This window comes from Phaenicophaeus curvirostris, chromosome 1 (assembly GCF_032191515.1).
Source record: "Phaenicophaeus curvirostris isolate KB17595 chromosome 1, BPBGC_Pcur_1.0, whole genome shotgun sequence".
Classification (NCBI taxonomy): Eukaryota; Metazoa; Chordata; class Aves; order Cuculiformes; family Cuculidae; genus Phaenicophaeus; species Phaenicophaeus curvirostris.
Window position 1 is genome coordinate 55,141,027 of NC_091392.1, and position 144,179 is coordinate 55,285,205.

At 37.5% G+C, this 144,179-nt stretch overlaps 3 protein-coding genes and 1 long non-coding RNA gene across 5 annotated transcripts; 3 read left to right on the top strand and 1 right to left on the bottom strand.

Annotated features, from left to right (window-relative positions):
• Positions 1-16,652: 16,652 nt before the first annotated feature.
• RLIG1 (RNA 5'-phosphate and 3'-OH ligase 1) lies at positions 16,653-25,319 on the top strand. Its single transcript, XM_069858428.1, has 7 exons — positions 16,653-16,779; positions 20,431-20,548; positions 21,171-21,266; positions 22,268-22,384; positions 22,763-22,957; positions 24,046-24,215; positions 24,797-25,319. The coding sequence occupies exons 1-7, from the start codon at positions 16,690-16,692 to the stop codon at positions 24,983-24,985; spliced, it is 975 nt and encodes a 324-aa protein (XP_069714529.1). The 5' UTR covers positions 16,653-16,689; the 3' UTR covers positions 24,986-25,319.
• Positions 25,320-25,734: 415 nt separating this feature from the next.
• CEP290 (centrosomal protein 290) lies at positions 25,735-78,235 on the bottom strand. The gene is made up of 53 exons (XM_069858440.1): positions 78,196-78,235; positions 77,451-77,568; positions 77,239-77,316; positions 76,378-76,447; positions 76,112-76,158; positions 75,585-75,728; positions 75,321-75,374; positions 74,186-74,338; positions 72,924-73,106; positions 72,459-72,548; positions 72,262-72,384; positions 71,237-71,360; positions 70,542-70,714; positions 69,874-70,036; positions 69,146-69,246; positions 68,968-69,055; positions 68,381-68,493; positions 65,954-66,038; positions 64,687-64,829; positions 63,942-64,106; positions 61,446-61,595; positions 60,716-60,831; positions 59,155-59,257; positions 56,171-56,401; positions 55,431-55,604; positions 53,847-53,958; positions 52,810-53,015; positions 50,227-50,378; positions 49,261-49,372; positions 48,601-49,056; positions 47,369-47,533; positions 47,020-47,127; positions 46,798-46,932; positions 45,887-46,153; positions 44,694-44,801; positions 43,917-44,113; positions 43,068-43,281; positions 42,731-42,868; positions 42,407-42,628; positions 41,756-41,872; positions 39,733-39,878; positions 38,682-38,837; positions 37,954-38,077; positions 35,599-35,733; positions 35,217-35,303; positions 33,264-33,428; positions 32,802-32,924; positions 32,312-32,475; positions 29,660-29,801; positions 28,005-28,078; positions 27,744-27,847; positions 26,787-26,893; positions 25,735-26,499 (listed from the first exon to the last, which is right to left on the bottom strand). The coding sequence occupies exons 2-53, from the start codon at positions 77,550-77,552 to the stop codon at positions 26,311-26,313; spliced, it is 7,398 nt and encodes a 2,465-aa protein (XP_069714541.1). The 5' UTR covers positions 77,553-77,568; positions 78,196-78,235; the 3' UTR covers positions 25,735-26,310.
• A 1,986-nt stretch (positions 78,236-80,221) lies between these two features.
• On the top strand, positions 80,222-118,526 carry TMTC3 (transmembrane O-mannosyltransferase targeting cadherins 3). Of its 2 annotated transcripts, XM_069858452.1 has the most exons (15): positions 80,222-80,239; positions 86,679-86,792; positions 87,353-87,569; positions 89,152-89,370; positions 94,353-94,452; positions 95,136-95,251; positions 96,901-97,073; positions 97,940-98,192; positions 103,381-103,529; positions 105,803-105,923; positions 106,531-106,642; positions 108,951-109,054; positions 110,203-110,372; positions 111,171-111,397; positions 116,358-118,526. In XM_069858452.1, the coding sequence occupies exons 3-15, from the start codon at positions 87,381-87,383 to the stop codon at positions 117,176-117,178; spliced, it is 2,754 nt and encodes a 917-aa protein (XP_069714553.1). In that variant the 5' UTR covers positions 80,222-80,239; positions 86,679-86,792; positions 87,353-87,380; the 3' UTR covers positions 117,179-118,526. The 2 variants fall into 2 exon arrangements, with proteins under 2 accessions (XP_069714553.1, XP_069714563.1); XM_069858462.1 differs by lacking the exon at positions 80,222-80,239 and having other exon boundaries at positions 86,664-86,792.
• Positions 98,200-102,569, top strand: LOC138721433 (uncharacterized). Its single transcript, XR_011337548.1, has 2 exons — positions 98,200-100,454; positions 101,378-102,569. It is a non-coding gene; the product is annotated as an uncharacterized lncRNA (long non-coding RNA).
• Positions 118,527-144,179: the final 25,653 nt, after the last annotated feature.

Genomic DNA, 144,179 nt, shown 5'->3' on the forward strand with positions numbered 1-144,179 from the left:
AAGATTTTCCATTTCTTTGTGTTGACTTGTTTTTTTTAACTAGATCACTAGTTTATATTTAATGGATGTTAATAGTTACATAATCCCGGTGTCTTTATGCCTATAGATTGTACTTGAACATACATTCGTGTATTTCTATCATTTTAAGCTGATGTATCTGAAATTTCCTCCATTTTCCATTTTGTACTCCGTCAGTGTTTGATAGCAACATTCAAACTCTTAGTTCATTCCAACTCTTGGAACCCAAGTACAAATACAGAGGTTCAGAATGCCAGCCAGGCTAAAACAGAGCTGAACTGAAAAAGCACTTGATGCTATTTATTTGGTTATCAATTAAAGACCTTTTAAAACAGGTATTTCCAATGGTAACAGGAACGAACAGACTCCACTAAAATACTTGCAGTGTTTCATGGGTAACGGATGTTGATAACAACTCAAATGGTTAATATTGTTAAATCTAACATTTTAAAAATAGAGCGTAAGGCTGGCAGGTTAGGACTGTTTAAAAGGCGAAGAGAGAAGAGGGAGTTCAGAAGAACATATAGAGGAGAAACAAATCGGTTGTGTGTTTGCCTTCCTAAATAAATACCTTATCCACTTCACCATATCCATGCTATCTAACATCATAAAACCTGCATCATTCTCAGCAGCCTTATAATCATGTAAGGAAGGATCTATTCAGCTCATCTCCAGCAGATGCTAATCCCCCAGAAACTAATAGTTTATTCTCTAATGAAGCCACCCTCGCTGGCAATACTATACTCAGTATTCACCTTCACCCGTCATTAAACTCTGTTTAGTTATATGCTTGTATCTTTTCATATCCAGACTAATTATACAAAGTATTTTTTTCTTTTTTAAAAACTATACTTATGGTTGAGGGGGAAAAGAATCTATTTTTTTAATTCAAATTTTGTGTGTTTGTTGATATAACTGGTAAATAGCCATATACCATTAACTACAACTTGTGCACATCACACATTCTGCTTACAAGTCTTATGATGCAAATAAATGATACGAGTGAGAGAATCTCTTTCTAAAAAGTAGAAGGTACCCAAAACCCGGATGTTTTTGCAAGCCTTACAACAGAGTGTTCTGCAGGACCAGGTTGTCAGAACCTAGAATGTATTACAAACAACTCACGTTATTTCCTCTCCTAAATTTATGCAGTATATTCCTTCTAAAATTGATATGAAGAATTTCACAGAATCCTCTTTTCTACCATTCACGCTCACTCAAGCATTGGCACGTTTACATTGTAATCATGCCTTTCACTGGCCTTGGGACAAGTTACACAGATTTTTGTCTAATCTTTGTAAATAACAGCCTAATTGCCACTGAAACAGCACACATTCCTGCCAAAGGAATTTGCCAGGGAGGGCTGATTGCAGGTAAAAGAGAGTTTTCAGAAGGATTTCTCTAAGGTCAGCAGCTCCCCAAACAAAGATCTTTAAAAACAGCTATTGAGATAAAGATTACGCTACAATAACCTTAATTTGAAAGCTGTATTTGTCACTCTCTCCTACCATTCTTCTTTCAGTTCAGGAAACAAAACCTCATTTCCATGATAACGTGTTTGGAAAGTCCTCTCTCTCTCTGGTTTTGCTCTTGCTCCTCTCTTTCTCAAAGACCATCAGTCAAAGGCATTATTATCAACTATCCCACAGAAGACATCAAAATCCTTCATTCCATCTCAAATAAAACAAAACACAGGGATAAAACTTTCTTTGTGTTTTCATTATACTTCATTTCTTTCACATATTCAACAGCATAAACTATTAGACTTCTGAAAAGCCAGGCATTCCTCAGATAAATCATACATGGTAGTAAGTTCAGTGTTAAGTTCACCTTTGATCTGTGTATACTGACACATCAGATACTCAGCATGCAAAAAAGAATCTCTTAGAAAGTGAGTAGTATAACTATCCCAGCCCATGAACACATCCAGTCAGTTACTGAAACGTTTAAAATAGCTGGTGAAACAGAAAGGGGCTCCTAACAAGTGCATGATCCTGCAGCGAAGAACAGATATACAGAAGTCTAGGCATTTATTCTAACCTGAAGAGCTGAGCCTATTCACTACATTTTTCTGTTGCCAAAATTTTTTTTGTTGTCACAACATATCTTGTGACAAAGGTATGCAACTATATGTTACTTCTTTGCTTCCAAGAGGAGAAAAAAAAAAAGCATTTCTCTCTCCTACATTCCATTACACTTCAGTAGTTTGAATTTCTACTTAATCTACCTACATTCTTTCATGCAAAACTTGCAAGGCGCTAATAATTAGAGATGTATAATTTAGATCTGCTGCCATAGTCCACCCTGCTTAGTTAAGAAATGAATGCAAGTATCTGTAGTATCTGGCATAGAATACTTCTGGATATATATTAGGAAGACGAACGGAAAAAGAGAACCAGACAAAAGCAGCTGGGTAGAAAAAATCAATCCCAGACATAATTGCAGGAGTACTACAGGATGTCTCTAACTTTGATTACTTAGGAAAGCCAATCTGTGACCCACCTTAGAACATCACAGACATCCACAAAGGAGAAAAGAGCAAATTGAGACGTCCACTGCATCAATGCTTTTAAGAGGCAGTATTTGCTAGTGGAGTTCCTGATGGATCCTCACAACAGCTACTATTTCTTGGTGAAAAAAGCTCTTCCTTGTTTACAGGAATATGTGGCTTGTACCTACCTGGTATAATGTGAATTAAGTCCTATACTACATCTGTCAGTATTTCAGCAGAGAAGTTGTATTGTGTTGATTACCTGCCCTTTTAATAGTTTTTTCTTCACTCTGATAGATTTACACTTCTGCTTTCTCTCAACCTCTATTTTAGAAAGGCTCAGATACAAGCATTCTACTTTTTACTTTCCCCATAATTCACTAATGCTGGCAATTCCATTCCCAGCACATCCTTTTGCCCACCGTGGATATCATGCAATGAAAATTAAAGTCTTAATCTTCTTAAACTCTGAAGTTGAGATTACATAACAAGATTCAATTTATGAGCAAAGGTTGGACATAAAGTAATATAATTATGATTGCCTGTGGGATTTCAAGAGGCAGAACCTTGCAAGGCCTGAGAGTTTAAGCTCATAAAGATACAGCAGTCTCACAGAAGATTAGGCAAGGACAGAGAAGCCTGGCCACAAAAGAAATGTCTTGATTTTCTTAGAATTGTTTTCTTCTGGCAAAGAGAAAATTATGTTTTACATTTTAAGTACTGACACAATGGTGACAGCAGACATTTCTGAAAAGCTGGGTAAAGAGTGCTTTTTTGTCTGTTTCAGTACAGAGTATCAAGGGCAAAGGGTGGTGAAAAAGAACAGGACTGATCATTACTTAGCAGCTCAAACGAAGTGATTATGACAGCAGGATTTATTTTAATTCAAACACCCAGAAGTATAAATAAGCAGTTACCTTCTGTTTATAGCTAAACTCGATGATTTTTTTCTAGTTTTTAATCTTCTTTCAGAATGAAACAAGCTCCCAAAAGAAATGGCCACATAAGCTTCATAGTTTTGTATTTTTGTTTCTGTGTTGTGTAAAATAATGTTTTTGATTGCCAAGAAACTTATAGAACAAAAGAACAAGATTATAACAAAAATATCAAATTTGCCAAAAGTCCTAGGAAAAAGTACAGCTACAAGAGGAAAGCAACACAAAAAACAAACTTCCTTTGCGTAATTCTGCCCCTTCTTCCCAAGTTACGTAAGTACTTGGTTATTATTAGGTGTCAAAGAATCTAGAGAAGTGTTCAATCTCAGGATGCATTTCCAGAAAAAGCTCTTTCAAATCCTCAAGTTGTTCTTCCTGATCTTTTGCTAACTTTCAATTTCCTAATATACAAAAGCCACTTCTAAGCTAGAAGCTGTAGTTGTAAGCATCTAGTCCGAACTCAATGGCCATAACATAACATAACACCTATTTTCATCAAATTCACAACACTGTTTTATCTCCTCCCTTTTATTTGTTCTCCTAAAACTCCTTCATCTGTTACTTCTTGTCCTGTACATCTCAGCCATGAACACATTTTCATTTATATGTTTCTTGATCTTATTTTAGACTTTTCCTTCCTCCTGTTTTCAATTCTGTTTAACCAATCACTTATAGTTTCATTAACTCTTACTGTCAGATCAGCAAGTTTAAAATATTCTTCTAACAAGAGTAATAGGAACATAATCTAAACGAGTTAATAAACCCCTGGCCACAAACAGGTAACACACATCAGGTATACAGGAGTGGATTTGGGTAGATAATCACAGAAGTCACCATTAAAATGATAACCTGCAGCGCAATAAGGATGCAGAGGGAATGATGCCCCTATTCTTTACAGACAGAAAGCTAAATATCAAAGGCAATTCACAGTTCACTACTACGGAAGAGGAGGTACCTCCAACTTCTGTAACAGGCACAGAAGTTCTTCTGTTTTTCCTGTATTTCATGTGTGACCACCTTCCCATTCAGCTGCAACATAGGACTTCTCCCTGGTGCATGGTCGCTCCATCTACCAGGCAACTCAAGTGCCTATTCATGCTTGGAGACTGTATAAAGCAGATGCTGCTGAGGGTTCAGGTGGCACATCTTTTGTGTTATTCAGTGGAGGTTTTTTTACCCCAAGATGAGTTTTCCTCAGCTATTTTGTCTCCAACATCTTCAAAATAGCTTTTGTGGTTCATGCTTTGTCTCTACCTGGCCTACATATAGCGCTTTGGTAATCTTGGTTACACCTCATGGCTACTCTGGTGTTTTATTGCAGTAACAAGGCCAAACATTCAGCACTTCTCATTCCTCTGTTTGTGGGAGGCCACACTGAGACCTCAGCTCTTTCCCATAAGCCTAAACAATATTGCAGGATACCTCCACACCCTAGTCTCCACATCATGCCCTGGAGGGTGACTGTAAACTTCTGCAGCCTTTTACACTACCTAGAGTTTTCTCCTTGTCTAATTTACAGCTCATATTGAAAACCCCTCATCTTAAGATGTGGAGCAAAACAACTGTCCCCCCGGATGCCACCAGGAATGGTGTAGTCATTCTACATTTCTAAATGAAAATCCTGGGGGCAGGTGAGAGGGCACAAACCAGAGTGGAAAAGCGGTGTCTCATCTAAGGACAACAGAAAGGTGACCTTACGAGGAAGGTGCCATTTACACAACCTCTCTCACACTTCCGCAGTTACATTCAATTCAGCTACAAAAACACCTATGCAAAATGAGCAATGCTTATGCACTCCCCCCAACACAGCAGAGGTGCTTAGCAGCATGCTGCCACTTCTCATGTTTCATTAACAAGCTTATCTGCTAAACTGTCCTCAGCTACACCTCAGCAATCCTAATGGCAAGCCCTGCATTTTCCAAGGCGTCATAGAGAAGTTAATTTGATTCCTCCTCATTTTCAATATTGATGATTCCTTGGGAAAGAAAAATGAAATGAAAATTTGATATTTCTGGAGGTGTGGTTGAGTTTTTAGAGCGAGAAGCTAATAAAATTTCAGGTTTGAGTTGGTATTTTCAGTGGGTTGACTATTAGTATTAGGAGATTATTCAAGGGTAACACCTGCTTGTACCATATTTACATCCCTTTATGAGAGCACTGTTCAGTAGGATGTGTAATGCCCCTTCTTTAGGAGGAAGAGGAACTTCTGACATTTGCTTTTAATCATACTTCCAGGAAATGACTGAGCCAGCTATGATCAGCAGGCTCCCTCCTGGACGCTACTCCTCTAGGAAGTAATTAAAAGGTAAACTGGAAATATAACTTATGTTGCTATTGAGCTACAGATGTATGCAAGAATCAGTCTTACTTCAATGCTTTAATAGCTGACAAATTTCTTTTATGAGCAAGCACTGGCACAAAGGATTGAGCAGGGAACCTGACAGAAGACAGCTGCTTAATCTGCCAGAAAAATGAATCTAGTTTAATCCATGGTATTTGTTTTACAAGCAGCAAACTGCTACACTGCAAAAGCCCAGGAGACTAAACTGATCTCTCAGTAGTTGCCTACTAGATGCAGAAATCTTCATCCATGACATCTAGATCATTTATCCATTTAAATGTCTTTCTGCCCTGACACCTCTTTTATATAATTATTTTTTTTAGCTTTTTCATGTTACAGTATATTTTGCAGTTTTTTTCCTCTGTGTTATTTGCTCTTTGAATTTGCCTGTAGGAGACAGTCTGTGTGGCTTGGCTGGTGTACTCCACTCACAGCATAATTTGCAGACAGGTGGTAGGAAGGCCAGTTAAAAGCACATAATAAGAAATAATAAAAGCCCCAAACATTTAGCATTTCCATTGCAGGTGAGAGGTTAGTTTTTTCCGGAATCCTTTAGGACCCTTAAAGAGGCCTTAAGCAAAGGCCACAGACAGTTTTATAGGACTAGAATTAGCAATTTAAATGAAGAAGCTATCTTGCCATGACTCATCCTAAGCCATAGTGCTGAGCAGTTAAGTATCAGATGACTTTTAGGGTAATATGAGGAAATAATTTCTTCATACATAGAATCATAGAATAGTTTGGGTTGGGAGAGACCACACAGACCATTCAGTCCCAACTCTCTACCATGGGCAGGGCCACCTCCCACTAGATCAGGCTGCTCACAGCCCCATCTAATCTGGGCTTGAACACTTCTGGAGATGGGGCACCCACAAATTCTCAGGGCAACCTGTTCCAGTTCCTTGCCACTCTCACAGTAAAGCATTTTTACATTATAACTAACTAAAGTCTATCTTTTTCCAGTTTAAAGCCATTATCCCTTGTCCTACCACCTCATGCCTTTGTCACAAGTCCCTCTCTAGATTTCCTGTACGCCCACTTTAGGTATAAGGCTGCTAAAAGTTCTTCATGGAGCCTTCCCTTCTCCAGGCTGAACAACCCCAACTCTCTGTTTTCAAAAGTGAGGAGTTCCAGCCTACTGATCATCTTTGTAGTCCTCCTACGAACCAGCTCCAATACATCTGTGTCTTTCTTGTGCTAAGAACTCTGGAGCTGGATACAGTACTCCAGATAGGGTCTGACAGGAGTGGAGCAGAGGGGGAGAATCACTTTTCTTGACATGCTGATCACACTTCTTTTGATGCAGCTCATGATACAGTGGGATTTCTGGGCTGTGAGCTCACAGTATCTGCTCATGCCCAGCTTTACATCCACCAGTACCCCCAAGTCCTTCTCAGCACCGCTGCTCTCAATTCCTTCATCCCCCAATCTGTATTGACACCAGGGATTACCCCTATCCATGCATCATAGAATACCCTACATCATACAATCCACAGTAAATCCACAGCTAGGCTTCTGAAGCATAATTCTTTGAAAAAACTATGGACGTATCACCTTCTCCTTAGTATTAGCTCCTCTGGCAGGTTGCAGCTAGACTGAGTAATTTTGAGAACAAAGGGAGATCACACTGATGACAAAGGAGACAGGTCTCTGTGGGGAAGACAGTACTTCCCACCTCTCCTGGAAGGCTGCTGATGCAGTGTGCTCGCAGAGTCCCAGACCAAATTTCAAGCTGTGCTCCTTCAAGGAAACCCTGATTGCAGCACTACTGCTTGTCTGCCTCACAGAGCTCAGAAAGAAAAGATAATGATAGACATTGGGAATAACAATCTGACCTACTAATGTACTTTACAGGGTGCTAAATTACCTGTAACCAGAGGAGAAAAAAGGACTCATATACTTCTCTGAACAACTCAATAGCAGTCTCTGTTCAATGCATGGCATTGATCAAAAGAGCAAACAGAATGTTAGGATGCAAAAGGAGTGATGTTGAAAATGATTTTGAAAGTGAACACCATCATAGAAATCAATGAGAGCACTTCCTCCGAACTGTTGTTCTGCACTGATCACTTCATCAAAAAGGGATGTGGCAGAAGGTTTACAGACAGACAACAAAAACGGAGAGGCGTAAAAAAGCATTGACTATGTGGAGAATGAAATGACTGGGGCAGTTCAGCTTTGAGAGGTACTGTTTAGGGTGCCATGAATAATACATTCACTAAATTGAACTTATGGAGAGCTGGGAATTTTCTAACAGTCTAGTTCCTGTAGAAAATGTGACTTTGTCAAAACAGAAGTATTTTGTGGGAATATATAATTCAGAAACATAATTTCAAAGAAATCACACCCAACATTTCTGTCTGTCAAGGACTTTTACCCCATCAGAAAAATGTCTCATCTGCTCCAAATAAGCTATCTGGGACCCTAGCTTTCTGTGGTAGGTCTGTGCCATGGACCTTCTCAGACAAGGGACAAGCAATTATTTAATAGAAACTCCAGGGCAAAGCCACTCTAGGGACAACTAAGAATTTGAAACTCAAAATTTCCACTGTTCTGGTAGCTTTGAATCTGACAGCACTGTGCTTATATAAAGACAGGAACTCTTAAATATCCTCAAGGCAAATCTCTCAGGATATAACAAGCATGGCTTGAGCATATACCACCTTTCGCTGTTCATTCAGCATACCCCTTTTCACAAAAGATAGAGTAGGCATACACAGACCGGAACCCAAGTTTAGCCAAAGGGCGTAGGCATTCTGAGACAACAGCGAATCTGCATCAATAGTCCTTTAAAGACCAAAGACCAGCTTAGTGGTAGATCTCACATTTAAGGTCTGCTCCTGTGGCTTAGGTGCTGGATTCGAAGTGCATGACATCTGCAGAATCCAAATAGCTCAAGCATTCTCAGTGAGAAAAGGCTTGAATGATCTCATTTTTGTTTTTCAGTAAACTATCTGTAAGACTAGGGCAGGAGAATGGCCACCTCAATGACAGCTTTTGTTGTCAGTTGTATTTATCTGCCTTTTTCTGAGTAGCCTGGTTGGGTATAATAAGGCTATGCCTTGGTGATAGCCATCATCTTGTGAACTGTCACTCCTGAAATGCTGTTGAGCAATGACAAAGTCATTGTGCTAGTTCTTGACAAAATGTCTCAGCTGTGCCTCTCCACATCCAGAAGTCTTCCTACATCTTTTGCTGGTCATCCCCCATCCTGAGGACAATGCTGCCCCACAAGCTGGATGTTGCCTCATCCTCTAGACACAACCTCTGATCAACAAGGGGCAGAGAAACTGCAGAGATTCTGAAAAATGTTATTAACTCATATTCCTGCTCTGTGAGGGTTGAGTGCAAGCCATCAAGTTATCATTTCAAACATATGCTGTAGTTGTGTGAGTAAGCCTGTCATCCCCTCACCATTCACTGGACCTTTGCAGTGTTCTGCAGCAATTCAAGCAACAGGCACGGCAATGTCATCTATAAGAAAGCTGAAAACGGATAAGCAGGAACAGAATTCATACTCCTTGAGAGTGATAGCAATAGGGACAGTGATGTGCAATAATTATCTATGTGGGGCAGGTGAAAGGACAAAGAAGCATATCCTCATGAAGCCCATTGTCTTCCTGATGGCAAACGTTTTTAGGAAAAAAAAATCCTGAATATTGAGTGTGCTTGGGAATGCATCTTTTCTCCAAGGCACTATAATATACACAATTATGACTTTCCACTCCCAATCCGGCAACTCCCTACTTTACTCTTAAATCCAAGAAACTTCTACAATTTCACAGCTCTCTAAAAGTAGCCTGTGGAAAGTTGCCCTTTCAGGAGTGAGGAAAACATATCACAGAATCACAGAATCACTAGGTTGGAAAAGACCCACTGGATCATCAAGTCCAACCATTCCTATCAATCACTAAATTATGCCCCTCAGCACCTCATCCACCCATCTCTTAAATACCTCCAGGGATGGTGATTCAACCATCTGCCTGGGCAGCCTGTTCCAATGTCAAATGAACCTTCCAGGGAAATTTTTTTTATATATGCATAGTGGCATCATAAAATTCCTGAGAGCTGAGAGAACAAACTGCTCTAACTTCACCAAAATGACAAGGGGGGAAACTACTTGTACAAAATGAAGTACTGAATTACAAATTTTTGAAAGGTCAGAAATTTTAACAGAATAAAAATACTAATAGTCTGTCTTCAGTTACTTGTTTATAGTTACTTGTTTATAGGAAAAGGGCACATCATTTAATGGAAAGTCAAAAAGTTGAAACTCAGTTTTAAAAAAGAATATATTTAGCATATCACAAAAAAAAAAACCAGTGGAACTCACCATTCTAATTTTATTAGGCAAGAGTAAAATTGATTTGGAAAGAAAATAAAAATCACTCATTTCAAGCTATAAGAACACTATTAAACAAAGAAACATTCCAATGTATGTCCTGCTCCTTTGGAAATGCCTGCAGTTTCCCTGAAACACCATCTTTTGGTCACTCTTGGAAATGGTTTGTTGGGGTATCTGGATTGGTACCCTGCCTGGAGAAATCACAGTTTATTATCCTGTAGAGTTTCAATCAGCACAGATATCCTATTCATGCAGGGACTACAAATGAAGGCATTGAAACTTGTAGATTCTAAGAAAAAGGAGGAAGGGGCTATGAATTTACAGCACAAGGATGTCACTGAAACAAGCCATGTAATGTGGAAAATAGTACTTTTAGCAACAGTGAAATAGTGTGTGTTATATAAACATAAAAATCAGGAAAATGTTTTTTCAGGACATTAGCTCTTTGCTACTGTTTGCCCGGTGTTTACATAGGAATTAAGAGATCAGTTTTCTCTAGACTAGCTCTGATGAGAGTCATATATCAAATTTTTGAGTGATGAATGATATGATCTGGTAAGCTAGAACCTATGCTATTATGTACCCTAATAAAAAGCAATTGTTTATCTATTAGAATAGTTCTTACGCACTGATGTACCTTGAATTTTAAATAATGTTAGTTTGTACCATTGTAGAGATTTTACACTAATGGGTTTTAAAGAGCTTTTTCCAGCAGACCAGATATTGGATCAGTCATGCTGGAATAAGGGAAGGAGAGTCTGTGGTGAACCTCTGAGGTGTGTCACTTTAAAATAGTGCAGTGCACTCTAGGGCAAATAAAACAATAGGAAATCAGGAGAGTTCAACTGCTGTGGCTATTTATTCTACAGCAACTTCAGTTCAAGTCATGCTGATAGTTTTTCTAATGCCTTAAATCAAACAGCAGGTATCTGTTGCCTCAAGGTAAGAAATGCTAAACATCTGCTGCTTTCCAGACTTGAAACATTGCAGCTGCTCTACCTGAAGAAAATTTTACTGTTAGTGTACCAGGGATCTCAGTGCTACTGTCATGCAGCATTTTCACTAGTAAATTGTCACTTCACAAAACACTGAACTCCCTCTCCCAAAGATCCAATTCTAACTAATCTGCAAAATATTTTGGCTACTGTATTTTGAAATAACTTATTCTGGCTATAAAAATACATGCACAAACTAATCGGTCTGAGTTCTTTAACAGCCTCAAGACATCTCTTGATAGCTGGCAGTCACGTGAGAAGTCACATCATTATCTCTTTCAGCAGTCCATCCATCCAAGACATACTGGCACTATTCCTGCTGACATGTGCCTTGGCCTATGAAAAGACCTACAGATGTAAACAAAATGGAATAAAGTAAATAATACCCCCAACAAATATTTCATTTCTGAATGTTAGTGGTTTGGTAATTATGAGCACAAGCTATTCAAGATTTTTCTCTTTCCTTCACCATCAGGCACTTCCTATGCCAACAGAAAAAAAAGTTTTGATTTGCACTAGTCAACTGAAAGACCTGGTATGAGGTATGTTTTATCTAACTTGCAAGTGATTATCACGTTTCCAAAATCCATTATTCCTCGTACAATTCTATACTATATTTGCCCAGATTGCAAATTTTACTTCAAAAGTTAGTCTTCCTGGATTTTACATCCTTATTCATCTCCAAGAGCAATATCAGTTTGGCAGGCTGCAATGAAAACCTTGGATTTAAAAATATGAGTAACTGTGTTGAAGTCAATAGAATTACCATGGGTCCTGTCAGAGTACTTTGAGCTTGGTGCATACCCCTAAAAGGCAGTTTAATCATCGCAATCTGCTCTGCAGATTCTCCTGGGGAGCAAAAGGAGTTTTGAAGGAGTTCTGCCTTTACAGTAGAAATTGATTAATAAGCTTTCACCATGCATGAACTGCCAACAAGGATATCAACCTTTGAAGACATTGCTTTAGTGCAGGAGAAGCAAAATTTGTCATAAAAAACGTCAAAACTGTCTTTTGTATATGTGTTCTTAAACACAGTATAGAGTCTTGCCTGTTTGCCTTACCTTCTCATAAGGTCCTATAAATTTTAAGCCTTAGTTCTGCCTGACTGCCTTTTTCTTAGGAAATAAAAAGAGGAAAGAAGCAGAACTTCCCTTGTATTTTATTTACTCCCTTGTATAATGGTTGGACTCTCAGATGCCTTGACTATTACACACCACAGTAGCATTCTATCATTATTTTCACCTATAAAAGAAACCAAAAAAAACCAAAACAAAAAAACCCCACAGAATGTGAAAAGCAAAGGCATTTAAAAATATCTAAAGGGTTTCCAGACTGGAAAGGTTAAAGGAGACTTTGATTCTGGGAATGCCTCTCTTCAGAGACTGTTTCCCTGATAAGCAGCTGTGACGAGGGGTGTCCCGTTTAGAAGGTGGCAGAAATGCCTTTTGGAAAGCGTGTGAGATGAGGGAAAAGTAGGATTGCCTCATCACTGTGTTTTAAGAGATGAAAAATAGCTATTTACAGATTTTGAATATAGGTTGTTGTACCTCTTCCATGAATTGGTCCTTAAGAAGCATAACAAGCCGATTTGCCCCTTTTCTCTTAATTTAAAGGTGTTGCAGAACACTGCAGAGAGGCTTTAGCTCTGGCGAGCTGGAATCAAGAACACTCCAGTAAAGATTTACTTCTGGGCGTTGTTCGATCCTATTCCTATGACTGCACTGACCCCTAGTGACTGCAGAGCCAGTTAAAAAAATTACCGACTCAATTTTTAAAAATATATATATATATTTACTTACCTAAAGTATTGCTATACAAAGGACCTTTTATCAGCAAATGTCTTCATTAGGAGGAAACTGTCAAGGTCCTTTTTAAGCAATCAACAATTCCCAGGGAAGTTTCACTCAAGTTTTTCCTTTCACAACAACCAATTTTTTCTCATTTGGGTGTTGACTTGAGAAGGACTTTACTAGTTTAATTAATAAACAGCTTATTTAAAATATCAGCGCTGATAAGATGCTAGGAGTTAGTGGTTTTAATGTAATCACATAAATTTGTTCAGGAATATAGGATCTCAGGCTGGAAGCTTTGCGAACTTTTAATAAAATACAGGTGATACCACTGTTAATCTGTTTACTGTCTACTATGACTGACCTACACTAGATGTCTGATGTGCTTTTGTAAGTACCATCTGGAAAAACATTAGCATATTTTAACATGTAGAAGGTGAAAGCAACAAACAATTTCTTTCCCCTGGGCCTTTCAACTCAGCAGCAGATTTTGGATATGCATATATAATGCAAGGGTAAATTCAACCCTCCTTCAGTAGCCCTCTGCCTCTGCTCTTTAGCTCTTTATCTCACAACTTATTTTCTCACAACCAGTGTGGGGAATTTGTCATGCAGTGAGTATGAGAAAACACAGAAACGCAACCTTTAGGGCCTCACTGCACGACATGTTGAAAATCTTCAATATTCTTTGACTCCTCTTTGGGGACCTAATGACAGAGAGAACCAGGCAGAACAGGATTAAGTAATATAATATAGGATGCATCTGTGATCTAGAAAACACACATGTATATTTATTATATTAGTGGATCTTAGTGCCTTTGAAGCTGTGAAAGGGAAATCTTAATGATTTGATCACACAAAGCACTTATCCCTTTCTGTTCCTCTGATTGCCGTCAAAAGTAGTTAAAACCTCACAGGAACAGTTAATATCCCATGGAGTCCTTATTTATTGTACAATCATTAGATGTTTGTTAGTATCTGTGACTTGATGGTTGAACAAGTGATGACTAAAAGAACAGTATTTGTTATTTCTTTACAGGAAGCTCCAGTGAAAAGGAAAGAGATAACATACTGAGGCTGTGGCTCCACAAAAATCCAGGAACAGCCAAGCATTGCCCTAATGGCCACATCTTTCTTCTCTTGCATTTCTTTGTTCTTCACCTGAGCTGTGCCTGACACCTAACCCAATCCTCTGTTGGAAATATTGGCATGTTAAAATGCTAGAAAATTATTTTCTTTTGGCTCTGGATTGTTGGGTTGGCTTTTCAGGTTGAAGATGTGGCTTAAATTGCACCAGGATGTGCTAGTTCATTACAATTCCAATCAGAAAGGTGCTCTGATTCTACAAAGCATCTTTTAAGATGCTTGGGTTTTGAGATCACATTAAAAAGAAAAGGTGGTTAGCACAGATAATCATACTGGCCTTCAGATGGTGAAGTCCCAAGTTATGAAGCATTAAATGGGCCTCTGACCACAGCCCAGGACACCCTGCATATCCCATCCATGAAAAGTTACCTCATCTTGGTCATTCTCTTACAGCATTTTCCCAAAGAAGACAACTCCTTCACTCATTTCTACTGTCAAACAAAGAGGATGTTCCCATGAGAACTTCTTCTCACTGCATTGTTAGATAAAGGCGAGGCTAGGCAGGAGGCCTTATATAACTAGATACAATATCCCTCTGAATAAAGATTTTAAATTGTCTCAGGCAGAAAACATAAAATCTTGCCACAAGGCATCATGCACTACAACATGAAATTCCATTCCCTAATTAAAGGGGGGATGGGAGGAGGAACATTTTCAGTACACCCAGTCCTTGCTTTTAAAAAGATGTTTCTTGTCTGTTTTGTGCATTTTGTAAATCTCAGCTAAGCCAGATAATCTAGATTTTTCTGTTCTTCTCTCAGTTAAGGAAAGCAATGTCCAGCTGCATACACATTTATAAGCACTACAACTCTTTTTAAACTTAAATTATTACAAATTAGATTTCTAAACAGTATAAAAATTACACCATTACCACCAAAAGCTAATGCAAGATGGTCTCAATAAAGTAGGATACAGAAATATGAGACTATATTTCCCATAGAACGATAGTGTGATTTCACCTACAAGGTACCCTGGAAGCTACCTGATCCATCCTTGTGTTCTAAACAGTGACAGTGAAGAAAAGGCTCCTAGGAAGCAAAAGGCTTTTATATTCAGTTATGCGTGCCACTAAGATAATTACTGGACCCCAGTGTTAGAGAGAGAAGTTTGAAAGGCTCTTCTCCAAAACTGATTATGTTCTAAGAATGACCTAAGGCCAGGTAAAACCAAAAATGGAAAAAACATCTGAGACAATGACATAAAGCCACATATACGTAACAACTTAGTATGAGGTTTATTTCTTCCGAAAGCAATACTAAAGTACCCTTCTTATGAGTCCTCCTCTCAGTCTTTATCCAGTCTTTTATACTTCAGTTTAAAATGTGTGTAAAATCATATTTTAGTTAATTCTGAAAGTTTTGTTGCGAAGTTCATTTAGTTCACAACACAGTTCTGCTGCCCTGCTATAATGGCAAAAACTCAAGATCAAACTCAGGCTGTGCCCCCCAAAATCTAGTGAACAGGTAAACCATCTAAGAATCTGGTTCTCACACAGAAACAGCTACTTTCTTTAATGCATTTCTATTGTTTTTTACATTAAAAGCACTCTGAAACTGCTAAGTAAAACTAATAGTATGTATTAATGTTTAGAAATTATGCATTAAAACATCTGACAAATAATATAGGGGAAGACTCTGCTTAGGGATTTTTTCCCCTCTATGAACATCTTCTTTGCTATCAGTGCATAGCCACAGTCTGTAAAAATCATTGCAACTGCTAGATTTTCATGATACATTAAACTTACTCAATATTGAAGACCTTTATGTGTGACAAAGGAGGTTGTAGAGAGGAGGGTGCTGGCCTTTTCTCCGAAATGACGGGGGACAGGACAAGAGGGAATGGCCTCAAGCTCTGCCAGGGGAGATTTAGGCTGGACATTAGGAAAAAATTTTTCACGGAAAGGGTCATTGGGCACTGGAACAGGCTGCCCAGGGAGGTGGTTGAGTCCCCTTCCCTGGAGGTGTTTAAGGCACGGGTGGACGAGGTGCTAAGGGACATGGTTTAGTGTTTGATGGGAATGGTTGGACTCGATGATCCGGTGGGTCTCTTCCAACCTGGTTATTCTATGATTCTGTGATTCTATGACCATACAGAGCTATTCTGGCTTGAGCAGAACTCATTTTCTATCCTTCATAGAATCATAGACCTCCCTGGGCGGTGAGGTCTCTTCTGAGTAACTTCATTTTCTGAAAGTTAACAATGTGTTTTTCAGACAGCGCCTGTCTCTAGAAGTGATAACGCTTGACAGTTATAGTTATCACCAAAGTAAGGGGCACCAGTATGCAGAAAGAACTACATCCACGGCCTTTCCCTCACTCAGTAAGCGGGTCACCTTCTCATAGAAGGCGATAAAGTATGAAAACACCTCTGCGTATATGAAGTTCCCCGAAATCACTGTTGGGTAGAAGCACTCTGAGGACAAACCCCGTGTCTTCTCTAGCGCTGTACAAAGCTCACCTCCCTTCATGGTTAAATTAAACTACTAAGAGCCAGTTTTTCCCCTTCAGACAGAAGAGCCGCTCAGGGCTGCGATCCCTCCCCCTACTGGGCGGGCGGCGCCGGGCGCCATTTTGCGGCGCGCGCTCCGCGGGTCTCGGGGCGGGGTGGGCGGAGCGGGAGCCCGGCGCCATGAGGCGCCTCGGCGCGGTGCAGCGCAAGGTGCCGTGTCTGTTCGTGACCGAGGTGAAGGAGGAGCCGTCGGCCAAGAGGGAGCACCAGGTGGCCGGGGCGGCGCGGGGCCGGGGGAGGGACACACCCGTGTGGCGAGGGGTTCCCCTGGGAAGATGGAGCCGAGCGCGCCGCGGAGGCTTGTAGGGATCCCCCCCCCCCGTGAGGATTAATCGATAATTAATTGATAATTTTTTCTGCAGTTGGTTTGTATGTTTGATTATCTTGTAATTTAAATCTGTCTTGTATCAAGAGTAAGTACTTGATGGCCGACTGAACATGAGCCCAGGTGGCCAAGAAGGCCTATGGCATCTTGGCTTGTGTCAGAAATGGCATGACCAGCAGGTCCAGGGAGGTTATTCTCCCTCTGTACTCGGCACTGGCGAGACCGCTCCTTGAATACTGTGTTCAGTTCTGGGCCCCTCACCACAAGAAGGATGTTGAGGCTCTGGAGCGAGTCCAGAGAAGAGCAACGAAGCTGGTGAGGGGGCTAGAGAACAAGTCTTATGAGGAGCAGCTGAGAGAGCTGGGGATCATAGAATCATAGAATAACCAGGTTGGAAGAGACCCACCGGATCATCAAGTGCAACCATTCCTATCAAACACTAAACCATGCCCCTTAGCACCTCGTCCACCCGTGCCTTAAACACCTCCAGGGAAGGTGACTCAACCACCTCCCTGGGCAGCCTGTTCCAGTGCCCAATGACCCTTTCTGTGAAAAATTTTTTCCTGCCGTCCAGCCTAAATCTCCCCTGGCGGAGCTTGAGGCCATTCCCTCTTGTCCTGTCCTGGAGGAGGCTGAGGGGAGACCTTATTGCTCTCTACAACTTTCTGAAAGAAGGTTGCAGAGAGGAGGGTGCTGGCCTCTTCTCCCAAGTGACAAGAGGGAATGGCCTTAAGCTGTACCAGGGGAGGTTCAGACTGGCTATCAGGAAAAAAAATTCACAGAAAGGGTCATTGTGCACTGGCAGAGGCTGCCCAGGGAGGTGGTTGTGTCACCATCCTTGAAGTTATTTAAAAGATGAGTAGATGAGGTGCTAAGGGACATGGTTTAGTGGCAGATAGGAATGGTTGGACTTGATGATCTGAGAGGTCTTTTCCAACCTGTTCATTCTTTGATCCTAAGAGATAATATGGAGACAGTTTCCAGTCATGGATAAATAACTTGAAAGAATAAACACTTTCCTAGAGCTGCAAGAATTTATTGATATGCTTAATTCCCTTGTAAGATGTAGCTGCTGTAGGTCAAGAGGTGACTTGTTTTAAGGCCGTGAGAATTTATTGATGTGCTTAATTGACTTGTAAGATGTAGTTGCCTTATGTCAGGAGATAACCCGAAGGGAGTCTGCAGACATGGTTGAATAACCTATAAAAATAAACATTCTTTGGGGACTTAAATGGTTCTTTGTCTAAAACTGGTCTATATATCTATTGCTTTTGTAAGATGGGATACCTTTTTTAGAAGGGCATCCAATTCAATGTGGAATTGTAAAATAAAAATATTATTGCCTTTGTTTCGAAGACTCTGTCCTTTTCAATATTTTACCAGTGAATAAGTGTTTCTCACACCCCCTTCAGAGCAGGAAAGGTCGTTTGGGAGCTGTTTCTACCCCATCCCTCTCTTTGCCTGCCAGGTGCAGCCAGGTGTTCCCCTTGATGTTGTGTTTGCTTTTTCTGAGTGTAGGAGGGAGTGGCAGAATGTGTAGGGAAGTGGCACAGAGAGGCCAAAAGTGGGCACAGAGATCCAAAAAATGGGAACAAAGAATGAGGCCAATTCAGCATGACCGCACTGGGAGCTTGTGTAAAGCCATCCTTCCATCCCCACCTGGGAACCCCATGGGGAAAAAATAAGCTTATGTTTCTCTTTTTTTTTTTTTTGTGATCACAGGACTATAGATATGAAATAGAATCACATAGTCATAGAATGGTTTTGGTTGGAAGGGACCTGAAAGGTCATCCAGATTCTGCATTAAAAGGGTCATCTCGTTCCAACCCTCTGCCACACACAGGAACACCTTCCTGCAGATCGGGCTGCTCAAGGCTGCATCCAGCCTGGCCTTGTGCACTTCCAGAGATGGGGCATCCACAGCTTCCCTGGGCAGCCCGTGCCAGTGCCTCACCACCCTCATTGTGAAGAATTTCTTCCTAATGTCTAGTCTAAATCTTCCTCTCTCCAGTTTATACACATTGCCCCTCATGCTATCACTACAAGCCTTTGTAAAAAGTCTCATTTCAGCTTTTTTGTAGGTCCCCTTTAGGTACTGGAAGGTTACAATAAGGGTCTCCCCAGAGCCTTCTCTTCTCGAGGCTGAGCAACCCCAACTCTCTCAGCCTGTCCTCATAGCAGAGGTGCTCCAGCCCTCTGATCATCTTTGTAGGAATTCACCAAGGTGAAAATGATGGAGCACAGTCGAAGTTATTTCTTCCAGAGATGTGGAAGGCTGTTTTCAGACAGGCTGAGGTGGCATTTATCTGTGTAGCTATAGACCTCCAACTTGTGTTTCCCAATTTTAGTAGCAGCACCTACTGCTGTCTGCTGGCTGTACAGTGAACTTGAATCCATCTGGGTGACTTTCTCCTGTTGGTGTTTGGCTTATGGATGGAAGAGCTGAAATGATTGCCAAACCATCAGTAACTTAATTGTTCAACTCTTGAGTATCAACACCGTCTTGATAATGGTCATGTAAGGGTACCTCCCTATATTCTTGTTCCTTTGTATAGAAAAAGCTGTCAGGGGATTAAATCTGGAAGTGGACTATGCTTTTTGTTTTTCAGAGTACAGGCAAGGATAATACAGGGGATTGTGAATGCTAGGGATGAAGAGTGGTGGTGCTGGAAAATACTTGAATCCAAACAGAACATGTTTGCAATGAAGCTGTTACAAAAGTTGTGTAGAAGTCATCCTGGAAGTCTGGACTAGCTGTGGCTGGATGTTTGTTTTGGACTCCCGACCACTTTTTTCTTCACTCTTTTTAAGCAGAGAAGTGTTTAATTAGCAGCACTGATACTAATGGCCTCAAGCTCTGCCCGGGGAGGTTCAGGCTTGACATCAGGAAAAGATTTTTCACAGAAAGGGTCATTGGGCACTGGAACAGGCTGCCCAGGGAGGTGATTGAGTCACCTGCCCTGGAAGTGTTTAAAAGATGGGTGGATGAGGTGCTGAGGGGTATGGTTTAGTGATTGATAGGAATGATTGGACTTGATGATCTAGTGGGTCCTTTCTAACCTAGTGGTTCTATGATTCTATGATGTTTTTGCCACCTTGCATTTCACTGGTCTGTATTTTGCACTAACGTGGTGCTATCAGTGTTCAGCTCCGAACTGCAAGCTTGGAGCAGCTAGTCATGATGAATTGATATTGCCATAGTAGTACATCTCAAAATTCTGTAGGGTTGGACTGAAACCCTTTTGGTTTGTAAACATTATGTAAAGCGGAAGGCAAAGTCATCTCTAAATATTAATCAAGAATGAAAAAAAGGAAGAGAGTTTGCAAATAGATTTCCCATGTTGTTTTGTTGTAGAGCATTTTCCAAACTCTCATGTCTTGAAGAAACAATAGTACATTTATGTAAGATTAGAAATCAGCAATATAGTGTATAGTGCTGGACTTACAGAGGCCATTTGTAAGAAGCAAAAATCCATATGAGAACAGGGCAGTAAAATAGCCATGATGAGGGTTTAAAATACCTGTCTTCTTTTCAGCCATTTAAAGTTTTGGCAACTGAAACTATAACTGGAAAGGCGTTAGAGGCAGATATATACAATGCAATTCCTACTGAAAAGGTGGACGGAACCTGCTGTTATATAACTACCTATAAAGGTAATAAGGAAGATCCATATGCAGATTTCATGTGCTGACTAGAAGCCTTGTTTTATTTAGTTTTCACTTTTATCATATGATTTATTGGATTTCAGCTGTTGTGAACTCAACTCTCGTTAAACATCTGAGCCACAAAGTAATAAAATGTAGGAAGTGTTTATAAAAATCTGTAACAACTTTATAGAGTTTGTTATAGATCTTTAAAATACATGAAGTATGGTTTGGTGAACATGCCAGTCATGGAAAAATAGAACATCCAGTAAATCTACCGTGCACACTAGAATTTATATAAAATAAGGTGTATAATTTCCTTGGGGAGGATTAAAAGAAGTATGGAGGTTGGGAGGAAATGTGAAGACTGTGCTTCACTGCATCACTGGGGTTCACAGGTTTACCTGAAATTGTAAGGAAACTATTAGTAGAATCTTGCCTAATTTAATACAAAAAAATTTAGATTCATATAAAGTAATTAATTTATGAATTTAAATAGTGTCTTTGGATATAATATTTCTCTAGTACCAAGTGAGAATTCATATCTTGCCTTCTCTGTAGTTGATTTCAGTGCTCTGCAGGGGGTGGTTACCTGAGTAATCTGCTGGTTTTATCCCTCTGGAAACTCTAGGGCAACCGTATCTGTGGGCCAGGCTGGATCGAAAACCCAACAAACAAGCTGAAAAAAGGTTTAAACGATTTTTGCATTCATTGGAAGCCTGCAAAGGTTAGTGAAGATTTCTTTCCTGCTTTTTTCCAGTGTTAATTATGCTATTGGAAAAACATCTCTAAGTGTGGCACAGGAAGTGTTAGTTACCGTGTTCTGATTTTTGTTACGGCACACGTAACTTTACTTCAAGAGAGCTTTGAACTAGAATCAGTTGGGGAACAGGATACCTACAGGATTGCAGTACACAAGTCAAGGGTTTGCATGGCATTACCAGAGGATGGCAAAGTTATTTGGAACATTTACACTGCTCCTGGGAGCATGGAGGGCTCAGGACCATACCTGAAATGCTTGTACACCAATGCATGCAGTATGAGAAAAAAACGGGATGAGCTGGGAACGCTGATCAGCTCCCAGAGCAACAAGTATCATTGGTGTTAGTGAGGCTTGGTAGAATAAGTCCTACAATTGGAGTGCTAGGATGGAGAGCTACAGGCTGTTCAGGACATATAGGCAGGGCCCGCGAGGTAGGTGATGTATTATACATAAGGGAGAGGTTTGATTGCACAGCCCTTACTGTTAGTGTTGATGTGGCTGAGAGCCTCTGGATAAGGATTAGGGTGACGGAGAACAAAGGAGATGTTGTAGTGTGTGTCTGTTACTGATTACCCAGATACGATGTAAGCACTGATGAGTTATTCTATGGGCAATTAGGAGAAATTTCTGGACTGGTAGCCCTTGTCCTTATGGGAGATTTCAACTTCTCAAACATCAGCTGGGAATAGTCTCTTGCTCTAATTTAAATATGATGTTGGCTATTGAGGTAGCTATTTTTTCATCTTGGTTAGTTTTGAACTTTTAAACTATTTAGAGTGCTTGTTTAAACCCTCTTAATTGTAGACTGCTTGAGTGTGCTAGATGTTGGTGCTTATACAAAGTACCTGGGACTGCTGTTTGTTGGACAGGGTTTAGATCAATGGTATTGTAATGCTTGCACTGAAAGATGATGAAAACATAAAATTGACTAACAATTTGTCAAACTATCACATTTCTATGTGTAGAATTTGTTTGGAATGTTGAAGAGGATTTCAAGCCTGTTCCAGATACCTGGATTCCAGCAAAGGACATAGAGTTTTCCAATGGCAATCCTTTGCCTGATGAAAACGGTCATATGCCAGGTACCTATGATGCAGCACAAGTAAAAAATGGGGGTGAGGGGAATCCATTTTTGAAGTGAATTAGTTCCAGAGTTAAAAGTGGCAGTTAGCATATTCAGAAAACAGTTGGGATGTCATCCATTCATTATCCAGAAAGGCTTTGTTCTTCTGACACATGGAAAATAATTGCAGTTTGCTGTACAGTTTCACAGGGCTTCAGCTGAAGGCATGGTTGTCACATTTGCATTCTTCTGATGTTTCTCTGAGATAAAAACCAGTTTTTCTTGTTATTCCTTCTGTTTGTAGTTAACTGTGGGGATTTTTTAAGGCCTGTACAGTCTTAGGACCCATTTGATAACTTCAGCTGTTTACTTTGGTGAATGCAGTGTTTTCTTGTAGGTTGGGTGCCTGTGGAGAAGAATAGTAAGCAGTATTGTTGGCATTCATCTGTTGTAAATTATGAGGCTGAAGTAGCACTGGTGCTGAAACACCATGCTGAACCAGGGCTTCTGGAAATCAGTCCGGTGCCATTATCAGAAATTTTAGAACAAACCTTGGAGCTTGTTGGGACTAATATTAATGCAAATCCATATGGTAAGTTTGCATGGTCTGTTCTTAAATAAAAAAAGTATTTAGGGATATTTTTGAGTAAAAACTACGTCTTTTCTTTGTATAAGTTTTAAAAAAGTTGTAAGGTAGCAATATGATGTTTTTAGAGGGAAAGGGCTTGCTCAAACAACACAACCAAAGTGCCTCAGAAAGCTGAGTTGCCATGAGACTATTTATGCCTACTAAACATCTTTCCACCTGCACATTCTTTAGGAGTTACTACAAAAATGCTTTCCTTTGATCTTTCAAAAATATTCTGACTGGAAAAGTTGTTTAAAATATTAGTATTAAAATATTTTTTAAGATTATTTGTTGGTGCTTTTTCTTGCTCTTCTAATGTTGCTAAGTCCATTAAAGTAGAAAATTTTATTTAGCCAGTTTTTTTTCAGTCCCTAGAGTTTGTTATAAATTGCAATTTTAAAATTATGAAATAAAATGAATATTTTTTTTTCAAAGAAGTGTAATTTTAAGCTAAATTTTGGTTGTAGTTTCTCCCTTTAATAGCCTTACAACAGAAGAACAATTGAGCGCGAGCACAAGGAAGTTCTAAGTTCTGAGCTTTGCTGTTAAGGTAACTTGCAAGGATGGACAGGAAAAATAGTAGTACTTGGTCTAAGTGTTTTCTCAATATAAGTGAACTACAATAAAAAATTACTAATAGCTGTATTCTTAGATGAAGATTTATGTTGAACAGTCAGCAAAGAGGCAATGCATTTGTTAACAGCATGGTTTAAGTATTAATCCATGTTCGTAAGGAAATATACCAGGTATTCAGCAACTAAGATGTTTGTGCTGTTGATCATGGTCTGAAGTATTTGGCTCATAGAGTTACGGTTACTGAGGATGTGACCACAAGGAAAAAGCAGACAACCATATAAATCTGTCATGTTTTTTTCATATAAATAAAAAGTTACATGAAGAGGAGAGGGCTACAGTTGATCTTTCAAAGGCAGGACAATGCTGTATCTAATAGAAGTCTACCTTTGTAGAGTGTTTTTATGTTAGGGGTAGTAAAGAAGTGAGGAGAATCTTCAGTTATCACCCGTAACTAGGTTTTTATTCCTTTAACATAGGATTAGGAAGCAAGAAGCAGCCTATACATCTTCTTGTACCACATGGAGCATTTGAAATAAAGAATCCACCTACTTTGAAACAAAATGACATAGTGTCTTGGTTTGAAGGCTGCATTGAGGGTAAAGTTGAAGGAATCGTGTGGCACTGCCATGATGGATGCTTAATCAAGGTAAATATGTAGACGGACATGTGGAAAGCACTATAATAATTCATAATATGTGAAGTATTGTGAGGTATTCACTTTTTGTCTGGTTTTCCAAATTCTTCAGTAGTAAATATTGCAAATTGGGTGACAGTAGAATTAGTCAAGCCAGTGAGTCACTATAATGACAAAATATTAAACTTTTTAGTAATCTGCATTATGCTAATAATTTAAAGTGATGTAGAACATGTAGAGGCAAGAAAATATTATTTATGAATAACTGAAAATTTTAAAGCTTTATTCTTCTATTTTAAAAATTAATTTCTTGTAACGTTGACTTACAGAACAACTGTTGTTAATAAGCAAGTGATTTTTTTATTAGTTAGCAAGTTTATATTCTTTCTGAAGCTGCAGAGGGCATCTTGGTTCTGGTTTGCCTTTTGTGCTTCATTGTAACTCATGGGATGCTGGTGTGTTACTGACCGATAGTTAGAAGTGCCCTAATGCAGAGGATTAACGTGCCCTCCCCCCCAGCCATCACTGAAACTGGGAACTGTTGGGCCACTATATCAAAATCCCTAAACTGATCTTATTTCTTTTTATTATAGCTCCATCGTCATCATCTTGGTTTACGCTGGCCACTTGCAGAGACATACCTGAATTCTCAGCCTGTTGTAATTTCTTTTGATAGAACTAAATACGACTGTGACTTTGAACCGAAGAGTTTGTTTCACCATTTTTCAAACTTGGACGGTCAAAGATTTGACAGACTCAAAGATATCAAGTTTGATGCTTGAAATTATTTTTTATCATTTAATTGTCATGTGTTGCATTCCTCTTACTTGTGTCTACCAGAGAACTTTACAAATACTCTTCTGGCTTAGGCAGCAGCCTAGATAATGTACGATTTTAAGTTTTTCCTAAGACCATAATTTTATCTAATGAGAGATCATGACAGAGATCTAACTTTCAGAATGTTTATTTTCAAAACTGGAAAAAAAACCATTTCTAGAAACTTATAAATGCAAGAAGTATGTTGTCTATCACTGGCTGGTCCTAATAGCTTAGCTAATAAATGCAGTCAACTATAAAAAGTTCCGTAGGTTGCACTTCTATAAATAATAAAATTATTATAGCACTGTTTTATGTAGGATTCAGATTTAGGATCTAATTGTTTTTTAACAATTAAGGACATAGTTCAGGTGGGACCAGAATTAGTCCTGAAATTTGATAATTTTTTTCTCAAGTTTTAACTGTTCCTTTTGGAGGAAAGCTTTTCACTGTATTATTTAACTGGTAAGAAGCAGCGTTATGCTGTTACTTGAAAACCTAATTTTGCTCTATCCTACACATACTTCCACTGGTTTGGGACAAAAAGGGTAAATGAGAGAAAGTATACTAGTTCTATTTTGGAGATCCTTAGTAAGTTATAAGAGAGGTGATTTGGCTTAGTAATACCTATTTTCAGACTGTATCTCAACTAGGAAACTTCATCAAGGGCATATTAAATAAGATGTTATATAAATAATAAAGATAAGACTGCATGATTGTTTGCGCTTGCTTTATTTTATCTGTGCTGTAAAAGTATACATTCAGCTATATACAACATAAAAAATCATTTTGCTACAAAAATACCTTGAGCTTGTCAGAAATGCTATAACTTTTATTTTCAATTCTTGGATTTTCTAAAAGTGAGGTAAAAGTAACCAGGGATGTAAGAACAGACATCCACCACATTTACCCTGAATCCACAGTTCAAAAATACAAAAGCACTAGCCATAAAGAACTAATTACACATTCTTAAAGCTGGAACTTAAGATAGTTAGCACATATTCTTCTATGATAAGTCCAAGATTTCAGCTTTACTTGACCCCTGTGTATTACTCAAGTTACCGTTCTGAATTATATTATTTTAAAGGGGTTGGGAGAGGTAAAACTTTTAATTTGACTGGTGTATATAAATACTGACCATAATCTGCTCTGCAATCTTAGGTATGTGCCAAACTCTTGTAACTTCATACACTTGTATCATTCCTAGATAATACCAGACAAATAAATCAGTATTATGCAGCTGCTCCAGAATTTATTTTCTGTGTCAATACTAAAGATGCTAAACACTGCCCTAATCAACAGAAACATTGACTGAGCTATCCAATTGAATGCCAAACTCTTCAGAAAGCTGCTGTAATCTCTCTTCTAAGATAATATTTTTTTTAAGTTCTTTGTTGTAGTTATATTTCAGATCCTCAATTTCTTCAAAGAAGGAAGGACCAAAGTTTTCTAATTCTCTTCTCAGCTTTTTTGTTTCTTCCTATTGAAAAGAATGAAGGAGTACCACCTTTATCCGCAACTTAGGAATCGGATGTCAACAAGAGGGGGTTTTGCCTTTATCTTAAAAGGTTACACGATGGGAGCATAAATGTGTTCTCTAGAGACAAAAAATCCACCTCTGAACAGCATTTTCACTAGTAAGAGGCTTCGTAAACATAATGTTTAGAAATGGACTTGTCATTAAATATTAGTTTGGATATTAAACAGTTCTTTGTAGCTAACGTAGTTTTGCTCATTATCTCCTCTGAGATGATCCTTGCAACCCACCTGTAATTGCTGTTTTTCCAACTCTGAGGCTTTCAGCAATGTCTGGAGGTCAGCTATTTCTATCATTAACTTGTCATTTTTATCCTTCTCTACAATTTCATTATGTCCTGCAAAAATAAACATAATTTGTTTTTAAATTTACAGTAATGAAAATCGATTAAGTGAGTAATCATGTTACAGTAATTCTGCATCTCCTGAAAGATGAAACAGTTAAAGTGTGTTCCCCCAACTGGGATCAATAACCACCAAAAATTCAAGTCATCCGTGCTTTCCTTTATTTCTTGTAGAACTTAGGTTGGTGGTGTCTAGTTCCTGTGACTGAATGCAGTACTCCAGTGGCCAGTCTCTTAGCATACCTTTGAGAACCAAGGCACGTACAGTTTCTCTGAAATAAATGCAGGAAACTTGGAAATAATGTAGTATAAGGTTCTTGTTGATTATATTCATAATTTCAAGAGGGTTTGGTTTTTTTCTCCCATTGTCATATGGCAAGGTGCTGCTCTCTAGTGCTTTTCCTGTGGGACTGATGCTGGCCAAGTACGAAATCATTCACAGAGATGGTATCTGGAAGTAGACACTCATTCTCTGGCAGCTTGGAACCCAAGGCAAAAGGAGGAGGCAAGAAGGTTTCAGTGAATGACTGACCTCTTATGAGCAGTCTTATGAGATCTATAAAGTGGGTGGCATGAACTGCCCATCTTGTTGGAAATCTTACAAAGATTACAGCCTCTTGTTCGAGATAATTATGGAGATTTTTGCTAGCACTTCTCTATAAATAACTTGTACAAGTACTCAAAAATCCAAGACCTCACTATGCTGCAGTTTACACTCCACTGCGTTAATATAATTCAAATAATTATGTAGATTACTTATCACTTTACATACACGTTGTAAGTGAAACTAGTGCTAGGCCCAAATTACAGGAAAATCTTTATTTTATGTATTGAAAATGATTACCAGCTGCAGGACCTTCACTTGTATACATGTGTCTGTGGTGCTTATAATTTTCCACCTGGTGAGCTAGTTCTGTTTTTTCTTTCTCTAATTGATTATTAGTTGATCTGGAACAGAAAACAATCGTAGAATGATTTTATAAAAGTATTAAAATATTTTCAAATATAGAAGTTGTAATTAAAAATTACAAAATCTATTTCCTGATCATTTTTACTGGATGTGTATTGGCTGAGGTATTTATTTAATTATTTTAAAGTACATTACCTTAAAAGCTGGAGCTCCCTGATGAAGCTTTCCTCTGTCCTTGCACCTTCAGGAAAGCGTTTGAGAAGCTCAATCTTAAAAGAAAAATTAAAGTTTTACTCTTGAAAACAGTATCCATGGATAATGCAGTTCAGATATATTTATCTTTGATACAAGATTAAAAAATGAATGAAAATAATACTAAGGATGTAACTAAGTACTGGGTTACACAGAGGAAAATACCCAAATGTTCATCTAGTGACATTTTCTACAGAGCTAATTACAGCTTTTTTAAAGTTAGTATAGATCATTCCTACATATTTAATGAAAGATGAAGAAAAAAGTATTCAAAAGTCAAATTTACAAAGAGGGTTAGACACATAGCTACATTAGCATAGTATGCTTAAGGAAGTGATATGTCTAAAATAATTTAAATGCTTTAAAAATAATATTGGCATGCTTATTTGCATACCTAGGTGTCCAAGGTCTTTTGAAAACATGATAGGAAAAGCCTGTTATTTTGCAATGAAAACCCAGATAAGCGTATGTTGAGTAGAAATGATCTGCAGTTATAAGAGTAGGTCCCTAACCAGTTAAGCCTGTAGAAGTGCCTTTCAGTAGAAGATGCAGAAGCAAAAAATTACTGCTTTAAATATGAGACTATATCCAATTTTTTAATGCAGTGGTAATTTATAAACTCTCATAAGGATACTGTTAGTGATAGGCTTTTGTTCTTCTATTACTACCTAAAATAGAAAGGATTTGTTTCATTGAAATGTAGTTAATCTTGACCACATCCTTTCTTCAGTATCTGAGGCATAAAAGAAACTGGAAAGTCCGCTGCTCCAGAGTAATAGCACATAATGAAAGAATTTTACATCTATGTCAGTTCTGCTGCTGGTATACACTTCATGTTAGTAATGCTGACTTTAGAAAAAGGAAAAAAAAGCAAAAATTTACAGGACTCAATTCCCAGTTCTAGTTAATCAACGCATTTACTCACATAATAGATACGACTTCCTATATTGAAAGTTGTGTATTTAATACCTTACTCTGAAAATCGCCAGTATGCCTGGGGAAGAAAACTATGCACATATTTATAAAAGAGAAGACTGAAGGAAGCTAATGAAGGTTGATAGTCATAGCGCTGCATCTCAGTGGTACTTAAAGGCTAAAATTTGATATGTATTTTCAAAGGTACACGAGTATAAAATTCATCAACTCTTCCATGTATGAAATAATATTTGTAGGTAGAATATAAGAGGGACTTCATATAAGAGGCCATGTTGGAAATCGGCATGAAGATTCCCATTACGATGGCAAAGTCAAGTTCCTGCAGCAAACACACTCTGCGTAACAAGCTAGGAAGATTTTAAGACCATTTGATACATCTTTACCTACAGACTTTCATATTTTCAATGAAACTATAATAAAAAAAAACCTACAGAAAAATACAGTAGAAAAGAATTAATTTTCCCCTAAGACTGCAAGTAAAAAATATATGTTGATAATATGTAGTAAAATTCATTAATTGGCTAAAATATATAAAAGTGCAATTAACTGAAAAAATGTATAAAAGTATGGGTTAGAGGAAAAAAATGTACTCTGCTGATGTATTAGAATTAGTTAATATTAAGCAATCTATTCTCAGAGTCATCTGGCTAAATTTTACTCACTTGTTCTTTTAGGTCTTGTAAGTTTTTATCAGCATTGTGTTCACGTTCTGTTGCTTCCTGAAGCAGCTGTTTAAGTTCAGTAATCGTTTGGGTTTTTCTAGCAATATCCATTTCCATTTCCTTCATCTTAGTTTCGTGCATCCTGGTAATTTTATTTAGAAAAAGATAAGAGCAAAAGCTAATACTTTTGCAGAAACAGGGATTAAAATATCTTTAGGAGATTAAATGCCATAAAATACAGCCTAAAATATATTTGGGGTATTGGCCTTGAAATAATCACTGGTCTTACAAATAAGTGAGCTGAAGGAAGCATAATGAAAAATACATTTTTAGTTGTAGAATAAAGACTTTTCCAAATGTTGCACCTTTACGGACTTTACTTTGTGTCTACCCTTTGTTAAAGGTGGCCTGGAAGCTTTTTATAGTATTGCACATAAACCCCAAACTACCTCCTGCTGAAAACATGCATGTTTCCTATAGATGTGGTGTGCCCATCAGGTCTTACTTCAGTGTCAAACCTTTGACAGTATTTTACTTACCACTTAATAATTTATGGAAAATAAATTTATGTACTGAGAAAAAAGTTAATACAGATGCAGAAGATGAAGACTCCAAGGGCAAAAAATGTTCTGCAAGAAATTCTGTTTACCCTGGAGGAAGAGCAGTCTGAGGAAGGACCCATTTTGCTTTGAGCCATACAAGGCTACAAAAACGTTTTTGTAAGATCATTGTGATGCTGGTTGGAAGGTACCTCTGGAGATCGTGTAGTCAAATCTCCTACCTGAATTGGGTTTTCCGATAGCAGTACAATCTCTATCATCCTACAGTCTGCCAGAAAGCCTTCCCAAGGATGACACCTTTGTCTGCCCTGTCAAATACTTTCTATTACCACATACATGCTTTAGGAGATGGATAGTGAGATGGATTGCCTGTTAAAGTGCCCCAATGAGCTCCTCTAGGTTAGTCACGTCTTAATGTTATTCACTTCCTTTAAAATCGTCTTAAAGTTTTTATTCATACTAATTGAAATAGGCAAGTACAATTAACACCATCATGTATTTTATATCTAATATACACAACTACTTACTTATATATACACTAAAGAGAACCAAGTAGAAATGTTTTTGAAAGAGCTGAAGAACTAAAAGAAAAACTACTGAGCTGATATGTTAGCTGTTAAGGGCCTGCCATGTTTCCTGGATGTTTCTGTCCTCCTCCTGTGGCAGGCAGCAAGTTTTGCCCTCTTTCCTTACGCTAAATACCGCTGTCATCTGACCTTGCATAAAGACGTCTTACCTCACTACAGAGTTAGGAGGAAGCTTAAAGAAAAGGAACAGCTTTCTGAAGTCTCGGTGAAGTGAAATGGCTCAGCAATACGTCAGAGAAGCACTGCAACTCCCCTAGGCACCCTGTGGGTGTGCAACACTGGGAGCAGGTAAAAACTTGGACATAAGCAAAGGGACTTCTAAACAGTGATCTGACCTAGGATGAAATCAGACAAGTCCTTCTCCCGTCCAACTGGTTTTCTGCCCTAATAAGGTTGCTGACACAGGTTCTGTTGTGGGAGACAACTTCCACATCTGTTTAAAACTATTGAAGAGTACTTTTGAAACATGTTATCTTATTTCATCCTTGGGTCATCCAGGAGTCCAGTACTAACTATTTCTTCTAATAAATTTGCTCTCTTCCATCCCTATGCAGGACACAGGCTGCTTGTTTCTCTTAACAGCATAAGCATTATTTCATTTTCTTGTCCATTTCTGAGATATGTCAGTTCGACAGATGATATCCAATTAAAAACTCTTGCCTCAAGAGGGATAAAATTCTCCTTCCTCTTACACTTCCATCAATCACAGGCATGCTTCATGGAATGTATCTTACATCAAACTTCATATTATATAGCTATCTATTTATTATTAAGCACGCTAGCAACTTGGTGTAGCTCATCATTGAAACCAGGTGTAATAGTGCTTTTTGGACTGGCAATGGCTTTGGGGTGACTTTGCCAAAACGTAAGCAAACCACAAAACCAAAACTAAATAGCTTACTTCTAGCAAAGAAAGGAATGCAATTCAAGTTGTTCAGGCTGCAGAGTTAAGCTCTCCAGCCTGTATAAGCAGGTTGTAATAAAAAAACCTATCTGAACTATTTGCAGAAATACGGATAAATAAAAAATGTATGTCTCTTGCAGGGAAGAAACTGATGTCATAAAACTGTTTTCTTTAGTTTATTACACAGTGAGCGATGCAAGTGATACATGAATTTTAAAAGAACTAATTGGTAACTTCCGGATACCTGTTGGTGAAGAGCTGTAGACATTTACTCCTATTATCAAACCAAAAATGATTTTTGATGCTGATATGAAAGTCTGAGTTTTATCTAAAAATCTAGGAACTAGTGATACCCACACTTCATTTTGTATATGGGAAAAGATAATCCAGTGGTAGGCTCTGAGTTTTAATCCCTTCTTCTACAGATAGCAGAACCCACTGGGTGACTACAATTAGCTTTCAGGGCCTTCACAACACAGATGAAGGATCTGTAGCTATGCCTACATGTTCAAAGGAGTATAGAAAGACTTAGTTGTTTGCTAACATTTAAAGAGAAATCAACACTTGTGTTTATCTTCCTTACCTTATTCTTAAATCCTACCTTGTTACAGCAATAGACTTCCAGTTTTTGCTGTCAGCTTTGTTAAACTGGCTCTCAGCTGCATTTAGCCTCTTAATGGTTTCAGCCAGTTGTACAGTTAACTTCTCATTTAATATCTCCAAGTTATTCTTTGCTATTCGTAGCTTCTCTCCACTGTCAGCTTCCTATCATTCAATAAAAACAGAGGTTTATGGAATACTTAACCTCACATGCAGCACAGGACTATCTAAAATGATGATGAGATAGGGTCAGTGCTGTTTAGAGGAAAACAGTGCATCCAATATCACCAGCACTATAACTTCCAGATTCTGTCCTGGGCTGCTCCTTGAATGTCTCCTCAGCACATATAACTAAAAATTCTGTCACAGCAATATCAGTACTTAGAAAAATGTCCATTCTGTATCAACCATTAAAAAAAAAACCAAAAAAAAACCCACGTACCACAAGCAGCATCTAATGGACGTAAAGGAATGCATTACAGTGATCATACCTTTTTCAGTTCTTTACGCAGCCTCTCGTTTTCAGCAATGACTTTTTCCATTCCTTTGGTTTTAGATTCATAATGCAAACTCAGCTGGCCCTCCAGATGAAGTTTCATTTTTTCCATTTCAGACTAAATATTGAACAGGTTGTTAAAACACATACATATTGCGTAGAATAAAATTTCATATTTCCATTTTTAAAACACAGTTCAGTTACAAGCTAGTTAGCACAGTGAACATAACATTTCATGACATATTTAAATACATCCTTCAGATACAGAGTACCTTTACATAAATTATGCAGTATGTTATGCTAAAGTGAAGTTTTGCTTTTGTGTTCTACACATTTCATGTTTGCTATTTTTAAAACAATTCTGTGCCAATCAGTGTCAGCAACAGGTTTGCTGCTCCATTTTCCTACTAACTTGCATACAAACTGCTATCTCAAGTTCTTGGAGAAGAATTAGTACCTTTAGCCTCTCGTTTTCCCGTTCAAGACTAAGTAACTTCTCGTTAGAAACCACAGCTGGAGCTTTTTTCAGATCTTCATTTTCTCTTTGGACTCTCTCTACAACCTTTTTCATCAAACCAATTGTTTTTTCCAATTCTGGCACTGTCTTTCCACTTCTGCCAGCCTATAGAGAGGAAGTAAACAATTCATCTTAGCATTCTGAGATATACCAAATGTTACTTTATCAGTTATTCCCCCACTGCAACTTACATTTATAAAAAAATATTTTATATTCTGGTGTCACTTGAACCCTAAAGTTTCTTGCATAATAAACTCTCCAAAATGTCCAGTGATATATTCACCCCTAGAGTCAACATACCACTTCCTTCATTTTCTGTGTTGCCCAAGAAAGCTGCAGTTAGCCTCAAACTCTGTTGTACTTTATGAAATAAAATAAAACATTAGGAAAAGAAATTGAAGTACTACTTTTTTTCTACTTCTCTTGTAGAGCAATTCCCTAATCCAACAGACCATGCAATTGCTTAAATACTAATACTATCGGGGGAGGGGGGTGACGGGGGTGGGGGGGAGGAAAGAATGCCTGGGTGGTGAAGGAGGAAAAAAGGGCCTTTTTTTTATCAACCACACTACCATTGAATTAAAGTGACAGAAGTAGTACATCTTAAAGCATGAACAAATCTCCATTTCCCAAGGCATACTCTCCAGGCAGAGTGGTAAATAAGTAAGTAAATAAATAAATAAACATGGGGGGCAGAGCTTGTAATTTCTCCATTTATCTTCTTTCACCATGTTCATTTATGAGGTAGAAAAGCTGCTAGAGGGTATTCAAATGAATTTATTTTTTCATCATCTTTGTAGTGACTTTTCTTTCTTAGCAATAATAATTTAAAGATGCTGCTGTTTTTAGTTCTGGGCACATGAACTTTCTACAGAAGTAAGGACCAGAGCACAGGGGAAAAATGGGGGAGATTTTACTCCCTGGAGCCCTGCCAAAACCTGTATGGTGACCGAGTTTTGGAAGTAAAAATTACTTTTTCTTTCTCCTCTAAAATAACTGGAAGGATTAGGAGGTCTGTGTTGGTACACAGCAGAGTTAAAGAAAAAACACTGTCCGATACTGGTGTCTGAAAAGGGAGGATGATTTCAAATCTGCTGGCTCAACAGAATTTTTGCATGGAACAGTTTTATAAATTGAATTTACTTATCCAAAAAATACCACTGCATAAAAGACAGGCAGATACACAAGCAAGGTAGAAGTAAAAGAATGGGAAACATGAAGTCATCTCCAGGTGCCCAGAAGTAGAACTCATTGTTGTATACTGAAAGATCTCCGAAGGCATTTAAGAGCTTTTATTAAGTCTGCTTCCATTAAAAGGTGACACAAATAGCCTGACAACTTAGTGGCCAGAGTACTAGGCACTGTTGAAGACTTTTTTCTCTGTAACTTCTGCACTATACTCTACTAAAGTAGCTGACAGTAGCTAGAGTAAAATTTAATTGCCATCTTATATAGTACAACAAAGAAAAAACTTTACTAACAGTAACTTACACCTTCTAACAACTGCATCAAATCAAAATCCTATATTTTAAATCATACTGTTGTACTGTATTATGCATTTACATAAATACATGAATATAATTTTCATTATTAGGGCTGTAATTAGTTTTTTTTTCTTTTGAACAAATACATGTTTCTGAAGATAACTAATCCAAATGACAAAATAAGGCCACAATGGTGCACATATTTAATAGTGTAGCTCTAGTCCACCTCATGGTCTTATTAACTGAATTTCATATACTTATTATAGCACTTTAGCAATAAAATAAACAAGTAAGAACAATTTCTGTTTGCTTTTGTTTGATTCCAAATAATTTAGCTTTAATAAAATATTGTGGGTTTAATAGTTTGGTTTAATTTATTTATGATGAAAAATGCTGTTGCAATACTCACCCCTCTAATGCTGCCCAACTTTTGCTCAATATCTGCTTTCTCTTTCTTGAGAAGCTCACACATTTCTTTTAAGTCACCTACTTGGTCCTAAAAAAACAGAGTAACAAGCAACTTATTTGGATTTCAAACTGAGGTGAAGAGTAGCAAAATTAAAATTGGTTTACTTTGAAAAATGTAAGAAATCGATTTCCCATCACCAAGACATTTTAAGAAAGCAATTTCTGATCACAATGACATGTTGCATCATTTCTACCAATAATTCAATCTTCTCATCCTCTGTAAAAATATGAAAAACTTATGATATATACAGAAAAGGTATCCATCTCTTTCTAAGCAATCCCACAACCTGTGTCAGCTTAAAGTAAAGGTGAAAAGATGTTACCTTTAGTCTTGGCAAATCTTTATTGGCCTGTTCTAGCTGGAATCTTAGCTCAACATTTTCAGATGACAATCTTAAATTTTCCTTTAAAACCTCTTGCTCTCTTTGATACTGGTCATCTGATCCAATTCCTGATGTCTTGAGAAAATAGAGGGAAAAATTATTATTAATTGGTAATGCACTATTCTTTTCATCAGTTATAACTGACAAAAAGCAACAGAAGATTAGCATTTTTCACAGAAATAAAATGGATGACAGTTGTATCACCAGTTTTGATCTAATCTGCTCCAATTTTAACTCCTTCTTTTACATTTTATAAACTTGCTTAATCTTTAAGGGAAGTTTACAAGTTAGTATAGGCCAGTAAAAATTTTATCAAACCAAAATTAAAACTATTGGCTCAATGTCTAAAGACAAAAAAAGCTACTGTGACACTGTACCTGGGAACAGCATTTAAGTTTAAGGGCATATTCTGATACACTTACTAAATAGTATATATGGCAGAAGGAGTTTCACTGAAGTCAAACAGATCACAGAGCAAGTCAGGAAGAGCAGCATATAATTTGAGTTCTTAGTCTGTTAGTTCCTACAATCTTAAGTCTTTATCAATAGAGGTTAATAATATCTATTAGGTAAAGTGCGCTTTGTTTGCTTAATATTGCCAATTCTAGTCCTAAGCATATGGGAAATTATTGTGCTTGACTACTTAGTAGAGAGTAAAACCTTTTGATGGTATAATACTCAGCAGTTTTAATTATGTAATTTTGGAATTAACCATATGATCCATTAATTCATCACTCATAGTGACAGGAATAAAGTATTTCCTTAAATAAAAGCATTTTTGTTCCTTAATATAAGGAATATCACATCATAAGTCTAGGTCCTAAAGAATGAAGGTCATCAACTAGCTGCATGCAGCATTGTGATTACTTGTAAACTTTCTGGATCAAACTTTTAGAATTGACAGTGGCTTATTTGTGAGTGGACATGCATGCCTATCATGAAAGGTTAAGGTTTGCTTTATGGACCACTTGGTGACTACTTCAATATCCTTGCAGACTATGCATAGAAAACCACGGCTTTATCAAGATCAAAGTATTCTATTTCTATATTGTTTATCTAGAAGAAATGCTAGAGGACTGCTACAGTATCAAACCTCAGGCATTTCACAGAATTCTGGGGTTGTTTCAACCCCCTCTGTACCACTTTGGCAAGTTTCATCTGTATCCTCTGCAGTGTCTTGATTCATTTCATTATTCACATTTATTTTTTCTGCTTCATAACCATTAGCTTGATTAGAAGGTTCCCCTGAATTAGACTGATTGCAGCTCATTCTGTCAGTGTAACGCTCTTCTACACTTTCTTCTTCATCTACATTTGACTGCTTGAGTATTTCTTGCTTCTTCTCCTCTTCTTCAAATTCTTCCTTAAGTTTTTCGTTTTCAGGCTGGGTTATATTTTCTTCTCTTTCACTGCAGTTCTCTTTATCAGCTTCAGTTACATTTTTGTTTTTCAGTCCTTCTCTAGAAACATCTGTGTCCTTGTCTTCTGTGCTTGAATCTGTAGTAGCCTCATGGCCTTCATTATGCATGATGCATGTTTGCATGTCTGCTTCCTCATCTATTTCATTGCCATCAGTAACGCTATTAATCTGATCTTTGATTTCATCCCTATTTGAAACTGATTTCTTTTGAAGGGAATTCAAATACTTTTGTTTACTGATGCTGATAGGAACAGACTTGGTCAGTTCAGTTTGGTCACATGTATTCAAGTTGAAGACAGAATGAAGCATGAAAGAAAAGCAGAAGACAGTAAAACAAAACAGGAAATAAAGAAACCTAGGAGGTACTGTTAAATCTGTTTCTTGAATGATTAAGATAAAACAATAATGCAATATTTGCAACATAATGAACCTTGTAAATATCAAAACACAACAAAAATACATAATATAACTGAAATGCAGTATTTCCCCAAATTCTGTGTATCCCAAATTTTCAATCAATATGGAATATAAAAGTAGTCCTTCAGTTACAGACTTGCATATTTAAAAATATCTATCTCTTATTTCTCCGCATACATTAGGATGCTAAATATATCAACTTCTACCTGTACAATGCAGAAACTATAAGTTTTGGAGTTTGGGGGTTGGGTGGAGTGTTTTGGGTTTTTTTTTGTTTGTTTGTTTGTTTTTTTAAAAATGCTTTAGCAGGTTTTAACCTGAGTATTTAATATCCTGTTCTAGAACACTATCATTTGAAATAAGGTCAGCTACATGACACAGAATACCAAATGGATAATAAATATTTTTATTCAGTAGGTGAGATTCCTCTAGGTAATATGGTTACATTAGTAACTTACCGAGGGTCTAGAATATGTCTGTCTTGAATATTGTCTCTGTAATGTATGAAGCATTTCCTGGAGATATTGATTTTTGAAATGCAATTCTTCTACAACAGAATCTCGTGGGATTGCTTGCTGTGTTCTACATCAAAAAAATGAATCAAGCAAATAGCTATTAATGAAGAAAAACATCCCTTAAGGAAAAGTACCATGAAATTCAGGATTACTAGACTCGATTTTCTAGTGTTACTGGGCTAGTTATTCTAAATCAATGTTAGCCAATACACTGTTTCAACTAATCCCTATGAATCAAAAGTACTTACTTTGGCAAAAGGAATGTGCCCTTTTGAGATCTTAGCTTGTGTTACTCAGATAAACCATCCACTGTGAGCGTGGATATACTAATTAATAATAGACTCCCTCACTGGAACTTAGCATTTCCAGTAACTTTCATCAGCTCTGAATTGTAATTATAATTTTACACAATACGAACCAAATGCGTTTCATATTATTTAGCTTTTTTGCATGATGAACCAATGCTGCGTATTCTTTGACCATACACAAACAAGTTCCAAGTAGCTTTAAGCTTCCTTGTCACAGACTCAAATAAGGATTTTTTAAATTCTCATCTGTTTTTTTCCATATTCAATCAGTTGGTCTAATAGAGACAATCTATCTCTTTCCACAGAATTCTTCTCTCATTTAGATTTTTCCATTTTCATAGATACTTTTAAAATGCCTCTCACCTCATGTGAGCAATTTCATTTTCTAAATCTAGGTTCCTTTTTCGTAGTTCTTCCAGTTCTTTTTCAGTCTCTGAGGCTCTTACTTCAACAACACGGTCAACAGTGACACCAGTGGTTTTCAGTTTCTTTTGTAGAGCACTCTTCTCTTTTTCAGTCCTGCAACATCCAGTAAATTTACATTTAAAACTTTATTAACTAACTTGCTTTTTTAGGAGAAAATATTTTCTGCCTTAAAAAAAAATCCATGTTTGCAATTTTTCTGCTCACAGAACCACACCCCCTTTTCTGTTTAATAAGGTTACCTTATAGACAACATAGCTTTATAAGAAAAAAAAGAAAAAACAACAAAGCCCAAACCTGGAAAAAACAATAAACAGTAAGTTGGTATCATGAATGTCATAAACCACTTGCTGGTCTTGCCTGTGTTTTAAGTGAAATTCATGCAAGTCTTGCTAAGAACAAATGTCATTTTGAAGCAGTTTAAACCACAATCTAACAAAGGCTACAATCACCATCTGTTTTCTTTCCCTTCTGTATCTTTTATCAGTAAAACTGTGCCATTACTGTACTGAAGTAAACATAACATTTGTGGAGACTTTGCGCACACGTTCTTATTGAAAAGGCTTCCATCTCATAATCCCAGAACTATCAGTACTACAATAGCACAACATATAACATTAACACACTATCCAATCTTAGCAATCTGATTAAATAACACAATGCTGATAAACATCTTGTCTTCATAAAGCTGTTATTTGTTTCATATAATAGAATAACAGAATGCTATATGCAAGAAGCATAACAAAGGACTTCAGTTTTATCCAGAGACAGTTTCTTCTAATAAAGACTCTTGGCTTCTACAGGGGAAAGGATACTAGTGGAGTAGTCTGTTGCTTGAAAATTAACTAATCCTTTTAATCCCAATAGCAACATAGAATTCTTGACATCAGTCTTATAAACACAATAAACTGTTATAATTATCACGTGGCAAAGATATTTGGATTTCCCTTGTGCCATCATTTTGTAGCAGAATCTAATAAAACCAACTCACTTCGTACAAATTTCCTTCAAGGTATTCAACTGTTTGGCTAAAGCATCTGCTTCTTTTTCCTTTTCCCTTAGTTTGTTCCGCAATCCTTCCATTCTGATTTGCCATTTTTTACCTTCATCCCATCTAATAATTTCCTCCTTGGAGGTCTGTGAAGCACAATAACAAATTATGTAATTTTTTTTTTCTTACAGCAAAATAAGCAAACATGTTAGAAAAATCAAGAACAATATATTCATTTACCAATTTAAAACATGAAGTCATAGTGGGCATAGATTATTTACCTTATTTGCCATAAGGTAAATATCACACCCAGATGGATATCTTAAGTATGTTGTAGTGTCTGGTGTATAAAGCTGATGCTGTTTAATGCTATTACCAAATTCTTCTGTAGCTTTTAAAATTCATTTTATAAAGAAGGAGAGACACATTGTATGAAATTAGAGGTGCAATGCAATGTATCTTTTTGCTTTGAATTACACATTAATAAAGAAGATAGATTAAAGAGAAAGTAGTCTTTTTCTATGCCAATTTAGAGCTGAACTGTCTTCTGCCACTTACCAGTTTATGTGCCTCTTGCTGCGTAACTATACAACTGGTCATTTCAAGTTTATTTTTTCCTATGAGAAATGGATTTCTACCTGAAGTTACAATTCAGTAACTATAGATCATTTAAAATCTGTACCTATGTGATCACAAATGGCTACTGAAAAATCAGTCAATATTCCTGTAAGCAATTTTTAGGGTTTTTTAATTAGACTTTTCCCTCCTCCAGTTAATCCTTGTACTTTCTTTTCTGTCTTCATTCTAAACAGTTACTACTAACAATGGACAGAGAGAAAGCAAGACCTTGGAAAAAGGAAAAAAACATTGCAAGAAAAATATCCCTAGACACTAAGAAACTGGGATTTTAAAAATCTCAAGGTAACTGGAAGCAGAGGTACAGTCCTAGAAGCATAGAATGTCCCGAATTGGAAGGGACTCACAAGGATCATTGAGTCCAACTCCTATCTCTGCATAGAAGAACCCCAAAATTCACACCATGTGTCCAAGTGTGTGTCTAAGTGCATTGTCCAAATGCTTCGTGAATATTGTTAGGCTTGGTGTTGTGACCACTTCCCTAGGGAGCCTGTTGCAGTGCTCCAGTACTCCCTGAGTGAATAACCTTTTCCTAAGATAAAACCTAAACCTACCCTGGCACATCTTCCTGCCATTCCCTTGGCTCCTATCATTGGTCATCAGACAGAAGAGATCAATGCCTGCTCCTCCTCCTTCCCTTGTGAAGCTGAACAGACCAAGTGACTTCAGCCACCCCTCGTACAACTTCCCCTCTAAAACCTTCACCAGCTTTGTGGCCCTTTGTGGCTTTGTGGACACTCTCTAGTAGCTTGATATCCTTTTTACTGTAGCACCCAAAACTGCACACAGTACTCAAAGTGGGGCCACACCAGTGCAGAGTAGAATAGGAGAATCACCTCCCTCGACCACCTAGCGATGGAGTGCACCAGGACACGCTTGGCCTTCTTGGCTAGTATTTAATATCATAAATAGCCTGAATGTTATTACAGAAGCGTGCTATAATAATCCAATATACTTTATGATTGGTATGACGAGCAACTAATTAGTTACTGAAAAAGTAAAATAAGCAAAAAACCCAAACAAAACAACCAGTAAAATGGACACATCTCCAATCACTCAGAACCTCTTGTATGAGGAGATCATTGTTGTGAAGAATTGCAGTGATTAAGGCACGGACCCCGCCGATGAGGCAACAAACAAGTTCAACTTTATTGAGAGGATGCAAACCTTATATAGTGCCTTCTGTATCTAGTAACAGCTATCCTAGTATATTTCCACCCATGAGAATCCCACAGTACAGCAACAGAGTGCAACCCCCTGTTTTCCACAGATGTGCCCCCTTATCTTCATGTTTTCCATATTAATAAAGATTCCAAGGTCTCAACAAGCCAGCAAGCACAGAACAAATAAAAATTATTTATACAGCCATAATCTAAATATCACCTACCTTGCCTTCTCTTACATTGTTTTTTTCTGCTTCTTCACACTTCTTCTCAAGTTCACTTTCGAACTTTTTAATTTTCTTCTGAAGTGCATCTATCAGATTTTGTTCATCGGCTTTGCCCTGAAAAATTACAAACTTTGATGACCACTACCTAAGTGCTTTTCTCCACTAAAAGAATAAGGAATTTAATTGAAATTTGTTGAATTAGTTTACAACCTAAACAATCTTTCAAAAATAATCTTTAAATTATAAAAGTACTGGAATGTAACTTTGTATTCTAAACTGCATAATCAGCAGTAAGTAGCTGTACTGTAAATCCTTTACTTTTCCTCTGAAATTGGAAATAAGGACAGCCAGGAAAATCATAAAACTCCATTTTTCAAAGAAGCTTTGAAGCGGTAATTCAGCTATTCAGACTCTTTCCAATCACATTTCAAGGAACAAGTATTTTTCATTCTCCTCCTTTTATTTGAGGCATGCTTCCAACAGCAAAAGTAAATAGTCCATATGTAATCCAGTGATGAGCTAGCACAAATTTTTAAATCAAGTATGAGTCTCAAGAACTGCCAAAACACTTAATCCTTCCCCCCAAAACCAGCACATCTATGCAGAAACTTGACCAAGATTGAATATAGTTTTGGAAATCACTTCTACCTGAATGCTACTGCTTAGCCTCTTAACCCGTTTCTTCAGTTCTTCATTTTCCTTTTCCATTTCATTTTTCTCTCCCAGCATTTTATCAAATGCTTTTTGTTTCTTCTGAAGTTCTTGGTTCAACTCATCCCTTTCACTGGACAAAGAACTTTCCCTGGTTTTACTTATTTTAAGGTTATCTGTAAGTTTTGTAATCTCATTATTTAATTCTTCTATCTGTGTCTAGACGAAAACAAATGGACAAACAAAGAAAAGAGCAAACCTCAAAATTCAGGATTATCAACAATGCAATGATGCAATACAATGATATTAGCTAGTACTCACCGTAAGCCCCTTTGTTTGCCTGTCAACAATCTCCTGGACATTCATATAGGCCTCTTTTTGTGATGCCGCAGAAATAATCTGCTGTTCAGCATTAGCAGTCATTTCTGCTCGGAGTTCCAGAAGTGCTTTACTCAAAGCCTGAAAATAATAAATTCAAGCTCTTTAAAGTGATGAAGCTGCTAATATGCACATTGCAAAACAAGAAGAGGAAATTATATTTCAATATTATACTATACAATCATACTCTACCTCCTGCTGTACTATACATAGAATTCTTAAACATTAAGCAACATTAAACATTTATGTGACATACAGGGATTAATTTTTATTGACTAACTTTCTGCTGCTTCTCTTTTATGGCTAACTGGCTCTTCAGCTGTTCCACCAGGTTCTTCAGTGTTACTGTGGGTGCTCTATTATTTGCTTCTTTTTGGACCTCTAGTTCGGCTTTTACATTTGCTAATTCCACCTCCATCTGAAATAACTTGTTCCTCAATGCATTTGCTTCTTCTTTAAGTTGTTGCACATCAACTGTGTGCTTTTCCTGAAGCCTAATAAAAAATAAGCATTAACAGGATACACTGCAGTAACTAAGTTAGCAAACTCCAAATAAATATTGAAGGGCAAACAGCAAAACCAGACTGACTCAACAAAGAAGGCCTCCATTTAATAAGAAAATTACTCAAGAAGATCAGCAAAATGAAATCAGAGCATTGCTCATTCTAATTCCTGGCTCCCACGAGTAAAGCAAGCATCATACTTTTAAACAGGGGTTATATTTTTGTGAGCTTAAACTTGTAAGGCATCAAGCCAAAATGGATATATGAGGGGAAAAAAAACCCCAAAACATAAACCAGCAAGTATAACAGTCGCTTAAAGACAAGTCTCATACCAAGACCTTGAATATTCAATATCTTGAATACTTTATTTTTCACTAATGGCACAAAGCTAACAACTGAAAGGCTTTTTTTCAAGCAACAGTTTCTCATTTTTAGCCCCAATGAAGGGCTACAGATTAAAAATAATCTATAATTGCCAACCATCATAGCTCTTTTGAGTTAGTTTTTTCAGCCATGTTTTATATTAAGCAAAAACATGTTCAAGTTGATAGACAACAATATGGCAACAATACATAATCGACTAATACAATCCAATCGTGACTTACATTAATAGTCTGAAAACTTACTGGGCTCTGATAGTCTCAAACTCTTTGACTTTCATTAAAGTAATTAGTTTTTGTTTCTTCAAATCAGATGATGTTTTCTTTAATTTTACAACAAGTGAAGCAAGAGAATTATCCTGTTCTGCTACCATTCGCTCCATTTCAACTAAGCGGAGAAAATGTTCGTTGTTAGATGATAACGAAGTCTGTTTCCCTAACTCCTGTAAAACAGAACAAATGCATGTGATAAACAGTTTTAGCTTCAAATCAAAGGTAAGCATTAGTGGCACATTTTAAACTCAACCCTGAATATAAACAAGCATTAATACCTAGCATGTTCATTTACTGAGATGTGATCCTTATTCCACACAGAAGCAGTCACACTGGTTTAAAAAGAGCTTTGTGCATCTAACAATCCACAGAAGAACCAGTTGAATACAGATTTCACCTCATCATAAAGCATCAATAGAAAACTTGCATTGAAATGGGTTAGTTTAACATAACCACAAATTAAAAGAACAGAAAACAAAATATAACTCTCTTTCCTAGAAGTCTCTAGAAATTAAGATGACATGAAAATTGCTCATATATAGAGACGTGGTAACTTTGTTCTTTTAAACCTGACTTCTAATGAACCTGTTGCCAATTCTTTCAAGAATAATCCAATAAATCTGTATCAACTACCCATTTACTTCCTGTCATCATTTATTACTTATTTTTGACTGCAAAACTATTCTTTTGAGCAACAATTTTAAAAAACTGAGAACAACTTCACTAATCCCATGAAGACACATAACTCACCAAAGCAGTCTGTTTGACTTTATTAAGGGAATTATCAGTATGCAAATTTAACTTCTTTTGTAGAGCTCTAAGGTCTTCCTCATTCTTCTTTGCTATTTCCTCTTGTTCCTGTTAGTTCAAAATAAAATCTCTGCTGATGTATACTACTCCAGAAAGTCGTGAAACTATAGTACTTTCATGCTGATTGTTCACACACCACTGACTTTTGCTCCCCAAATTTTGCTCTAATTTTAAAAATTCTTTTCTTCTTGCTTTAGCAAGTGATTTTTTTCTTAGTAACACTATTGGAAAAAAAATCTACTATCACATTTTTAAGCTATGTAGAAAATAGTATGATGCCACAGGACAGGAGCTGGACAGCCAAACAGTCAGTGTCGGTCCTCACCAACTATAAAAATCAACATGGATAATGATATCCATACTACATAATTTTCAGGTCTAATTACTTTTGACTACAGCGCCATCCTGTGTATTGAATTTCTGCTAGCAGACAGAGCAAAGTAGGTTTATTTTTAGACTGCATCTCCTGGTTTAGTTCCAAACCAAAAAACTTGATTTCTCCCGGAATAAATAGCTACACATAGGAACAACAGCACATTAAATGAAGATCTTGGGAAGTCTGCTTCGGAAATGTGTTCCTCTCCAATCACACTAAAACTGATGCATGTTTAGTCTTGAAGTACCTCTTAGACACAAGGTTTGTGGTTTAAAATACACTTTAAAGTTATAAAGAATAAAGAATATAAAGTATGCTTAGATATACTGTTTATGCTTGGAAATATGGTTTCATCTAAAATATACTTTAAGAAGATTATTTTCCATAAGTGCATATCTTTCCTGTACCTTCCAAATTCACTACAAGATGCAGTCCAGAAATCATTGTTGCAAGCACTGGAAAATTCCATACAAATACACAATATACTGAGACCACCTCTCACAGCAGAATTTTAGTTTTCTTCCTATCATACTAATTTAATTCCTAGACAGATATCATACACATAACCTCTTAACAAAGCAAGCCTCCTATTTTAAGAATTACACATTATCTTTCTCCATAAAGAATTAGTAATTTTCTCTCTTCTGTTACCTCTGAGGTAAGAAACCTTTTAAGATGTCATTAGCAATGAGATAAACAAGGAACCAACTAAACCAACTTAAAAATGGAAGAAATTTTGTGCAAAAAGTTTTACTACCTCTCTTGCTTTAGCAAGCAATTGTTGGTATTTTTTTAACACTTCTTCCTTTTGATTTAATCTTGCTTGCATATTTGCAATGGTCTGATGAACAATTTTTGCAGTGTGATAGGATTCTGGGTCATCTTCTTGTTTGCCTAGTTCAGCCATTATTTTCTCTCTTTCTGATGTTGCAGGTAACTGAAGTCTTAGTTCATTTATAATTTTGTCTCTTGATAAAACATTTTGTTCAGCTTTCCACAGAGCAGTTTCCTTTTCTTTTAATTTCTAAAACGAAAGGCAATTGTTTCATTTCCAGAATTCAAACATTACAAAAAGATCTTACTTTTAAAAAAAAATTATGAGAAACATTTGTTTAAGTGGACTTACAAAAAGTTTGGCTCTCCATTCTGACTGTATGGGATTACTATTAGATGAAGAAAGTCACAGAATACCATTACTGTATCTTTAAGTGTTATTAGCTTAGAACAAGACACATATACAACTCATTTTGTGTGATCAGATTAAGAAGTTGGTGTTTTTCAAATTTCTTAAGAACCACAGAATATCATCTGTAATAGAATTTCAATTTAGCGACCCAAGACAATAAAAGGATTTTGCTATGCTCCTTGTTAAATTTGATATAACACTTGCTAAATTTAACTAGCTTTTCAACTGAATTTTTACAGCAAGACCATCTTAAGTGAGCTAAATTAACATTGTCAAATAGTTAAAAATTTTCCTTGACAATTTGTTCCAATCATTTTAGTCACAGTGTACTATTATTTACATTTTCTCTGTGTGAAATACTTCTAAGGGATTGGACACATTTGAGTGACATTTATAAATGGAAATGCATTTCTTTAAAAAAAATTAAAGGGCATAGGTATACAAATTTTGTTCCTTATATAATAACTTATCCATTTAATTACCTCCTCCAATGATTTGCAGGTTGCCTTGGTTTCCAGGACTATTCGAATATGCTCTCGAATCTTTCTTAAAGCCAACTCGAGCTGCTGTGGGAGTGGGAGACTAGGGTCTGGAACTGATCCAGTGGCCTCTTCAAACTGCACAGAAAGATCCATATTCATGTAATGTGACAAATAAAAAAAATGTGCTTACAAGGCTGTTATCAGTTAATTCAGTGCATTTACCTTTAGAACTGTATTAAATGTTTCATTTTGTTGATGATCATACTGGTCTAACTGGCGCTGCAGTTCTACTTCCCTCTGGTCCCAAGTCATTTGTCTTTCTTCGTGAAACTGTAGCAAATGTTTGATAGAAGTATTCTATTTATTGAAGGCAATGGGAATTTTATAACTCAAACAAAAAAAAAGAAAGAGAGATCAAAATGTAAAATGTTCAGATGCACTACTGAAAAGAATTATGGAACCAAGATACAAACATCTACGTTAAAAACTTACTAGGAAGAATCCTCCTTTTTAAAATCAATTAGAGAAATAAGCAATAGGCTTTTTTCCAACAGCATGCAAAAATACATACCTTGTTCTGCTGAACAATTTCTTCTTCCAGTGTATTGATTGTATGTTCATATTCAGAAATTATATTACGCAAATACTTCACCTCTTCCTTTTGCTTGACTAACTCTCGATTGAGTTTCAGTTCCTGCAGATGGAGTTCCTCCATCTTCATATGCCATTCAATGACCTAGAAGTGAATGATATACTATTTACCAAGCCCATATGCCAACCGGATGCAGCAACACTCTGACTTTGAGGCAGCATAGCACTTATCCAATCAGCAGGAAGAAAGAACTTCTGCCTTTTTAAGCTACTTCACTCCTCTTGAGTGACAAGGCATGGCAAGAGTGTGAAACTCCAAGAATAATGACGGAAAAGTGTTGCAGACAATTGGAGAGGCTACAGGTTTTCCTACATTCACAGAATGCATCGCAGATAATTTTCAGATGACCTAACTAAGCTATACCCTATGCATCTGTCCAGACTGAACAAAAAAAAGCATGCAGAAGTTTGATTGACTTTTCTAAACCAGTAAAAGATTTTAAAAGCTGTTAAAAACTGTATATATGAAAAAATATACATGTACTAAGAATAACAGACATATTTATCTCAAAATACTCCAGAAAAATTTTTGAAAATTAGTTTAAAACTAAAACATGCCAAGAGCATGACAATTGCTTACATGCAAACACCTTTAGTCATGACAGATATAACCATGTCATGTACTACACAGTGACATGGGAGAGAAGCGAGAAAGCCTTATTCAAATTTCAAGGCAACATTACTTACAATAGCAAAATATGGTTTAGTAGAATTCCAGGAGTATAATAACATTTCTGACCATGCTGCCTAAATTATTGCCCCGGGATTTATTTAAGAAGACAGGGGTTTATAGCGAAGACTTCAATGCAAGCTCGTGGAACAGAACTTCAGAATGCTACTGTTTAATTTAATTTCACTCATAATTTAATTCAATTTTACATAACTGAATTCATAGCTAGCCTCTACATCCTACTTAATTAGGCACAAATTAATAAGTATGACTGCACTGACTTTTACAGGGCAAATAACTAATAATGTATTGCTTTTTTTAAAATAGAAAACCAGGAAATGATAGCTGGCATATTCTAAAAAAGTGTATTTAGAAACATTAAGAACTACATTAAAATAGACATTCAGGGAACAAGCTGAATGAAATTTAATTTAAATGCAGATCAAATGAACAAAGCTATTCAAAGTTGTATGACAGCAAACCTTCTGAGCTCCTCTTGTATCCTTCAATGCATTTACTAATTCTTCTAAACTTTTCAGTTTTAAGTCTGCCTCTAATGCTCTGTTTTCTGCATTTCGACGCTCCTGCTGGGCATGCTGAACTTCTTCCAGGACCTTCAGTTTGTCATTCTGTAGCTGAATAACTGTTTTAGAGAACTTTTCTTGCTGTGCTAAAGGCAGAGCACCACTAAACTGTCGCCGCAAAGACTGAACTGTCTGTTGTAGATATTTAGCTCTATTTCTTCCTTCCAGTCGGGCAAAATATAAGGCTTGCTCTTTCTCATCAAGCTTCTGCTCTAACCGTAGGTTGTGGATCTCCATCTTCTGTAGTTTCAATTTAAGCGTTTCCAACTTGCCTACAGCAAAAGATTCACTACCTTGAAGGGCTATGATACGTTGATGCAGTTTTGCAATAACTGTTTTTTCATCTGACTGTGCCTAAGAACAAAATATATAGAATAAATTAATTTTTCATTCTAAACATATTAATGCAGTGTATATGTAAATATAAGCAAGATTTTTTTAATATTTTATACATGCAATGTATAAAATATTAAAAAAATATAAAAAATCTTGCTTATATTTACATATTTCTTCTCAATCCAGGGGAAAAAAATCCTATTAATAAAGATTGAATGTTACCTGATAGTCTAGAATTTCCATTCTAAGAGATTCCACTTCTTTATCTCTGTATTGCTGGCGTGCCTCCAAAGCATCAACTTGCATTTTTGCTACATCAGACAGTTCCCTTAACCTTGCAGGGAAAACAAGGGTATTGTGTCACTTGAAATCACTGAATAACCTATGAAGTTCTAAGTAGATGATGCTCAGAAAAGATGTTTAGTATGTTTCCTCATAGCAAAACAGTTGAAGATTTTGTTCTCTTCAGCATACTCTCCTTTACTATTCAGAGTTCTGTTATGAAAGTTCTTCAATATTGCCTCTCAACTTTTTCTTTGTCCTCTATTTCTCTCCCACTCCAGGACAAAAATTCTCAAGAAGTTTCATTCTCAATTCCTTTCTCTGCTTCCCCAAGTCTCATCACACACTTTCAGTGCCAAAGATCCCTGCAAATAACCCCACAGACTTTGCTATTTCAGGAATTTAACAGGATTACACTGTTTAGTCAAAGACAAATGTCCATATTAACATCTGTAAAATGGTCAGTTCTTCAATTTATGTATACAAAGTTAACTTCTTAAGGAAATGGTAAAAACAAACGCACGCTGCGGTGTAATTTTCAAGATATCTACGACCTTTTGAAAATAAGGATTGCTTTCCATTTCTTTTATATTTTCATACATTTAAGGGAGGTTGTAGCACAGAAATAAAATAAATCTTAATTACTCAGTTTTAGAATACTCACATCTAACCAGGCCAGAACTTAATTCCTTGTTCAAATCAAAATGAAGCAAATTACCTTCTTTATAGTAACGAATTAAATGCTTCATTTTTAATTCAAATTTAACATGTATAAATGTCAAAAAATTAGGCATTGAAAATTACCTGTTAGTAATAAATAAGTAGTGCATTAAATTAAGTTTATGTAGCCTAAATTTCTGCACACTTCCAAACACACCACAATCAAAATGTTACTTCAGCACTTACTTCGATACTTCAATCTTGAGCTCCATCTCACGCTTCTCTAGGTCCATGATTTGTCGCCTGTCTGCATCACTTACTGCCTTACTCACACTATTTGAAAGTTCATCTCTTAATTCCTGTTCCACTTTCTGTGCCTCAAGGTTGATTTTGGCGAGCTTAAACAAAACAAAACCAGAATAACTCAAAATGTTATCCTAAGCACACAAGCGCTCCCAACTCTATAAAGAAAAAGCAGTACCAAAAGAATATTTTTTCAGTCATTATAAAACAATGTTCAGCTGTGTTCCCCTCTGCTTAGACACCTTTTTGTTTACAGCAATGCATGCACATAGGAACAGATACACAGGTCAGCATAGAACCAGGCTCTAAATTAAACACAATTTTTGTAAGTGAATTTTCTTAAAACCATTACCCCAATAACTTGTTCTTAAACAAACATAAGAAAAAAACCAAGAAGACTATAAACTCTTCAGGAAATGAACTTTCATAATTAAGTGATATTCTTTCAATCAGACTGATTTCAAGTTGATTATTAAATACCAAGTAATCAATATTTCAATTCAAATCAAAAAATATGAAGATAGGTATCTGAAAAGCATTAGGCAACAGAGAAAAGCCTCACAAACTAATTTACTAATTTAGTAAATATAGTTGTGGCAGATTAACCTGACGTAACTCCTTCACAAAATAACTGATTTCCTAAAGAAACAAAGAAGCGTGGTGTATTTTATTACCTGCACTTCACATATCTGAGGCAATACTATCTGGAAAAATAACAGTAATGTTGAAGTAGATTTAGAAGTTTAGAAGGAAATGTCTTGTAAACTTCTAGTTACCAATTCTTAAACTGAAATCACCTAATACTTTATTTACCTTAGCACAATCTTGGTTTTTATAAATTTATATCTGTCTTAAAAAAACCACAGGGATGCCAGATTAAGAGGCACTGACAATAGGGGTCTGTGAAACAGAAAATGTATGTCCTGGAGCTACAGAAATGAGGGGAATAAAGGGATGCACAGAGGTATTAATAAAAAAAAAAAAGAAATTAGGACTTCATCAATTCAAAATGAAGGAAGCAGACTGGCTATGTCTGCTGTCACATAACAAACACTATATGTCATACAGGAACAGAAGAGGAGTTATATGCTGCTGAAGCTGATGATGCTTAATATTCCATTCCTGTCATCAGTTTAAACCTCATTAGATTTTTTTTGTCTCCATTATTTGAAGTTTGTCCATAAATTCACTATTCAATAGTAGGAGATTTTTTTATAATTTCCATTCTAAATTTATTTATATGCATTTGTACACATTTGTTCTCGAGCCAGTATTGACCTATAACCTAAGTAGAGGGGAAGAAAAACAGTTATGTTAACAGGAGTGTTGACAGATTGTATTCCTTCCTCCTTCTTGTGCTTTGCTGGACTTATGCCTAACGATTTTCAATTGCTGTTATCTGGCTCCCTATTTCTCTATTGTTTGAGTAGTGTTTATTACTCTGTTTAGATTTGAACTAATTTGGGACATAGAGTAGCTGTAAGCATATAGAGCTTTTCAGCAGTGATGCTGGAAAAGCCTTCTATGATTGCATGACCTCTTCCATTTCATTAATACCTCAGGTGATGTATCCTACAAAAACATTTTCCTTTCTCTTTTGCAAATATTATCTGTCTTGCAATACCCAGCCATAAGGTTAGTGTTAGTAGAGTTCAGGTTAGAGGTTTAGGGTTAGGGTTAAGGTTTAGGGTTAGGGGTTATGGTTAGAGGGCTAGAGTTAGGGTTGGACATTAGGTTTAGGGTTTTAGGGTTACAGTTGGAGTCAGGGTTAATGGTTATGGTTATGCGTTATGAGTTTTGGGTTAGGGTTAGATTCAGCGTAAAGTTAAGGATTAGGGATACATTTAGGGTTAGAACTAAGAATAGGGTTAAGGTTAGGGTTAGTGTAAAGGTCAGGGTTATAGGTTAGAGGGTTATGGTTATGGTTAGGGGTTTGGGGTTATGGTTAAGGGTTAGGCTTAGGGTTTAAGGCTAGGCTTACATTTAGATTTTACTGTTAGGGATAAGGTTGTGGTTAAGGTTAGGGGTCACAGGGTTTAGGCTTAAAACTAGGAATTAGGGGCTAGGGGTAGGGTTAGGGCTAGGGGTTATGGGACACAGCCAGTCTGTAGCAAAACCACGACAGTATCATTTGGAAAAGGTATGCAAACATCTAGTATTTTTTAATTGATTGCAATTAAAGGAAAAATAGCAGAAAATGGGTCACAAGAATTAGACATAAGAAATAACAGGTCAGAAACAGATTTCTATCTTGCAATCTGCTGAAAGCCTAGCAAACTATCTGTCAAGATGCTCATGATGTGTTTTATAGAGATTAACTAATGTTTGAAATAAAGCAATGACAAATTAGTTACTTTTTTAAGAAGTGTCCTGCACATGCAAAATTGCAGTTCTTAAAGCCAGCCATATTCTACATATTAAGCTTTTTTGCCAGTTGCAATACCAAATATATTAATATTTTTTAAAAGCTAAAAAATATGCTTTTAAGATGTGACAAATTACGTTGTTAAACCTCAACAAACTTACCTCAGCAAATTTTGTTTCCAGTTCAAAATTACGTTCTTCTATTTGCTTTACAGTATTCCTTAAATGTTCATACATTCGTTGTGAATGTTCTGCTCTCTGTCTTTCATTTAGTTCCTTCATTTCCAACATTGTAATTTTCTTAGAAATGGACAAAATTTCACTGTTGGTCATTGCTTTTGTGGCCTTGTCCATGGCATTGTCATCCTCTACATTAAACATATTTATATTAGGGAACACACTTGCTCATTCAGCTATGGAAACTATTGGCATCATGAAACAGAACATGAATTTTGCTTTATCTCTGTCAGGCAAACTTTATGAAAACACCTGTATTACTTTTTTAAAATGGAGGAATGATTATCTTGCCTTATTACATGTTTGAAAAGTCTCTAATGTGCATAAAACATTATTATGAATGGTAAATGGGTATACATGTAACCAAGGTTATTGAGACTGATAACTATTTTTAGTGTAGCCTTTGACTTTATCCTTAAATTGAGCTAGTAAGTGTTCAGGCAATTTAATTTTTAATCACTACAAGAAACAGAAATGGATGAGTTCTTCTTGAATAATGGCAAGTAAATTGTACACAAAGAAGCTCCAGCTATCAAGAAAAAATGCTTTGTTACAGAGCATGAAACCAGGAAAAAGAAATCATTTTCCTGACAAACTATGTATGAAGTACTCTGACTGACAATGAAACTAAAACACACTGCACGTTATTAAAAAAAAAAAAAAATCAGATGAGGTTGCTTTACAAGTTCCAGCTTTTAAAACCTTGATATAGTAACCCAAGAGAAGTCAACATGGAACAGTATCCACAGGAAAATACAAAATTTGCTTCTGGTCAAATACAGAAGTAAAATGAAAGAAACAAACGAAAAAATTCACCAAAAATATTTAAGACCACTAATGACAGATGCAAAATAGTTTTGAATTAGTTGTTGTTGTTTTAAGATACATGCATCTTAAAGTATTATTTTTTCACAGGACCTACCATTTGATCTTTAACATTGCCATATAACTTTCATACTTGCCCAGTTTAGCCATCTGTTCCCAAGCCTGTTCCACAGTGTGAAGTTTCTCCTTTGTGATCTCCAATTCCTTATTCAATAAATTTATCTGTGCTTTCAAGGATTCGTTCTCACGCTGTGTGACAAAAAAACATAACAGCAACATATTTATCTGTATCAGACTTGATGTTTTACCTATGCACAACCCCTAGTCTACAGAGACAACAACAGAAGAGCATAAGTTTCATCCCAACTGTAAAAATGCTAAACTGCTCTCTTTGTTGTATCTTACTGTCACCTGCATGAGGTCTGACAAAAAACATCCCGACACTGTGCCTGTAACTCTTTAACAAATTACGAAAATCAACTACAATCATCATCAAAGTGGTTCCCTTCTGAGTTGACACACAGCTGCATACGGTGCTGCCAACGTTCAAAGCAATTCTGCAGATCATTTTCTGAAACGCTGTTGGAGATCTCCATCATTTTTGCTTTCACTTCTTCTACTGAAAAAATTTGGAGCCAGGGCTCTGTCCACATTAATCAGTAAAACAAATTGAATACTTCATGCTAATTTTCGATTTCTAGTTTTCTGAATACATTCTTAGTTTGCTATTGATAAATCATTCTCTATCTCTATGAAATTGCTAAAATAGGCAATGTAAGTTTTCATACACAAAAGATTTCATACAATACAGAAGAAAACAGTCATTCTTTATCTAACACAAATGGATTTACCTGTTCCCAAGCAAATAAATTAAATAGTTCAGTAAGTTCACCCACCACATGCATTTAACCCTTACCAACCACAAAAACCCAACAGACAGGAACATGTCATGATCTTTAACTATTAGTTACATTACTGCTTTCCTGTACTATTATTTCTGACATGAATGAGAAGTGGGAGGTAGTAACAGCTTTGAAGATACCTTCAAGGTTCTTGAAAAGAAGCTCCCTGATAATTGAGAATAAAAGTTCAAAGGAATAATTACATATTCGCAGTCCCTACAACATTTTGCAAACACACAGTGAACAATCGTTTATTATTTTCTTTTTTATAGAAGTAAAATTTCAAAGGTGTACTGCCATTTAGAACTGAACATTTCATTCTTTTAAGTCAGGAATCAGTAAGAGCATTTACTTTGACAGAAAGCTTTGAAAGTGTTTACACTCATTCTACTTTCCTTATAATCTCCAAAACTGAAGATGATAGCAAATATTCCTTTTGCCACTCTTGTTTTGGTAATCAAAGAACTAAAAATTCTTTGTGAGGAAACATATCCAGAGCCCCAGAGCTAAATTTAAAAAGCAATCAAACAAACAAACAAAGAAAAAACCCAACCAAACTCACCAGAACAATTACACAAAACGCTTTTATGTGTGCCTATTGAAATAAAATCTGTGTCTTCATGCATGTTCCTTAACCCAATGAAAAATATCAGGTAAGCAAATTAAAATTTGATAGCAATAATACGACTGGCTCCAACATCTCATGCCCACTGGGACTTCCATCCTGTCTTTCTTTTAATTGAGAACAAAACCCAACGCAGAACGCATGTATAATGAGGGTTTTTTTTTCCTTAGGCTCAAACATAATGCAAACATTACCTCCACGTGTTCCATGTTTGTTGTCCGCTGGACAAGCAAGTTATCTTTTTGCAACATATCTCTGTATCTAGCAGTTAATGCATTATACTGCTTATTAGCCAGTTCTAGCTCAGACAATGGCACACTATGATCCAACACTTTTTGTAGAGCTGCAATCTTAAAGTTAGCCATTTCCTATGAAAATAATCAACACAATGGGTTACTAAGGTCTGCCAGATCTGTAAACACAAAAATTAAAATTACTCTATGGAAAAAGAATACCACTTAATACAAATACAATGCTTTACAAGATGACACTGGCTTATTTTACTAAATTACGGTCCATCTTTTACAACTTGCTTGCAATAACCATTGACAAATTTTCTCTGGTATTCCAACTGTCTGGGTAATTTTATCAATAGTTGCCTCTTAATTATAAGGCATTGTCAAAAACATATTTTATAAAAAATCAGTTAATACAGGCCCTGGTGATGTGCAAGGCCAAAAAGTAAGATTAGGTTTCATACAATACCTTCAATAAAAAGAACCTGTTGAAGCAAGTCAGAAGAGGAAAACTGACAGGTTTTGTATTATGGTGCTTATTTAACTACAAAGAATGTTTTGACAAAATTTATATGAGCATTTAACAAGCATTTAGGTAGTGCATTCAAGAAACTAGTACTGCCTCCATTTAAAAAAGGTGTATTTATTGCCAAATTGTAAAAATAAAAAATATTTGTTATTACTACAATACACTATACCTTGAATCGTTGCAAGTTTCCAATCTTCCCTATAACTGCAGTCTCCATATGTGTTATTTCACTCTTGAGTTTCTCATTTTCTTGCCTAAGATGCCGTTCCGTTTCAAGTAAAGTGGTATACTGCCTTGTTAGTGACCTTTCATTAACTCGTAAAACAGTTATTTTTCTATTATTTTCTGCAAGTACTTTTTTTGTTTCATCAGGATCCAGCTGAAGCGCATTGAGTAAATTCTGTGAAATAATTTTTAGCAAGATCTTTGTACAGAAATAGGGTGAAACTCTTAATACATAGACAAGCTCTCTTGTACATTTTTAAATCTGTAAAAAATATATTAATCTGTCTGAAATAATTTCTTTTTGCTAATAAAACTTATACACACACTTAACACACATAAGCATACAATAGTCTATTCTAAGAAAATAAAAACTAAGTCATAGAAAATTCAAATGATTGAAACTAATGATTGAAAATCATTAGTTTCTGAGGAATAGAAGCTAAATACATCTCATTGACCAACTGGAATTTTAGCTAATTCTAACATTTTCAAAATTTAGAACAAAAATAATTGTCTGCATACATCGTCATCAGTTTTCTTTTTTAAGAACCAAAACAAATCTAAATGGAATAGAATTTCTGTGGTTTCTAACAAATGCTAATAACGTCCTATGTTGAGGACCAAACCAGCATTTGTAAAGTAACCACAGGACCCCACCTAGAAAATATGCATGTATTCAAGCTTCTGCGCGCAAACGCTTGTCTTTGCATGCATGTATAAATCCAAGGAGGGTGTGCATGGGGCAAACAGCAGGGAGAGGGAACTATGACGATTCAGGTCACAGAAGACATGTAAGCTTCAGCTTTGCTGTTGCACCCCACAGCTTGCCAAGAAGACAGGGAGTAGAAACTGGAGCTGTAAAATCCCAGAATCCTATGAGCCTAAAGAACCAGAATAAGCAGGTAGCTAGAGAAAACTCCTAAGTCCTGGAAGCCCAAGGCCATGAAAAAAATCTAGTTTTGTGACAACTGGCAAAGGTTTGCTTTTCTAATCAAGAAGCCTGCATTTCATAAGATTTTAAAAGCAACACATTTTCATCATTCACAGGGAACTAATTTCAGATAAATGTTTAATCTGAAAATGTTTACCTAATACTAACAAAAAATACATACTAACAAAAAATAATACCAAATCATAGTACGTATTTGTTATCTTTGGATAGGATATGTTTCTGGAAACAAAAGTATTAGAAACCAGTAGTTTCTTAACAGGCCTCAGCCATATTTTGGTAGCACCATTATCATAAAACTCATTTTATTTTAAATACGTATAAAAACAACTCCCAGAAATATCTTAATCCTGATACTAACTACTCCTGTGACTCTAGACACACAGAATAAGATACTGAACAAATTAAGTAAGATGGCAGGTGCTCAGCCCTTCATTTTTTAAAACATACAGCAGAAACATCTGCAAAACAATGTCAATTTCACTTTTCTGGAAATATTTAATTTAAAGATTTAATTGCCTCAGGATACAATTATTTTGCAAATCAATTAGTTAGGAACACAATCATAAGCAGGAACATGTGCAACTACAGTCATTCCTCAGCACAAGGGTTAGAAATCATCTGTCTAAACTTATGCATCTACAGCCCTTTTCACCACCTTATTATATCCCTGCTCTGTGTCTGATTCTTTAAAAGGACATGTGTGTGCCATGTGTTGTCTCTCATATTTAAAATTGCACAATGTCTGTGATTAGGCATCTACAGCAATTCCAGGAACTTTCAAATATCACCTTCTTCAGTTATATTTCCCTTTTGTTAATAGAATATTGAATTCAGTCTTGCTGGAAGTAAATGAAAATAGGAAGATGAATTCTGTTTTTGCTGGAGAAACGCAAACCTGTGAAATACTGATACATAAACATTAACAGAGATAAATATAGATATATACATATATAAAAATAAGATGTAATTCAAAGTAATATCCTTAATGCTTTGTATAAATCAGAACCTGGATAACAACTGCTGCTGAAAGAGAAGTTTGAGTGCAAATAGCGTGTGAATTAGGATACCTGAGATTGTCTGAGGGGGCATTTGCTCAAAACTGGTAATGTTAAAGAGGCAGATGAACATCAGCTAGATTGCATAGCAACCATAAAATTAGAGATTTAAAATAAAGAAGCAGTCAGTAAAAACTGGTATAAAAGCAATATGAAAATTTCTACAGCCAGGGGAAAGTTACAATGCAGCACTCATAACCTAGTTCAGCTTCAGAAGTTTCCCCGCTGTCCTTACATCCTCTGTGCAGATGTGAGCACTTCCTCACTGCTAGACACCATGAGCCTCAGTGCTCCAACCAAGTGCAGCCAGTAGCATCCACACCTCGGGTGTGTGTATGTGGCCTCCTGGAACGATTTCTCACCAGTGCATGGATTAGCAGACTGCAAGGAGGTGCACATAGAATCTCAGAATATACACAAGGTGTGAGCACACAGTGAACTTACACTCTCAGAAAAGGGTGTCTGCGCTGGTAGCCTGAAGGGGTCAGGGAGTGAATATAACGGTGTGAATCAGAATCACAGAATGGTTTGGGTTGGAAGATCAAAAAAGCTCCAACACCCATGCCATGCGCAGGGACATTTCCCGCTAGAATGCAGTAGTGTGGGATGAGAAATGCTTGGGATTAATTCCTGAATGGTGCTTAAGAGATTTTTAGGTCTACAGTAACATTTTTTAAATGTCTTAATATTGTGATTTACCTTTTGTATTGTTGATACTGATTCTGAATGCATAATTGACTGATTGCCAGTTATTTACATTCCACTAACAAATCAACAAACCACTTTCCTTCTGCTTTTATTTGAATTTAACGGTTTTTCATTGCAACATTGTCACCACCTAACAAATTGCAGTATTTTATTGAAATCTGTGTTCTGTTTAGTAAAACCTTTTTGAAAAATGAAAGCAACAAAATCACTTACAGAATATGCCTTTATTTTCATAGCATCCTGTTCTTTTTGCTCTTCTAGCTTTTTCTTTTCCTCTTTCATATTTTCTGATTCTTTCTGCCAGCTTTCCTTTTGACTAAAACAGTAATCAAACATTTTCATTTAGAATGATGAAAGACTTGTTTAAAACTGTAACTAAAACAGCAACTCTGAAATACTGCAAACCAAGGTGTTTATTTCTAGCAGTAACATAATTTGAAAAAGACATTACAAATTGTAGATGGACTACTGAAAAACTGTCCCCTTTGTTCACCTGCAGCTAGTTTAGTGACGAAAATTATCTTAAGTTAAATTGTCTTATCTGTTCTTCACAAATCTACTACAGTGCAGAGACAGAGATTACATACTTCCCAAAAATATACACACATGGGATCTAATCTGCTTTAAATCATAGAATCATAAAATCATAGAATCATAGAATCATAGAATAGTTAGGGTTGGAAGGGACCTTAAAGATCATCTAGTTCCAACGTCTCTGCCATGGGCAGGGACATCCCACTAGATCAGGCTGCCCAAGGCCCCGTCCAACCCGGCCTTGAAATCACACACTCACATTTGAAATTAATTACTTTCTTGCATATGTCTTCATAAAAATAGGCAAAGTTTAAAAATGCACAAATAAAAACATTCCCTCTTTAAGTACCTCTCTGGAAACTCCAAGCTTCGCTTTCATAGTAAAGGTAACAAAAATAATACTACTGGCAAATACCATGCAGTAAGCCTGGAAACGGGCCTTTTCTTTTTGAAGCAGACCAGGCCCAGCAGATTTCAGCAGGTATGCACAATTGTGCCCAGTAATTTGGCTGACAAGACTTACAGACAGATAAAATGGTTTGGCAAATAATCAATGACTCTTTCCACAACTGCTTCCTTTGCCTGAAGCACTTGCACATTCATTAGCTAAGAAGGACAACTTGCAAGGTGAGCAAGACTTCTGCAATTCCTGAGAGACACAATACCTAAGTCGATTTTAAAGTATTTTTAGTTTTGCAGGAAGAATAGCACACTATCATAAGGAAAAGATTACACGCTCATTCTGGAAGAATTCCCCACAGCAGAGCTGTTTTTTTCTTCAAAAGATGATGGCTCCCATTTCCCTCAGGAAGTGGACAGAATTAAACTCTGGTTTCCCATATCCAAATTCTGCATTAGAGACCAGACTTCTAAACAAAATTGCAGGCAACGTCTATAATATTAACCTTTTTATTTAATGGGTTTGCAAATCTTGCCTTCTACTACATGAATTTTATTTCAGATGCATAAAGGGCATGATTTCCCACTGTACTTTTCTACTTCAGTGAAGAACAAACAAAAACATAAAAGATTCAGCTTCACTTTGGCTCGAACTACTCCCCTCTATCCACTTCTATTTCTTTACTTGGAACTGAAGAAAATATATGGAGTCCATATCTAAGAAAAGCAGTATTTATGACGTTAACTAAAGAACTACTTCAACACAGTAGCAAATCTTGTATTCAAACTTATTTAACATTTAGACAGTTTAACTTTCATAAGTCAGAAAAGAGAACAATACCTTTGATATTCTTTATATAGCAAGCCTTGTTGATGACGAATTACTGCAAATTTTCGTTTATAGTTCTCTACTGCATCTTCTAATTGCTTAAGTAACTGCTCCTTATTTTCCAGTTCCTAATGATTATTTTCCAAATAAAAATATTAGTGATTAATACAGGTTTTAAACATTATAAGATTAACAAAAATGCCAGTTCTCCTTGTGTTTTTCATGATAGATTCTTCTGCCATGAACTGTGTGAACTGTAGATAAGAGGTCTGTATTTTCTTTAGAAGCAACAGATGAAAAAATGTCCAATAACCTTTCAGCATTCCTATCAATAGGTGTGAAGTACTGCACAATTGCACTGTGGATTACAGCCCTCAAGGTACAGAACACCATGACATGTCCCTAGCTCACCAAGAATACTAACAGAACATCTAACTAGAAAGCAATGTATTCTTCCCATGTTCACAAACACTCTTCTACTTTATAATCACGCAATCCTCTTTACTATATGGTCACCTGCCATGCTTCCCATGGGAATCATCAGCTTTAGTTTCAATGTATTTATGCCTTTTCGCAAATGTTGACATATTTTTGACAAAAAATGGAATGAAAATTCATATGGTAAATAAATAGAGACCGTTCCTGTATAGAGGAATGCTACTATACATGGCATGCTACTAGAATTTGGAGGAATTAGCTGTATGTTACAATTATTTTTGATATCAAGGAGTAAAGGAGTTACCTGTATAAGATGTATTAAATATTCATTCAGAGAATTAATCATATTAACACTTGAAGGAACCATTCCTTCTGGAAGATTCACTGTTCGGAAGACAACATTGGCACCTTCTGATTGACGTAATAAGGAAATTTCATTCTTCAGCTGTGCAATCTAAAGAAAAGAAACAAAATCATAAAGTGGCTCTTGCTAGTCAATTAAAAAAAAAATCACCATTGGAGAATATATTGTTTTCCTGTGCTACATCAGTTGTTATTAACAACATAACTTCCACTTATATTCTGAAGCAAATGCTCTTTAAAGTAATGCTTTAAAAATGCTGCAGTTCCACAAATCATTAAAAGCATAATAGGAAGTCAAATTTACCAAATTAATTCAGCAATCAGGGAACCTTCACACATCTGAGGATTTTCATAGTTTTATTCCAAATTGTTTAAATGCAGCACATTTCTATTCTTTTTTAAAAAAGATAAAAGTTTTGAATAGAACTATTACAGTGGCTATTTGATGGTTTATTCTAAACAAATCTTTGCCTTTTCATTTAACTTCTTAAAACCTTTCTGGTTCTCTAACTGTACATAAGACACTATTCTAGAATATTAGTTACTTGCAGATCTTTTTGTATCACCGTGGTGTTGGTGGTTGGACTTGAAGTCTTCAAGGTCTTTTCCAACCTTAATGATTCTATGACAAATAAGTAGGACAAATTCTGTAAAGGGGCTGGAGAACAAGTCTTACAAGAAGCAGCTGAGGGAACCTGGGTTGTTTAGCCTAGAGAAGAGGAGGCTGAGGGGAGACCTTATCACTGTCTACAACTACCTGAAAGGAGGTTGTAGCAAGGTGGGTGTTGGTCTCTTCTCCCAAGTGACAGGTGATAGGACCTATTCCACCTTTTGGGTGGAAAACTGGTTGGATGGCCGGGCCCAGAGAGTGGTAGTAAATGGTGTGAAATCCAGCTGGAGGCCAGTGACAAGTGGGGTTCCCCAGGGCTCAGTGCTGGGTCCAGCCCTGTTCAATGCCTTCATCAATGATCTGGATGAAGGCATCGAGTGCACCCTTAGCAAGTTTGCGGACGACACTAAGCTGGGTGAAAGTGTTGATCTGCTGGAGGGTAAGGAGGCTCTGCAAAGGGATCTGAACAGGCTGGACCGCTGGGCAGAGTCCAATGGCATGAGGTTTAACAAGGCCAAATGCCGGGTCCTGCACTTGGGGCACAACAACCCTATGCAGTGCTACAGACTGGGAGAAGTCTGTCTAGAAAGCTGCCTGGAGGAGAGGGACCTGGGTGTGTTGGTTGACAGCCGACTGAACATGAGCCAGCAGTGTGCCCAGGTGGCCAAGAAGGCCAATGGCATCTTGGCTTGGATCAGAAACGGCATGACCAGCAGGTCCAGGGAGGTTATCCTCCCTCTGTACTCGGCACTGGTGAGACCGCTCCTCGAATACTGTGTTCCATTCTGGGCCCCTCACCACAAGAAGGATGTTGAGGCTCTGGAGCGAGTCCAGAGAAGAGCAACAAAGCTGGTGAAAGGGCTGGAGAACAGGCCTTATGAGGAGCGGCTGAGAGAGCTGGGGTTGTTTAGCCTGGAGAAGAGGAGGCTGAGGGGTGACCTCATTGCTCTCTACAACTACCTGAAAGGACGTTGTAGAGAGGAGGGTGCTGGCCTCTTCTCCCAAGTGACAGGGGACAGGACAAGAGGGAATGGCCTCAAGCTCCGCCAGGGGAGGTTTAGGCTAGACGTTAGGAAAAAATTCTTTACAGAAAGGGTCATTGGGCACTGGAACAGGCTGGCCAGGGAGGTGGTTGAGTCACCTTCCCTGGAGGTGTTTAAGGCACGGGTGGACGAGGTGCTGAGGGATATGGTTTAGTGTTTGGTAGGAACGGTTGGACTCGGTGATCCGGTGGGTCTCTTCCAACCTGGTTATTCTGTGATTCTGTGACTAGAGGAAATGGCCTCATGTTGTCCTGGGAGAATCAAATAGGACACTAGGAAAAATCTCTTCACCAAGAGGGTTATCAATCACCAGAACAGGCTGCCCAGGTAGATGTGCGGGTCACCATCCCTGGAGGTAATTAAAAGACAGGTAGATGAAGTGCTTAGGGATATGATTTAGTAGTGGACAGGTACAGTTGGGCTTGATGATCTCAAAGGTCTTTTCCAACCTAGTGATTCTATGATTCCAAATAACAAATGCAAGGCTACTGGCTTTTTGAAGAAAGAAGTCTCTGAGATTTTTTGGGCACAGCTCTCCCCAAAAGACAGGCATGTTTGTTGTTCAACATGATATGATATTCCAAGGATAAAGTAATATTAAGAAGATTAAGATCTGAACTTCAAATGGACAAATTTGTAGATCCGATACATAAATATAATTTAAATTTGCATAATTACACTTTGTACATAAGCTAAATTCAGTATCATATATTGTGTATCATATATTTGTTCTAAATCAGCAGCCATTTTTCAAGTATAAGATTGTATGATATATATTGTATACCTTTTCATTTGCAGTTGCCAGCTGATTAGAGAAATCTGCTGCTTCCTTCTGAGTCCGTTTCAGTTCCTGTCTTAATTCTTCATTTCGTCCTGTAAGCTGGTCAACCTGAGTTTTCAAGTGCACTTGAGCATCGAAGTTTCCTTCTGAATTCTTTGACTCCATTGCCTAATGCAACAAACATTTAATTAACAGAGAAGAAGTGCAGAAACGCTTTGTTTTTTCATAACAAACTGGAGTCCTCAAGTTTAGACTACAAGAGATTAGCAAAAAGTACGCAATTTCACCACTTTAAAATCTATTTGGCCGTTCCCTGATGGTATATTTTCCACCAACTATGATCTAAATCATTAAATTTTCCTGTTAAAAGCCTATTTTGGGGGGTAAGATGTTTGAATTTTTCTTTTTTTAAGATTTTTCCTTAAATATTTCCTGCAGGTTCCACAGAGATAAAAGACATGTATATAAGCATTTAACTAAGCTTTACGACTGAGACAATAAACTTGCCAAACATAGTTTTATACACTTCCACTGAAGATTTTTTTAAATAATTTTTTATTGGCAACCTCTTGTTGCTGTATAGTTGCACTTTTAAAGAAGTATCACGCTACGTATTCCCACTTGTAACTAAGGATGCATATGTATAAGGAAGCTACTATTTAATTATACAATAACTCAATAATTGAGCAGAAGAAAAAAAGCCTGCACATCTTATAAAGCTAAACAATACTTCTGAAAGCAAGCTTACAGTAACTAAACGATCCAGACTAGGGATTATTAAGGCTGTTTCTCCTCCCTTCACACTTGAATCCTTCTGCATTTCCTTGACAGCTTGCAATATTTCTTTCATTCCTTGTTCAAGTTGTTTATTCTCTTCTGATAATTCTTTTACTGTAATAAAAATCACACACATCTAAAAGCATTGAAAAACTGAGTTAATCATTCTTAAGACGCTTGATCATAATACTTGTTGATTTGATATACAAGAAATTATAAACAGACATAAGCAATTAGGAAATTAAAAGTAGAGCTGCTAGAACATCCAAAAATCATATTTTGCTGGAGAAATACCAACAAAACAATACTTAAAATACTTCATGGGAAGATATTTGTCTTGATTGAACCTTCCAGTCTTCAATGTTTCCTGCCACTTCTTCCATTCCTTTAGTAGCTTGTCTGATTGACTTTCATTAATCCAGAAACATGGCTATCTTGGAATTATTTGGGTGTAACAATCAGGTATTATAGGAATCACTTAAATTCCCACTGCAGACTGGGATAAAAGAATGTTTAAATTATTTAATTGTAACAAGGACTCTCAAGGTGCACATTTTTCCTGCCACCATTGGTCTCTTAGTGGAATTCCAGAGTTTCCAGGACAGAGCAATAAGTCTGGGAACTTTAAAAAAACAACAAACCTGTCAGGACGTTACCCAACACTTCCTTGGAACCAGGAAAGAACAGCAATGACACAAGTAAATTGTATCATTACCATAATCGGGGTCATTTGTAGTTTTAAATCCCTTATTAGGTCTGATTAAGGAAGGAAAAACATGAGAGATCCTAGTGTCATATATTTAGTATGATTAAACTATGGTTCGTGTACTAGCACTAATCTAAATTTTAAATTAGCAAGACCATATATGTATTTATACACACCTACATGAAGATATACAATGTAAACACTTTTTTTAAAAAAAAAAAGTCATTAATGAGAATTCAAAGAAATTCCAATTCAGTACTTGCCATTTACATTCATTATTTTGTAATCATTGTTAATTGGTCCAGGTGTGAATACAACTATAGTTTCCACAGTTGAGAAGCATATAAGAATTACTGTATAACAACCTTCTATGTACACAGCAAAGTCAATCAATGTGAAAGATACCAAAACAAATAAAAACTGTAAAGACAGATATTTGCGGCCACAATCACAAAAACAGAACAACTCAATAAGCAAACTATCTGCAGGTACCTGAACATATTCCCTAGTTTCAAAACGGGTTGCAACTTACATTTACATTGAAATTTAGCTACTATAGTTCTGTTCTTCTCCAAATCTCTCTCTCTCACACTTAATTCATTTGCAAGATACTCATTCTAAAGAAAAGAACAAAGAAGACTCAAAAACTGTAATTTAGGAATTTTAGTATTAGAATTTTCATTTAACACTCTGTGCTAAAATGAGAGTAAATGCTTGAAAATATTGCTAATCCATATATATTCAACAGCAAAATGACACAGTATTTAAAACAAAATGATGTGCTATATAGAAGGCAACAATCAAAGAAATAGTCTCAACTTCACAGCAACAAAATTATCACAAAAAATACTCAAACCATGAAAAAACTTGTATAAATATGTATCCTGCTTTGGTTTTTTAAAACCTTGTACTACCTGTACTGCTTGGCTTCTGCATTTTCCAATATTTAAGTCTATGTAACAATAAAGCATAGCCTTTATCAACAAACCTGCTCATTCTAAAAAAACACAAACCCAACAGTAAGTTATTAGTATAGGATTTGATCTGTATTTATATATCAAAAAATAATATTTTCAAGAATTATCCTTTAAAAATATATAAAAAACCCGTATCTTTTTTTGTATTGAAAATGCAATTAGTAGGCATTATTCATTTCACAGCTTTGCTAGCATAGTATTTCAGGAGAAATCACAACAGCAAAGTATTCTCCTGCAGCACGGAGAAACTTGTATAAATGAAAAAAAGCCTGATGTACATATGCTCATACTTTCCATTAATCAATTACATAGCTCAGTGGGCTCAAAAACAAATGCCGTCCACTCAAAAGCATTTACAGTTAAAGACTGGAAGGACATATTTGCTTATCTTATTGTTGTTACAATTTATGTTTCCTCATTGCTACTGGACATGGAAAAGGCTGTGGATGTGGTCTTCCTGGACTTCAGTAAAGCCTTTGACACAGTTTCTCACAGTATTCTGCTTAGGAAACTGTCAGCCTCTGGCCTGGACAGGCGAACGCTCTCATGGGTGGAAAACTGGTTGGATGGCCAGGCCCAGAGAGTGGTGGTAAATGGAGTTAACTCCAGCTGGAGGCCAGTAACAAGTGGGGTTCCCCAGGGCTCAGTGCCGGGTCCAGCCCTGTTCAATGTCTTCATCAATGACCTGGATGAAGGCATTGAGTGCACCCTTAGCAAGTTTGCAGGCGACACTAAGCTGGGTGGAAGTGTTGATCTGCTGGAGGGTAGGGAGGCTCTGCAAAGGGATCTGAACAGGCTGGACTGATGGGCTGGGACTAATGGCATGAGGTTTAACAAGGCCAAATGCCGGGTCTGTAGTGCTACAGACTAGGAGAAGTCTAGCTAGAAAGCTGCCTGGAAGAGAAGGACCTGCGAGTGTTGGTTGACAGCCAACTGAACATGAGCCAGCAGTGTGCCCAGGTGGCCAAGAAGGCCAACGGCATCTTGGCTTGTATCAGAAACGGTGTGACCAGCAGGTCCAGGGAGGTTATTCTCCCTCTGTACTCGGCACTGGTGAGACCGCTCCTTGAATCCTGTGTTCAGTTCTGGGCCCCTCACCACAATAAGGATGTTGAGGCTCTAGAGCGAGTCCAGAGAAAAGCGACAAAGCTGGTGAAGAGGCTGGAGAACAGGTCTTATGAGGAGCAGCTAAGGGAACTAGAGCTGTTTAGCCTGGAGAAGAGGAGGCTGAGGGGAGACCTCATTGCTCTTTACAACTACCTGAAAGGCGGTTGTGGAGAGCACGGAGCTGGCCTCTTCTCCCAAGTGACAGGGGACAGGATGAGAGAAAATGGCCTCAAGCTCCGCCAGGGGAGGTTCAGGCTTGACATCAGGAAAAAATTTTTCACAGAAAGGGTCATTGGGCACTGGAACAGGCTGCCCAGGGAGGTGGTTGAGTCACCTTCCCTGGAGGTGTTTAAAGGTTGGGTGGATGAGGTGCTGAGGGCCATGGTTTAATGGTTGATAGGAATGGTTGGACTCGATGATCCGGTGGGTCTTTTCCAACCTAGTGATTCTGTGATCACGTTCTTGGAAGAATGCTAGATAATTTATGACAATGATGAAAAACAGTAGGTAAATAAAAATACCTAAATGAACTGAAGAAGTATTTGCCAGAAGTTCTACTAGGGAGATTTCCCACAGCCTTACTGTTTTCATCTATACCTTTCTCTGACTTCAAAAGCCCAACTAGTGCTTCTCTATCTGCAAGTGTGTTTCTCCTTTACACATTACAAGAGTTGCTAGCCTAAATTCATAAAAAATGTAGAATATTCACTCTTAGTCTTCTAAAAAATATGGCAATTTATTAATTTTCCTATTCTTTAAAAGCCGTTAATAAAAGAACTTAGAGAAATATTTAAACAGATATTTACAAAATGACATTATTTTTATTTTCAAAGATAAATAAAATAACTACTTGTGAATCTGCTTTATGAACCTACCTTTGCTTTTATCTCAGCAACATCATGTCTGTTCAGGAAATCCAACTTCCTTCTATTCATTCCCTTCTCTTCAGCAAAGCCATAAGTCATCTCTACATCACCAGGATCCAATACTAATTGCAAGTAAATGTACAAGTAATAAATTATTACAATTTTTTAACTGGTCTCCAAGCAAGGGAATATATTCCATTTAGTATATCTGAGTTCTAGTTTTATACCTGCAAAGTAAAGAGCTGTAAAACTTTCAATTTGAGTGCATTATGCTCCCCTGGGTGTCACAGAAATGAAATTTTTTTCAAACGCATATTTTACAGAGATTTACTGGAAATCAGGGCAAGATCATTCTGCATCTAAAAACTTGAAGCCAATGACACAACTGTCAGTGATGTGTTACAAGCCATCACAATTCAAAAAGCTACTGGGCTGTAAGACTATGGAAATACAAACCCACTCGTCTCTTTGTACAGATTCAATGAAATGTATTTGCCCTCGTAATTTGAACAAATGAGTAAACACAACACAGTTATGTTAATAAGTATAGCCAGTATGGTTTTGAAAGGGGAGTTTATAATTAAAAGAAATCCTACCTGTCGTTGCAACTCCTCTTCCTTTCTCCTTAGCCAAATTACGAACCTGTTGTTTCAGCTCAATTCTTTCCTCTTCCAGTCTTTCAATCTGTATATTATTATTCACAGATCAATATTTAATTTTGTTCAAATAGCATTTTATTATGTAGCTCTCACAAAAGTAGAATTTATCACTTGCCTCTTGCAAAAGAATCTGGTTTTCAGCTCTATATTGCTGCTGCTTCAGTGTTTTGCTGTTTCTGAATTCATTTAAATCAATCATTGTCTTTGGCTCAAGACCTAAAACAAAGTGTATGCTGTATAATTATTCAGTAAGGAGGAAGCTTAATGTTAGTAATTATTAGAATGAAATTAATTTAAATAAGAATATAACTAGTCTGGTAGAATTAAAAAAAAAACTTGTATATGTACACACACCTTCCATGTAATGACATTAGTAAACATAATTTTACTTCAGTTACTCAGAAAACAAAATGTAATAAAATGCCACCTAAAATTAACTAAATTTATGTTTAGATTCTTCAATGTAAAAATAAGCCGGTCCAAAGTTTTCTGGTTTTCAATCCATCATTAAAACTTCAGTACGTTACCCTTTCCAAATACCATATTATGAAACTAATTAAGCAGTGTATAGTCAAAGAGGAATCAAAGCCAAAAAAGCACTACAAAACCTATTCTCCTACTTCCTTCTGTCAAAGCAATCTGTAAGCCAAGTTTAGTTATGTATATTCAGGTTTAGTCATACATATTCATGCAGCTTTTCCTAACTAAAACTATTTGCAAATATTAGCAGAATACACTAATTTATTTCCAAGTAGCTACTTCTTATAGTAAAAGGTTTCCATGATATAATGTTATTTCGATTCTTACACACAAATAATTGAAAACATAATGAATATAGCATACCTAAGCGCTCTCTAAGTTCTTCATTTTCATCAAGAAAATCATTTATTTTAAGTTCAAGTTTATTGACTTCCTTAACTAACGTTTCAATCTTATTATCTCGTATTTTGATTTCCTTTTTTAAATCTTTTATTTCGGCAATAGCCTCTTCTAAACCATATACACCCTGTAAAAAAACAAATGGGACGTAAAACCAAAGCAATCAACAGAAGATGCAAGAAAATAAACTACGAATCTGTCTTTCATCACTACACATATAAGAAAAAATGTTTTTCAATCTGTATCCCTCTTCTGCCCTACACTTAGTGAAAAAAGTTACTGAATAAAAAGCAGATCCTACAAATCCGTCTTTTGATTACGTGTTTAGAAACTGAGACCTCTTACTAAATGATCCTTTGAAGAACTATATCTTAACTGCTCAATTACCATTCAACAGACTTCAAAAGCCCATATGAATATGTTAAAACTGACAACTTGCAAAAATTAAGTATGCATGCAGTCAGTGACCAGTAAATGTTATTATGAAAGAAAAAAAAAAAGCCAACAGCTCCAGCATCAGAAGTCATTAATTTAATTTCTAATTACAATACAGTGAATAAAAAAATGGAAGGACAAAATTATCACCTAAAAATACGATTAAATACTCTGTTCACATGGACAAATTGATTTACCAGTTCATAGAGTTTCATTCTTTTCAGAGCCTCAGCAAGCTCTTTGTCCTTTTCTCTGGCATCCGCTTCTGCTAATTCTGCTGATTTCTCAGCCTCCTTAGTTCTCTCTTCTAGCACTGTTAACTTTTCTTGCATATCCCCAATCCAATTCTGCTGAGCAAGAGATGAGTGACCTGGAAAGAAAAACCTTGATTTGTTTACTAGGGATTCTTGCTATCAGCCATTAAGCAAGAAAGAAACACTTCAGATGATTTTGTAAAGGAGATCTTAATTGTCTGCTCTTTTTAATTAAGGTGATTACAAAAGACTAAATATCAAACTTTTCCCCCTCCTCTCACTCATTCATTCAAATGATATTTATAAAAGTAAGTACACAAACGGGACAACAGAATTTATTTTAATTATTTCAATTCTTGATAGAGCTGAAACTTTATATGTTATGTCCCACCCTTTACAGACCGTGTATAGTTTATTAGGCATTGTATGACCCATAAACCTCATTGAAGAATAAAAGCCACTGTGAAGAAATTTAAACTCATCTCACATGATTAAAACCCGAAATGAACAAAAAAAATTAGAGACTAATATTACTCAATTCCTGTAAATATTTTTTCTGCATTTCTAAAGAATGCACAGTAAATTTGTGGTTTCTTATTTGCCTTTTCATAGGCCTTAAAATAAAATGGTCATGTTACCTTTACCTTTTTGGAGATCATTTTTTAATTCTTCCATGAGAAATGCGTTTTTTTCCATTTCTTTAGTATAGTGCTCAACTTGCTCAGTAAGTAATCTTATCTGAGCATCTCGATCTTGTATTCCCTACACATAGATGAAAAAAATAAACCCCATTAAAGAATTCTTCTTTACTGACAGGCAAGCGAAAAAATACAGACCACCACACAATAAGTGAAGAAATTAAAAGTAGCTAATACAAAACAATTTAAAGAACAAGCAAATATACTGTACTTACAACATAGAGTTCAGATATTATCTAGAAGTTGAGTACAAAAAGGCAAAGCAGGAAACATAAAAGAAAGAGTAAAAAAAAAAGCATTCAAACAAAAATGTCTACAAGGGGCCAACATGTAACACAAATATAATGACACACTCATTCAAAAAACTCAAGGCAAGGTAGGACATCATCCTAGTAGCATACATTACACTTTCCATAACGCATATTTCAGGGTTCCTAACAGGCTGCATCATTTATAATTTTTATGTTTTTCAAGAAAGTGAGAAAATTCAAAATCATGTAATTTTGCATGAATGAGAGAGACTTAAATTCTGCTAGCTCTATCATGGGGTGAGCCACAGACTTTATGTTATGGTGACAGATGATAGAAAGGAATGCAAAAAATGAATGAGTAGGTAAGAACCTTCCAAGTAAGACTAAAAAATTTAGAGGAAAGAAACTAAGGTGCAGTTTGAATTATGGATGCTTAGATGTTAAAACAATCACTTAATGTTTAGAAAAGATAAATATGAAAGTAATGGAACCAACTACAAAGACCTCAGTTCATACATACAGCAGAAGTTTCCTTTCACCACTGTCTATTAAGCTAACCCTCTAGTGGAATGAATCAATACATCTCATAATTCTGAAATATAAGTAATACATATTCTGCTATTTGCAAACTATGAGAGACTATATAATTATTTGGTCACTACCATACTCGGTGAATGGTCATTTCTACATGCACAATTTGTCACATGACTGTACCTGCTGAAGGGTCACTATGCTGTTTCTGTCTACATCAAGTTGGAATATTTTCACTTTCTCATTCAAGTGAAACAACATCTGCTGATACTCTAGGAGTTCCTCATCTTTTGAAGCTAAGATTTTCTAAAAAGAAGATAAAATAACATCAGAACGTTTGAAATAATTTCTAAAAATAATAAGTAAGTTTTTAAAAGTACCTTCCATTCTTCAACTTTTGCATTTACAGCTGCCATGAGTGGATCGTCTTCCTCATTCTTTGCTTTCAGCTGGTCTGAAAGCTCCTGAACCTAGAAATGCCATTTGGATTAATATCACATCACAAAAATATTTTTCTTAGCCAATATGTATATACAAACACACTACATCATGCAAACTTAAATTGTATGCAATTTAGCAGATCAGCACTTCAGCAGCAAGGGCAGGTCATGACTCTTAAAAACAAAGTATGACTTCAGTTTTGTACAAAAAGGTTTAGTGATCTGCAGTCATGTTTTAAAATCTGCATCAAATTTAAAGATCCCATTACTTTTAGAGAGTGTTATTTCAGTAGAGCATGAGTTACAACTGGATATGTTGAATGTATTTCAACTTAAGCTCAAATATAACAATCCAATATAAATGTAAAACATATTACATTCAATAATACGAAAGTCAGTTCTTACTTGATATTTGTACTGTTCATTCTCTTTTCTTAACTGATCCATAACAATATCAGATTGTTGCACTATTCGCTTCATTTTGTTATATTCATCAGTCATCTTCTCCATTTCTTGCACTGATTCCTCAAGATTCTTCCTCATTTCTTGGTTTTGAATGTCTAATTTCTCATTAGTTTCAGTTAAGTTCTGCAAATTTAATGAAAAACAGCTTTTAAAAAGTGCACATTTTAATACCTGAACAACCAGTAAATGATAGCTATGTTAAATGTAAGATTTGAAAGTATAAATTAGCACAGAAGAGAGTATTTCACCTCTAGATCACCAATTTCAAAAAATCCTAACAGCACACAAGACATTTCCCATTGCCAGCAACTTCACTACCTCTGCCAGATTCACAGCTGCAGACAATATGCATCACAGAACCCAACTGCATTACAAACTCCCTTACTCTGTGTTACCAGATCTGAAAATTGACATAGCTTTGTGAAAAACACTATTGTCAGTGACTGTCTAATAAGTTCAACAAGGCCAAGTGCAAGGTCCTACACCTGGGTCGAGGCAATCCCTGGTTTCAATACAGGATGGAGGATGACGTGATTGAGAGCAGCCCTACAGAGAAGGACTTGGAAGTGTTGACTGATGAGAAGCTCGACATGAGCTGGCAATGAGCACCCACAGCTCAGAAGGCCAACCATACCCTGGGCTGCATCAAAAGAAGAGTGGCCTGCAGGTCAAGGGCAGTGATTCTCCCCCTCTACTCCACTCTTGTGAGACCTCACCTGGAGTACTGCGTCCAGTTCTGGAATCCCCAACATAAGAAGGATATGGAACTATTGGAACGGGTCCAGAGGAAGGCTACAAAGATGATCAGAGGGCTGGAGCACCTCTCCTATGACAACAGGCTGAGAGAGCTAGGGTTGTTCAGCCTAGAGAAGAGAAGGCTCTGAGGAGACCTTATGGCAGCCTTCCAGTACCCGAAGGGGTCTACAAGAAAGCTGGAGAGGGACTGTCCACAAAGGCTTTTGTAGTGATAGGACTAAGGGCAATGGGTATAAACTGGACAGGAGCAGATTCAGACTAGACATAAGGAAGAATTTCTTCACCATGAGGGCATGAGGGTGTTGAGGCACTGGCCCAGGTTGCCCAGGGAAGCTGTGGCTGCCCCATCCTTGGAGGGGGGTGGAACTAGATGATTTTTAAGGCCCCTTCCAACACAAATCATTCTATGATTCTATGAAATACTCAATAGCATAGATAGATTTTACCTGAATTTCATCCAAACACTGGACAAGCTCAAAATTCTTTTTGGACAACTGTGACCTGTAATCAGAATCTTCTCCTCTTCGTAACAGGACTGCTTCTTTTTGAGAATCTATTTGCCTCTGATAGTCAACGACATCCTGACGCAATTGATCATTCTGCACAGAAAGCAATCCAAATATAAGTTTATTTTGCAGAGTTGAAGAAAAAGTTGTTTTTTTTCTAGCAAGCTAACACAAAGAGCTAAGACCTATGAAAAACCTACCCAAATTCCTACAGTCTGCTTTTAAAAAACTTAGAAGCCTCACCTTTTTCTTTATGCGTTTTTTCTTCGGGTATAAAAGGAGAGAATAAGACCAAGAGAACAAAGCATGAGAAATATTAGAAATTCTCTTTGCATTAGGAAGACTAAATAGGAATCGACATGTACAGAAAAGAAAATAGTTTACTACATACTTGTGCATGCATGTATGTACATACATACACACACATAGATAAAAGAGCATTTTGAGGAATGGTTCTTGAGGTTTCCCTACAGGACATTGATTTATTTCTTGCTGTCTTTTTTTTTTTTCTCCACAGAGGACAAGACCATGGGTATTAAATGCTGTAGAACGGGGTATTTTTCTAAAAACAGCTAGGAAACAGTGTTTCAAGAGAGTCATTAGAAAAAAAGTCTAGTAGTAAAGAAAGTCAACTCTATCTCTGCTTTTGTTGTTACATTAACTTTTTGACTTCTTATAATTTTATTTTCTCCAATGAGATAATCTTAGCAAGAGCAGCAAGCATAAACCAAATCCTGTCTAAGAGCCACCAAATCTATTTGCAACAGTACTTAAGAAACATACTAACAATTGAAAGCATGAAGTCCCGACTAAATTAATGCACGGTAGGATGTTGTACTTTCATATGTAAACACCCCCTGACCTCAGTTAACTAAGTTTCATCGGAGCAGGTGTACTATGTATTTGCTAAATGTGATTAAAATTCCATATTCTCTTTGTACCAATAACCAGGAAATTTTCTAAACCAGAATTAAACATCATGCCACACTAAAGATTATAAATGCAGAAAGCTAATAATATATTTACAAATAAAGTTAAAAATACAGTATATCAGCAATAATCCTTTACTACTAACCTCTCTCTTTAATTTGATGTTTTCATTTTCAGCATCTTCAATTCGAAGAGCAAGCTAGAACAAGACAGAAGACCCTCATATGTACCACTAACACCACAAGCTATGAAAACAAAGAACTCCAGAAACAAAACTGAAAACAAATTCACAGTGGTCCAGTTTTGTTAGCATTTTTTTTAAACATTCAGAGGAGCTTTTCAGAACATGAACTTTTCAAAAGATATGCCAGAAGATCCTTTAGAGATACGAAGCTGAAATTCTTCTTACCTGTTCATTCACCTTCTTCTCTTTTTCCAGTTCTTTTTCTATAGCTGTTAACTGTCTCTCTTTTTGTTCTAATTGGTTTTCCAGTTGGCAAATCTCATCACGCAAAAAACGAGTATCACGACCGCCAGCAGATCCTAGTGCCATCTTAAAGAGTATTAAAATAACACTATAAATGTAGTATAGTTATTCAAAATGGAAAGAACTAAAAAAAAAGCACATGCTAAGCTAACTTTCCTAAAGTTCAGGAAAAGCCATAGGATGGGCTTACTAGCTTCTTTAAACAAAACTGAGAAATTTCTAAAAATAAATGAGATTTATTCAAGTATAAAAAAATTCGTTGTATGTACAGATCTTTGGAAACTGGAGGCTAGTGAATATCCCAGAGCTAATAAAAAGTATTAGCTAAAATGTAGGGTTATTACAACCCTTTACTAGGGTAAAATACTAGTCTAAAAAAACTCCCTTGAAAAAAACAAACCCAAAACATCAAACAGCACTCTATAAACTAAAAAAATTTGAAAACATACCTCTAATTCCTTTTGAAGTTTCATCACCTTTGTTTTAAATTCATTTTCTGTTAAAATATAACATATATAGCGAATTACCCAATAAGGTAGAAAGTACATAAAGCAACCATGGGTAACCTTAGTCTTTAAACACTTGGCTTCACTGAAGCACATGACTTCAGAGCAGTTGGTATTTTATTCAGTTCTCTCAACTTAAAAAAAAAAAAAAACCAACTAAAAATACATTTAACAAATAATTCAGGAACATCATAGAAAAGCTTGCTTACCACATTTGGCTTGCTCTTCCCCAGCTCTGTCAACTTCTTCTATTGCTAGCACTGCCTCTTGAGCCTTCATCTGGAGGAAAAAAGCATAGTAAAGAAAGAAGAACTATTTACTACTAACATGAAATAAGATTGCTCCATAGACTTGATGTTTAAAATGATGAAAACATTTACAAAAGAACATTGATTTTCTCTAATGAAACTATTATAATTTTTCCCCATGCTGACAATTAAGAAGTTCATACTGTTGAAATACAGTCTTTAATAATTTATTCTACAGGGCAGTCTAAAAACACAAAAGCGTTCTGCTGAGAACTTAAAACAGTAAAAAAGCCTCTCTAAAACCAATATGCTAACCTATGCTCCCGTTATTTCTCACTTCCAGTACATTTATGAGTAAATACAAGAAAGCATGATAGATTTACGGTATCAAATTCAGGATGGCAGTGTTTCTTCATTCATGGTTATATCATTTACTCTAAACCACCAACCTACCACAAAAACTTCTGTTAGAGTTAAGATTACTACCAGTAACTTAAAAAAATCTAACTGATATTGAGATATTTGTCCATAGTTTCCCTCTGTAACACTAAGGTTCCTTGATTATATAACTATGTTAGTCCTATGCACTTTACTTCCCACTACTACATGCCATAACAGCTATAACAGCTCAACAGCTATAAGCAGATTCTCTGGTGCAAGCACACATTTAGCATATAAATGCTCATAGGAATAACCAGTGTGTTAAATACATGAAAACTAAAAAAAACCCAAAAAAAACCCACAAACCCTGATGCTTTTATTTAATCAAAATAATAAACAAATGCATCTGCAGAATTGTAGAAAGTGAGGATTAATACAAACCTTCATTAGTGACTGAGTAATTTTAAAAAGGTGTATCAGTTGTTCCGGAGTTCCCCTCTTTAGGTCTTTCTCATCAACCTAAGGAAAGAGACAAACAGTGTTATTATACCAATGAGATCCACAAAACAAATCATTTATGCATATGGGGGATCAGAGACACCTAAGGAAGAATGCATAACAAAACTTTTATATTCTGTTTTCCCCTTGAGTACCTCGGACACAGTCTCCAGCCATCTGTCCACTAGTTCCTCTTGCTGAGGCAGAGCATCTGGATCAACTTTCATGAGCTTCTTCCAATCTAAAATGGGTGCCATATTAAATTTATATTTCCTGGAACAAAAATTAAAGTAACAAGTATCAGACATTATCAATGCCTATTTTACATCAAATGATTTAAAGAAGGCTGGCCACTGAAAGACACAAGATGATTCTAATAACTCTACCGATTTCAAAACACTGATTAACATCGTGTTCATAATTTTGTCTACTGCAAACAAGGAGACTATAGTAAAATCATTTTTCCTTTAAGTTAAAAACTAGTTCATGCATACTTGAAGAATTTGTCACACAAACAATAGTGAAGATCAGGACATAAGTGCAACCTCTATTTTAACTATAATACACTTCTTGTCCTCCTCACCTCTTAATAGGGTATGCTTAAGTTAGTGAACAAACAGAACTGGATACCCTTTGATCCTGCCTTTGCAGGATAAACACCTCCTTACATTCATAAAATCATTATTATTATTATTTAAAACACAATCAACACTTGTTTTATTTTCATACTGTGACCATCCCTATCTTAACATTCATTTATAAATATATAAATGTTTCTAAATTTTTAAATATAATTTCCTTTTGATTAGGATATTTGAATTGATAAAGGACAGTAAAAAAACCTAGAAACTGACAAAAATCTAATCAGAAACTAGTGCAAAGTTTTGTTTTACTGCCTACCTACTGGTTGCTGTGGGCCCCACTGACTTCTCACATACACGATGGTCAATTCAGTATCTGAAAAAGGCAGAAGAGAGTAGAATTCCTGGGTCAGTCTATCCTTTGGAGCTCTCTCTAGCCTTTATTGTCACTATTTCGAAAAAAGAGCTATCTGTACGTAAACAAAATGATCAAACTTGTTGGGACACCAGTTATAGTAAGAGGGGGCAGGACATAACATAAGCACACCGTATCTTCCACAGTATGTACATACTTAAGGACAACAAGATAGAATGTTTTTCATTTAAGTGATTTTAATTGTAGAATTTAGCTGATCCCTCCTCCTCAACTAGTACCTGTGCTTTTAGTTGACACATGATGTGTGCGGTGAGACACTGAGATCATGGCTGGCTCTACAAAAAAACGCGAAATAGATATGTATTTGACTTCAGTTATCACAAGATTTTCTTGACCTACTCAAGGAATCAAACATACATAAAATGGCCAGATGTTACAGAGTTCAGCAAGGGCAGGCAGAGGACTAGGTCTTGTGGGTATGTTCAAGTACTATCACAACAACAATAACAGAATCACAACATCACTAGCTTGGAAATGACCTCCAGGAGTCCAACCATTCCTATCAACCACTAAACCATGTCCCTGAGCAAACAGGGCTACTTACAGGTGACCACAAAAAGAGGCGACTAACCTACCATGGTGATACTTCGTCATCCCAGTGGAAACAAGCACCAACATTAAAAGATGTTCCTTTTCCACAAATGAATGTATAACATGCAGCACAGTCATGTACATTTCAGCAAAACTGAACGCCAAGTAGCCGCACAGGCATAAGAGGAATGTCTTCTGCTAAGTCCGTATTAGTTTACCAGGACTAACCCAGCTTAAGCTACTTCAGAGTTCAAATTACATTATCCAGAGTAGCTCTCATCTTCCAGCTCTACAGAGCACTAGGTCTCAATTACAGAGCGCCAACCCATATGGGACTTTGCATAAGGTTCCTATTTTATTCCAATGTGTATATCCCAGACGCAGGAATGACAGCCAGCCATCCCTCCAGGACCCTCCTGAAATCATTTCATGTGACTCTACTGAATCAATAAATTGCTTTATTTTCCTTCCACCTTCACAATGGGGCACAGCCTAGGCACCACTGTAGAGTGGACACCGTGGGCTGAAACCTTCTCAGCAAGCTTCCAGTACCTCAAAGCAACCTTCCAGCACCTGAAAGTGGCCTACATGAAAGCTGGGGAGGAACTGTTTACAAAGGCTTGCAGCTATAGGACTAAGGGCAATGGGTATAAACTGGACAGACGCAGATCCAGACTAGACATAAGGAAGAATTTCTTCACCATGAGGATGTTAAGGCACTGGCCCAGGTTGCCCAGGGAAGCTGTGGCTACCCCATCCCTGGAGGGGTCCAAGGCCAGGTTGGATGGGGCCTTGGGCAGCCTGATCTGATGGGACGTGTCCCTGCCCATGGCAGGGGGATTGGAACTGGACGATATTTAAGGTCCCTTCCAACCCTAACTATCCTACGATTCAATGATTCTCCGGGCAGGGAGCTAACCCTCCGCCCCCAGCGCGGAGCCCGCGGCCCCCGGGGGCAGAGCTGCCTCACCGCTCCCCGAGGACGGCGGCGGAGGCCGCTGCTAGGCGACGCCATCCCGCTCTCCCGCCGGCTCCTTCCCGCTGACCCGGATACGCGTAGGCGCGGGGGAAATCGACGCTCCCGAGTTAGGACGGGCGCTACGGTGCCGGCCGGGCGCTCCCAGTGCCGAGACACCGCTCGGAGGAAGCGGGCGGGCAGGGCGCGACCCGCTCGGTTGAAGCGTTTCACTCCCGCAGCGGCGCTAGGCCCCGACCCCTACGGACTACATTTCCCAACTTCCCGCGCGGCTTCTTTGGCGCCCGCTCTTCGCGCCAAGGGGGTGGGTGGGTGTGTTTTCCCGACAGCCTCTGCGGGGCGGGGGGGGGCGCGCGTGCGCAGTGCGCGGTGGCGCCGGGATCGCTAAGGCCGCCTCTTCCTCCTCCTCCGCCGTCTCAGGTAGGGCGGGCAGCGGCGGGCGGGTTCCCCGCAGGCGGAGTTCGGGAGGGTTGGCTCGGGTCCGGCGTGGCTGCCGCTCCTGGTAGTCCCCCCCGGTGGCCCTGTCCCCAGGGGCCGTGGCGGTCCGGCCTCGCTTGTGAGCCCGCCGGGCTGCTGTGCGGCCTCCGCTCCCGCGGCCTCACCCGGCCCCGCTGCACCCGGCCTGGCCTCACGCCTCCTCCCTGCCTTTCCCCGAAGGGCTGCGGCGCTGCCCCCCTGCACATCTCCTTTATCTGCGGGTCTGTGATCGTCGGCGTCTTGCAGGACGGTACAGGGAAAATCGTATATAAAATCACTCGGGTTCGTTACATACTGGTGACCAGCGGGAAGGTCTGAATGTTGGTGGTTGTCTGATGGTCCAGAAAGTTTGGGCTTCTCTGTTGTAGTTAAATGGATGTGAACGCATCTTTTCAAGTGAAAGAGCAAAACCAGCAACCATTTGAGATGTGTATATATTTTTGTATTTGTTTAACGGCTGCGGAGAGCTGGAGAGAATTCTTTTTTTCTTATTGAAAAGAGAAGTGGTCGTAATGTCATCTTTAGACTTTTGCCTTTTTTCTGGGTCATTTGTCGTTTTCTTTTTGTTTGCTATTTCGTGCTTAATGGTGATATTTAATTAAGACTGATAAGATGCAAGATGCTTGGCACTCCTTGTAGTTACGTAATTTGTTCTAGTCATGCCATAACGCTTGATGCAAAGCAAAGATTTTGATAACTGAGCCAGAGACTGGTTAATTACAGCTCTGTAAGGGGGTAAGAAAAGCAAACTGGATAGTTAGAGAAAAGAGATATATAATGAATGGGAAATGCTACTAAAAATAAATTTCATTATGGTTGAGTGTAAAATAATTTCTTAACAGGAGGGACTTCTAAAGATGAAACAGGTGATCCGCAGAGAATAATCCTGCTTTGTTACAGGATGAGCTTTCAGGATATCTCTGTGGTATAGAAAATAAAATAATCCATTGATGTTAGAATGCTTCTGAATAGGAACGCTTTTTTTTTTATTAATAATCCTCTTCATCGTGTTAACAAGCTGTTAAGGACAGTATAGCTGTTTAATGTGGTTTATATCACATACCTCAACCTTTTCAGTGTTGCTCTGTTAATAGAATCAAGAGAAAATACAGCATTACATATACTGATAGTGAAATCACATCTAGGTTATAGTTGTATAGTGCTGCTAGTAAAGGTGCTAGATGCAGAACTAAAAAGGATTTTTAATTCAGTATGAAAAGTTCTAAAAGTGAAAAAAGGATGAAAAGAATGGAAGTATTAAGTTCAGACAAAAAGCGAAACGGTTTTTAAAAAGGTTTAGAATGACTTAGAGGAAGGGAATTAGTTTTTCATTTGTTCTGCATCACATCTAATTGCATGACAAACTTTATATAAGTGGATTTTCTTTTAGTGGGTGTACATGGGTGTGATTCTGGAGCCAAAAAACATTTTAGCTCCATTTAACACAGCTTGACCAACTCTGAAAGAAGAATTAGGCGTCCATGTTAAACCACGGTCTTGATAAGTGTGATGTTTCAAAGACCTAGTACAAAAAGTACAGTGTGAAAGATGTAAAGGAGTGTTATTAAAAATACTGCAAGAAGTCATACACGGACTAAGCATACTAAATAAGGACATGCGTAACAGAGTCTAATGGCTGTCTTTTCAGTTTATGCCACCCATGGGGCTTTTGCTTATTTATTATTTGGAGTTAACAAGCATGCACTTTCTGCTGTTGTATCTCTAGAACACGGGGAGTGTTGATAAGCATTATTTTAGAGATGCTATTTTTGCACTGTAAGTTATATATAAGGTTTGCATTTCAACTGACTGTTGCACCAATTGCGTTGAACAAATTAAAGTTAAACCACCAGGTGAATCAGTGTCTTCATCTCGCTGTTTTAAAATTGGTTTATGTTTTCATCCTCCTTTGTACTAGGTTACCCTAAAATGTTCCAAATGCTAGTTCATCTGCTTGATTGCCAGCAGGTGCCTTGCGGTCTTCCCCTGGGAAATCTTTCCTCTGGCCTGCAACACATATTCTGACTCCCTGTCAGGGCTGCCATTCCTCATTTAGCTGATCCTTCAGAACTCTTATCAAGAGAAGGCTGGGGGCCATCGCTTTGCTGATGAACGAAGAGTACTTTGGGTTAGTCCCATTCCTCTTAATGTTGTAGTGTTTGCAGAGGAAGGTTGTCATTCTTATTGCATTTATTGTGCTCTAGGATCTCAGCAAGATGAAGGGGGAATCCAGGCATGTTTTGCAGTCTTGCCTTCTCCTGTAAGAGATTCAGTCATTTAAATCTCAGCTGTGCATCTAAGTTGTTTCATACTGGAGTTGTACCTTGAAGTGATGTTTTTAAGAGGAAAAAGAAGGCTGTGTTAGAAAGGGACAACAGAAACAAAATTATGGTCTCTTTCTGTCATTAAACACTCGTCTCAAGTCAGCAGAAAGAATATTTAATTTAGCCAAAAATACAGAAATGGTAAAAGTAGGCAAGATAAATTGAGATATTAACAGAGCCTCAGAAGCTGTTTTAAAATGCTATTTTTAAGTGACTGTACTGCCAGGTTTGGTATCCGATTGTATGTTTCTCTGCCAATGTTCATCATGTCAGCTATTAGCACTCAGATAAACTTGTTGCTTACCTGTTTTAAAAGTGAAAATAAATGAGTGTTTTTACCAGTTAATTTTCTTCCATTTTTGATAATTTGGCAGTTTGCTGTGTGGTCTTTAAATACATGTTAAACAGTTCAGGACCTTCAGTGATTATCAGAGTACACGGCTCCAGAGTAAATGAGAGATGCAGAGAGAAAATGAGATGCATGACTCTTTTGGCAGCTATTCTGTGTATGTCTATCCCTTCACCGGCTTTAGAACTCCAAACAGGAGTTCTAGCCTAGCAAAGGATAGAACTTAGAACGTCATTATACATTGTTTGTGTTGAAATTTTTTTGTGCAGACTACTGCATCAATGTAGTATGCAGTGCTAAACCAACTGGAGTATCATGGATTTGGTAGAGATTGTTGAGAAATATTTTTTTTCCTACTTATCTAAAAGTATTGTGGGTTTTCAATTAGGTCTTTGGTGGGGTTTTTTTTTCTTAGTCATCTGTAATTCTTGAAGGAGTACACTGGATGAACGAGTAGAAGGTTCTCAAGCAGTTGAGAGGAATGAATAGTACATGCCTTACAAACCAATCCTGCTTGAGAGCTCAGCTGCTTTTCTGTCTCTTCCTCTTAATGTCTGCATAAATGCATGAAAACAGTACAGTGTAAAATGCAGATTTCTATGCCAAACAGCTTGAGAAAATTAGGCTAACAATCAGGTGTTTTGCACAGCTTGGGCATTCTGTTTTTCCACAATCAGCTCTCACAATCTTGTGGTTTCCATCTAACAAGGCTTATCTTGCTGCTTATTGTTTTCAGCTGTGTACTCTTCATGACACGTTCAGATATTGTTGTGAATTTAAACATCGAACAGAGATTTTGGTAGTAAAGTATGTGTCCTGGATTCATCCAGTCAAATGGGGGCTCTGCGGCTGTTCTGTAGACCACAAACCGGCAGTCATAAAATCCAAGGTGTGGTTAAGGTATCTGACGGGCAGACTTACAGGATGTGAAAGTAATAGGTTGGTGTGATGAAATAATACCTCAAGGGACAGTCAATCTGTTTGCATATGTTAGAGCAGTCGGTAATGTGGTTCTGCCATCACAAAAAGCCTGTATTAACAAACAGGTTGTTAGGCAGTGTGCTTTGTAAGTATTTATCAATACACCCATCACTGGGAGTGGTGAAGTGCTGACGCTTGCAAGACCATGCTTGAGTTGGTAGCGAATTTCAACATGTCTGTTAGGCAAGGAGGGGAATATATCCATTCACCATGAGTCACCTGAGGAGTCCAGTCATACCAAGAGCTCAGCAACCTCTTGTATATCTGTGATCTATGAGGTTCTCAATCTTGCAAACTCCCTACGTGGCTTCTTATTTTCCATCATTAAACTGATAACAGATTAGTTGAAAATGATGCCAAATAACAATTGCTGTTTTCCATTGAGATTAATGGCAGACATACTTTTGCCTGGCTTACGAGTTCCAGGTTTGAAGCTTGAAATGCGGTGATGGATCCACCTGTAATAGCAGGTAGGAGATACTAGTTCTGATGGTGAACTTTCCTTAAAATTTGCCTTGTTATGCTAATGTGGACTGCAAAAAATCTTTTCTGTATTTATGCTTTAATTCAGAAAGAACATTAAACTATTCTGTAATCAGACCAGGTAGAAAAAGTAATTTTTCTAACTTTATGTATCTTTACAATATATCTCAGGAAAATAAGACCTTAGAGTGCTAGAATACAAGTCAGAAGTAAAGCATCTGTGCTACAGTTTTGTGCCATCTACAGAATGTATGTGGCCTTGCATTTCCCATTTTTTCTCTTTGTGTTTTCCCTGGAAGCAGATTACTAGGAAATAGAGACTCTTCCAGATTTCCAGTATGCCCATCTGTTGTCAAGACCTCCTAATGCTTTTGCACACAAGAACAAAATGAGAGGGATATGGTACGATGCATTTGAGATTAACAAGCTTGGCACATTCAAGCAGTATGTTATGCGACTTTCTGCTAAAACCAGAACAATCCATATTGTTGCATATGTTCATTCCTCCCTGTAAACTTAGTAAGCTGTTCAGAATTGTCTGGAGTGTCTGTGGATCAAATACTTGTCTTGAAAGACCAAAATTATAGCCATATGTTTGCATGTATTTGCAATCATATCTGTGATTGAAATGTATACGTAAAGGAGAGGGTGAATTGTAAATTAGAAAAAATTGTGATGTTAAAAGTGAATTTTTTCCTGAGTTTTCAAAAGGATTTCCTTGATAGCAGGCTAGCCACTTAAATCTGACTTTGGATGCAGGTAAAATCTTAGTTTCTTTATGCCTCAAATGAAAACGGTGTTTTCCCTATAGTTGACATGTAGGTAAACAGTTCTGTCAGGGAACAGCATGGTCAGTAGTAGTTTAAAATGGGACGTTTGGGGCAAAGAAATACTGGAAATTCAGAGCAAGAAGGAAGGCTTGTGAAAGCATCAGAATTGCTTAGGATTAATGGATAAGTAAAGTAGCTGTCTTTACATATATTCCGTGTATGGAAAACGAAAGTAAAAACCTATAAAAAACAGTTGGAAGAGCTAGCATTTAAAGTGGGTTAAGCTTTTCCTTTAGATAGGAGGAATATAGGAGGAGGCTATATATAGAAATCTATCTTTTTTTTTTTTTCTAGTTGGGTGACAGGAGCTGTTTTTGAAATAGGGTTGTTTAAGAATTACCTCAGAATCACTCTTTGATATGCAGAGCAGTATCTGCAAGGTTTTCAACTAATACAGTAAACTTATATTGTTATTAAAGAAGTCTCAAGTCACCAGAAACCTACTCATCTTGTGATACTTGTTCTTGAAGGGCAAGTTTAAATAAACATTATAGTTGGTTCTGTGTGACAATATTATCTTGTCCCGTTATTTTTGGAAGACGGTATTTAAGAAATGTAGGCTTGTAGTTTTGAATATGTTCATTGTAGGTCCTTTTCAGATGTTGCTGTTTTTCAGTAGAACTATTGAATTTCAAGAAGTAGGAAGCATGCAATTCAGAAGCTGTTGCAAACAAGGAATTTCAAACTGTTTCTAGGAGAGTACGAAATAGCAGTTTCTTATCCACATACTTTGAGGAAGAGCTAAAAATCTTTGAGTTCAGAAGTGGGCTGTCTTTGCATGTATTCCTGCAGTATTCTCTTTTTGATAAGATTTCTGACTAAAAAGAGAACCATGAATATTTTCAGATTTAACCTTGGCTTAGTGTTTTAAAGTACTCTGATCTAACCTGGCAAAAAGATGTAGCAGCATGCTTTAACATTTAATTTTTTTTTTATCCTTTTTTTATTAAAAGGATGTACTTGTATGTACTTATGGACTGGACCTACATTATTTGGCATATATTAGCATTTCTATGTTTTTACAGATGCTACCCCTCTCTAATTTTGGAGGAAATGTTATATATTTTTATTCAGTCATTGCTCCTTATTCTCAAAACTAAGTCAGCATTCAACTGATCATAGCTTTTCGATACCTTTGGTCTCAAAAATTGGCAGTAATCCATGCTGTGTCAACCACTGGTCAAAAAGAATGCCTTTGACCTGTAGTTATCTTATTCTTGCAAGGTAGAACAGTGTTTTCAAACCATCCAATGCATAGTAATTTTCACCTTTTGATCAGGTCACTCATATAGTATTTTTTAATAGAACTACTGTTTAATAAGATCTAGTGCTTAGGAAGCTTGTGAAAGATGAGTGAAAATAATGTAAGATAAAGTTCATTGGTAGTATGCTTTTTGAATGCCTTTTTTCTTTAGACGGGACTCTTGGGAACATGCATTGATATTGGAGCAATTCAGAGTTGAGGAAAAAAATTACTTTTCCGTGAACTTCTGTAAAGAATGGAAATGAGCAAAGTGTGAGCTTCAATGGTAAGTTTAACTTTTTATTATTACTAACACCTATCTTGGTGAAGTTTTTAAAGTTTCCTGTTAGTTCTTCAGAATATTTGAAGCTAATTATTTTAATTGCTTTTGAAATATTTTGAGAAAAGCCTTTAAACCTAAAAAACAAGAATTTACCCACTGCTTTCTTGACAATTCAGTATTCTTTGTTAGATGTTAACTTTCTCAAAGTTCTAGAGAACTTAATTTTCATAGTTTTTCAGTTTGCAGCATTCATTTGAACTGTGTAGCTGTCTGCTAAAAACTACATCTCAATTTATCATCCGTCTTCTTTTTTTAGTAGAACATGAAAAGTAGCAGTGTATCCAGCTTATGTGAAGGCTTTATAGGGATGAAACTTTTTTAATTAGGGTATTTTTTAAACACTAAATTCTGTAAGATGGAGACTAGAGGAACAAATTCTATCTTTTTGATATAGAAGTTAATGACAGTAAATATGTAAATAATACTAGATGTCTTAATTTGACTTTATCAATTATAGTTTTTTATCAGTACATCTACTCAAGTTTCTGTTCTATACGTTTCAGCTTTTTTCCATGAAAACTCATAGAGAAGATGGCTGATGTAGGCCTAAAGGAAGCAGCTCTAATAGTTGGTGTGGTGGCAGCCTGCTACTGGAACAGTCTCTTTTGTGGCTTTGTTTTTGATGATGTTTCAGCAATTTTGGACAACAAAGATTTGCATCCTTCTACGCCATTAAAAAATCTGTTTCAGAATGACTTCTGGGGCACTCCAATGTCTGAGGTAAACCGTTCGTGGAACACTTTGTGGCATTTAAGAAATGAAAAAAAAAAACAACAAACGTGCAGAGAGTTATTACGCTTTTTTCCCTGATGATAGAATTTGGTGGTTATTGTTTTGTACTAGAAGATCAGGGAACAGATTTTGCCTTCATTTGTTTCCTTTCTTCAGTAAAAGTACTTGTAGGAAAATGAAGTCCTGTATCACACTTCAAGATGCTGTTATCTAATTCCAGTATTGAAATTGGATAGTTCTGACCATTCTCCCTTCTTCTGCAAAAACTGGATATTGATATACAAGGGTGCTCACTTCCAATTGCAGCATGGAAGAAAAGATAACACACTTTAAAAAGCTAGATGTTAAGATATTGGTATTGAATCCATTAAATTAATTTGAATAAGTATGTTTATGTGAATTCAGGGGTTTTGGTTTGTAGCCCATGTAGAATGGCTGGGGTTTTTATCTGAAAAGCTGCGTTGGCATTAAAGTTGTTGAAAAGGTAATGGCTAAAAGATTTGTATATAGTTTAGAAAGTTACACATGGTGCCGTTGCTAAGCAAATGAGTAAAAATTCTCTGACAGTCATAGCTTTTTGCCTGTCAAGGCATTCTGCCTTGTAATCTTTTTTTCCTGTGTCTGTAACATACAGGATTATTCCCTTGAGAGGTAGTAACTGCTAGCTTTACAAACAGACTTTGATAGACAATTTTCATGTAACCATATAATTCAAGTTTTCAGGCTGTCTTTTAGGTGTCATGTAGTCCTGTTGTAGTCACTGAGAGTAAGTGGGTTCATAAACTCTTCCAGTAAAATTTCAAGTACTATTTTTCAGCATGATTGTATTCCAAAAACCCCTTGCCATGTGAAGTGGGAGAACGCAATCTCATTTAGTGTTGATATTGCACTTTAAAACAAATGAAAGTTAAGTTCATTTTAACTAAAGTTTCATTTTAACAGATTAATTTTATCATTAATGGCTTTTAAAATATTATTTCCTATCTTGTGTTTTTGTCTGTATGTGCAGTTTTGTTCTCCATGGTCCTCTTCTGCCTCTCACCTCCCATTTTTTTCTTAGATTTTCTTCCCTTTCTTTTATGGACATATTCAGAAAAATAACAAGAGGCTGTGGGTTGATAAATGCATTTTGGAACAGGAAGAGATAGCATTAAGTGTAGCTTTTAAAAGGGTTTATGAATGGATTAACTGGCAACATTGACATATTGACTCACAGACATGTTAAAATACGTAGGTAATACATTTAGCTGAGCCCACCAAATTTTTTATTTTATATAATACTGATCTAAAAGATAAAATGGCAGAGTAATCAAAATACATGAATAATACATTAAAGCTATGTGGAAGTAGGAAAAATAGTCAGAATTCACTTCTCTGTTTAACATTTTAATTTTAAGTGAAGCTTTGATTTCGTTCACTAGATTATTTTCTAGTATAACTGATCTCCAGGTCTTTATTTTGAAGCTAGATGCCTGAGAATAGGGAATCATGTGCATAGATTTTTAGAAAGATATTTTGGAGTCCTTTTATAATTTGGTGATGACCAATTGATTTCTTCGTTTTCTTCTAGGAGAGGAGTCATAAATCTTATCGTCCACTTACAGTTCTTACATTTCGCTTAAACTACTTGTTTAGCGAGTTAAATGCAGTTTCTTACCACTTCCTAAATCTGGTATTTCATGTGGTGGTTTGCATAGTCTTCCTCAAGGTCTGTAAGCTTTTTCTGGACAACAGGAGCAGCTTAGTTGCATCCTTGCTCTTTGCAGTGCACCCAATACATACTGAAGCGGTAGGTATAGCTGTGACGTGCTTAATTTTTTTAAGCTTCATTAACTAACCTTAAATTTCATGCTTTTTATGTGTTTATATCTTGTAAGTCGAAGAAGTGTGTGATTTTACTTGTACGTACTCTGCCCTTTGCAATGAGTGTTGGAAGTGACAAATTTTAATGTTCAGGGTTGTTTAATATTCTGTGCAGCTACTGAAAAATAATAAAAGAAACATTAATTTAGTTATTTAATAACGTGAGTGTCTGCTGTGAACACTGGCTTTTATGATCGCTCCCTGAGCTTATTCCAACCTGGTTATTCTGTGATTCTATGATATAGATATTTGTGTTCTGTGATGATTCATCCAGTTTCATATTTTGCAAGTACTGTGAATGTCTCTTAATTCGTTTCCAGACTCACTAAGTACTTCCCTCTAGCTAGTAACCGAGTCTCATGTCCACTTTCTTTTCTGTCAATGGATCTCTCTAAGCAGGACTGTTTCTAGGTTTGTAGTTGCTCTGCTACATCCAGCTTTGGGCCATTCTGTTTGAACCTTCCATTTTTAAACATATCTGATACAAGAAAGGGGAAATACATTTCGCACTGCTCATATTTACCTTTTCTTTGATTCTAAAGGAGATTTTCACTGCTAAGAAAAGCTTTGTTTATATGAATTCTCTGATTATATACTTTTTAATGGTCAGCCAGGCTTGCAATGTTGTGGAGTAAATGGAGTCCTGTGATCACAATTCATTAGATTTGCTTCTATCAGAAACACTGCTAAAGCACATCTGTGTAATTCTCTGTTGTTATTTCTGCACCACTTAGACTGGGTTTCCTATATTCCAGTTCACATGTGTCACAATGCAAACCCCATTCTCAGCCTCTTTTTCTTATGCTATTAGTTGATTTTCAGAAAACTGAAAAAACCTTTGCTTCTTTAGAAGCGTTATCTTTTTTTTTTTAAAAAAACATGTTTTGGGCCGGGGGGGATGGTGTGGTATGTCTTGTTATTAAAAAAATGAGAAGGGTTTACTCTTACCTTATGTTGGGTATTTTTGGTCCTGATTTCTCTGAGTAAATAGGTTGCATCTCTCTTGCCCTCTTGTTTTCTAAATACACAAATCCCTGTCAGTAGCAATTTAGTAGCCTACATCTGTGTATTTTGAGGAATTAAGGTCAGGGGGTTTGTAATTGGCTGCTGTTTGAGGTACAAATATGTCCTTGCTAGAAGTTGATAGTGGTGTGTTTAAAATGCAAAAGTTAAACACACAAAAAATTTTTGCTTCCTCTTTGCTTGAAAGCACAAACCCCCATAAAATCTTGGGTAGAATGAACTATAAAAATAATCTGTTGATTTTATTTGGGTTTGTTTTTTTGAAAAAAATGTTTAAAATTTGCCTCTTTGTAATAAATGTTGTAGTGTCTTTACAGGAGCATTAGCAAGTTACCATTGACATATATTAGTGGTTTATGGCTTAGATAATCCTATGTAATATCATCACCAAATATGATGATTCTTAATCACACTTGAACTCTTAGATTGTGTATAACAATAACACAGTTGCTTTCAATGCTATGCATCAGAGTTAGCACAAAGTATCGTACAAATCTTAGAAAACCCTGTATAATGAATGCTTGTGTGAGACAATATGTTAAAAGGTTATGAAGTACAGTTATGAAGCAACTTGGTAATAAGTGTGCAATCCCTGATATTAGCCACATGAGGGCACTTTAAGACTGTGATTGGTAGAACTTGATGCCGTGCTTAAAACAGTCAGAGACTGAGGCATGTTGACCACCTTTACAGCTACGGGATACCAACTAACCTTGTGAATGCTGGAGTTTTTACTTGTAAGTCGCTTTTTTATCCAGAAATAGAACCTCTTTTGTTGGCTGGGGACTGTGGAGCCACACCAGCTTTGTATCAGTTGAAAGAGATTATTAGCAAAGTTGTTTTCAATTTCTGTTTTAACGCTGGACTGTTTTGGGATCCAGACCAGGAATTCTTGAAACATCTTAAAACATTTTGGAAACAAACACCTATATGCTATCCAAAACATTAACACATTTCACAGTTGTGAAACATGCTTTTTCTGTACAGTGGGTCCTTTGGTAAATGTATGCTGCTCCCAGTGGAAGCATGGGAGCATGATTTCAGATTCGGATTTGAATACTGGTCTTTATACTATGACCTTGGATATTGAGTTACTTACTCTTTTTATGTTGTGCTGGGTCAATCATGCTTGACCAAGAATGTACCTAGCAATAAAAGCTTCTGGCTGGATGTGGATGGCTGGAAGTTTTCAGCAGCATCATCCAATCCCTATTGGACGCAGAAGGAACAACAGTGACAGGGGATGAGGAAAAGGCTGAGGTACTTAATGCCTTCTTTGCCTCAGTCTTTAATTGTAAAGAAAGTTGTTCCGTCTGTACAAACCCAGGAGCTAGAGGAGCAAAATGAGGCTCCCATGATCCAAGAGGAGGTGGTCAGAGCCTTGCTAGCCCAACTAGACAGCCACAAGTCTATGGGGCCAGATGGGATTCATCCAAGGGTATTGAAGGAGCTGGCGGATGTGCTTGCCAAACCCCTTTCCATCATCTTCCAACAGTCCTGAAAGACTGGGGAAGTCCCACTGGACTGGAGGCTGGCTGATGTTGTGCCCATCTACAGGAAGGGTCGCAGGGAGGATCCAGGGAACTACAGGCCTGTCAGTCTGACCTCAGTGCCAGGGAAAGTCATGGAACAGGTGATCAAACTAACCTGATCACCATCTATGACAAAGTGACTCGGCTGCTGGATGAGGGAAAGGCTGTGGATGTGGTCTTCCTGGACTTCAGTAAAGCCTTTGACACAGTTTCTCACAGCATTCTGCTTAGGAAACTGTCAGCCTCTGGCCTGGACAGGCGCACACTCTCCTGAGTAGAAAACTGGTTGAATGGCCGGGCCTAGAGAGTGGTAGTAAATGGTGTGAAATCCACCCGGAGGCCAGTGACAAGTGGTGTTCCCCAGGGCTCAGTGCTGGGTCCAGCCCTGTTCAGTGTCTTTATCAATGACTTGGATGAAGGCATTGAGTGCACCCTTAGCAAGTTTGCAGATGATACTAAGCTGGGTGGAAGTGTCGATCTGCTGGAGGGTAGAGAAGCTCTGCAAAGGGATCTGGACAGGCTGGACCGCTGGGCTGAGTCCAATGGCAGGAGGTTTAACAAGGCCAAGTGCCGGGCCCTGCACTTGGGGCACAACAACCCTGTACAGTGCTACAGACTAGGAGAAGTCTGTCTAGAAAGCTGCCTGGAGGAGAGGGACCTGGGGGTGTTGGTTGACAACCGACTGAATATGAGCCAGCAGTGTGCCCAGGTGGCCAAGAAGGCCAATGGCATCTTGGCTTGTATCAGAAATGGCGTGACCAGCAGGTCCAGGGAGGTTATTCTCCCTCTGTACTCGGCACTGGTGAGACCGCTCCTCAAATCCTGTGTTCCATTCTGGGCCCCTCACCACAAGAAGGATGTTGAGGCTCTGGAACGAGTCCAGAGAAGAGCAACAAAGCTGGTGAGGGGGTAGGAGAACAGGTCTTATGGGGAGAGGCTGAGAGAGCTGGGGTTGTTTAGCCTGGAGAAGAGGAGGCTGAGGGGAGACCTCATTGCTCTCTACAACTACCTGAAAGGAGGTTGTAGAAAGGAGGGTGCTGGCCTCTTCTTCCAAGTGACAGGGGACAGGACAAGAGGGAATGGCCTCAAGCTCCGCCAGGGGAGATTTAGGCTAGACATTAGGAAAAAATTCTTTACAGAAAGGGTCATTGGGCACTGGAACAGGCTGCCCAGGGAGGTGGTTGAGTCCCCTTCCCTGGAGGTGTTTAAGGCACGGGTGGACGAGGTGCTGAGGGGCATGGTTTAGTGTTTGATAGGAATGGTTGGACTCGATGATCCGGTGGGTCTCTTCCAACCTGGTTATTCCAGGATTCTATGGTCATAATTGAATGACGAGCTGTGAGCGTTTTTTAGCTAAATATAACCATCTGCCTTGGGGGAGCATGCCATTTTTCAGCCTTCTTCCTTGCAAAATTTGGAGGTAATCAAAGATACTGCAGAAAAGGACATGAGGAAGAATGACATTCCTAAATGGTAGTCAGCACAGTGGCTACTGCAGTAACCATTAAGATAGTGACCTGTCTTCCATCTCTGGTTGTTGGTTACATCTTAAGACTTTTTGAAAACATACCTGAAATGCAAATTAATCTGGATTTCATTGGGTATACCAAAACAACCTTCTGCCTTATGAACTTCAGCACTTCTCCAGATTTTCATAAAATCCATTCTTTTCTGTCTCCTTCCCAAAGGAGGCAATATCTGCAATTGTAATATTGTCAACCAAATTATCATTCAGAAAACTGTCAGACCTGTAGTAAAGCCTGAGTTATTCTTTAACTCCATTGCATAGAGCTTGCTTTCAGTTTATTTGTAACACTTGACTGCTCACTGAAGAGCTGCCATAGCATCAGTCAAAGGAATGCTTTCAGATTCAGATCTATTCAGTCAGTCAGAAAAGGTATGAACAAAAATAACATTCATAGTTTCTATACGCCACTGTCTGCAGGATGTGTATGTGCAACAGCCCTTGTTAGACTTCACTTAAAGCTGCTATAGATAAAAGGGTTTTTTTTCCAAGCATTATGAAGAAATTGGTTCTTAAAATACCCAGATTCTGCTTTCAGTGCTGTTTGTGGCTGATGTTACTAAAGATTAAGTATAGCATTTCTCAGTTGTTTTGTTAATTATGGTTCTTGGGGGCACATCAGCCACAAGTGGCCACTAGACACCTGCATTATTGTGTTCTTGAATTCAGTACTGATTGATCTGAAAGCAGCTTTACTCTTCTTAGCCTTTTTGCTTGGTTTACAGGTCTTCTTTATATATGTCCTGGCAGTATATCAGTTATATACTGTGCTAGTACAAGAGTAGTCACTAGAAGAGTGATCTTGTTTTTTCTTCTTTTTCTTTTCAGGTAACTGGAGTTGTGGGCAGAGCAGAGCTTTTATCATCTATCTTTTTTCTAGCTGCTTTTTTGTCATATACAAAATCTAAAGGGCCAAATAATACCATAGGTAAATGGTTGGCGAATATATATGTCTTAATTTCTGTATCACTGATAATAGACCTCTTAAAATGGTAATACGAGTCTATTGGTTATTCAGCAAGTATGTACAAAAAACCCTTCATCCCCAAGATTGATGTAGTAGTACTCTCCAATATATATATATATGCCTTTTTTTTCCTTCAAGACTTCAGCACTTTTTCAGTTGCTTTGTAACAACACGTAGAGCAGGCAACTCTTGCACTGACTTCCATTAACGCAAGTAAGAGGAAGCATGCTAAGGCACCTCAGGCAGTCACAAGTATGCAGCAAAGTTTCAGCGAAGAAATAAGAGGCTTGCCGAAGTCAAGTTGAACTTCTGAAAATTCATGATTCCCTCTAAGACATTTTATTTGAAAACGTGTTCTGGTGAATTAGGAGAGATTGCAGGGTTTTGTTTTCCCAGCATAGATGGATCATTTGCCTTTCATTTAATGCTTTCAATTAAAGGGGAACAGTTTTAAAATTGATATATATGTGGTAGAGTATAGCTAGTAATCTTCCCTTTTATAGCAAGTGGCATACCAAATAAGTTTGTAGAACGTAGTATGTTCAAAGAGGAAGAACCAAATTTTTAGTTTTTAAGTTAATTTACTAAATCTATGCTTTTGTTGTAAGATGAAACATTTTCATTGATGTTTTCTTTATTTGCAGTGTGGACTCCAATTGCAGTGACTGTATTTCTTGTAGCTGTTGCAACACTGTGTAAAGAACAAGGAATAACGGTGGTGGGAATATGCTGTGTATATGAAGTATTTATTGCTCAGGGGGTAAGCTGTTGAAAAATAAATTGGATTTCTTCTCAGGAATTCTGTAATAATACATTAAATACTTTGAAGTGTCATATTTCAGCACAGATTTTTGTCAGTTCAGGCTAACTTGATACCTGTTACTCAACTGATGTTTAACGTATATTGTCATGGTGAGAGAACAGAGTGACTTCTAAATTGTCCTTTATATGCGACACAGAGATGTTACCAAATATACTGAGTAAAGAATCAATGTGTCTTAATGGAAACCTAAGGTTTTGGTTGTCTGAGGTTTGCAAAGACAAGCATGCAACTATCTTGGCTCAAGTCTGAGGTTCTTACAGGTGGCAGATTTTTTTTTTAATTTCTGTATTAGAAATAGAGAACATGTTATATACAAATGCATTTCATCACATTCTAATGAATAACCAGACCTTTTATTAGTGTGGTCTTACTTGAATCATTAATATTCTTATGAAATTTGTTCTTAGGGTACCTTCAAATTTAATCTCTAATCTGATAAATTTAAGATTAAGCATTGATGTTTAAGTTAGTAGTATCTTTTGTGTAGAGAGATATTCCTGCAATTAAATAATTCTTGGCTTTTCAGTAGTCAAACTATGCAATTTAAAAAGATCTGATTGCATAGTCTAAGAAAATTATCTAACTTGCTATTCCTTAATTGCTTGAAGAAATATTTTGCAAAAACTGCACCAGTAGAAGCCAAAAGGTTCTCTCTCTTGGGGATACATATTCAAGGCCAAAATACCAAAATCACATTATTTCACGCTTACAGAAATACGTGTAGCTATTGCTTTTGCAAGTATAGTGAATCCATTCAAAATGGATTTCTAAGGAAATCACTAGTACGTGACAGTACTTTTCAATTCAGTCTTCCTTTCTTGTAACTTTTGATCTGATCCACAGTTTGTGAAAGTTTTAAGAAGCTTGTGTAAGCTGACCAAGTAGAAAAGGTAAAATCCAAACTGAGGCATCTTGTGAGGGCACAGCATGAACCATGAGTTTGATCAGTTCTCAAAAACCTATTAGTATCTGAAGTTCAGCCAACCAGTATATGTGAGGCATTAAATCCCTTCCAGCACAAGACACAAAGACATAGAAAAAGAGGTACACAGGGAAAAAAATGGGGTATGAAGTAAAAAAAAATTGTGTAAGAAGAGAATGTTCATGAGACAGGGAAAGATGAGTTACTCCAGAAGAGGTATAAAGTAGAAATCCAGAGCTAATCAGGAAGTGAAATTTATTTCTGTCTTTCCTGAGGAGTTTTGTTTGTTGGACAAGTTTTCAGAGGCACTGATAATTCTAAAAATTATCCTTGAGAATTAATTTCATGATTATGCTTAATTTTTTGAAGTCTCTGAAGATGGTACAAATTTTTTAATCTGTCAGTGGAAAATGCAGAACTACAGCCATGTGAGTTTAGCTATGATATTGTTAGCAAGAATACTTGAATAGACTTTTTTTTTTTTTTTGTTAGAATAGAGGACTTCTTTAGGGGGCTTGTCATGAAAGCTTTAAGAAGCTGAGTTAAGTAATGATTGGGAGAAATTATTTACAGAAAACTAAGAAAAAAGAAAAAGATAAGGTAGCACATTTATCTTGGGGATTAATGAGTACACTGTCTGATTATAAAGTTTTTTCCTTTGCAGTACACCTTGCCAGTGTTGTTGGACACAGCGGTACAGATTCTTCGAGGGAAGGGCAGTATTCCTTTCTCTATGCTCCAAACGCTGTTGAAGCTTATAGTCCTAATGTTCAGTACACTGCTGCTTGTAGTTATCAGAGTCCAGGTTATCCAATCTCAACTTCCAGTGTTTACAAGGTAATAGTAAAATACCTCTTATTTACAAATATTGTTATGTACAGTGCAGCTTAATGAGATCTGAATTAAATGGCCAAAAATACTTATGGGGTTATTAGCTTAATTTTAATATTGATAAACTGTGACTGTACAATATTACAGTGAAGTTGGTAGCTGGTATATTTCAGCACCTGTTGACAAGAATATCCAAAATATTGAGGTATTTGAGGAGGCATTAGTATTTGATAACGTATAGTTGTTTGTTCATCATAGTAATTAAGAAATTAAGTTGTATTACTGAAGTATTTTTCATTGGCTCTGGTTTTGAACCTTGGCTGAGTACTCTGAGCCTCTTAGAAAATTTTTCCTCTTCCACTTACAACATTTCTTTTTGTTTTAGGTACGTAATACGCAGAAAGCATGATTGGTACAGTGCTTGAAGATAAGTGAATGTGATTAGTATTAGAATTAAAAAATTGTGATTTATCTTGAAGGTGTATGAGCAGTGTACAAATAGAAGGATCTAATTTTTTCTCTGAAAAATACAATAAATATTAAAAACATTAACAAGTACAATTGAGCCCAGCTTCAGGAGCAAGCTATTCGGTTTCTTCAAGCTTATGTTGATTACATTCTAAACCAGTTTCTTAACCTTGGAGGAGGCTCTGTCCTATGCGAAGGTGAATTATCTTTTGTAATTCCCAAGTTACACACTTGACAAACGCAGGAGGTTTAGGATATTGTATGTGTCTGCAATTAGTAGTTCTAGTTTTGTATCTGAAGTTTGAAGGTTCCCGAACATGAAGTGGATCAAGACCATATATATATATTTATTTATTAAAAACTCTTTTTTCTCTTTTTTTTTTCTTTTCTCTTTTTTTCTTTAGGTTTGATAATCCAGCTGCTGTTAGTCCATCCCCAGCAAGACAACTGACTTTCAACTACCTCCTACCTGTAAATGCATGGCTTCTTCTCAACCCCTCAGAATTATGCTGTGACTGGACAATGGGAACTATTCCTCTTGTGGAGTCCTTGTTGGATGTTAGAAATGTTGCTACTCTAACCTTCTTTTGTTTTCTGGGATCTTTGATTGTCTTCAGTCTCCGATATCCTGGAGATTCCTCCAAGGCTGTATTGATGGTATGAATGATGCATTGTTTTTGTCCTTTTTTTATGAGAATGTAAGTGGCTCAGGTTGTTTGGTCGCATGTACCTATATTGTGTATATAACCTTCAGCAGGATGCTGATTTTTTTTTTTTTGTTCAGACTTAATATCTAAATGACTGGAAGCAAATTTCTTAGGAAATGAGTACAGTATTTTATATTAAATATTAATTGGTATGTGCCATAACATGCAACAGCACTGCAAGCCAAACCGTATTTCTGCCTTCCAGTAAGCCATTAATGTCCTGATGTAGACTGAATAGTCTGCCAAGAGAGAACAATTTCTTTCTTACGGCTTCACAATCTGACTTATTAGACAGATCATAGTGCCATCTTTAAGCCTTTAAAGCCTTTGACACAGTTTCTCACAGCATTCTGCTTAGGAAACTGTCAGCCTCTGGACTGGACAGGGGAGCGCTCTCCTGGATGGAAAACTGGTTGGATGGCCGGGCCCAGAGAGTGCTGGTAAATGGAGTTAACTCCAGCTGGAGGCCGGTAACAAGTGGTGTTCCCCAGGGCTCAGTGCTGGGTCCAGCCCTGTTCAGTGTCTTTATCAATGACCTGGATGAAGGCATTGAGTGCACCGTTACTAAGCTTGTGGATGACACGAAGCTGGGTGGAAGTGTTGATCTGCTGGAGGGTAGGGAGGATCTGCAAAGGGATCTGAACAGGCTGGACCGCTGGGCAGAGTCCAATGGCATGAGGTTTAACAAGGCCAAATGCCGGTTCCTGCACTTGAGGCACAACAACCCTCTGCAGTGCTACAGACTAGGAGAAGTCTGTCTAGAAAGCTGCCTGGAGGAGAGGGACCTGGGGGTGTTGGTTGACAGCTGACTGAACATGAGCCAGCAGTGTGCCCAGGTGGCCAAGAAGGCCAATGGCTTGTATCAGAAACGGCATGACCAGCAGGTCCAGGGGGGTTATCCTCCCTCTGTACTTGGCACTGGTGAGACCACTCCTCGAATCCTGTGTTCCGTTCTGGGCCCCTCACCACAAGAAGGATGTTGAGGCTCTGGAACGAGTGCAGAGAAGAGCAACAAAGCTGGTGAAGGGGCTGGAGAACAAGTCTTGCGAGGAGTGGCTGAGAGAGCTGGTGTTGTTTAGCCTGGAGAAGAGGAGGCTGAGGGGTGACCTCATTGCTCTCTACAACTACCTGAAAGGCAGTTGTGGAGAGGAGGGTGCTGGCCTCTTCTCCCGAGTGACAGGACAAGAGGGAATGGCCTCAAGCTCCGCCAGGGGAGGTTTAGGCTTGACATCAGAAAAAAATGTTTCATGGAAAGGTTCATTGGGCACTGGAACAGGCTGCCCAGGGAGGTGGTTGAGTCACCTTCCCTGAGAATGTTTAAAGGACGGGAGGATGAGGTGCTAAGGGGCATGGTTTAGTGTTTGATAGGAATGGTTGGGCTCGATGATCCTGTGGGTCTTTTCCAACCTGGTGATTCTATGATTTTATGGAAGTGAATCTTTGTTTAGTGATACCAATTTACACAGGTCACAGTGATGTTCCAGAGAACTATGTTGAATTACTAGTTTTAAAAAATATTTTTTCTATACCTAGTTTTCAGTTCTGTCAATAGAAGCGTAAATTTGTGCTGGTCAAAATAAAATACTACCATGGCAGGCATGAATTCTCTGTGCTGTTGAAATGAATGCCGTGTGTATAGTACAATGGTGGCTTCATCACAGTTGATTGATTGGAGTTTGAAACATCAAACTCTGACTGTCACTTAAAGGAGTAATAAAGGGCTTTGTAAATAGCTTCAGCCTTTACAAATCTCTACCATCTAGATTTACAAATCTCAACTAGCTCAATGAGACCCTGAGGTACCATGCTGAAGCCTGATCTAAGAGGAAAGTCTCAAGTTACTCCTCTTTGTGAGATGTGACAAGGTACAACTTTAGTCCTGCTGCAGAAATAAAGAAGTTCATTTGGACTTTGCAAAGAAGGTACCAAACAGCGGGATCCAAAATACAAGAGACAAATGAAGTAGCAAGTATCTCTGAACGTGTCTTCTGTGTTTGCTGATGTGGATATGGATTTAGGTGCTGTACCGCTTGAGGGACAGGACAGTAGAAAGGACTTCTCCTCCTGCATCCTAAAGTGTCAGTAGACATTGCACAGTTCTCACAAACAGAGTCTCAGAATGAACTCGTTGGAAGATGGAAAAGCTGAAGGACTCATTTTCAGTCAGTTTTCATCTATTTGATACCAGTCATCTGTGGGAAAAATAACTCTGGTAAGTGGGTACATGGTGTTTCATTTTGTCATATTTTCATTTTTGCCATAGGTTCTAAAATTGTCTTTTCAGAATAATAGAACTAGGAGAGTATGAAACAGATACATTGCCCTCTTTTTTTTCTTTTAATGAACTGACAATATTAAACTAATAAAATATGGGATTGTATATTATAAATTGGAACACATGCTTTGGCAAATTGGTAGTGTTTTACTGCTTGAAGTAATCAATTATTTTTGTATTAATAAAGGACATGTCTTGGAAACTGTGTATAAGCAGTTAAATTCTCTTGTTTTCTGTTTAATCAGATACTTTGACTGCCAAACTTAGCGACCTTTATAAATAGGTTACACAATAAATACTGAAAATTTTGGGTACTAGGAATAGTACTGATCTAGACTTACTTAGGTGGCTTTTCAGTAGGTTTCAGGATCAAGCTGTGATCGTGGCCCTTGTTTTTCATGGAATTTCTTGGGTATAGACATTCCTTTGTTGGCTGGCGAAATTTAATAAAAGCTTTTTAATATCTTTTGATATTTGCTAAGTCTCTGAAATGAGGGTGCTTAACCTCCCTTCTGATAAGACAGCACTCAATGCTACTCACCTGCAAACTTTGGTGGCTTGTTACTGTGCAAATGTCAGGAACAGATGAGTATCCTTGGGTTTCTTGGAGTAACTTTTTAATACTTTCATGTGTTGTGCAAAGACATCAGTACTTGTAAATTTAAGAATATTTATTTCTCTACTCCCTATGGTTATACCTCGCTCAGACTTTGAAATGTTTCCTTGTGAACTTTTGACTGGTTATTTGACATTTCAATTACACTTCATAGTTTATGGTCGTATTTTAGAGTTTCGTCATATGGTTTTTTCTTCAGCATGCTTTAATACTTTGTCTTTTGGGTTTGGTTTTTTTTTTCCAGTTTCCTTGACTGCGATGTTTTTTGAGTGGAGCCTCTGCATCTGCTGAAAGACTGATAAAAAGAGTAAAAGAAAAGAAGGGAATGCGTTTTTATCTGCAGTAGGGCTTTGAGTTTATTGCCCAGGAAATTATATTTGAAGGACAGCGCACTAAGGAGATGCAAAAGGATCAAAAGAGAAGTTTAGCAAAACATTGTGTGACATTTCTCGTCCAAGGAGCTGCACAGAGGAGGACATGCAAAAACTGTTTTATTAGATTCCTAGATCATAAGTGCTCAGTGGAGACCAAGCACTTGCTACATCAGCTGCAGAAGCCTGGAAAGAGCTGGATTTCATTATGCATATGTTGACCTCATGGAGCTGAGACTGATGTCCTTGCTATATAAAAAAAATTGAAAGCAAGCCAGAAAAACCTGCGTTTTTTGAGCACTAATGTAGAACAATAATTGTTAAACATCTTAACGTGATTTGAAGAAGTCAACTCTTATCAGATTTCATAAAATAAGTTAACTCATTTAAGCCTATGTACAGGACTTGCATACATTTTAAAGCTAAATACAATTTATTCAACTTGCAGTAAAACATTTGCAGAACAGCACATTGTTAAAATACATTTCAAACGTGCATTTGTATATTTACTAATGTGTATTTGCTTTTGTACTCGCAAATTTGTTTGCTCAAAATAGAATGAAATACAGAGTGATACCCTCACTTCCCATAATCCACCCCCAAAAATGTGAAGGCATTTGCTATAGCTAAAGTGAAACATAATACAGAGGACTGGCTTGGGCAGAGCAGGATGAATCCTGCATTTCAAAGGGGATTACAAAAATTTATAATAATTTTCTCAGTTGAGGCTTTTACAGATTGATAGATCTCTGAGGAGCATGTACTGTGAAAGTGTAAAGGAGAAAGAAGAATGTGAAATTATGTTAAATTTTGTCCCCAAGTAACCAATGTACTGTGTATTGTGCTTGTTATTTTTTCAAGCCTCAATTATGTATGTATTTCATGTAGCTTAATGAATTGCTGTGGATCAGCTGAACTGTGTTTATGATCAAAATCAGTACTGCATTGTAATATGTGGAATCTTGGAGTGACTTTCAAACTGGATGTGTTAACTATTAATGTGGAAAAGGCAATTAAAATTATGCTTAAATCTAGACAGAAGGTAACAACTAATTGTATTGAAAATTTCTAGAAAATTCCTCTTTATTTATTTGAAGAAATATTCTGTTTCTGTAGGGGTTTTGTTTTGTATTTTGGAGACCAGATATTCTGAAATAATTGTTTAAAGTCTTTTCTGGTACCAGCGATTTTAAAGCTGCTGTGTAACAGTCACCCAGGACTTAAAGTAAATGATCATGTCCACTTCCTTTGCAGCAGATTAATTTCTCTGCATTTTTTGTATACACACCTTTTGTTAAGATGTCTGTCACCATGCCATGAGCTGCATTTATTCATTGTCATCTTAGATATTTCAGGGTGCCCTTAGTGTACTGTCAAAACAGTGATGTTTATTCTGTCGCTGATTCTGATTTTTGTTATTTCCTCACGTATTGACAGAAACTGAAAGTGGACTGTATTGTAAAAGTAACGGCTTCATGCGTCATATAAGCTGGTATAAGGTTTTAGTTACCAAAGAAAATGTTTCACTATCATATTTTCGTATGTGGAGCTCTAATTAAAACATTTTTTTTTTAAATTTTATATTTGACCCTAGCTTTTTGCCGTACAGCTGCTGTTTTCAGTAGTATAGAAAAGCAAATACACTTGCAGGCCCATCAGTAAAGAAGAGTGTTATTTGCAGGTCTAAATTTGCCATGTTCGGAGTGGTCCAGATTTTAATGTTTTAAAGAAAAAACACCAAAACAGCCCCAAAGTTCTACCATGTCTATCTGTTTTTCTGGGATTTTTATTTTGTAACTGCTTTGTAGTTTGTTTCCCGAGTACCGTTTGTTACTGCCTAATCTTTATGTCTAACTTGTTTGTATTTCTTTTCTAGGCACTCTGCTTACTAGTGCTACCATTCATTCCTGCATCAAACCTCTTTTTTCCTGTTGGATTCGTAGTAGCAGAACGAGTGTTGTATGTTCCTAGCATGGGATTCTGCATTTTAGTAGCGCATGGATGGAAGAAATTATCCAATAAAAGGTGAAGTAGTGTTACCTATGACTAATTAAAATCATCTCTCTTAATTTTATAAAAGATAACTTTTATAAAGTTTTCTCAGTAGAGCTTTTACTACTGTGAATTTATTACATTATAGCTGCTCTTGTGTTTCAAGTTCGTAACGAACTCCGCGTAATGACCAAGAAACTGTTTGGCTGGCCCATGAGCAAATGAAAATAAGGAAGTTTTTAGGGGAGCGGTGGATTATTCTTAGGCTATTTAAGCTTTAGGCTTCACCAAACGTTTCTAGAATGCAGCATAACTTAGTTTACATGTTACTGCAAAATAGACTTTACCTATGAACCTAGTAGTATAACCCATGTGTTTTATGTCAAGAGACACAAATATTTTCTGTTTAAGTTCTAGATTTTTTTTTAAGGATTAGGCAAAAATATTTTCTTGGCCAGATTTGATTTGTTTTATTCAAAGGTGATTGTGGACTGTATTATCATATCATATCCACTGAAATATATTATATATACACTGAAGTGTATGTAATACATGTATATTGGTCCACAGCATTATTAAAAAATCTTTGTTATTGATGAAATTTTGAGACATACCATGCTAAGAATGGGCATCAAAGCTATTCACTATTTGTTAAAACTATTTTTTTGGATAACAGTTTCTCTTTAGGAAATTATTTTCTAAAAACACATTTTATATATGCCTTTGTTTTTTTCTGCAATCTTTTACATTGATCTACACACACCTCCCTTTGATCTGAATGCTTTATCCTTGTTATCACAATGGCATCCTAATGCTAGTTCCTGACAAATGGAAAAGCAGTAATTCTCAGTCTATGTTGTCTGCTATCATTAGAGGTGAGGTCTTGCAGTATAACTTATGCTAACTGATGCTGCCAAAGCTTACAGCACTGGATTATGAGAAATTAGTGAGACCTTGTGGGAGTGAGGAGAAAGTATTTTAAGAAATCCCACTATGAAGCAGTAAAAATAGAAGCAATATGAAACAAGGCAAGGAACCAGGAGAGGACAGCTGAGAAGAAAAATTAGGCAGCAGTGTCATTTACTATGGAACTGTAAGGAATCAGCCGTGTAAAAAAAATCTTAGGCACTTTGCTTTAGAAATATATAGGGGTAAAAGAGTTCTAAGATTGGTGGGTATATAGATTATTGTATATGACCACTCTCATTGGTCACTTTGCTAACATTTTAGAATTTCTTTCTTAATTCTGATGGATTTTTTTTATTCTTTTTAGTATTTTTTAAAAGCAGGCATGATAATCTTAAGCCTGCGCAGCATTTTCTGTATTGTAAAAACACAGTTGAAAAAAAAGCCTTTTCAGATTTCAGCCATCACCTGTGAATTATGTAGTAGTGTGAACAGCTGTTGCGTAAGGAAAGTATGAGAAATAGTTGACAATGGTGATCAGTCTATGTCTGCTCAAGTATAATATTTTTAAAAACAAAATTATATTCATAGTTCTATGAAGGCTTCTGTTTTTAATTAGTTGAATTAGAATTCGGAGACCAAATTGCCAGCATGTTAGTTTATTTTATATCAGTCGTAGTTAAAGATAGTCATGTTTAAATTACAGAAACATAAACTGCATGAAGTCTAGAAGAAGATTGTTCCTGACAAGCTTGTCGCAGAGATTGACTTCTGCCCCGGTCTGCAGCTTTAAAAATAAAATTCCTACAAAGACACTAAACTTGTCTCCTATTTAGATATTACCATAGCACTACAATTTGCTTATGAAAGATTCTGTAGTCTCCGCAGCAGACGTTTCTATTAAGGTGTCTTCTGTGGTATGGCAGAGATTGGTGGTGTGTGAAGTAAAGGGTTTTTGCATGGAATTGTCTAATATGAAACAAAAGGATGGGATGATATTTTAGTTGCTTTTTTCATTTTTTTATCATTTTATACAGTGTTTTAAAGAACCTCACTTAGATAATATATTTAGTAGTGTTCATTGCTTTAAATTACAGAAAAGCTCTAGCAGGTGTAATTTGCATATACTTTTGTTCACATTATATATGTGGAATGCATTTGTTCTTCTAAAGTCAATTCTGTAATGATAGTCAGGTAAATAACAAAATTAACTTGAAAATGGACATTATTTCCTTTCAAATTTTGGGGTACGCCATTTGGTGATGAGGCAAATAAATTGTAATATACCATTCAGAAATATGGTCCTCAGTTTATTTGCCTACTAGTGTATGAGATACTTATTCTAGTATAAATTAGAATTGTTTGCATGCTTATAACGAATCTTTGTTTTTATTTAATAGTGTGCTAAGAAAAATTTCTTGGTTTTGTTTGGCTGTGGTACTATTCACTCATGCCTTAAAAACACTGCACAGAAACTGGGACTGGGAGTCAGAGTACACATTGTTTATGTCAGCTTTAAAGGTACTGTATTCTATTTGAAAAGTTTGTGTTGCTGTTCTCAAAAAGCTGCAGTAGAACATGATGAAAATGGGGAGAAATTGTGCTTCTTTTACCACTTTTATTTCTACACTGACACTATTAACATCTAATTAGCTGCTTTTGGGAATACTTTAAAAGCAATGTGATGCACACATGGGAATTCATGCGTAATAGATAGATGATAATGTTTTCATGTGTTAAAGCAATTGAATTTATTCTCTTATATGTATGAAAGGATGATATGGTTTCAGTACAAAAGTCTCCAAAAGGTTTGATGAATAGAATAATTTCTTCAATGTGCATATGGCGTGATAGGACAGTTTGTATAATATCCCATAATTATTATAATGAATTCTAAAATGTTTGGTATTTCTAGAGGCAAATAACTAAAATAAATAGATATTGAGCAACAAGTTTAATGTAATCATTCTATATGCAGTGTTTTATTATTCTTTACACATAGCAGCATGGTGAAATCTGTCATTTGCTGTGCATTTTTACATTTGTAAGACAGAGCTAAAAGAAAATTAGTTCTTTATGTAAATTTACCTTAATAGCTTATCAATTGGTATCTTTTTTCTGGTTTTAGGTAAATAAGAACAATGCGAAACTATGGAACAATGTTGGGCATGCCTTAGAAAATGAAAAGAATTTTGAAAGAGCTCTGCAGTTCTTCATACAAGCCACGCAAGTGCAACCAGGTAATATCTTTGACTAGCTGCCACTGAATGACGTCTCTGTGTTCCTTATATTCAGTATGCTTAGCTTACTGAATACATCTTCTCAATGATCTGTTTTTCTCCAAATGAATATTAAATGATGTCATACTCTGTTAATTGATCCATAGTTTTTTTGAAATAAAGTCCTCCAAAAATATTTCTGGCTATAAAAAGATGCCAAGACTTTCCATTTATAATTGTTAATTTGGATCACAGCCTTTCTGACTTAACTTAAACAGCAGTTTCTTATGAAACACAATTATTACTTAATTTTCTTAAATAGAAGTAAGGAGGTGTATAAAATGTAAAAAATCGAGATAGTGTAGAATCATAGAACAGAATCATAGAATCACTAGGTGGGAAAAGACCTTTGAGAACATCAAAACCAACTGCACCTATCCACTACTAAATCATATCCCTTAAGCATATCTTAAGAACTACTTAATTAAGCACTACTTAATCATATCTCATCTATCCATCTTTCAAATGCTTCCAGGGATGGCGACTCAGCCATCTCCATGAGTAACCTGTTCCAGTGCCTGATAACCCTTTTGGTGAAGAAATTTTTCCTTATGTCCAATCTGATCCTCCCCGGCACAACATGAGGCCGTTCCTCCTCATCCTATTACCTGTCATGTGGGAGAAGAGTCCAACACCCACCTTGCTAAAGCCTCCTTTCAGGTAGTTGTAGCCAGTGATAAGATCTCCCCTCAGCTTCCCCTTCTCTAGGCTAAACAACCCCATCTCCCTCAGCTGCTCTTCATAAGACTTGTTCTCTAGCCCCTCCACCAGCTTATTGCTCTTCTCGGAACACGCTCCAGAGCCTCAACATCCTTCTTGCAGTGAGGGGCGCAGAACTGAACGCGATGTTCAAGGTGCCGCCTATCAAATGCCAAGTACAGTGGCAGAATCGTCTCCCTAGTCCTGATGGCCACACTGTTTCTGATACAAGCCAAGATGCTACTGGCCTTCTTGGCCACCTGGACACACTGCTGGCTCATATTCAGCTGGCTGTCAACCAACACCCTCAGGTCCTTCTCTGCCAGCCAGCTTTCCAGCCGCTCTTCCCCAAGCACGTGGCACTGTATGCGCTTGCTGTGTCCCATGTGCAGGACTCGGAACTTGGCTGCGTTGAACTAAATATTGTTGGTCTCAGCCCATCAATCCAGCCTGTTCAGATCCCTTTGCAGAGCCTCCCTACCCTGCAGCAGATCGACACTTCCTCCCACCTTAGTGTCATCCACAAACTTATTAAGGGTTCATTCAATCCCTTCATCCATTTCATCGATAAAAATATTGAACAGACCTGGAGCACTGAGTGCTGGGGAACACCACTTCTTACTGACCTCAAGCTGGATTTAGCTCCATCTACTACCACTCTTTGGGCCCGGCCATCCAGCCCGTTTTTCACCCAGCAGCAGGAATTCCTGTTCAGGGCAATCGCAGCAAGTTTGTCAGGCAGATTACTTTGAGTAACTGTGTTAAAGTCTTTACTGAAGTCAAAGTACACTATATCCACAGCCTTTTCATCATCCATTGAGCGGTTCACCTTGTCATAAAAGGACATCAGTTTAGTTTGTCAGGACCTGTATTTACTGGATCTGATCACCTGGTTGTCTCATGTGTTCTCTGTGATAGCACTCAAAATTACCTGCTCCATTACATTCCCTGGCACCAAGGTCAGGCTGACTGGCCTGTAGTTCCCTGGATCTTCACTCTGACCCTTCTTGTAAATGGGCATCATGTTTGCCAACCTCCATGGAAGTGGAACTTGCCCAGTCAGTCAGGAAGTCATCTGCTACTGGTAGATGATGGACAGGGGTTTGGCAAGCACCTCTGCCAACTCCCTGATACTCTCAGGTGGATCCCATCTGACCCCACAGACTTGTGATTGTCTATTTGATCAAAGTGCATGTTTACACTATTTTACATACAGTTGCAAAGTAATTTCTAGGTAGTACTGAAAAACCTTGCCTTTTTCCTTTTAGAAATCTAATAAATAACCTTTAATTTATGTGCTGTTATTATAGCAAGAGATTAAAGATCAATACACGGAAGTATGATCTCAATTTTTTTTTACCATTTCCCGAGTAACTTCATAATCCCTCTTCGGTTTATGGTTTAAGTATTAATTTCATAAATATGATGAAAAATAATTTGTAGTTGCTTTTATTTCTTGATGGTCTTCATGCAATAACTGTATTTCACACTACTCTGAAGAAATAGATATTTATTTTCATGATACTCAGTGCATAGAAGTATTTGAAAATTCGTTCTTTTCTTTATTAAGATGATATTGGCGCCCACATGAATGTAGGAAGAACTTACAAAAACTTAAACAAAACTAAAGAAGCTGAAGAATCATATATGATTGCTAAATCATTGATGCCACAGGTAATTAGTAACTTTATTTATCTACCACCACAGGAAAGGACTCTTTCAGACCTATATTCATATTGTGCTTTTCATATTTTTGCTAAGGCTCTTTATCTGTTAAAGGAGTAGTTTATATACAATAATGGCTGTTAAAAAAATGATAACCTGGAACTTCTTTGTTAAAACTATTTTAAGTTACTTTTTATACCACTGACAAAGGTGTTTCTGAAATAGAGAATATAAAAGAAAGCAGCAGTTAAAAATGTATACCTGTGGATTCTAATCAGAGTGGGATTATTCTCACTAACAGTTAATAAGTTGATGATGACTGAGTTTCTGAGACCTCAAGACAAGACTTAAATGCAGCTCTGGAGGTGAGAGAAGGTACCTGCAGCAGCAACAAAAGAATTCTTTGCCCGAAACATACTTTTGAAAGCATATACATTGTTACCATTACCATTTCCTAACTTATACGGAGCAAATACTACTTATTCTAGCTCCTTAGGAGCGAAACAGTTGAATATTTAGGAGAAGGTATGAAGGTAACGATAGCTGTTGGTAAAATGAGACTGACAACAAAACCAGCCCCTGCTTCAGTAGAAGTATGGCGTTAAAAAGTTTGTATTGTGAAACATCATAAAGGTTCTAGATGCATAAAGTATAAATAGTACAACAGTTGCAATGTGGTGGCATTTTCATCTTTAATGACAATTTTTCATCTGCTGTATCAGTGGCTGTTAAAATCCTATTTACACTTATTTTAGACTGGGAAGTTAAAAAAGGAATGAAAATGTCTCATAGAATGTCAGTTTAGGCTTTAAGAAAATACTTTTTATCTGAATGGGGAAAGCTTTGCAAGGTGTGGATGGTTTGTAATAGCTATCTGCATGAGCCAAATTAGGTAGGAGCAGTGGTTAATTAGCTGTTATCTTAAGTATGATATCAAAGTCATCTGTGTCTTCATAGAATTAAAGGAGAAAAAATATTGGGTTTATTTTTTGGTCTGATTTTGGAGGGATGGAAATTACTACCTGTAATCGTTAAGAGCTTTTACGCTAGTGTTCAGTGATACCCTAAAACAAATTTGGCAGAGTGAAGAGATCTATACCAATTGTCTTTCACTTTTTTTACTCATCTGTGTGTGGTATGTATATACTTTTTGACAGATTATTCCAGGTAAAAAGTATGCAGCAAGAGTTGCTCCTAACCATCTAAATGTTTATATCAATCTTGCAAACTTAATTCGAGCAAATGAATCACGCCTTGAAGAAGCAGATCAGCTATATCGACAAGCAATTAGCATGAGACCAGATTTCAAGCAGGCTTACATCAGCAGGTATCTTTCCTAGTTTGAGATACATATTCCTGAATAAATATTTATTTATTTGCAGTGCTATAAACAGTATTTAATGCATACAATTAATTGGCTGCTGGAATTCATGCATTTCCAAATGAGAAAATGAAGATTTGGGGCAATAATCAATTATTCATTACAAGCCCTGTTCTTTTAAATTCCTATTTCAAATGGTGTGTTTCCACATTGCCTGTGTTTTCAAACATTGTACAGCAAGATCCATTATAGATTTATGAATCTCAAAACCTCTAAGTTTTAAACTCCCAGTTTAATTTTGAAGTAAAAAGATTCTGGTTATTCTGAATCATGGATCTTTCTTTATCCTTCTTATTGAAGGTGGTGCAGAAAAGGCAAGACCTAACTAAAAAGCACCTATGTGTCAGCTAAATAGATAGGAGTAATATGGCTGTGGGTGTTGAGGTTTCTGTTCGCTCTTTTGTTAGTTGTGAATCCCATTGGGTCTTGGGGAGGTGTGAGGTGCTGAAACTATATCCGTTGCAATGTAATTACAGAGCCAGTATTGGGAACCCTCAATCACTTCTTTTTCACTTTTTGGGGGGTTTTTTGGGTTTTTTTTTTTTTGTCCTGCGTATATGTTTCTTGTATACAGACTTCTGAGAGCTTTGGGAATGGTATGTAAAGAAGGTCAACCAAACAAGAGAACAGTGTTGTTTTATGTCTACTGTATATTGGAAGGCAAACTTTTTTTTTTTAAAAAAAGTCATTTATTTTCATATTGGTATGAATAAAAGTTGAAGGTTAAATCTGATTCTTTAACAGGGGAGAACTACTTTTAAAAATGAATAAACCTCTGAAAGCTAAGGAAGCTTATCTTAGAGCTCTAGAACTAGACAAAACCAATGCAGACCTGTGGTACAACTTGGCAATTGTTTACATTGAACTGAAAGATCCCACAGAAGCCCTGAAGAATTTCAACCGAGCTCTGGAACTCAACCCAATGCATAAACTGGCATTATTTAACTCAGCGCTGCTAATGCAGGAATCTGGTATGTTAGTTGTCCCTTATGTTAATACTGTGTACTTGCATTTACAGGACCCATGCTAATTACTTTTTTTAATGAACTGCTTTACTTTTAGAAAGAAGTCTGTAGCATCATCAAAGAAACTCCTTATTGTGACAGTCAGCTTTGTAATTTATTGTAGCATGTGGAATTTGTGCAAAGTGTACCTTAGCTAACCATCATCTTTAATACAAGTGCTATTTTACAAGTTTTCTTAGAATCATTGAATCATAGAATAACCTGGTTGGAAGAGACCCACCGGATCATCGAGTCCAACCATTCCGATCAAATACTTAACCATGCCCTTCAGCACCTCGTCCACCAGTGCTTTAAACATCTCCAGGGAAGGTGACTCAACCACCTCCCTGGGCAGCCTGTTCCAGTGCCCAATGACCCTTTCTGTGAAATTTTTTTTCCTAATGTCCAGCCTAAATCTCCCCTGGCGGAGCTTGAGGCCATTCCCTCTTGTCCTGTCCCCTGTCACTTGGGAGAAGAGGCCAGCACCCTCCTCTCCACAACCTCCTTTCGGGTAGTTGTAGAGAGCAATGAGGTCTCCCCTCAGCCTCCTCTTCTCAAGACTAAACAACTCTAGTTCCCTCAGCCACTCCTCGTAAGACTTGTTCTCCTACCCCTTCACCAGCTTTGTTGCTTTTCTCTGGACTCGCTCCAGAGCCTCAACATCCTGCTTGTGGTGAGGGGCCCAGAACTGAACACAGTATTTGAGGAGCGGTCTCACCAGTGCCAAGTACAGAGGGAGAATAACCCCCCTGGACCTGCTGGTCATGCCGTTTCTGATACAAGCCAAGATGCCATTGGCCTTCTTGGCCAGCTGGGCACACTGCTGGCTCATATTCAGTCGGCTGTCAACCAACACCCCCAGGTCCCTCTCCTCCAGGCATTTACACCAGTGCACGCAGCATGGGGAATAAGAAGGAAGAGCTGGAAGCTGTCGTAGGGCAAGGAGCATATGATGTCGTTGCCATCACGGAAACGTGGTGGGATGGCTCATATAACTGGAGTGCAGCTATGGTGGGGTACAAACTCTTCAGGCGAGATAGGAAGGGTAGGAGAGGAGGTGGGGTGGCCCTCTTTGTAAGGGAGGACTTGGACACCACTGAGCTGGATTGTGGCAATGAGGAGGTTGAGTGCCTGTGGGTTAAAATCAGAGGAGCCCACAAGAAGGTAGATTTTGCCATGGGAGTCTGTTACAGACCACCCAGCCAAGGAGAAGCAGCTGATGAGCTCTTCTATAAACAGCTGCGGTCAATCTCTAGATCAATGCCTCTTGTTGTTCTGGGAGACTTCAATCTGCCTGATATCTGCTGGGACTACAATACAGCAGAAAGGAAGCAGTCTAGGAGGTTCCTGGAGTGCGTGGAAGACAACTTCCTCGCACAGCTGGTGAATGAACCAACAAGGGAGGGTGCCCTCCTGGACCTGCTGTTTGTGAACAGAGAAGGCCTTGTGGGGGATGTGGCAGTAGGTGGACGCCTAGGACTAAGTGACCATGAGATGATAGGGTTTTCTGTTCTAGGTGAAGTGAAGAGGGTGGTTGGCAAGACGGTAGCATTAAATTTCCAGAGGGCAGACTTTGAACTCTTCAGAAGGCTGGTTGGCGAAGTCTCATGGGAGACAGTACTCAAGGGCAAGGGAGCCCAGGAGGGCTGGGAGCTCTTCAAAAAGGAAATCCTAGCAGCTCAGGAGAAAGCCATCCCCGTGGTCCGGAAAAAAAGAAAGCCAGCTTGGTTGAACAGGGAGGTCTTGAGTGATATCAAGAAGAAGAGAAATGTTTATGGGCTCTGGAAGAAGGGACAGGCCTCTTGGGTGGACTACAGGAGGGAAGTGAGATTGTGTAGAGAAAAAATCAGAAGGGCTAAGGCTCAGCTAGAAATTGGATTGGCCAAGTCTGTGAAAGATAACAAAAAATCCTTCTATAAATATATAATTAATAAAAGGAGGACTAGGGAGACCATACAGTCCCTATGGGATGCAGAAGGAACAACAGTGACAGGGGATGAGGAAAAGGCTGAGGTACTTAATGCCTTCTTTGCCTCAGTCTTTAGTTGTAAGGAGGGTTGTTCTGTCTGTGTACAAACCCAGGAGCTAGAGGAGCATAATGACGCTCCCGTGATCCAAGAGGAGGTGGTCAGAGCTTTGCTAGACCAACTAGACAGCCACAAGTCTATGGGGCCGGACGGGATTCATCCAAGGGTATTGAAGGAGCTGGTGGATGTGCTGGCCAAACCCCTTTCCATCATCTTCCAACGGTCCTGGAAGACTGGGGAAGTCCCACTGGACTGGAGGCTGGCTGATGTTGTGCCCATCTACAGGAAGGGTCGCAGGGAGGATCCAGGGAACTACAGGCCTGTCAGTCTGACCTCAGTGCCAGGGAAAGTCATGGAACAGGTGATCAAACTAACCTGATCACCGTCTATGACAAAGTGACTCGGCTGCTGGATGAGGGAAAGGCTGTGGATGTGGTCTTCCTGGACTTCAGTAAAGCCTTTGACACAGTTTCTCACAGCGTTCTGCTTGAGAAACTGTCAGCCTCTGGCCTGGACAGGCGCACACTCTCCTGGGTGGAAAACTGGTTGGATGGCCGGGCCCAGAGAGTGGTGGTAAACGGTGTGAAATCCAGCTGGAGGCCAGTGACAAGTGGTGTTCCCCAGGGCTCAGTGCTGAGTCCAGCCCTGTTCAGTGTCTTTATCAATGACCTGGATGAAGGCATTGAGTGCACCCTTAGCAAGTTTGCAGATGACACTAAGCTGGGTGGAAGTGTTGATCTGCTGGAGGGTAGGGAGGCTCTGCAAAGGGATCTGAACAGGCTGGACCGCTGGGCAGAGTCCAGTGGCAGGAGGTTTAACAAGGCCGAGTGCTGGGTCCTGCACTTGGGGCAGAACAACCCTGTACAGTGCTACAGACTAGGAGAAGTCTGGCTGGAGAGCTGCCTGGAGGAGAGGGACCTGGGTGTGTTCGTTGACAGCTGACTGAACATGAGCCAGCAGTGTGCCCAGGTGGCCAAGAAGGCCAATGGCATCTTGGCTTGTATCAGAAACGGCGTGACCAACAGGTCCAGGGGGGTTATTCTCCCTCTGTACTCGGCACTGGTGAGACCGCTTCTCGAATCCTGTGTTCCATTCTGGGCCCCTCACCACAAGAAGGATGTTGAGGCTCTGGAGCGAGTCCAGAGAAGAGCAACGAAGCTGGTGAAGGGGCTGGAGAACAGGCCTTATGAGCAGTTGCTGAGAGAGCTGGGGTTGCTTAGCCTGGAGAAGAGGAGGCTGAGGGGAGACCTCATTGCTCTCTATAACTACCTGGAAGGAGATTGTAGAGAGGAGGGTGCTGGCCGTTTCTCCCACGTGACAGGGGACAGGACAAGAGGGAATGGCCTCAAGCTCCGCCAGGGGAGGTTTAGGCTGGACATTAGGAAAAAATTCTTTACAGAAAGGGTCATTGGGCACTGGAACAGGCTGCCCAGGGAGGTGGTTGAGTCCCCTTCCCTGGAGGTGTTTAAGGCACGGGTGGATGAGGTGCTGAGGGGCGTGGTTAAGTGTTTGATAGGAATGGTTGGACTCGATGATCCGGTGGGTCTCTTCCAACTTGGTTATTGTATGACTCTATGATTCATCTCATTGGACTCAGCCCAGCGGTCCAGCCTGTTCAGATCTCTGTTATACGTATAAAGAATAGTGTTACGTGAGCGTCTTCAAAATTGCGCCTATATAATCTTTAAAAAAAAAGTTAAATACATGTAAAGTCCATGTTTTCCATTTATGTTGATTGATTTCATTATTTATTGGCAAAAAATTACAGCTGACTTCTGTAGGCTTTAAATCTAGCCCTAGGAAACATGAATGCTTTTATGGGTTCCTCTGTAATACTGCTAATTAAGATGAAGTAAGCCAGATTTTTGTGAGTTTTTGTTGTTTCATATATGTAGCTTCCAGCTATATGGGGAAAGCGTAAGCCTTCTGTGAATTCAGGCTGTTGCAGTATTTGGCAAGTGACTAGTAAGGTTTGTTTCCCTGCTGTTGGGATGGTAAACTACTCCAAAGAAAGGTTATACAGAGTTGACTGGAGCTGGTACAGATGGATTATTCTCCATCTATCTTTTCACATTGTAAGTTAGGTAGTACAAAAATGCCTTGTTTCTTGTCTGTAGAAGCACAGGGGGCTTCAAAGAAGCAGAAGCATTAACTGTCCAGTATTCATTACTCATACTGGAAGGTGCAGCATTGTTTTCAGAAGATGAAAGAAGGTGGTTAAAATAGGCTCTGTGCTCCCATATCCATCAATAAATCTGTGCCTTACAAAAGTTTTTTTCAGTGAAGCATTCAGAAAAATAGCACAGACTACAGCCTAGTCTAGCTAATCCCAGTATTACTAGATAAGATTATTTTACTCTTATCTTTTTCAAACTGTGCAAATTAAAATATGGGAGTTACAGATTTATTGCTTTTGTGTTAGAAGATAGTTTAGCTTGGTTACATGTGAAGTCACCTTTTGTGATCTCTGTCCTTAAACTCTTTCAGCCTTATCTATAACAAAATGAGATCTTCTATTCCAAGTTTGCCTCTGAAAGAGCTGATTTGTCAGAACTGATACCTTCTCTGCATTCCATTTGCTCAACCATACGTGAAAATAAGTTCTCTCAAACTTGTAGAGACACCTTTTGTATCTGTTATACCAAGCCTGAACATAACTCAGCAGATAATAGAATAATGATACTGACTTTGGCAAGAAGTCAACTATAAGTATTTTTATTCTTTAAAGAAGGTAAATGTTGTTTACTTTTGCTGTTACGTGGCAATGATAAAACCCTTTCCCTTGTACAGTTGTGTTAAATGTGTTACATTTTAATTTGTGTAAAAAATAGTAATTTACCGGCCTGATCTAAAAATCCTTCAAAGTAAATCTAGAATTAAATGCGTTTTCTGTCATTTAGGTGATGCTCGGCTTAGACCTGAAGCCAAACAAAGATTATTACATTATGTGAAAGAGGAACCACAGGATGCAAATGGGTACTTCAATTTGGGTATGCTGGCAATGGATGACAAAAAAGATGTGGAAGCAGAGACATGGATGAAGAAAGCCATAACATTACAACCAAACTTCCGAAGTGCTTTGTTCAATTTGGCACTGCTTTATTCTCAGACAGCAAAAGAATTGATGGCTTTGCCTGTCCTGGAAGACCTACTGAGATACTACCCTGATCATACCAAAGGTTTGATTTTGAAAGGAGATATCCTTATGAACCAAAAGAAGGATATTGTTGGAGCAAAAACATGTTTTGAAAAAATTTTGGAGCTAGATCCCAACAATGTACAAGGAAAACATAATCTTTGTGTCGTTTACTTTGAAGAACGAGACTTAATAAAGGCAGAAAAATGTTTGGTTGAAACACTAGCACTGGCACCTCATGAAGAGTATATTCAGCGTCATCTGAACATAGTTAGAAGTAAAATTGCATCACTTGGTGCTACAGAACAGTTGTCACCTCCAGCAGATGGGACTGCAAATGTAGCTGCAACAGAAAAAAAAAAGTCATTTCAAAATTTGAAAGAAGTAAAAACTGAGCAGAAAAACACCCAAACAGCAGTTGAGAACAATAAACAGTACTCGAAAAATAAGAAAAGGACACAGAAAAACAATATAGACAAAGAGACTCCTAAGAAATCTACAAAAGAATTGAAAGACATTGAGAAGAAGAGAGTTGCTGCTTTGAAAAGACTAGAAGAGATTGAACGTATATTAAATGGTGAATAGTCTTTATCGTGTCACATTAGAGTAAGGGGAGAATACTATTTTCATTATTGTTCAATATGTGATCCAACTGAGAACTGGTCTCAGTGCTTTGAAAATAGATGGTGTTGACTGCATACCCCCTAACAGGCAGCAAAAGGCATTACCATGCTTCGCATGTGAAAACTGCAACTTTTAAATATGTGTGGGGTGGATGGGAATCAAAGGATAAAGGCTTGAGAAAAATCTTAAATGAAGAATCCTAGTAGTGAGAAAACAGCACTCATAAGAACTATTGGTAGCCAGGGATGTTCAATAATGGTACCTTGAAAGACAGTGTAAGAATTGAATGGAGAATTAATGGTATAAGCCACATACTGCTGCTTTCCCCCATATGAATCTGTTTGTATTAACATTGTCTTCGTTTCAGTTTACACATCATCAGTTTAAATCTTTCTAGACTTCTGCTGTACGTGAAAAAGAGTTTTTCTTTGCATTATTTGTTTCAAGAACTTAACAAAAAGTCATCAAAATGCCAGTAGTTGTAGTATAGGAGGATGCAACAACACTAAAATTTTCAGTTGTGTTCTAAATATGGAATGATATAATAACATTTTAATTGTTCTTGCAGTGCTAATGGTTTGTACTATTTTACCTGATAGAAACCTTACAGTGGTCTTAAGATTATGGTTTTGCTTTTAAAGGAACTGTGGATTTTTTTCTTCAACTGTCAATCATCTGAATGTTTTTAAAATTGTATAAGAAGGGGTGGTTTTCTCACTTTCCCCTCAATTCATGGGATGCTGATAAATGCACTTTTGGTACAGTAACTAGTATGCTATGCAGTAGTCTTTGACTTTATATCAATGGCTGTGGATTGACCCCTGGGTGTAGTAAATTTCTCCTTGTTTATAGCAAACTGGCTTTACTGTTTCTGTCCTTGGAACAGTATTTATATTGTCATGACTTTTTACAATGCTAATGTAACCAATGACTGCTGAAGGCAGCGAGATAATAATTAAGCCACTGAATTTAGCAACATTTAACACAAGAAAATGTAAATAGTATCCTTCCAAATACTAAGTTCTGTTGTTTTGATGCTTTGTCATGGGTGTGCGGTTTTTATTAAATATTTATTTTGACTACTAAAATATTGCCATTTATGCTTTTCCACTAATGCATCATTTTAATTTCTTACTTGAAATTAAAGCCTTTGCAATTTCAGTGTTGCTTTTAACCTTGTGCAATGCATGTATTTTTTGTTTAAATGTACTACCTAAACCTCATGTTTTCCTTAATTATGAGAAAGAACAGTGCAAGAGCTAGGTTCAGTAATAATTTTAAGTTATCATTAAATCTAACTCTTACTCTTTATGTTTTGTCTTATTTCATGATGTAGAAGTATTCCTTAGCAACTCTGCTGTTTGAACTTAATCCTTTCCATAACTGCCTTGGGCAGTAATCCAGCTGTAAGATGTAATGTTTATCTCTGTGGGAGGGATTTGAAATGGCCAAAGGCCTTGGATAGACCTATTCTTTATTATCTGTCATTTGTAACATTACACCACAAATGTGTGAGTCGTAATAACTAAGGGAATTAAAAAGTGGTTTTTTTCAAACATGATTTTAAAAGCTGCTGATGGGAGCAGATATGTGGTGTGCAGCAGTTCTTGATACAAAAGAATGAAGTGCTCCCTTAGTGCAGTGTAATGAAGTACTCCCAGGAATCTGTTCACCACACCTTGAAAATTGCTGTTTTATCTTTTCTGTGAATAACTCTGTTACTTGTAGCTAAAATAGCTGGTATGCTGACCGTTACAGAAACGCTAACATGCATATTAAGTCTTCCCTCCAAACCTTTGTTTTATTAAACAACTAGTCATTGTTCTGGGTGAACGTACATTTGAAAGTGGAAGGAACTAAGTAGTAAGAAAAGGTACTTCCCGTCTGATGCAGAAGCAGAGATTCTTCTCTCTTTTATGTCAAGAGCTTCCAGAGTCCTATTGCCTCAGTGCTTTTGTTCAATCTGTAAATTGAAGAGGGGAGGAATGGCACATTCTCACTTTCTGCAGTTGAGCCTCTGTCAGACTTCTCTTGACCATCCAAGTAGCTGCTTTTTAGGGACTAGCAAAAATTGTTAGTTTTATTGATGCTAAGAGGTATCATCAGGTTTAACTAGCCAAAATCATCAGACATGTTCACACCCAAGGATGCTGGAGGTAGGTCTTTCACTCTTTTAGCAGATACTATGTTCCTTTGTCTCTTTGAAAGAAATTTTAATATAAACCAAGTATTTTGACTAATGTCACAGAATCACAGAATAACCAGGTTGGAAGAGACCCACCGGATCATTGAGTCCAACTGTTCCTATCAAACACTAAACCATGTCCCTCAGCGCCTCGTCTACCCATGCCTTAAACACCTCCAGGGAAGGGGATTCAACCACCTCCCTGGGCAGCCTGTTCCAGTGCCCAATGACCCTTTCTGTGAAGAATTTTTTCCTAACATCCAGCCTAAACCTCCCCTGGCGGAGCTTGAGGCCATTTCCTCTTGTCCTGTCCCCTGTCACTTGGAAGAAGAGGCCAGCACCCTCCCCTCTACAACCTCCTTCCAGGTAGTTATAGAGAGCAATGAGGTCTCCCCTCAGCCTCCTCCAGGCTAAGCAACCCCAGCTCTCTCAGCAACTCCTCATAAGGCCTGTTCTCCAGCCCCCTCACCAGCTTTGTTGCTCTTCTCCGGACTCGTTCCAGAGCCTCAACATCCTTCTTGTGGTGAGGAGCCCAGAACTGAACACAGGATTCGAGGAGCGGTCTCACCAGTGCCGAGTACAGAGGGAGGATAACCCCCCTGGACCTGCTGGTCACACTGTTTCTGATACAAGCCAAGATGCCATTGGCCTTCTTGGCCACCTGGGCACACTGCTGGCTCATATTCAGTCGGCTGTCAACCAACACCCCGAGGTCCTCCTCCAGGCAGCTTTCTAGACAGACTTCTCCTAGTCTGTAGCACTGCAGAGGGTTGTTGTGCCCCAAGTGCAGGACCCGGCACTTGGCCTTGTTAAACCTCCTGCCATTGGACTCAGCCCAGCGGTCCAGCCTGTCCAGATCCCTTTGCAGAGCTTCTCTACCCTCCAGCAGATCGACACTTTCACCCAGCTTAGTGTCATCTGCAAACTTGCTAAGGGTGCACTCAATACCTTCATCCAGGTCATTGATAAAGACATTGAATAGGGCTGGACCCAGCACTGAGCCCTGGGGAACACCACTTGTCACTGGCCTCCAGGTGGATTTCACACCATTTCCCACCACTCTCTGGGACCGGCCATCCAACCAGTTTTCCACCCGGGAGAGTGTGCGCCTGTCCAGGCCAGAGGCTGACAGTTTCTCAAGCAGAATGCTGTGAGAAACTGTGTCAAAGGCTTTACTGAAGTCCAGGAAGATCACATCCACAGCCTTTCCCTCATCCAGCAGCCGAGTCACTTTGTCATAGAAGGCGATCAGGTTAGTCTGGCAAGACCAGCCTTTTGTGAACCCATGTTGACTGGGCCTGATCACCTGGTTCTCTTGCATGTGCTTCATGATAGCACTCAAGATCACCTGTTCCATGACTTTCCCTGGCACTGAGGTCAGACTGACAGGCCTGTAGTTCCCTGGGTCCTCCCTGCGGCCCTTCTTGTAGATGGGCACAACATCAGCCAGCCTCCAGTCCAGTGGGACTTCCCCAGTCTTCCAGGACTGTTGGAAGATGATGGAAAGGGGTTTGGCCAGCACATCTGCCAGCTCCTTCAGTACCATAGGGTGAATCCCGTCCGGCCCCATAGACTTGTAGCTGTCTAGTTGGGCTAGCAAAGCTCTGACCACCTCCTCTTGGATCACGGGAGCGTCATTATGCTCCTCTAGCTCCTGGGTTTGTACACAGACAGAACAACCCTCCTTACAACTAAAGACTGAGGCAAAGAAGGCATTAAGTACCTCAGCCTTTTCCTCATCCCCTGTCACTGTTGTTCCTTCTGTGTCCAATAGGGACTGTATGGTCTCCCTAGTCCTCCTTTTATTGTTTATATATTTGTAGAAAGATTTTTTGTTATCTTTCACAGACTTGGCCAATCCAATTTCTAGCTGAGCCTTAGCCCTTCTGATTTTTTCTCTACACAATCTCACTTCCCTCCTGTAGTCCACCCAAGAGGCCTGTCCCTTCTTCCAGAGCCCATAAACATTTCTCTTCTTCTTGATATCACTCAAGACCTCCCTGTTCAACCAAGCTGGCTTTCTTTTTTTCCGGACCACGGGAATGGCTTTCTCCTGAGCTGCTAGGATTTCCTTTTTGAAGAGCTCCCAGCCCTCCTGGGCTCCCTTGCCCTTGAGTACTGTCTCCCATGAGACTTTGCCAACCAGCCTTCTGAAGAGTTCAAAGTCTGCCCTCTGGAAATTTAACGCTACCGTCTTGCTAACCACCCTCTTCACTTCACCTAGAACAGAAAACCCTATCATCTCATGGTCACTTAGTCCTAGGCGTCCACCTACTGCCACATCCCCCACAAGGCCTTCTCTGTTCACAAACAGCAGGTCCAGGAGGGCACCCTCCCTTGTTGGTTCATTCACCAGCTGTGCGAGGAAGTTGTCTTCCACGCACTCCAGGAACCTCCTAGACTGCTTCCTTTCTGCTGTATTGTAGTCCCAGCAGATATCAGGCAGATTGAAGTCTCCCAGAAGAACAAGAGGCATTGATCTAGAGATTGACCGCAGCTGTTTGTAGAAGAGCTCATCAGCTGCTTCTCCTTGGCTGGGTGGTCTGTAACAGACTCCCATGGCAAAATCTACCTTCTTGTGGGCTCCTCTGATTTTGACCCACAGGCGCTCAACCTCCTCATCGCCACAATCCAGCTCAGTGGTGTCCAAGTCCTCCCTTACAAAGAGGGCTACCCCGCCTCCTCTCCTACCCTTCCTGTCCCGCCTGAAAAGCTTATACCCCACCATAGCCGTACTCCAGTTATATGAGTCGTCCTACCACGTTTCCGTGATGGCAACGACATCAGTTTTATTTAGCCTTCAAGGATGTGTCAACCATTTTAAAATTAAACTCTAATGAGAATAACAATTCTGTAAATCCAAGTGGTGTAACTTCTGAAAGTAACCAAATTAGCATTTATTCATAGGAAAACTATCAAAGAGAATAATTTTGGCTTTGTTTGCTTGCAGAGTAGAACAGAGTAATTGACAGGTGTTTTTCCCCTTTCATTTCAACCTCTTTTCTCCTTTCTCTGCCATCCTTATGTGGAAGAACACCATAGATGTTATCCCTTTTCAAAACTCCTGATTTCACTAATATTCAAGAACTGGGAATTTTCAAGGATGGAACAGGCATACTAAAATAATTTGTAGCCTTCTCATTTAATGCAGTTGCTGCGGTTGCTGAAGAAACCTGAAGAAGTGTCTTGTATCATCTTTGCATACTTAAATAAATTGTTCAACCTTACACGTAAAGATGCAATAAGCATATTAATTGTTACACACATTTCTGAATATAATTACAGTGTAGACTTATGCATTTGTCAAATTAACTTTTTGTTATTTTGCAGATGAATATATGTATAAAGAGTTAAAGGTGAATACATGTAAATGTAGGGATTAATTGGATATGTATGCATACAGCTGAGACAAGCTGCAGTTGCAGAAAGACAATGTGTAATTGTAGGTGAATTTTCAGTATCGTATATTTTTGTCTTCTTATGAAATGCCCTAGGACTTCATTTTCTAAATATTGCAAGTATTCTTTATTTTCTATGTATAATTCTTTGCATTACAGTTAAAAACATGATCATTCAGATCTGATTTTTTTTTTTTAGCCTACTATTTTTTACCAGTTCTGTTAGGGAAATAGTCAAGTATTGTGAAGAATAAGAAATACTTTCCTGTAACTGGACATGTGCGAAGTGTTGGAGTCTCAAAGGAATAAGTAGGACAAATTCTTTTCAATGTGCAGTGCAATTTACACCTTGGTTAGGCAAAACTGGAAGATATAGAGGTAAGCTAGGAGAAAACATACAGGAAGATTGCTATGAAGGGTGAGTTTCATATAAAGGAAAGCAAGAAAACACTCAATGTGTGCTGAAGGAAATGGAAAACTTCAGGTTTCTGCTCCATTGTGGAGACTTACTGAGCTATACCTCACTTTGGAACATGACAGCAATTTCAGAATATTTAAAAGGAATATTACACGCTGAAATCTTAGGTAAGTGTGTCTTTGCTTTAGCTTGTGAAACAATGCTTGTGTAGCTGTAAAACCTACAGGGACTTTTCATCCAGCTCCTCTTTCCCTGCTGGCTCTGGCGTAAAGCAGACAGGCTCAGTACTCTGAAGAGGACACACGTTTATTCTGTGCCCATGGGGTGCAAAAAAAGTACATATTCTTTGTTTTCTGGGAGATATGACAGTACTGCTACTGAGTTCCCTCTAAATGGATTTACTCAGCCTTCGTTCACCACAGCTAGCTGAACCATAGGCCTGTGGGACAGGTAGCATTGTGTTTGATGGGACTTAAGTGCAAAGCACTGACCTGCAAGAAATGTCAATTTTCTGATTGATGAGTAAGTGCTCTCCCAAAGGAAAATCTGCTGGAGCATTTTGATGCTGTGCGTGTAGGTTGTCCGGTGCCACATCTCAGCAGCTTGCCCTTACTCACATCTGCTGAGTGTTCCAAGACTAAGGGGCACAGAGAATAGCTCTTCAGGTGCAGTAGTTTAGCTGTCTGCCACTTTGTTGTCCGATGAGATTTTTTTTTGCAAGATCTAGTTGTACATCATAGCTGTAAAGCTGCCCATGTACCATCTTCCAGGGTATGGCACTTTGGGCTGAACATGCAGGCATTTGTTCCTTCCTGAAGTTTTCCTTTGGAAAGACTCAATGAAGATCAAACGATTCTGGGAAGTCAGCAGTCCACCCTAGGCTCTTGCGAACTTTGCAGTCCACAAAAGCACCAGGAAGATTCGCAGTTTGGGTGAGCATAACACAGCTGGGCTTTTTCTTGCAGAGGTGCTGTAATCCACCTCCTGGCAAAATGTCTGGAGCTGCAGCAGAGCCTGCTATTCTTGTAAAGTCCTGCTTCAGCTGCTGCCACATAAGCAAAAATATACTGCATCGACTTTCAGCCTAGGAATCCTGCTTTGCTTAGACAACAAGCTTGAGAATGGAAAGGCAGAAGATGCTGCTTCCTTCTGTCGTTCACCTCATTTCCTCTCCATACAAAACTGTACCACTCTGTAGTATTTCAACTGATCAAAATGAATCTATTCCCCAAACCTCCACCCTAACTTACAAAAATGTAAGACATTCCCAACTGGGATAAAAATAACAGCTTACTCTATTACATTGACTACTATGCTGCATTTTTTAAAAAAAAAAGAAATAATTCTAGGTAGATTTCACATTGTTTTTACAGCATTCAGTGAGTTGGTAGTGCAGTTGGTATTCTTTGAAAACTGCTTTGTGCAGTCTATTATTTAGTGCCTGCCTAGAAGCCAGTGGTCTTGCGTGCAGGGTATATGTCTCTCTTGCAAACAGCCAGAAAAACTTGTATGAACACATAAACAAACAAAAAGCAATATTAACAAAGCTGCAATGAAACAAAATGCCAAAACCGCAACACCTTTCTGCCCCCAAAATCATAAAACTTCCTGCATGGTTATGCTGGGATGGGAACAGCGTAATAAACTATGTAACTTTCTTGGGCTAGGAAGCAGTTCCAAAAAAACACCTTTAGCCTTCCCCTCCACAGCGTCATACAAGATGGCTAGAAAGAGATTTGGAATTTAGACATAGCATATACTCTGGATTAAGGAACGCTGTTCAAAAGAAAGTATATAATGTTAATACTCCAAACAACTATTGGCTGCAAGAAATATATTATCAAATAGTATGAACTGTTTCATGCTTGTTTGAGTGAACTCAAACACTTTCAGGTGTGGATGGAAACAGAAAGAAATCAAAGGCTTGAGTTTGTGGGGCTTTGCATTTCAGACTTCACCTTGTCATTGTGGAAAACTGTATATATATTTGCCAAAACTTTAGTTATTGGTAGGTCAATGTAGCATACAAATTGGTATATTTGATATCGTTTTGGAGGGTGATACAACTTACAAGCATTGTTCAAGGTTATGAATTCTCTGTGTGTTTTCTGTGCTGTAACTTATGAATGTGAAGCCTTGAAGGACTGAGGGTAGAATAGATTTGAGCATTAAAATACAGCAAGTTGTTCAGGTTTCCTACACCCATTCAGCATATATGTTTGTTTCTTACATGTAATTATCAGCATATTGTCTTTTTAAATACATATAGGAAGGTATTTTTAATTATATGTGCATTCATCCACGCACAATGAGAGTAGGTGGAGGAGGAAAATACAACAATTACAGGATGCCTTGCCAAAAGTAGAAGTCGTAAATCTTGATTTTCTTTTTTAAATACCACCTTGAAAGTGGACTCACCTTTCTGTCATTTGCAATTGTTATATCAGTCCTATGCTTTTTTACTACGCGATCGTCATTAGAGTGCAATGTTGTAGCACTAACTCCTCAGTCCTGAGAACTCAAATGAGTTTGTGAAAACTGGTTCTTGCAGTATGGGGGATTAGTGTTTGTCTCTCCTCAGACTTAGGCTGAATAATCAAGGCAGACTTTTTTGTTTGGGTGCACTGCTTCACCTACAGGAATATCAGACTTTAGGGATTACTATCTCAGTTTGCAGGATACAGCAATTTCTCTGTAAAAGTGTGCCTTCTCATTAGCAGACAAAGATAGTACAATGATACTGGGCACAGCTGAAAGCTGCAAACTGTGCAACCGAGGGAAGTCAAATTATAATTTTTAAGTGTTCTTGAAATCTATTAAGATAAAAGGTATGATACAGCTGCTGTTCTCAGAAGTGATGCAAAAAATATGGTTTGTCTTATTCAGTTAAAAAAACAAAGACAACAATTGATAAAAGAAGTTTAAAAGGAGCTTCTGAAACCCTTTCTACCCTTTGAAACAAGTTTTGAACAGGTCTGGAATGCTGAGTATTCTTCAGCTGTATACATAAATATTTATCATTTTTCCAGTATATATAGCTACAAACAAATAAGGACAATGAAAGGTATGTGAAAGCTTATTACTCATGGAATTCGAATACTGAACAGAAACATAAAAGAAGATGCATGCGTACTGTTACTCTAGATGTATTTATATGAGTGGCTTTCATGAAATTAAAGTGTATGATAAGTATTATTGAGATGAGTCATACTATAATTCTGCCCCTTACTTAGGTGAATGTAGTCAAGATTTCAGTGCAAATATTTAGGTTTAAATTTACCTTTACAGGCATATTCCTTCAGCTGTTTTTTAATCTTTTTGCAAAAGAACTGGTTTGCTAGAATATTCATGAAGAGCAAAAACAGGAAGCACAATTAAGTTTTGAAGTGATTTCCTTTGGGTCAATATTCATGAAATGTATGTATTTGAACAACAATATGTACATTGCATAAGGATAAAAGAAACAGTAAAATTACAAAGATTAAGAAATTGAAATGATGCCTTAGGATTTTCCAGTTATTTGCACTGGTTTACCTTCTGATAGAAAGAAGAAAAGGAGCACTCTTTCTATTCACTTCCTTTACCTGTTGACCATCCTGTCTGTAAGATCCTTTTCCTCCAGCTTACAAGCACAAAAGAAGTTGACTGTAGAAAAAGAAAACTCTTAAAACACAAAGTAACCAAAATGCAAAAAGACATCTAGGGGTTTTCTCTTAAAACTTAATAGCAAAATAACAAGCATTGTTGTCTCAGGCTGTCTTGTATGTGGGTGCCCTAAGAGCCTTCAACTCATCAATTACTGACCATCTCAACTTCAGAGTTTAAAAAACAATTAATATGATTGTTTTCACTAGTGTACTGTTCTTCTTCAGCTTTAGATGAAATAGTATAAAGGGATTGAAGGTGAGATTGAATTTCAGTAGTATGGTCTCTTGTGTTTCTTCAATACCTTTAGGTTCTCTTTTCATTGTTTTCTTATGTTCTTCTCTTTCTGTGGCAATCGTACTTTCTCACACTGCCAGTGTTCCAGGACAGAAGGCTATAAAATGGAAAAAGAAAGAGGAGAGGCACTAACTGAACATTTTTAACTCTTTATATATGCATTACAAATAAGCACCTCGAGTGTCCTGCTTTTTGCTTTTGATTTAGATGTATATTTAAAAGATGTATATATATAAATATATAAATCACATTTAAGTCTTTGCTAAACAACTGGAACACAATTATTTCAGCATTTGCTAGGAAGAATGCTCATTTTGCTTTATTATTGAAAGCTATTATTATTGCTATTTGGAACAGCAATGCAGAAAAATACCTGCTGGCAGTAATGACCAATTTACTACTTGAGGTTTCTGCCTAGTACGCAGTAGTTGCATAAATCACATTAATGATTACCTAAGTGCAGAGACTTACATAAATAAATCTATAGACTTGTAGAACATGTAGAGCATAACACCACGTAACTGAATTTTGCTGTTGCATCTTGTGCTTGGGTTTATTTACTGCTTGGAATCTGGAAAGGTTTTGAGAAGGTAATAGTTTTTGCTTCCAGAGGCAGCAACTGTTCAAACTGTTTTTCATCTGCTATCCATTATCACTTCAGAGGTGAAGGCTGTTATGCTTATACTTGGCCTCTTGGTAATTATCTCCTTAAAAGGAGGAGCAGAGAGTAGAGTCAACAGGCTAAACTAGAACAAAATGTCAAGATCATGAATGAAATTACCTAGCATTGTCCTATATTCCTCTCCTGCATTTAGCTGTTTGCAGACAGTCTTTCTTGAAGTCCTAGTAGCAACTTCGGTATACTTGAGGCCAGTAAGGATATAAATCTTAAGCAGCAATCCAACCCGTGTCCTTCATGTGACAGGATAAATTGCAGTGCTCTGAATAATACCAGTAGAAGATATGACCTCTGACCTAAGCTGAGCAGCTTTATCATCATAGTAGTATGTGATGATCTAAACTAGGAAATAAATAAAAATGGCATTTCCATTATATATTGGGGACTAGCAATAAAGCATCTAGCATCTTACAAATCTTCTTAATTCTCCTGAATTATGTTGATCCTCATGATATTGCTCATTAACAGTCCTCCAGGCCTGTAGATTTCCTTTTAAGAGGCTATTTCTTTTCTGTGATTGCGTAATTAGAGGTAAAACAATAATTTGTTTTAAAATGTTACTGTCAAGTCCCATGCTCACAAATTTCTAATTTAAATTCAAGATTATTATGTATGTACATACCGAAGAGCCTGTATGTAGAATTGTACTGACCAGTGAAAATGATTTGAAGACCACATTTGGAATATCACAGGTACAACATGACTGAAAAGGTTTTAGAGGGGGGAAAGAATCATCCAAGATTTTTGAACACAAGGTTATAACTGGAGTGTCAAGATGTGTTTACTCCACAGATTAACGGGAGCTTGAGTATACGCTAGAGAGATATCACTTCCAACTTGCTTTTCACTCCTGTTTTTCAAGCATTCACTTTCCGGGACTGAAAGTAGGTTACATAGACTATGTTCTAATTTGATGTGGCTGCTCTTAAGAAAATTCTGCTCTGTTCCCAGGGTGGTTGGGGGCTGTAGCATACGATGTGTGAAAAAGGGCTGAAGATGATGAGTTTGCCTAAAGAAAAGGGGCTTCTTACTGCAGTCTTCAACTTCAGTAGGTAGTTGCACAGAAGCTGACGCCAGATTCTCCTCAGTGACGCGTAGCCAAAGCTAATGGACACAAATTGCAACAATGGAAATTCTCATTAAGTGCAGGAAAATAATTCTTGTCAGAATTCCCATTTGCAGATGAGTGCACTATTCAGAGGTGTGTCACTCCTTTGGCATATTGCCTGTTACAGGCTCTTCAGCAGTCACGTCCTTGTGAGAACAGGACTGTACTGGCCAACCACTTTAGCAGAGTTGGAGCAAGACATTCTGCTGTGCCAGATACTGCCTGGCCTAATTCCAGCCACAGACAGTAGAATTTGAAAAGGTACAGAGAAGGATAACAGCAACTAAATTCATGCAAAGGCATCACAAGGGTCATGCATTAGTTATGCCAGGGTTTTCCAAGGTAGAAGAGATTGAGGGAAGAATCACAGAATTTATAGAAGAGGTGAAAACAATTCATACCATCTTTCTGAAATTCTGCATTGTAGAAACTAATAGTTAAACTACAGATGACAAAAATTTATGGATTTATTGGAGGATAGATAAAATATATCCAGAGGGGAAAAGACAATAGGCAGTCCTGCAACATTGGCTAGGATGGTAGCTAATGATGTTCCTGAAAGAACTTGGCACTGAACTTCTTCAATGTTGTCATTAATAGCCCTGATAGAAATACAAGAAAATTCTACTTCTATCTGTTGGCAATATAAATCTGTAAGCATTGTCTGTACAGGATAAGGTGCTGTATGGAAATCACTTGTTAGGTCTGGATTAGTGGAAATGGGATGAAATTCAGTAACAGGTAAATTGCTGCTCCCTGATACTGGTGTCAAACATCTGTTGAAAGTTAGAAGTCTGCAAAGAACTGAAGTGGAAATGCACTTGGCTGTCCTATATAACGCAGCAGGATTATAAATTACTGAAATCGTTTAGCCAGAAAATTAGGTGACTGTGCTGAAAAGGTAACTCTTGTAGAAATAGAGATGTTCCTACACAAAGCACTGGTGATGCTTATCTGGAATACTCTGTTTTGATTACCCATGCCAAAGATCAATAAATTCAAACTAAAACAAATACACAAAATCTTTACCAGCGGAATAAGGGAAGCAGAAGAATTATCTTCTGCAAAGCGATAGAATTTGTTATCTGAGGTTGAACAAGTCAAAAGGGCAAAACATTCAGTAGGAGGATGAAAACTGGAAGAAAAATTACCATTTAGGCTGAATGCCAATATTTGTACAAAAACAAAAAGGGAGAAAACATTTATAAATAAACTTGGGCTGGAAATGAGGCAAAAAGCCCAGACTACTGGAACAATACATTTTGGGACTCTTCCAAGGAGAATGGGGGGTGCAGGGAGAGTTATTTTAAGCTGAGGCCATGAGCATTTTTGAAAGTGGCTGTATAAATTGCTACTGTAATAACAGAGAACTAAACTTTGTGATCGAGGGAGGTTCATCGTAATTTTGTGCTTCCTCAAAGCACTGTTAAAAAATGAGAGGAATTTTCATCCCATTCTCTCCTTATTCTACAGTGTGTGTTTAAATTGGAGGTGTTCCTGTGGAAGTGACAATGCCTGTTGCAAACTGACATATTTTGCAAGAGAAATCTTTCTGCATAGAACAAAATCAGGTACTATTAAAATTGCTTGTTTGCAGTGCTTATAATGTTACTGAAATCTTAATGCAGCAGTGAAAATAAGTTGTCTAAGCTTTCATATTTATTTTATTCCTGAATTATTATTTCATCCTACTCTTTTGAGTTAAGAAACTTCCGTTATATGTTGCATGTAGAAATCATGAAGTTTTAAAAGAACAACTCAACGATGTTGAGACAAATCCCTTGATGTCCACAGAATCACAGTCTCACTTGGTGAGTTACTGGTGCAGTTCACAGGCGAGTATGTCAAGTAACTGAAAGTTTGCAGTGCAATTCAGGTTTTACAATGCAAATATTGTATTTTATATATGTTAGAGATGGTAGTGGAAGCCTTACAAAATATTGGAGTGAATCAGTATTATGGGTAATATGAAATTAGAGAAGAATAGGCAGATTTCTCCCTTTCTTTTCTTGTTTCTGTGCCCTCTATCTTGTAGGCTGAGATGATGCAGTTTGCTGCAAGCATGTCTGGAATAACATGTATTTGCTATACATTATAATAATAGTCAACATGGAAAAAACAGTTATAAATCAAAAAGAAACAGAAAAGCATTATTTTTCACTAGATTATATTTTTATATTTTAATATAATATATAGTTCTGACTTTATATGTATGTTAAAAGTAAATCATAGGCACAGGATTGTCCCCTAGAAACATTTTAACACTTGTTAGATTTGTTAGATTTGTTAAATTTACTGAAAAAGAAAATTTATTTCAGATACATGTTTTACATGTTGAAAAAAAAGAACAATGAAAGCAATTCTGAGATCACTATGAAGCAAGAACAATATCAAAGAACACAGAGAAAGTACACTTAAAAATAAAATGAAGTCCTGGAGCTTCCAGGTTCTCTCTTTGAAAATGATTGAACACATTTTTAGAAAATGCCGTCTGATCCTCATCCAAATTTGTTGAGTGTCTCCTTTCTATTTCTGACAATATTTTGTATTTTTTGTATAAAGGTTTTGTATTTTTGTATAAAGGTCTGACATTGCAATGCTAAAGACTTTGCTCACAAATACGCCTTGGCACACACAACGGGTATCGGCCATCCTGACAAGCTCTACTGCTGCTCTGAGATGACTGAATTGCATAACCGTGATCCTGAAACAGCATAAACCATAACAGGGCTGCACCTAATTGAACACGTTCTTTTTTCAGCAGCAAAAGTTTAATACAAAACCTAGGAGTGTGTCCTAATCCTCATCAGTCAGTTCCTTCTCAGTGTTGAAATGCCACTTTTCCAGAGCTTGCTTCCCATTGGACACACAGAGGCATCCTGCGCCTCTATCTGCTGTGCTGGTAGCCCAACCCTCATGCTTCTGTGTTCTGAAGGGAGGATACAGGCAGTTTGTCATCCATTCCGAATCAACAAACTTTTCTTCCTCTTACAATTGGAAACAATACTATCCAAATAGAAGCTTGCCTTGAATGATTGGAATTTTCACATATATTTTCACGTAACTTGTGTAAGCATATCGCAAAGAAGGATAAATGAAATCAAACGAGGAAGCAAATTCTGTGGGATCTGGAGCAAAAGAACTTGGGAAGAGAGGAGGTCTTGAGGTTAAATCTTACATGCATATAAACTCTTCTGCTGTTAATCACAGAGTTTGTTTGTACTTTTTAAATCTCTAATGAGTTATACGCATGAAAACACATTATTTCCAGAGAAGCTCATTTGGGTTTATAACAATCTGACTATGCAAATACTCGTAACTTAGAGTCAGCAATGAATTATATAACTCTGACATAAAATCCTGCTCGAAGATTAAATTTGGCATGAGATTTCAAAAATATTTCTGCCTTTAATATATGTGGGAGATAAAGTGCTGGATGGAATATCATTCTGATAAGCCTAATCACAAGTTCTGTAGAAATAATCTTTAGCGATTGGTAACTTTGGTGACAGCAATACACATAGAAAAAGGAGAATATTTGTAGAACTTAATGCTAGTATACATATTTTTTTGTGTATGTAGATGTTCATCTCAGAAATGAATCCTTCTAATAGACTGAGAATCTGGGGAATACTTTCCAAAGGAACCTGAAAAATAACTTCTGAAAATACATTGATTCATAATTTGTTGCAGTTAGCCTGTTAATGATTAATGTTGCTAATACTATGTATTTCAGAAAGATATGCAAAAAATTAAAATTTTCAGAGTAACTCTATAATCCTTATGTTTATTTGAACTTACTGGAGAATCAACTTTTATTCTGCATTTGTAGATATCAGCTATTCTGACTGTATAGTAGACCACTTTTATAGTAGTTCTATAAGATCACAGGTTATTAGAATAAACACTAGATTTCTTTAGATGATCAGAAGCAAAGACTGAATGTGACCTTTGACTACACTTTTACATGACCAAAATAAAAATTCTTAGCTTCAAATATATTCTTAGGTCAAGTATATTAAAAATTTAGTGTTAAATACTGCAATGCGTGGAAATTTTTGGTATAATCTTTTCCAGTAGACTTATCTTTGATATGCTGTCTAGTGAATTAAAGGAAGCCCAAATCATTGCTGCATCCCAAGCAAAGCTGAATTCCATGTACATACTGTGTAGTTAACTTGCATTGGAGACTTTAATACTCATAGAAAAAATTGAAATTTTTATTACTTTTGTCTTCAATGAATTTTAGGCTATAAATTTTTTCTACTCAGAGTGGAATTAGAAATCCCTGCTTTCTCACTGTTGGTGTCAGCAACAGTTCCATCATTCATCCTTTCCTTTTCAGGACAAGCGACACAGTTAAGAGGCTTGCTTGGAAATACTACTCTTCATTTTTAATGAACAATGTGGTATTTAAGAGGAAGGGAAGGGAGAAGGGGAGGGAAGGACAGAGGGAGGGAGAAGGGAGAAGGGAAGGGGAATTGTGAATGGTATAAGTGAGTCCTGTGTTTAGATCAGCTCCGTCTCCTAGAGGAATTTACCCTAGGGTTTCAGGCCAGCTGGTGAGTGTATTCCCTTCTCGACATATGAAAATTCCCTTGTGCCACAGGAGTGGAGATTCTTTTCCTGGATGTTAGGTGTTATTAGGTGTTTAGCCCCTATAGGCTATAGAAAAAGAATGATGAATCCCTCAGTGTTGCTGATGTTTTTCTTTTTAACAGGAATCTGGCATGGGAGGTATATATTACATGTGATTTGTGTTGAACAGATGAAGCAATGTGCTGGTGAGATGGGTCTAAGCAATGAAAGGTCTTTTTCCTCAACCTTCTGAACAAAGAAAGGACATAGACCTACATGTAAGAGCTGCCATTCTTGTAACCTGTTCAGTCATACCACTGGGTATTGAATAGCTGGACATGTTCAGGCTCTTGTCCCTCAGCCTGTATGAGCATTTTGCTACCTTTATAGACCTGTCTAATTTGTGAGAACGGGACTACAGTGTTAAAAAAACATATCGAAGTGGCAATGGGAACCTTTCAAAATTATTTCCTTTGCTAATTATGTTGCTTCTTTACTGCCTCCAACTGAAAAAACAGAGGTTTTAATTTCTTCTTTGATCTTATCAGGCAAGTACGATTTCTTTCTTGCTGGTAGTGATGTAGGTGTATATCACAGGGAGCAGGAGCTATACATGTCCTCTAAAGCCAGACTGTAAAATTTCCTGTTTGGAATCCAAGACACAGACTTTCTTCCTGGACAGCTGCTGTCGTGCAACAAATGGAAGATGATACATTGAGGGAAATAAATGAATAAAAGTAAGTCCTATAAATTGCAACAAATATTCGCATTGTACAAGACAAAGTTGTATACAGGCTATTTAAAAATTACTCACTCACTTTAGAAAATTCATGCTTAAAAGGAGAGTTAATTATACTAAGGGACATGGGAACATTATTTATGATATTCCCAAGAGTCACATTTGGAGTGATTTGACAATAGAATGGATCATAAATATTCTTAAGTAAACCATTGTTGAAAAACTCAGTTTTAGAGCTTTATTGTGTTTTGTTCACATGAGCTTTTGATGATTCAATTAAGTTTTGGGGATATCAACAGAGGAGTCTTACTGAGATAGGGGAAATCTGCCAGGACTTTTGGTGGATGAGCACTAGGTTCAGAAAAGCAGCATTGCTGGAAGCAGTGTGGCCACCAAACTTGTAATAGCCGGGTAACTGACCTTGAGAGTAACCTTGTAAATGTAATCTTCTAAGGAGATTTACTAATTCTCTTATCAGTGAAGTAGCCAAGAACATACAATAAGCAAAGTACGGGCCACAGTCTCCCATTTTACTGGAAAGTACTTTCAAAAAGTAAACAAATTCTGTCAAAGCAGAATGCTGATTTTTAAGTCACTTAGGGGTATTGTATTTTTATGAGAAATATCATGTGTGAATGTCTTTTACTGTCACTGAAAGAGGGCATTTAGTCTTAAATTCAAATTCTATAGGTGCTTTAACTGAAGCATAGTTTAAAGCCACACATGCTAAGTTCTCAGTGCTACTCAGTAAAACACAATAGCAATATTTCACATATCTTGTTATTGTCAAGCCCATCTTCCATTTGCAGGTGAAAAATATTGAAAATACTTGTCTTTGTAACAGGTTTATTAGTTTGGTTTACATTCTTCTTCTAAAGCCTGTTAGTCCTGCAGAAAGCCAAAAGTGGAAAATTGGAGTCTCAAAAGTACACTTATTTTGGCTGTTGACAAGGTTTACTTAGTAATCAATTTTAAGTATGCTACGAGAAATAGATATGCATTAAAATACAGTGATGCATTATCATGCAAATCTGAAACAAAATGAGTCAATTGTGTAACTGGAAAGAGTTAAGAAATATTTGGGAAAAATTTCCATTTCATCAACTAGAGTTAAATGGATAAATAATGTCCTGTCTGTGATTATAGCTAACAGACTGATACATTACTTCCCTCATTGTTCTAATCTAAGGTGCTGTAATTGATTCACTAAGAAAAACCTATGACCCCCTCAAAAAACCCCAAACCAACAATTTTTTTTACATTAAAAATATATTTATTATTTGGTCCAAAAAAAATTTTAATTAGTATTAGAGCCTAACAGCATTAAAAGACTAACCCAGAAAAAGAGCTAAAAGAAATAAAAAATAACGAAACCATTAGCAGTATATATGACTTATTAATTCCTACTGCAAAAAAGCAAAATATTATTTTCTACTGTAGAGGATTTGTATTAAAAAAAATCAAGGCAAGCTTACAGTAATGCTAAATCCCTGTACAGTTTCTAAAATTGAAAAATATTAGATGCTATTATCTGTATGTAACTAAGTCAAAGAAAGACCTTCCTTTTTTGATGAGACTATGGAAAAACAAAGAATCTTTATTTTTGCTTTCCAATTTACTATACTGCACAATCTTAGCTCATACACGTCTAGCACTGAGATTAGTTTTCATTAGCAAGTTATAACCAGTAGCAAAACAACTAAAGGGAAGAAAGAAATATGATACAGTACCTAATACTGACCTCTGATTTAATGGAGCATCTGGAACATACTATCTTTACTGAGTCTTACTTATTAGTGATACTCAGTTCAACTAATTATATAGCCTTATTTTTTCTGTTAATAACTTTTAACCAAGACTGAAGTTAGCTTTTAATGCTACAGGCTTTTAAATTGCTGCACAGACCTGCTTTATGTTACAGAGAATAAGCCTTGGTATCCTCTTACTAGCTGGAGAACAGAGTAATTCTTCCTCTGATATCCTGCAACATTTATCTCTGTTGGAAGATCACTGTGAAATGGACATTCATAAAATGTCGTAACAGTGTTAACTAAGACTTTGGGGATTTGTGTGTGTGTATTCAAATTTATTTGGATTTTTTCAGACTTCTTCCTTTTTTTAATTGTAAAGTGGTTATTTTTAAGAGGTATGTATAGCTTACTTGTCCTCATATTTCATCCCTTAAAGCTGTGTAGGTGAGGAGTGAATGCTCCCTGCCCTGCTTCCAGTAGTCCCAACTCCCAATCTATTTTTTTTTTTAAATATTTTAAGCAGACCAACATGGCACTGCTTTTTTTCTTTTTTTGGCATGGCCTGCCTTCTTTTCTTTTTTTTTTTCTTTTTCTTTTTCTTCTTCTTTTTCTTTTTTTTTTTTTTTTATATATATATGTATATGTACACAAATTTAGGGGACAAAATTACTTTGGTGCTTACTATCAAAATACCTCATACTGCACTTCTACAGGAAGCATCTATTGCATGACAGGATTTGTTCTGATTCAGCTCCCAACAGGTGTGAAATTCCAAGTTTTGCAATTGAGACTCTTTTCTTTTTTGATAAATATTTATCTTCTAAGTCACCATGGATCATGTATACCTAACCTCTTTGAGCAGAAAACCAGAAATTATAGAACGTTATTTTCATAATTCAAAAGGTTTTGATAGATGAATTTGAAAAATATGAATTAATTTGGCTATTCTCATCCTATTTCAAATTTAGGATAGAGCAACCTTTTCTTTTAATTAACTGTGATTTCATTACATTTTTTTGTAAGTGGATACAAATCTTACTTCTGCAAATACACCACTGTGTTCTTGGATCTTGCTTTTTCTACAGATTCTGTGTCTGAGATCTTTCATGTAGTTCTACCTGTCTTAAATGTTCTGATCTGATTTTTCTTCTAGAAGTACTTTTCAAAATTTTTGAGGTCTTATTTATTATAATGCATTTGGTTACTTATTTATGATAATGCATTTGGTTGCACTGAAGAAATAAAGCATATCAAACATCAAAAGTCATACACCTGGATTTCTATTCTGTTCTTTGTCTCCTGTAGTTCTGAAACTTTAGAATGAGTTCTAAAGCCTGTTGCTTATTGCTGATTCAAGCTAATGATTTCCATTTAAAATAGTGAATTTTGTAGACTTTTGAGATTAGGTGAACTTCCTACACAGGCCATTAAATCGAACAATGTACTTGATATTGATATTAAGCAGATTCAGAACATAGTATTTACATTTATTATAAAACATTTCCTTAAGTTCTGCCAACAGAATCTGTGCACTGACTGAAATATTGATCAGAATTTTTAACAGATAAACAACCCTAAAACTAGCACAAGTAGCAGCAACTACGCATTTCATCTGCTTAGTTTTTGTGTTATGCACATATGTCAAATCTGTCTCTACTGATCTAAAAATTGCAGATAGAGTTTAATTACAACTCTCTCAATGCCATCCGCTGTATGCCTCGTCTTGCTATAAATCTAAATTGTGTGATCTTTCCTGGCTTTGTTCCAAGCTGGTTTTAACAATTGCAAGTATTCTCTAAAAATATTCTATTTTTCTTAAGGAAACAAAATAATGTCATTGTAAAATCTTAATTATTGATGAGAGGCCATAAATTTCTGATATTAGAAAATAACATTCCAAGCAAAAAAAGTTGAAATGGGTTTATCAGTTCAGCGTACTGCATTCATCTGGTATAAAGCATACAAACACAAATCCTCAGTCAAATATCAATTGATGATGACGCTGCTCAGATGCTACTTTGAGACAGTAACTTTGAGGTCATATTCCAAAGGTTGTGTCTATGCACAAAGTATAAAGAGGAGCAAATCTCTAATTTTCCCTACTCAGCTGGATACAGAGCTAGGCTCTTTTGATGACTTACTCTGCTCTAGTGCCATGAACAACATGTGAACATCCTCATGCAAGCTATTCTCTAACTTGTTATGGCCTTTTCTCCTTTCACCAACAAACTTAAATTTCAGCCCCTCAGGATTTAAAATGTTAGGACAGGCAAACAGAGGCAACAGTAGGGATAGGAAACAAACATCAGCCTTGCTTGCCAACATTGTCCTGAGAGAAAGGATTAGTTGAATCATGGCGAGTCAGTTGTTTAGTACATTCATTTATCATAAAGCAGATCAATGCTTGCTTCTGAGGAATACTTCAGTATTTCATATTTGTTTTTCCTAAGGCAGAACTAATAATATATAATCTGCTGACAGTAGTTTTTCCAATCCATGCTTAAAAATGCACAGTAGCTGGGTTGTACGGCTTCCCCTGGTTATTTATATTGATGCTGAATTGCCTTTGCATACAGGTCAGTCACGAGGAAAGCTGCCTCTCACTCTTGCAGAAGTTTAACTTATTACTCCTCTTTCAAGTAATTTGAAGACATACTGTAAGTGAATAATACTTTTTAAAAGCTGAAAATATAAGTTTTTTCAAGAAAGCAACAGCTTTTCATGGCCAACTCTCTGCAGCAGACAGCTGTCTGCAGGATAACTCTCCAAAGGACAAATCTACATGTCTGATTCTCCATGGGAACAGCTCTCCATGGGACAACTCTACACAGCCAAGACTCCTCAGAGACAACTCTACACAGAGAAGGTTATGGTTAGTGATAGGATTAGTATTTTGGGCCACCTACATATTAAGTTTTTTGGGAAAACATCACACTTCCTTTATGATTATAAATGTTTTAGAATGAAGAAAAGTTACAGTTCTTTTGTTTTTCAAAAGAAGAAAACTTAGGAATGTTTTAAATTAAAGCACATAAAGATTATTGAACACTAAAGGCAATATGATTATAGGAAATGAGCTACCTAGAATAAGAATTTATAAGCTTAAATGAACAAAGAGGAAACTTTAGGTGTTACTGTGACAGATCATACAGAGGACTAAATGGATGAAGTCACGTAGCCAATGCAGAGTCAAAGCCAAGGACCCACTTCTGTGCTAATGAATACTTTATTTTCTCTGCTTCAAAAATATGTCATTCTTAAAAGACTAGTACCTAAGCATTACAATTTGAACCTCTTCTTACAAAAGTTTAATTAAATTGAATTAATATTTACTTAAATATTGAACCATGTCACATTTTTTATTAATGTACTTAGTTGTTATACTGGTTTATATTTTGGTAATTAGGTCTCACTGTAAATGAAACTAAGACTCTGCTTCAGTCAGGAAAAAAACAAAACAGCACAGCTGGTTTTTTGTATGATATTAATGTTAATAGTGGTCCTATAATTGCAAATATAATAGTAATTTTCTTTCATGAAGTTCTCTAGAAGCTGTGTTAGCATGGTTTTATTACTGTCAATGTGAAAGAACAGATTTTTAGAGAATGGAGAATGGATTCATTGTGAAAACTGAAGAATGTCTAATGGTTTCCCCTTTAAAGAACAAAATTCTTCATTTGGGACAACTGAAATACAAGTATAGCTTTCATGTGGAAATTAATCAAAATAATTTAGAATGCATGATATATTTTGAAACGACATACAAGCACGCCACAGCTACACTGCTTATGCACAAGTGGGTTACACAGGTGTGTATGTATGTGAATATATTTGTTAGATGTAATAACATGGCAACAGGCAAATTAAAAATACCTAAATTAAATACAGGTTTCAGAAGTTAATTAAAATCTTGGCAAGATATTTTTCTTTGATATTCTATACCGAATTGTTTTTAAAAATGGATGCTTTTGATAAACTTCCTAGAATTGTGTATAACATCTTTAAAGATGTAGTTAGTTTACTCGTTACCTTGTTCTCTGTTCTAAAAGTTAACATTGCCTTTGTTGTTTAAACACAAAGCACGTCCCTATGGTCACTTCCAGCTTCAACTTTAGCTGGTCCGAGAATTAAAACAATTTGAATTCTAGGACAGGCAGGACTTTCATATCTTACTTTACTGAATGCTATAATCTATATCTCTGTTCATAATATAATAATATAATCTTTACCTCTGTTCACAAATTATTATAAGACTGCAAAAGAACACCCTTAAAATTTGGGAAATATCAGAAATAAACTTGCCTTCGTGATATTATGCCAGCCCAGTTGTGTACCTTTCAGTTCTTACTTATATTTTTAACCTTTAATCCAAAGATATGCTGTCATGGTTTGGTCCCAGCCAGCAACGAAGCACTACACAGCTGCTCACTCACCCTTCTCTAGTGGGACAGGGGAGAAAATCAGAAAGCTGAAATTAAGGAAACTCATGGGTTGAGATAAAGGCAATTTTAGAAGTATAGTAAAAGAAACATGAGCAAGCAAAGCAAGAAAAGGAATTAATTTGCTACTTCCCAACAGCAGGCACATGTTCATCCATCTCCATGAAAGGAGGGCTCCATCACATATAATGGTTACTTGGGAAGAAAAACACCATCATTCTTGACATCCACCCTTTCTTCTTCCCCGTGTTTTATATTGCTGAGCATGATATTATATGGTATGGAATGTCCATGTGTTCAGTTGGGGAGAGCTGCCCCAGCTGTGTCCACACCCTACTAGCTGGTGTGGTGGTAGGAGAAGAAGAGATCTTGACTCTGCATAAGCACAGCTCAGCAGTAACAAAAACCATCCCTGTATTATCAACACTATTAACAGCACAAGTCTAAAGCACAGCACCATACTAGCTATAGTGAAGAAAATTAACTCTGTCTCAGCCAAAACTGGCACATGTGTTTACAATTAACTTTACAAATATTTCTTTACACGTTCTACAGTAATTCACTCAGGCGTAAAAAGCTGGAGCTGAAACAGAAGGTGTAACAGAAAGTGTAATTGACTGAGTTAGAATGAGTCTGGGATGTTCAAGTTAACTAACGCACTTATTTGTGCTTTAACCATATATTTTAACTATTCCTCTAGAACATTATTCCATTTGGAAAGAGCTTGAGGCTAATCAAGGACTAATTAAAGAAATAAAAGCATATATAAAATACTCTGGAGTAAAATCTTTTCTCCTAATGTAGTCTAATTGCTATATATAAATATATATATGTGCATATTTGTGTGTGTGTGTTTGTGTGTTTGTGAACTGCAAAAATAGATACAGAAATCTTTTTAAGAACAAATAGAGAGTACTTTCATATGAATCGACACTGTAAAACATTGCATCGGCACTAGTTTTCTTAGAAATTGTAAGAAATGGCTAACAGATCATGGCTGGTGAATCGAAAGGAAAGAGGCAACTTTATTTTTGACTGTCATGTATTTTGGAACACTGACTGAGTTCATAAAGTTTCAATTAACTCAGGCAGAAGAGACTAATGTGTTTGAGTATGACACATTTGGCAAACACAAGGAGTGTTAATGAAGGCTGTTGAAAGACAAAATTATGACTTGGATTTGAACAATTATAGATGTTTTCTAATTGTGAATTAACAGGGCATACACTAAATTAGTTCTGAAGTGACTGTCTAGGTATGTAGGTGGTGGATTGTGACCAAATGTATCATGTCTATGTGGCAAGGGGAGGATGTTGAGTGCTGCAGGGGTGGCATATGTGAGAAGATGCCAGAAGCTGCCCCCATATTGCACACAGCCAGCCTCAGTTGGCTCCAAGATGGAGCTCTGCTGCTGCCCAAAGCTGAGTAAATCAGCGATATTGGTAGCAACTCTGTGACAGTACATTAAAGAAAGAGTAAAAAACACTGCAGCTGAAAGACAGGAATGAGAATATGTGAGAGAAATGACTCTGCAGACACCAAGGCTGGTGAAGAAGAAGGGGAAGGAAGTACTCCGGGCACCAGAACAGAGAATCCTCTGCAGCCTATGGTGAAGACTGATGTGACACAGCTTTCTTCATCCCACGGAGATCCATGATGGAGCAGATGTCAACCCACCACACCTTTATATACACAGTCTCTCTCAAAGAAGCTTCCTCTTTCCTCGTTTTTTTATCCTCAACACCCGGCACTGCAGACAAGTTTAGACAGGGATGGATTACTGGAGTATTTGGAGTTAATCTCTGAAATAATATTTAAAAATAATTAGAAGTTTTCAGACCATAGAAATCATAATGAATGAATGCGGGAGAGAGAGCAGCTTGATCTATTGATGTATTCATAAATTAAAACAAAAGAAGCTGGAAGATGCACATTCCTCCTAAAATAGCCATGTGAAATAGTCACATTTGTGAACAAAATATTCAAAGTGATATTGTAATGCAAAGGAAAAGAGCTACTGCTACAGGACTGGCAATGCACCAAGGTTTGTGCAATTGTCAGAATGATGATATCCTCATTAAGGGTTCAGAGGTCCAGAACAAATAAGTAGTTTAAAAATGCCTCCCACAGAGCAGACAAACCCTTAATAGAGAACAAAAGGGAGCTGGAAAAGATTAACACAGGACACGTATACATAGATCACAGCACAGCTGCAATCACAAACAAGGTGTCTAACCTGACTCATGAGGACAATGTCCATGGAAATGGCAGATCATACATGGAAGTTTTAATTAATTTTTATTGCTTAACTCAGCATCTTGCAAATACTCTTGAGTAGTGTTTCCCCACAGATGGCATGGTAGATAAAGACTCTGAAAAAAGGAAAACTTAAAAAAGTTCAAATTTTCAATCAGACAGAAGTACAACATTAATTTCTTTACAGGTACTTCCAGGAAGGGATACAGTTCTATTTTTAAAAAAGTAATATCAGATTTAGAGATTTATATATTCTGAACACTAATGACAATTGAAAGTATAATTCATCCTAGGATATTTACTGTCGTACTTTGAACCCTTCACTAAAGATGGCTCTATCTATGTTAGGCAACCTGACCTTTGACAAAATGGAAAAGAACAGACCTGATTAGTTTTCATTACTTTTTGCTTCTTCAGATATATCTATATGATTTCGTCATATTACTCCTAATCTGTTTCAGTGCCTACAAATACATCAAGATGTGTATAATCAGTTTGAACAGATAATTTGAAGTCTATACATGAGTTTCATGTCTTTAACTGAGGCTGGATAAAATTGATTATAAATCACTTGCTGCTATTGTTTATAACGGGCTAGAAAATGGATGTAGCTTGTAGATACAGTCTTCAGGAAATCTGCAAAAAGTGCAGTTAAGCAAACTACAAAGTTAATTTTTAGAGCACTGTGTTTTAGAAAGAACACAGCCAATATCAGATGAAATTAGACATTAACTGCCTAATCAACTGTTCACTTTAAGGTGCTCTGGAGAATGAGTGAAAGTATCAGAACAGGTTGAATATGAAGGCAAAATTCCAGGTCTGAGCACCAAATAATCACAGAATAATAGATTGGTTGAGGTTGGAAAAGACCTCTGGACATCATCTAGTACACCTACATTATTCAAAACAAGAGCAGCTAAAACGGATTGCCCAGATCTGTGTTCAGTTGTGTTTTGAATATCTCCAAGGATGGAGACTCTACAACGTGCCTGGGCAACTTAGTCCAGTGTTTGAGCACCCTTGCAGTAGAAAATACTGTCTTTCTGTTGAAGTGGAAATTCCAGGATCAGACTTTATGTGCATTAACTGGCGAAAAGTATGACTTCATCATCCCCTCCCCATCTATCAGGTATTTGTACACATTGGTAAGATACCCTTGAGGCTTCTCTTCCCAAGGCTGAATACTCTTTCAGATTCTATTCATATGCTAGTTGCTCCAATCCTATGACTATCTTAATGGTCCTACAAGGAATTCACTCCAACAAGTCCATCCAATCCTTCTGGTGTGACAACTGGACCACTCATCTTGAGGTCATCTTCAGACTTGCTGAGGGTGCATTCAGTCTTATTGTCTATATCTTCAGTGAAAACATTTAACAGCATTGGTCCCAGTACCAACCCCTTAGGGACACCACTTGTCACAGATCTCCATCTGGACATCAAGCTGTTGACCACTACTCTCTGAATGT

Coding starts and splice junctions, on each gene's coding strand:
- RLIG1 (XM_069858428.1), top strand. CDS start 16,690: ATGAGGCGCCTCGGCGCGGTGCAGCGCAAGGTGCCGTGTCTGTTCGTG. Junction 16,780..20,430: donor CGGCCAAGAGGGAGCACCAG/GTGGCCGGGGCG, acceptor TCTTCTTTTCAG/CCATTTAAAGTTTTGGCAAC. Junction 24,216..24,796: donor ATGATGGATGCTTAATCAAG/GTAAATATGTAG, acceptor TTTTTATTATAG/CTCCATCGTCATCATCTTGG.
- CEP290 (XM_069858440.1), bottom strand. CDS start 77,552: ATGGCACCCATTTTAGATTGGAAGAAGCTCATGAAAGTTGATCCAGAT. Junction 75,729..76,111: donor AACTTCAAAAGGAATTAGAG/GTATGTTTTCAA, acceptor ATACTCTTTAAG/ATGGCACTAGGATCTGCTGG. Junction 74,339..75,320: donor ACATCAAATTAAAGAGAGAG/GTTAGTAGTAAA, acceptor CTTTCTGTGCAG/AATGATCAATTGCGTCAGGA.
- TMTC3 (XM_069858452.1), top strand. CDS start 87,381: ATGGCTGATGTAGGCCTAAAGGAAGCAGCTCTAATAGTTGGTGTGGTG. Junction 97,074..97,939: donor CAACTTCCAGTGTTTACAAG/GTAATAGTAAAA, acceptor TTTTTTCTTTAG/GTTTGATAATCCAGCTGCTG. Junction 106,643..108,950: donor AGCCACGCAAGTGCAACCAG/GTAATATCTTTG, acceptor TTCTTTATTAAG/ATGATATTGGCGCCCACATG.